This window comes from Carcharhinus amblyrhynchos, chromosome 13, assembly GCF_965287045.1.
Source record: "Carcharhinus amblyrhynchos chromosome 13, sCarAmb.v2.hapA, whole genome shotgun sequence".
Taxonomy (NCBI): domain Eukaryota; kingdom Metazoa; phylum Chordata; class Chondrichthyes; order Carcharhiniformes; family Carcharhinidae; genus Carcharhinus; species Carcharhinus amblyrhynchos.
In genome coordinates, this window is record NC_137336.1 from 40,998,747 (window position 1) to 41,142,925 (window position 144,179).

Consider the following 144,179-nt stretch of genomic DNA (forward strand, 5'->3'; position numbering starts at 1 on the left):
CCCAATCTTAGCTGCATTTCCCTCTTTACCATTGCATTCACCTGTCCAGATTCGGCATGAAACAGACCTGCTCGACAAAGGTCTGTTGCGCGTGCTCCAGCTTCTGAAGAAGTAAGTTCAGAGCTTCCAGTGGCTCTCTGACTCAGATTGGTGGTGGGCGCGGGGGGAGCGAAGTAGACTAGATCATTCTCTGGTGTGGGGGAGGGAGGAGAAGACAGGTCAGATGTATCTGTATTGCGGGGAGATAGGAGGGAGGCCCAATCATTCTGTGGTGGTTGAGGGGGGAAGGTGAGGCCAGATGGTTCTCTGGTGCGGGAGTGGAAGAGGGAGGGCCACATCATTCTCTGGTGGGGGGAGGGGAGAAGGAGGGCCAGATCATTCTCAGGTGGGGGGCGGGAGGGAAGAAGGAGGAAGGCCTGACCATTCTCTGGTAGAGGGGTAGGGAGGGAGGGAGGGAGTCCAGATGGTTCTCTGGTGGGAGGGGGGAGGAGGAGGGAGGGCCAGATCGCTCTCTAGTGGAGAGGTGGGTAGACAGGCGGAGGGGGAGGGGGTCCGCTGCCACTTTGTGGGAGATCGGTGGAGGAAAGGGGGGCAGGAGGTCACGCTCGGTCTGTGTAGCAGGGTGGGTGAGTAGATAAGGGGACGAGTTATGTTGTGGGAGTGGGACAATGTATGTGAGGGTCATTGCTCCCAGGCCCCAAGAAGCAGATAAAGCGGCCTGGGAGTGATGTGACAGAGGAGCATTTTTCAATTTTGTTTTACTGCGCATGCACAGTTGAAGGCTCCAATTGGAGCAGCAACATTTCAGGCACGATAAGTCCCGCCTACAGCATGATTCAGACGTGTGATTTTTTTCAGGCTAAGCGTGTATGGGTTGCCTGAGAACAGGTTTCCAAGTCAGATCTGAATTGCGCCCAGATTCAGCACTTAGAATCAAAATGGTAAAATCACCCCCTATGTCATTAATATGTATCATGGAGGTCAACGGTCCCAATACTGACCCCCGGGAACTCCACTACAGACCTTCTTCTAATCTGAAAAACAACAAATGTCACTACTTTCTGTTTCCCGTCACTGAGCCAATTTCTTATCCAAGTGCCTACTTTCCCTATAATTCCATGAGCTAAAGTTTTGCTCACAAGTCTGTTGTGTGGCACTGCATCAAATTTGAAAATCCATATATAGCACATCAGCAGTGATGCCATTATCAACCTTCTCTGCTACCATCTCAAAAAACTCCAGCAAGTTATTTAAGCATGATTTCTTTTGATGTATCTCAAGATACCAGAAGAGATAGCAGGGAAAATAACAAATGCACTAGTGGTAATTTACCAAAATTTAGTGGACTCTGGGGTCGTTCATACAGATTGGAAAACAGCAAATGTGATGACACTGTTTAGAAAAGGAGGTAGTCAAAAAGCGGGTAACTATAGGCCAGTTAGTTTAATTTCTGTAGTAGAGAAAGTGCTTGAATCTATCATCAAGGAAGAAATAGCAAGACAACTGGATACAAATTGTCCCATTGGTCAGACGCAGCATGGGTTCATGAAGGGCAGGTCAAGTTTGACTAATGTGGCGGAATTCTTTGAGGACGTTACATGCGCAGTGGTCAATGGGGAACCTGTGGATGTTGTGTATCTGGATTTCCAGAAGGTAATTGACAAGGTGCCACACTAAAGACTGTTGCATAAAATAAAGGTGCATGGTGATACGGGTATTATACTAGCATGGATAGAGGATTGGTAAGAGTGGGGGTAAATTGTGTTTTTCTGGCTGGTGATCAGTGACTGGTAGTTTACCTCAGGGATCAGTGTTGGGGCCACAATTGTTTACAATTTACAGAGATGATTTGGAGTTGGGGATTCAAGTGTAGTGTGTCAAAATGCACAGATGACACTAAGATGAATGGCGAAGTGTACAGAGAATGCTAAAAGTCTGCAAAGGGATATAGATAGTCTAAGTGAGTGGTTGAGGGTCTGCCACATGGAGTACAATGTTGGTAAATGTGAGGTCATCCATTTTGTTAGGCATAACAGCAAAATGGACTATTATTTAAATGGTAAATAAAATTGCAGCATGCTGCTGCGCAGAGGGACCTGGGCGTCCTCGTGAAAGAATCACAAGGAATTGGTTTGCAGGTGCAGTAGGTAACTAAGAAGGCAAATGGAATTTTGTCCTTCATTGCTAGAGGGATGGAGTTTAAAAACAACCAGGTTATATTGCAGGTGTATAAGGTGCTGATAAGGCCACACCTGGAGTACGGCGAGCAGTTTTGGTCTCCTTACTTGAGAAAGGATACACTGGCATTGGAGGGGGTGCAGAGGAGATTCACTAGGTTGATTCCGGAGTTGAGAGGGTTGGTTTATGAGGAAAGACTGAGTAGACTAGGACTATACTCACTGGAATTCAGAAGAATGAGGGGAGATCTTATAGAAACATATAAGATTATGAAGGGAATAGATAAGATAGAAACAGGGAAGTTGTTTCCACTGGCGGGTGAAACTAGAACTAGGGGGCATGGCCTCAAAATAACGGGAACAGATTTAGGACTGAGTTGAGGAAGAACTTCTTCATGCAAAGGGTTGTGAATCTGTGGAATTCCCTGCCCAGTGAAGCAATTGAGGCTACCCCACTGAATGTTTTTAAGGCAAGGGTAGATACAGTTTGGAACAGTAAAGGAGTTAAGGGTTATGGTGAGAGGGCGGGAAGTGAATGGAGTCCACAAAAAGATCAGCCATGATCTTATTGAATGGTGGAGCAGGCTCGAGGTGCCAGATGGCCTACTCCTGCTCCTGGTTCTTATGTTCTTATGCTCTCTGAATCCATGTGGGCTTTCCTTAATTATCCTGATTTTGTCCCAAATGATGGTTTGCAGAATTTTACTTACCACTGAAGCCTGTGGTTGACTTTAGTGTGAGGTCATTGTTCACTAACAATAATATGATCAGAAGATCAAGGTATTAGAAATCAATTAAAATTAACAATTACAGATAAGGAATGCAATAACAGTATTTTATAATGTATTTAAATGCATCAAAAGAACCCTTAAGAACAGAAGGAAGGAAATGATAGAAATACTAGTACAAATCTTCCAGAATTTTGATAACAAGTAAACAAACAACAAATTCTATTTGGTAAATATTATTGTGTCGATGCTGCTATAATAATTCCCTTGAATCTTTGAAAGCAGGAGTCAAACAATCATTTTTAAAAATATATAATCAATTGATTAAACAAATAACAGTGAATCAATAGTGATATTTGCAGATTTCTCTTTAAGCTAAATACCATGGATGAGGAGATGCCATTCATTTTATTGACAGGCTGACTGGAAAATCACCAAAGACAAAAATGCAGAAAAGGGCAAAGGGACAGATAAACTAGACACAAAACAGAAGAAGGGTATAAACCCCAGGGCTGAAGCCAGAAGATTGTTCAGACTTCTGTTTGCTGTTATCCAGACGTAAGGGACTTGCCAGAGACAAGTCAATCCACCAAAAGGACAGCATGTATGTTTAATGTTACATTATTAATGTAATATAGATCATAGAATCCTACAGTGCAGAAGGAGACCATTCGGCCCATTGAGTCTGCATCAACTAGAATTCCACCCAGGGCCTAGCCACATACCCTTGCATTTACCCTACCAGTCCGCCTGACACTAAAGGGCAATTTAACATGGCTAATCTAACTAACCCGCACATCTTTGGACTGCGGAGGAAACCAGAACACCTAGACAAAATACATGCAGACATGGGGAGAACATGCGAACTCCACGAAAACAGTGACCCAAACACGAATTGAACCCCGTTCCCTGGTGTTGTGAGGCAGCAGTGCTAACCAATGTGCCGCCCCAGATGCTTTTGACTACTTAATTTGCAGCTATACCTCTCTTTTGATTGCAAGGTCCAGATATTAATCAATGCCACTGGAAAAAGTCTAGGCTAAACACTTCAAAACTGGTATAATATGTTCATCTGCCAATTCTGCAGCAAGCTATTCTTTCTCCAAACATCAACCTAAAAATCAGCTTTGAGAAGATAGCTAATCCATAGATTAAATAACAGATTAATCAATTAAGGCGTAAGACAGCAGAAGTTCCTCTGAGGTTCTGCTGATAAATTTACATGATGTGGGTATGCCGGCGTTGGACTGACGTAAACACAGTAAAAAGTCTGACAACACCAGGTTTTAGTAATCTCTAAACTGTCTGTGCTTTATATGCTCTGTCTGAGGCCAGAACTCTCCATTCACCTGACGAAGGGGCTAACCCCAAAAGCTTGTGAGTCTATTATCAAATAAATCGGTTGGACTAAAACCTGGTGTTGTCAGACTGATAAATTTACAATCAGATCTCCAACAATACCTCTCAACCACAATTTCAAAAATTTCTCCCACTGTATCAAGATGAAGATTCCATTACTCAGACCAGTTATCCAAATGGCCTTCCTGAATAATACTACAAATAAATGCATACCTATCAGTGTTTTGATGGTGAAATCAGCACGAGTGTTTGTTAACAACCACCTATAGTGATTGAATTGGTTTCCTCCAAGCAGCACTGTTCCTGAGCCAAGTTGCTAACTTACCTGAATAGTCTGCTGTCTTTTATGAACGAGTTTACTATCAAATAAATCGGTTGGACTTAAACCTGGTGTTGTCAGACTTCTTCCCGTCTTTTATGAACACCACTTATCAGGCTAAAAGCAGGGAACTTTCACAAAATTAGAAATTCTTGTCTTGCTTACACAGAAGATGTAACCACTGTTAGTAGTTATGAGAGAAGATAGGGAGAAGTTTCAGTGTGTTCTTAGTGAAGTTGTACTTGCCTTTGTCACCTCTCTTCTACGTTACTCCATTCCTTTCCTGACCAGCACCATCTGTAATTATCAGCTTGTCAAAAACTCACTGTTCATATTGTATCCCATACCAAGTCCTGCTCACCATCACCTACATCCTTACAAGCCTACATTGGTTTCTCCAATTTAAAATTCTGACTGATTTCCCAAAACATTGACAATTGGCATGCATGAAACTGCAGTTTTACTCAGAAAGGCCACGAGGATCGCCGATGTGAATAATGTTTGACTACCTTCTGAAGTTAATTGTCATTGAAAAATACTTTTAGGCAAGTGAAGACATATTGAAAAATTCACCTTTCCCTAAAGCCTCTCAAATCATTAAGCAGGAGAAAAAAATGTGGAAATTTCTAACATTGGTTGGTGTGATTTGGAACAAAACACATTTTGAGTTGGGATGTAATGACTTGCGAAAGATAGAAGTGGAGAAGAGCAACAATGATACTCATTTTCAGTTTTAGAACCATTGTGGCTGACTTGCAAATAAGCCTGCAGCCAAAATATCCCAGGGGAGGTTAATGAAAGACACGCTGTCAGTGAATAAGTGACAATGAGCAGAAGTGGTGAGTAATTGGGTAGATAATAATATAAACTTGAACAGGTAATGAAAACTGACAAGTCATTGTCACAAAATGGAATTCTAATAGACATCATTTATCTGTGGAGAGATCACCTTGTTCCTGTGCGGTACTGGTGTATTAAACATACATAAAACAAACAACTTATTCACAACCAATATTTCTCTCTCCTAAAGTTTTATTGCATTTTAACATTGGCATTTGCTTGCCAGTGATTTCTAAAAGTTTATGATAGATAATAATTCGGGTGTAAACCTGCTATTGCCCAGCATGAAAATGTTTCCAGTGTCTGAATGATGCTGGGTTACACTTATGTCTTGATAAGGCTATGCTCAGAAACCTTATTGAACATTTTGGCACTGAGTCAATGTTAAGGCAAGTGAACAAAAGCTTGGTCAAAGAGTAAGGCTTTAAAGAATGTCTTAGAGAAGTGAGAAATGTAAAGAGGCACAGAGATTTGGGGAGAGAAATTCAGAATTCAAGGCCTGCGCAACTGAAAGCAGAACTACAAATAGTAAAGCAATTAAAAGAGAATCTACAAAATTGAATGGAGCGATCCCAGTGGATTGCCAATCTGGAGGAGGCAATAGGAAGAGGGAGGGATGAGGCCAAGGAAGGATTTGAAAATGAGGATGAAAATTTTAAGATCGACCAACTGATTTATCGGTAAATATATGCTGAATTGTAAAATCTTAGGTAATATAGGTCAATTTATGCTTAATTGTAAAATCTTAAAACATGAATATAAGCATAGCACTCATTACAGAAAAACAAACTTCCCTTCACATTAATGTAGCAACCAAATGACAGCCCATAAAATTGACTTGCAACAGACATGCTACTAACACAACTAGTCATAAACCACACAAAATATTTCCTTGCAAAATGCCACTACATATTATGTTCTGTGCTTTGGAAGTATGCGATCATTGTGGAATTGAAGTGGAATTTAACAGGCATTCTAACAGTCCTACTGACATAAGAACAAATGCCACTCTCAAAAAGCTATAGGGAAATCATCCAATTGACAGGAATAGTGTCAATCCTACTTGAACATCTATTATAGATGAGGGCATTACCATGCTTAAAACTTGACTTCAATCATAATCCCCAGTTCTGTGAAATGTGGGAAAAATCATAGTTGAAGATGTATCCGAATTCCACAGAAGTATCGTAAGAAGTTTGACAACGCCACATGCATGCCATCCTATCATACAGAGTAGCAGATGTAATTTTTGGACTGAGTAATATACTATGAAATTCTTTGCATTCTTCCCAATATACAAACAGCAATTACATTAATGCAAGTATAAACATGTTGACAGCTAACCCTGAAGTTTAATACTTGTGAAATACACTGTAAAATAACATTCATAGGAACATTTGAGCAGTAGTCGACTGTTTGGCCCCTTGAACCTGCTCCATTATTGAACTGGATCCTGTCTGATCTTTTACTTCAACACCATTTTGTCACATTATCCCTTCATGTCATTAGTCTCTAGAAATTTATTGACATTTGCATTGAACCTACTCAGTTACTGAGCCGCCACAGCTCCCTGGGTTAGAGAATGCCAAAGATTCACTACCGACTGCCCAAAGAAATTCCTCCTCAACTCTGTCCTAAATGACCTGCTTCTTATTCAGAGACTGTGTCCCCTGGTTCTAGATTCCGCCCAGCCAGGGGGAGCATCGTTCCTGCACCCACCCTGACCTCCCCATAAGAATTTTATCCATTTCAATGAGACCATCTCTCATTCTTCTAAACTCTAGAGAATGTAAGTCCAGCTTCCTCAATCTCTCCTCAAAGGACAGTCCTGCCATCTCAGGGATTAGTCTGGCAAACTTTCATCATGCTTTCTTGGCTACTGCTGCGATAGCAATTTTAGAAGTGCCACATCCTCAACATATAATGCAGCTGTGATTGTTTCTGGGATTGATTAATTATTGCCAAACAGACACAGCACTGGACATAAAAATGCAACATACAAAGGGGTAAAAGAAGCTTTAAAGAAGTCAGAGTTATTGGTCAGTTTCAGTGCCAAGCTAAAATGGCAACTTGCTTGTAATGCATCACCCCATGGGGTAGATACAGTAGTCTAACTCATAATACCCTCAGGAGAATAGCGACTGATGGCCTTCGCCTCACAAACTGTTACTAACTCAAAAATGAATGATGCTCAGCTGGAAAGAGAAGCTTTGAGAGAAAGAAGATTTCGTCACTACCTTTATGGATGTTATTTTACACTTTTGACAGATCACCGATCCTTGACAATAATCTTCAAGCTGTACAAAGGTATTTTTTTCTTTAGCAGCTAGTAGGTTACAGAGATGGACTTTGATATCATCGGCACACACCTAAGATATTAAATATTAGAATGCTGATATTTTGTCAACATTGCCACTGCAAACCAAGCAAGAACCTGAAGACAATTTTGTCAACATCCTATACTTCTCTCAATTGTACCTGTGACTTCATCTCAAGTGCTCATTGTACAACTCTGCAGCAAGATTTAAAGCAGCATTGATGTAAGGAAGGGAGGGAATGTGCACCTTTTTTTCAGTTAGAGTTATGTTTCCTCCTGTCCACTACTCCCAGTCTTCAGGTGTCTAAGTGCTAAATCAATACTTTCCCTCAGTTTTAACGGTGGAGGACACTAGTTCCCTTCCTACAGGAATGGGCAACTCAGAGGTAATAGAAAGGGCAGAACTGAGAACAATCAACATCGATAAGGAAAAGGTACTCAGCAAACTATTGGGATTGAGGGCAGCCAAGTCCCCCAGGCCTGATGGCCTACATCCTAGGATATTAAAGAAAGTGGTGGCGGAGATAGTAGATCCGTTAGTTATAATAGTCCAAAATTCCCTGGTTACGGGAAAGGTTCCAGTGGATAAATGCTAATGTAATAATATAAAATAAATAATATAAAAGTAGGAAGGTCTTGCTGCAGCTGTATAGGGCATTGGTGAGGCCGCAGCTGGAGTACTGTGTGCAGTTTTGGGCGCCGCACCTGCGCAAAGATATTTTGGCCTTGGAGGGAGTGCAGAGGAGGTTTACTAGGCTGATACCGGAGTTGAGGGGGTTGAGCTATGAGGAGAGGCTGAATAAACTAGGCTTGTACTCGTTAGAGTTTAGAAGAATGAGGGGAGATCTCATTGAGACGTATAAGATGATGAATGGGATGGATAGGATAGAGGTGGAGAGACTCTTCCCTCTCAAAAAAGACAGTAGGACTAGGGGGCACAGCCTCAAGCTAAAGGGGGGGCGGTTTAGAACGGAGTTGAGGAGGAACTTCTTCACTCAAAGGGTGGTGAATCTCTGGAATTCTCTGCCCGTTGAAGTGGTGGAGGCTGCCTCGCTAAATATTTTTAAGACGCGGGTTGATGGGTTTTGGATAAGAGAGGGGATTAAGGGTTATGGGGAGAGGGCGGGAAAGTGGAACTGAGCCACGACAGATCAGCCATGATCTTACTGAATGGCGGGGCAGGCTCGAAGGGCTAGATGGCCTACTCCTGCTCCTATTTCTTATGTTCTTATGTTCTTATGTTTAACAACCCTTCTGGTGATGGGGAAGGTTGAAAGGAATGATGATAAAAGTACATCATATAAACCTAAACCTCAAGCCTTACATCACAAGAAGACTTGAGTTGACAGTCCAGATTGGAGTTTTAATATGGGGAATCTGAGTGATTATTCCTCCATGCAAGTATGAAAGAATTCTTGAACAGCTACATGAGGAACATCCAGACATGGTAAGAATGAAGGAACTGGCATGTAGTTATTTTTGGTAGCCAGAATTAGATGTAAAAATCAAAGAGAATGTGGGGCAATGTACAAACCTAAGAAACACACCACCACTACAACACTTACATCTTTGGGAATGGCTAAAACAGCCATGGCAGAGGGTATACATAGATTATTGCTAGTCCAATAAAGGGACACCTATTCCTCGTAATTGTAGTTGCACACTCTAAATGGTTAGAATCAGTGATCATGTAGTCCATGAAAATAGAACAATCAATTGAGAAATTGGATGAAATATTTGCTAGATTTGGTAAATCTAAGCAAATAGTAAGTGACAATGGGACACAGTTCACTTCAAAGGAGTTCTAAGATCACTTGAAAGGAAATGGTTTACAACTCACCAAGTCAGCTCCATACAATCTATCCACAAATGGATTGGCTGAATGATTCATACAGTCACTCGAATGATCAATTAAAGCTTCAAAGGACCAAGGTGCATTGTCAAGACGAGAAAATAATTTCTTGGTATCATACAGGAACACCACACAAGGAATGACACCGCAATGCTGCTTTTAAAAAGAAAGCTAAGAAAAAGTTTGACCTTTTTATACCACCTGATACTTTAGAGATTGTCAAATGACAACAAAAAGCATAGATTGCTAGGACAGAGCAGAACTCTGAAGAAAGAGTACTTACTCAGGGAAAACAAGTATTAGCAAGAAGCAGCACTACCAATAAAAAATGGATACCCGTCACAGCCTTGACAAAAACAGGTTTGATATCTTGCATCGTACAGACTAATGATGATAGCGTTTAGCAATGTCACGCTGACCAGATGTTAGTCTCACAAAGTTAAATTGCAGAAGATTCATAAGAAATACTTACATCAAAAATGCTAAGTAGTGATACCTCTGAACAGTTACTAACCACAGAGGCAAACCAAGATGCTATTTCTGAAAAAGCTTCAGCACCAATCGAAACCAACACCTGAACAGTTTCACATGAAGAATTACCAATAGAAGAAAATGAAGACATTTCAAAGCAGTCAAATTCCGGAGCATTGAGTACAACACAAAAGAAATAGACATCTGCCCGAGAGACCGTCTTATTAATTGTATAGATGAGAAATACTAGTGCAAAATAATGCATTGATTGTTTGGCAGTTCACCTGGAAAAGAGTGGTTCGATGAAGCAGACGCAGCACAGATTCATGAAGGGAAAGTCATATTTGACGAACTTACTGGATTTTTATGAAATTGTAATGAGTGCAGTTGACAGAGGGGAACCGGTGGATGTGGTGTTTTTAGATTTCCAGAAGGCGTTCAATAAGTTGCCTCACAAAAGGCTGCTGCAGAAGATTAAGGTACACGAAGTTGGGGGTAAAGTGTTGGCATGGATTGAGGATTGGCTATCTAACAGGAAGCAGAGAGTTGGAATAAATGGGTGCTTTTCTGGTTGGCAGTTGGTGACTAGTAGCGTGCTGCAGGGAACGGTGCTGGGCCCTCAATTGTTTACTATATACATAGACGATCTGGAGGAGGGGACCGAGTGTATAACAAAGTTTGCTGATGACACAAAGGTAAGTGGGAAAGCAAATTGCATGGAGGATGCAGAAAGTCTTCAGAGAGACTTAGGTAGGCTGAGTGAGTGGGCGAGGACCTGGTAGATGGAGTATAACATCGGCAAATGTGAGGTTATCCACTTTGGAAGGAATAATACTAAAATGGATTATTTTTAAGTGGTAATAAATTACAACATGCTACTGTGCAGGGGGACCTGGAGGTCCTTGTGCATGAATCGCAAAAACTCAGTTTGCAGGTGCAGCAGGTGATCAAGAAGTCAAATGGAATGTTGGCTTTTATTGCGAGGGGGATGGAATATAAAAGCAGGGAGGTCTTGCTGCAACTGATGAGGCCGCAACTGGAGTATTGTGTGCAATTTTGGTCCCCTTATTTGCGAAAGGATATATTGGCCTTAGAGGTGGCGCAGAGAAGGTTCACCAGGTTGATACTGGAGATGAGTGGTTACCTTATGAAGAGAGATTGAGTAGATTGGGCCTGTACTCGTTGGAGTTTAGAAGGCTGAGGGGTGATCTTATAGAAACTTATAAGATAATGAAGGGGCTAGATAGGGTGGATGCAGAGAGATTCTTTCCACACAGAAAGGAAAGAAGAACTAGATGACATAGCCTCAAAATAAGGGGGAGTCAGTTTAGAACAGAGTTGAGGGGGAACTTCTCTCAGAAGGTGGTGAATCTCTGGAATTCTCTGCCCATTGAAGTGATGGAGGCTACCTCATTGAATATGTTTAAGTCACAGGTAGATAGATTCTTGATCAATAAGGGAATTAAGGGTTATGGGGAGCAGGCAGGTCTGTGGAACTGAACCACTACGAGATCAGCCATGACCTTATTGAATGGTGGGGCAGGCTTGAGAGGCTAGGCGGCCTACTCCTGCTCCTATTTCTTATGTTCTTAATTGCTGTTTAAACATTAAGAAAAGTTGTGGGTTTGGGGACTAAAGAAGTAATGGATGTTATGTATTCAAAGTGGTTGCATCTCTGCTGGTATAATGTCACTTAACCTGTAGTGATGTAAGCAGAAGAATCTGCGACCTTTTGAGGCTCTTCCATCTTGGACCTGAAACATGCAACATCTCCTAAATGAATCTGTGTCATGTTTAACTTAAACCCACACTACTTTGCTCTTTGTTGTAATTCCCAGTTGATCTTTAACAATGACTTCATTATTTATATCTATTCTAATTACATCCAGCACTTGGTGGCATGGTAGTACAGTGTTAGCAGTGCTGCTTCACCCAGGGACCTGGGTTTGATTCCCAACTTGGATCACTGTCTGTGTGGACTTTGTACATTCTCCCTGTGTCTGCATGGGTTTCCTTCGGGTGCTCTGGCTTCCTCCCACATTCTGAAAGATGTGCTAGTTAGGTGCATTGATCTGAACAGGTGCCAGACTGTGGTGACTAGGGGAATTTCACAGTAACTTCATTGCAGTGTTAATGTGAGCCTTGTAACTAATAAATCAACTTTACTTTGCTCAATGAGTAAACTTAGCATGGGATGCTGTAGTGCAGCATGTATACCAGCAAGATCCAAGTTTTGATTCTTGGTCTGTACAGAGTTAGTTGATATCACGGAGGAGTACAATTTATCTTGGTATTGTTAGATGTTGAAAAGAGGGAAGTAAACTAGAATTTCTAATCTTGTGACTCCTGTTAGAAAGTGTGCATGCCACAGCAGGATGGATTCAGCTGTGATGTTTTTCTTGATAAAATAATCTGTTCACATTTACTGTTTAGTCAGAAGCGTCAGGAATGAACTGGCTGACGAACCAGGTCATTGCATCCTAGCCTGATTCACTACATCAAGCAGAGGTGGGAGTAAGCTGAGTAAAATCTTTCTTTTGAATTTACAACCATACCTCAGTATTTTCTGTCCCATTTGAAAGCAATGCTGCTGAATGATATAGATACACTGATCTGGAGTTTGCACTCAGTTACCTTTCCTTTTGATGAAACTTGACTGAAGTAGACATAACAAATGAAAGTGATTTCAGACTTCTAAGTACAAACTGTGGGCGGAATTTTCCTAAAAGGTGGAAAAATGTCATTTCCAGTGTGAAAATCGATGTGAGTCATGCTGTGACTGCCAGTGCAATCCGGAACTCAAATTTTGGACACTTTGTAAAAAATGTATTTTGCCACATGAAAAAAACTGCCCCTCAGGTGAGGAGTATCTGATTCACAGGGGTCATCTGAGCATTTCAATTAAGTGCTTATGAGCGGCACAACAGCTCTCACCCTCACTCAATCCAGGAGGATGGCTGCTTGAAGATCTGTTCCAAGATTTTCGGAAGGGACCTTACCAAGAGTTTTGGATGCAGTGGAGGTGAGGCAAGCAGTGATCTGTCCATAGGTTGGTACAAGGCTCCAGCAATGTGAAGAATCACGCTTGGGAAGAAGTGACTGCAGTGGTCAGTGCAAGTAGCATGACTAAGAGGATGGGTGTCCAGTGTCTTAAAAAGATGAATCACCTTCAATGTAAGTGCCCTTTGTTTCCCCTTAGCATTCAACCCTTCTGTCACCCACGGAGTGTCACCTTGAACCTGCAGGCTGCAACTTCTCAGCTTTCCAGAATCCAACTTCCCAGCAACATCCTCAAACCTTACCAGCACTTCTCATCAGAACCCATCCTTGCCTAGGCATAGTGCCCTCGTATGCCAGTTATTCTTGACCTCTGACCTACCAGGCTCACCATATCCCCCTCTGAAGAGCTGCAAGAGATGATAGCGCATAACAGGCATAAAAGGGAGAAGCTGAGTGTTGGAATGCCTGAACAAAGAACAAACAAAGAACAAAAAACAGTATAGCAGAGGAACAGCCCTTTGGCCTCTAAGACTGCGCTGATCATGATGCCTGCCTAAATTAAAACCGTTTGCACTTAAGGAGTCCGTATCCTTCCATTCACATCCTGTTCATGTATTTGCTTAGTTTCCCCTTAAATGCCACAATCGTACCTGCTCCCATCATCTCCCCAGGAAGCATGTTCCAGATATTCACCACCGTCTGTGTAAAAAACTTGCCTGGCACATCTCCTCTAAACTTTTCCCCACACACCTTAAACCTATGTCCCCTAATACTTGACTTTTCTACCCTAGGAAAGAGCATCCGGCTAGCCATTTTGTCCATACCACTCATAATCTTGTAGACCTCTATCAGGTCGTCCCTCAACCTCCATCATTCCAGTGAGAACAAACTGAGTTTATCCAACCTCTCCTCATAGCTAACCAAGCAACATCCTGGAAAACCTCTTCTGTGCGCTCTCCAAATTTCCACATCCTTCAGGAAGTGTGGCGACCAGAATTGTACACAATATTTTAAATGAGGCCTAACTAACGTTCTTACAGCTGCAGCATGACCTTCCAATTTTTAAACTCAATGTCCCGACCGATGAAGGCAAGCATGCTGTATGCTTTCTTGACTACCTTATCCATTTGTGTTGCCACATTCAACTACTGGTGGACATGTATGCTCAGATCTCTCTGCGTTTCAATACTCCTAAGGGTTCTACCTTTTACTGTATAATTCCTACATGCATTGGACCTTCCAAAATGCATTATCTCACACTTGTCCGGATTAAACTCCATCTGCCATTTCTCTGCCCAAGTCTCCGACCAGTCGATATCTTGCCATATCCTCTGACCATCCTCTTCACTATCCGCAACTCTGCCAATTTTTATGTTGTCTGCGAACTTATTAACCAGAGCAGCTACATTTTCCTTCAAATCATTTATATATACTATGAACAACAAAGGTCCCAGAACTGATCCCTGTGGAACACTGCTAGTCACAGCCTTCCATTCAGAAAAGCACCACTGTACTGCTACTCTCTGTTTTCTATGGCCAAGCCAGTTCTGTATCCATCTTGCCAGCTCTCCACTGATCCTGTGTGACTTCACCTTTTGTACCAGTCTACCATGAGGTACCATGTCAAAATTTACTGAAGTCCATGTATACAACATCTACTGCCTTTCCCTTATCTCTCAGAGTTGAGGATTTTGACTCCATTTGAATAAATAGTGATGGAGCTCACAGGGTAGGACAAGGAATGGGCCTGCTACAAAGTGAGATTGGCCTGAGACAGAGAAATTAGTTGAGAGCACTAATACCATCCTGATGGAGGTTAGAGGTGCAGAGGGATTGACATTCTTGATAAACATATTGGTCCATTTTCCCACGTCACTTAGGGCCAGAAAATTAGAAATTGTTGAACTGATGTGGGACAATGATTCAACATGTGCCTCTTTCAAGACATGATGACTCAGGGTGACCCAATGTCAATTTCAAACCATAATTCTCAACCTGTTGAATTCTGACCCTCTGTGACAATTCATGATGCCACTATGTAGAAGACAAGACTGATAAATAAGTTTGGACTGATAAATAGCAAATAGTGTTCCCATCACAAAAGATCAAACTAAATGGATGGGATTTTACAGCCTCACTTGAGTGAGACTGGAAATTCCCGCCTGAAGTCAACGGACATTTCCGTTGTCAGTTTCTCGCCTGCTCCAATTCCATGGTGGGTGAGGTGGTAGAGTTCCAACAAATAAGATCTAATCACATTCTTTTAACATCCAATGGTATTAGTATTGTTGGGTTTCCCATCATTAACTTTCTCAGGGTCATCACTAACCAGAAATTCAACTGGTCAGGCCATATAAATATCATAGTTCATAGAGCAAGTCAGAGACTGCCAATGCTGCAACAAGCTGCTGATCTTCTGACTCCCCAAAAGCTTGTCCAAAGCGCAAGTAAAAATGATGCATTGGATGGGTGGAGCTTCATCATCAGCCAATCCACCAACTGAAATATTCCTCTACCTCTGGCGTCCCATTTTTCCATGGTAAGTACAGCAGCAATGCACAAAGCTTCTTCAACAGCACCTGCCAGGCATGCACTCCTTCCACCAGGTAGAAGAACATGGACAGCAAAAGCAGAGGAATATCATCACATGCAAATGACCCTCCAAGTCACACACCATCCCAAGTTTCACAGATACTGCTGTTCTTCCATCGTTGATGATTAAATATCCTGGTACTCCTAACATGAATTCCAATGGTTCACAAACAAAGTTCAACACCATCTCCTCGAGGGTAAATGGCAAGGGACATCACATGCTGGTGTTGCTAGCAACATTTCTACCCTCAGAGTTACTTAAAAAAACAAACAGCCAAAAATGCACATACATGTGGACCAGAAAGGCACGCAAGTTTGATCTTTGGGTTAGGGTTAGGGTTCAATCACAGATCATTCAGGATGCTACAATTGTCTTCACTTTGCTAAGGGAAAGGAAACCTAGATCGCTATCCAGTGGTACCTGATGGAAATTATTTTGCAAACAGTGCACGAAGGCAGGATCAGGTTTATCTGTGATAACCACCATATTCAAATACATTGATAACACCCACTGTGGAGGATGGTCACTGAGGTGAGATGTCAGAAAGTAACCACAACAATGCAACCATACTCCAACCAAAAGTCTTAGTATAGGCGGAGACAATCTTTTAAACTTGGAAATCATTGTCATGATTATGAAGTAAAATTGATTTGCGACTAAGAATGGCTCTCCAAGAACAGTTTGAATTAGCCTTTGTGAAGAAAGAAAATTGGGAGTGGTTAAAAATTACTGCAAGCTAATTAATAGAGACCAATTCAAATCCCTACGTATTTTAAGTTAGTTATTTTTATTTTAGTGGGATGGCATGAATTTCTTTTCAATATAGATACAGTTCAGGACATAAATGACAGGATTATGTGTTTTCAATGACACAGTGACCCAGGCTTGCAACTTGTTCCCCAGGCAAAGCAGTTTTCTCCTACTTAGCTGGAAATTGGAAATACTTGGGGAATGAATTAGATCAAGGTCTAGGCATCTGCTGGTACAGCCACCAATGGTGGAGCAATTGAAAATGGGAATGTGCAAGAGACTAGAATTGAAAGAATCCAGAGATCTTAGAGCTTGTCAGCTGGAGGAGTTTACAGAATGGTGAGAAGCAAAGTCAGGGAAGGATTTGAAAAAATGATGAGAATTTTAAAATTGAAGCATCATCAAACAGGTGAACCGGCTTTGATGCAAGATAAGATGTGGGCAGCGGAGTTTTGGATGAGTTCAAATGTATGGAGTTTTAAGAACTCTTTTCTAGGATCTGAGTATTACTGCCTAGGTCAGTGTCTTAACAAGATGATGGAGTGTGGTCTTCTTGAACTGCTGCAGGGCATCTGGTACACCACAGTACTGTTAGGAAGGGATTTCAAGATTTTTGATCCACTGACATTCAAGGAATGGCAATAGCTCCAAGTCAGAATGCTATGTGGCTTAGAAGGCAACTTGCAGGTGGTGGCAATCTCATGCATCCATTGTCCTTGTCCTTGCAAATGGAAGAATTCATGGGTTTAGAAAATGCTGTGGAAGGAGAGTGGGGAGTTGCTGCAATGTATTTCAAGGCAAACACATAATGCTGTCACTATACAGTAGTAGTAGAGATAGTGAACGAAGATGGTGAATGTGGTGCTATCCCAGTGTACTGCTTTGTCCTGTATAGTGTCAAATTTCAAGAGTTTTGCTGGAGCTGCACTCATCCAGGTATCCAGAGTGAGTACTCCATCACACTCCTGACTTTTGTATTTTAGATGATGGACAGAATCTGGAGAGTTAAGAGGTGAGTTATTCACCACAGAAATCAGCCTCTATCAACTCTTTTACCATAGTAATGTCTTGACTTGTGGCTAGTCCAATTGAGGTTCTGGTCAATGGAACACAACCAGAATGTTGATGGTGGAGGATGGTAATACCATTGAATATCAATGCAATGACCAGATTCACTCTTATTGGTGGTTATTGCCTTACACTTCTGTTGTCTGAATGTTAATCACTACTTGTTAGCCCAAGCCTAAATGTTGTCCAGTTCTTGCTGAATATGTAGAAAGATTGCTTCAATATCTAAGGAGTCTCAAGAATGATGCTGAATACTATGCAACCATCACTGAACATCCCTACTTCTAATTTTCTGAAAGATGGTAGGTCATTGCTGAAGCAGCTGAAGATGTTTGGGTCAAGGACACTAGCCTAAGGAACTCCTGCAGTGATGTCTTGAAGCTGATATAATTGATCTCCCACACCTATAGCCATCTTCCTTTGTGTTAAATATGACACCACCAATTGGAGAGTTATCCCCTGATTCCCACTGACTCTAGTTTTTCCAGAGTTCCTTAATGCCACACTTGGTCAAATGTTGTTTTGATGTCAAGGGCAGTCATTTCCACCTCACTTCTTGACATCCACTCTTTTGCCCATGTTTAGACTTAGCTTGTAATAAAGTTAGGAATTCAGTTGCCTTGACAGAATCCAAACTCAGTAACTGGCCAAATTGGCTTTGGCCTGTTTTTTGTGGACTGGACAAACATGGGCAATTTTCCACATTGTCAGATAGATGCTAGTATTTCAGCTGCAATGCAAGACCTTAGCTGAGGGCACAGCTCGTGCAAGTCTTCAGCCAGGATGCTGCACGGGCCCATAGCCTTTATTTTCTTCAGAGATTTCTCACTATCATGGAGAGTTCAGAGAGTTGGCTGAAGACTGTCATTTTCCAGTCCACAATTCTGACTGAAGATGGCAACAAATACTTGAGTGTTGCCTTTTGCACTGTTGTGCTGGGCTCCCCCATCACTCAGGATGAGGATGTTGGCGGAACAAGACATACTTAGGGATGGTGAAGGACATATTCAGCACATTGGCTGTAAGGTATGATTTGGTGAGTATGACTATGTGAGGCTGTTACTTGACTCATCTAGAGGTCAGCTCTCCTGATTTTGGCACAAGCCCCCAGAATTTAATAAGCAAGACTGGTTGGTGTTGATTGGGCACAGTGTGGAAGATGCAAGGCCAGCCAAGAAGGCGTTGGAATAGTCAAATTTAACAGTAGCCAAAGCCTGAATGAGAGTTATGACTGATCTACAGCTCAGCATTATCTGCCTGTCTTTATTCATATACAGAAATATCCTTGCCAACCAAAAATCCATCAATCTTAGTTTTGCAAGTTCTAATTATTCCAAAGTCTATAGCCTTTTGGGGTGGCAAATTTCAGACTTCTACCACCCTTTGTGCAAAAAAGTGCTCTGTAGCTTCCTTCCTAAATGCCCTGAATCTAGCTTTAAGATTGTATCACCTCATTCATTATTTCAAATTATTTTATAATTTTTAACACCTCAGTCAGATCACCCTTCAATTGTCTATACTTATTCCTTTGTAAATGTAGTAACACAAAGCAATTCTTCAAAGAACAAATGATCAATATGATTTTATCATGCAAGTGAGATAATTCGTCTACACTTAGTTGGATATAAATCATTCCCAATATCCCTCATCACACAGTAGGTGAATAATTAAACTTCCCATTTCATTTTTGATTTTAAATGGTAACTAAATTGATATGTGCATTGCGAGATGATTCAAGTGATTAATTATGGACCTTTTTTTAAACAGCTCCATCTCCTGACTGTGATACTTAATGAAGTTTGAAATAATCTCATTCAAATGCTATGAGCAGTTACCATTTGTACTCGATGTTGTCCAATCCAGTGAAGTCACTAGGTATTAGACAATGGATTATGCTGATGAAGTTTGATGTCACAATTCTCACCTGTTGGTGGACATAATGTACAATTCAGTTTTATGCTCACTTCACACTAATATTTCCTGCAGCGCATTATTAAACCAAAACAGTAGCTTTTTGCCTCCTTTTGATCTCACTTTAATTACAATGTGCATCTTGAAATTACTCTCTTTTTCATGTGTTCAAAAACTGCAGAATATAAGAACATAAGAACATAAGAAATAGGAGCAGGAGTAGGCCATCTAGCCCTTCGAGCCTGCCCCGCCATTCAATAAGATCATGGCTGATCTGTCGTGGCTCAGTTCCACTTTCCCGCCCTCTCCCCATAACCCTTAATCCCTTCTCTTATCAAAAACCCATCAACCCGCTTCTTAAAAATATTTAGCGAGGCAGCCTCCACCACTTCAACGGGCAGAGAATTCCAGAGATTCACCACCCTTTGAGTGAAGAAGTTCCTCCTCAACTCCGTTCTAAACCGCCTCCCCTTTATCTTGAGGCTGTGCCCCCTAGTCCTACTGTCTTTTTTGAGCGGGAAGAGTCTCTCCACCTCCATCCTATCCATCCCATTCATCATCTTATACGTCTCAATGAGATCTCCCCTCATTCTTCTAAACTCTAACGAGTACAAGCCTAGTTTATTCAGCCTCTCCTCATAGCTCAATCCCCTCAGCTGCGGTATCAGCCTAGTAAACCTCCTCTGCACTCCCTCCAGGGCCAAAATATCCTTGCGCAGGTGCGGCGCCCAAAACTGCACACAGTACTCCAGCTGCGGCCTCACCAATGCCCTATACAGCTGCAGCAAGACCTCCCTACTTTTATATTCAATCCCCCTCGCTATGAAGGCCAGCATCCCATTCGCCTTCCTGACCACCTGCTGCACCTGCAAGCTGGGTTTTTGCGATTCATGCACAAGGACCCCGAGGTCCCTCTTCTGGGGGCTTGTGCCAAAATCAGGAGAGCTGTCCCCTAGACGAGTCAAGTAACAGCCTGACATAGTCATACCCACCAAATCATACCTTACAGCTAATGTCCTGGTCTATCACCATCCCTAAGTACGTCTTATCCCGCCAGTATACTTAAAATCAAAAAGTATATAAAAACAATGTGTAGCCGTTTCATTAATTTGCTGTACTTTGAATTGTGCAGTAAACTGTTTTTATTTCTATTCTGAATTTCAATTTCTCTGCAGATTTTTTTACATGTATATTTATCAACCTGTGCACTAGAGATTGGTTTTATTTTCATAATTCATATGAGTTTTAACACAGGTACTAATGTTGTGGATAATTTTTATATCAGTGATTATTAATTTTACTTATAAAGTCTGTATGAGAATTCAAACGTAAATTAACATTCACCATACTATTAATTTAATTTTTCCAATGGAACAGCAAATACTAATTACGCAATCCAGTACAACTTTAAGAGTTCAGTATGTAAATTCAAGTATGAAAGGCAAAAAACAAAGAATACCTTCTGCCTTCATGAGGATGGAGATGTCCTCTTTTATCTTTCTTTAAAGTTTTGTGTTGAATGGCTGTACTGCTGATTGATCTGCTGCCTTGAAAGTCATAGAATCCTTACAATGCAGAAGGAGGCTGAGCCTGCACCAACAACAATCCCACCCATGCCTCATCCCAGCACCCCCATGCATTTATCCTGATAATCACCCTGACATTAAGGGTCAATTTAGCATGGCCTGTGTACCTTTTTGGACTATGGGAGGAAATCAAAGCACCAGGTCCCTGGCACTGTGAATCAGCAGTGCCACCCATTGAAGTGACATTATCAATAACAATGGAACAATATTGAGGCGTAACAGACACATGTTAAAAAGTGACGGTAATTCATGATCGGAAGGTGAATCCTGTGATGCCATTGATGGTGAGGGCAGAATTAATGAGCATATTTATTAATGGATTGTGTCTCTGCTCAGTGGCAATATGAATGTGCATCATGGTGGTCATGCTGTTCAACAGATGCAGAACCAGTAATAATGTTCTCTGTAGGTTTTTTTGTTTGAGGCATCAGTAGATCAATGCATGATTCAGAGAAAGAATTATCTCATGCAGGAGAGCTGAACTTACAGATGAAGCCATTTTTGATTTGGCAGTCTTTCTACAAGTAAGTGTTCAAACATATCACCAGCACTTTTTTCAAAATGTTAACCACCCTCATTGTTGTTCAGACATATGCTTTATCTTCACTTTACCCTGGACATTAATGTGGCGGGCCATCTAGACAAGACAGCTGGAGTTTCATCTGCCTAGCATGGAGCAGTTGTTCTGACTGGTTCCCTGCCTAAATGTCAGCCTGATTGACAGGTTTGGTTCCCTGTTGGGTGCATAGAAGCTTGGTCCAATCTCCAACGTCCTATGTATTGAGGTGGGGTCTGATGTGGGGGGAGTTTGTGTGGGGTGGATGTGGAGTGGATGGGAGGTGCAGAGGGAAACATACTTTCTTCCCCTGGCCTAGAAGCAACATTTTTCTCTCCAGTTATCCTCATCTACCTTCATCTGAGAAACTGGGCCTCTTAAAGTAAAATTCTGTCCCTGCTGATGCTGCCAATCTCACAAGAGTATTTCCAGCAAATGCTGTTTCTATTTTAATTCATGGGCCCTCATTTACAAATTTAAATAACCAAACTGCTTCCCAGGAATGGCTTGGCTGCGTATTCCTTGTCTTGCATCTGTTAAACCTGGAAGTGGGTAGATTGATTAAAAGCAAATTACTGCGGATGCTGGAATCTGAAACCAAAAGAGAAAATGCCCGAAAATCTCAACAAGTCTGGCTGCATCTGGAAGGAGAAAAAAGACCTGACATTCCGAGGCCAGATGAACCTTTGTCAAAGCAAAAAGGCATAGAAAGTGGGAGAGATTTATACTGCAAGGGGAAGGTAATAAAGATTAGTCATAGCCATGGAAACCAGGGAAAAGATTGCTAATAGCAGTCCCCAGAGAGAATAAAGGGTATGAATGGCCAAACGGTGGAGAAACTGTAAACTGTGCCAGAGGGAGATGGTGTGGTAGTGATGTGTGTGTGTGTGAAATGGGACAAAGGTAGAATGCAGAAAAGGGTAAGCTGTGGGGGGGGGGGGGGGGGGGGCGTCGGTTGGGGGTCTCCAAATCATCAAGGATGTGCAATCTCTCCACACCTCCATCTCACACCTGGACGGCCTGAGAGATCTTCGCTTCTTTCTTGAAAAGAGGCCTGAACAATTCCCATCCACCACCACTCTCCTCCGCCTGGCTGAACTTGTTCTACCTCATTCCTTGCTCCAGGCCTATCCAGGTCCTCTCCCACAACTCCTTTACCGGTACATTGATGACTATTTTGGTGCTGCTTCATGCTCTTGTCCAGACCTCGAAAAATTTATCAACTTCACTTCCAGTTTTCACTGCTCCATTGTCTTTACCTGATCCATCTCAGATATTTCCCTTCCTTGACCTTTCTGTCTCAATTTCCGGCAATAGACTATCTACCAATGTCCATACAAGCTCACTGACTCCCACAGCTATCTGGACTACAGCCCTTCACACCCCACATCCTATAAGGGTTCCATTCTTTTCTCTCAGCTCCTTCGCCTCAGTCACACTTGTTCCGATGATGCCACTTCCCAAAGTGGCGCTTCAAATGTGTGCTCCTTTTTCCTCAACCATGGATTCCCATCTATAAGTGTCAACAGGGCCCTCAACAGTGTGCAGTTCATCTCCTGCGTCACGACCCTCCCCCCCCCCGCCCACTCTCCCAGAATAAGGACAGAGTCACTCTTGTTCTCTCATTCCACTTCATCAATCTCCGCATTCAAAGTGTAATCCTCCGCCATTTTCGCCAACTCCAGTGTGATGCCACCACCAAACACATCTTCCCTTCACTCCCTCTGTCAGCATTCCACAGACACCGTTCCCACCAGGATAACCTAGTCCATTCCTCCACTATATCCAACGCCTCTCCTGTCACTCATGGCACCTTCCCATGCAATCGCAGGAGGTGTAACACTCGTCCCTTTACTTCTTCTATGCCCACCATCCAAGGTCTAAAGCATTCATTCCAAGTTAAGCAGTATTGCACTTGCATATCTTTCAATTTGGTGTATTGCATTCGCTGCTCCCAGTGTGGTCTCCTCTATATCGGAGAGACCAAGCATAGACTGCAATGTCGCTTTGCTGAGCACCTTCTGTCTGTATGCAATCTGGACCCTGTCCTTCCCATTGCTTGCCATTTTAACACACGATCCTGCTCCCATGCCCACATGTCTGTCCTTGGCCTACTGCATTGTTCCAAAGAAGCTCAATGCAAACTGGCAGACCAGCATCTCATCTTCCGGCCCGGCACTTTACAGCCTTCTGGTCTCAACATCAAGTTCAACAACTTCAGATGATTTGCTCTACCCCACCACAGCCCCTTTTGTTTTCATTCTATTTTATTTAATTTTTTACTGTTCTCTACCTTTAATTTCTTTAAGGTCTTTCTTCATTTTTCTTCCTTCTCCCACTCCTTCCTTCCCCCTACTTCATCCCCCTTCCCTTACCTTTTCTCCACACCACCCCCCACCGCAGCTTACCCTTTTCTACATTCTACCTCTGTCCCATTTCTCCCCCTCCCCCAACATCTCTATCTGTCACAGTTTACAGCTTCTCTGCCCCATTTGGCCATTCACATTCTTTATTCTCTCCATGGACAGCTATTAGCAGTCTTTTCTCCTGGTTTCTACGGCTATGACTCATCTTCCATTCCCTCCCCCTGCAGCATGAATCTCTCCCATTTTCTATGCCTTTTAGCTTTGACCAAAGGTCATCTGGGCTCGAAACGTCAGCCCTTTTCTCTCCTCACACTTGTTGCCAGATCTGCTGAGATTTTCCAGCATTTTCCCTTTTGGTTAGTGGGTAGATTGGTGTTGGGTCTGAGATTTTTAAAAGTTTACCATCTGATCCAACCACAACCTACCCATTCTGGGTTGTAAAATTCACCACTTTGTTTCCAGGGTATCTCAAAGTAATATATCTATAACAATAACAATAATAAAAATGGTATTATGCAGTTTATATCTGTTCAGACTGTTCTGATTGTTCATTTTAAGGAAGCTAGGTTTATTTGGTAACATGCTTGGTGCACTTGGAGGTACAAGAGGTACATTTCCTTTTTGGCAGCATTCTTGATAGATGCAGAAGGAAAATGAAATGCTTTTTCAGGAGTTGCATAACAGATTTGTATAAAATCTTCAACCAAAGTTACGCGTCAGGCCCTTCGGAAATCCTGACATGGGAATCTACATGGGAATTCTCTGGGAAATTTAAACTTCTGATGGGCAATTTCCCTACTCCCCAGGTCCCTCTGTGACTGTCTCCAACTCTGAGTTAGACTTGAAGACTTTGGGCAGTTCCATGGGTCTTACCTGAATAGCTACCCAGGAAATGTTAGACAGTTTAAAACCTGCCCTGACACCTGAGTAACTACACAACTGACCCTCAAACCGTCTCCACAGCCTGACCCCTCTACCCATCTTACAGAAGATGATCATTGTTTTCCATTTGCTTGAAATGTTTGTGACTGGCCACATATGCATCCAAGCCTGAATATTATCTAAGAGCTTGGGCTTGGACTAGATAATCAACTGAGGATAGGAGAAAATAAATATCTTTTGGATATAACGGCAGAGGTGAAGGAACAGGAGGATAGCTGAAAATTATCGCAGAGAATGAAGGACCAAACATTAGGCAATTACCAGCTGTAAGGGTATTTTCAGTGAGTTGACAGCTCATAAGGGTAATTGTTTAGACTGAGTCATAGGGTGGGATTTTACGGCCTTGCTCGGGCAAGAGCAAACATTCCCACTCGATGTCAACAGAGATTTCTGTTGTTGGACCTTCACCCGCTCTGATTCCGTGGCATGAGAGGTGGTAGATTTCCAACCATCGAGAAATAGGCCCTTCGGCCCAACTTGTCTATGCTGCCCAGATTTTACCATTAAACTATTCCCAATTGCCCGCGTTTGGCTCATTTCCCTCTATACCCATCTTACCCGTGTAACTGTCCAGTTGCTTTTTGATTGCAATTACTTTGAGATGTTAAAACAGAGTGAATAAACAATTTAGTATTTCATAGAGAAGGTAAAATTCTCAACCAACAAAAATAAGAGGCAGAATTTAATGCAGCCCGCTGAAGGAGGGAGGGGATGTGGGATCACACAGGAGGTTGCATGTCGGAAGCATGAGGCCAGGAACTGCAGCCAAATCATGTTGACAGTGGGGAGGTACCTAGGCAATAAAGTGGCAGGCATGTGGCAGCAAGAAATTGAGATTTAAGTGGTCATTAATTTGAATTAACATTCCTCGGGATGGAAGTAAACACTGCCCTCCAAATTTAACAAGTGCTGAATGCAGATCATTGACTGTTCAATCCTTGACTAACAAAATATGGCAGTTTTCAAGCAAGATCTCATCCATTTTGCAGCTGCCTTCCTTTGGGCTGTAAACTTTCACCAAAGGAGAGAGGAGAGCAGTGAACATGTGAGTGAGAGGGCAGCTCTCAGAAGCTGAGTGGTAGAGCTGTAACAGGGAAAGGTAGCCCTGAGAAACTGACAGTGCAACAGCTGGACACTGCTTCCATGGGCAGCAGCCTATGAATGGGGCACCATCTGGAGATGCAACTCATGCACAATTTATGTGAACCCATGAGCATTGGAGGAGAGGCACACAAGAAATGTGTACCAGGTCCCACAACCACCAGGACAGCAGGAGTAGCAAGAGGTGTGACCCATGGCTGGGCAGGCCACTCCAGGACATCTTACAAAATAGCAGCAGGAGAGAAGTTTAAGGTGGTTCATTCTGAGTCCAGAGCTTTCAGAAGTCACATGATTTAAATACAGTTGTCATATCGCCCGGGACAGAGAAAACTGCACTTCAACAGCATCCGTCATGGAGTACTTAGTGATTCTGAAGGATGACCTGCAACCAAGGAGACTAGATAGGCACCCAATACCAGAGGCTCATTGTAAGGATCCATTGGGGACATGTCCAGGATATCCCAGGAAACCACACACTGCTGCATTATAGATGTGATCAATGAAACCTGGTGAGATTGTACAGTATTACACTGAACCTGACAGCCACACTGAGAGGTCTGTTGGTTTTGGCGTGGAGCTATTGCAGGCTTTCTGCATGTGCAGGGTGTTTTCTTAAATTAATTCATGGGATCTGGTCATCACTGGCTAGTTCAGTATTTGTTTCCCATCTCTAAATGCCAATGGGTGGAACAGATTACACTCCTGTGACAATCAAATCTCCATCAGACCAGCCTGGTGCCTTCATCAACAGGAAGGACTTCACATGTGCTCTGGAACTCCTAGCTGTCTCTGAGCCCCTTGCGTACCAGCATTGGTGGATCCTCAGTAGCAGAGGCTCACTTCACAAGATATAGCAACTGCACTGGTGAAGAACTTTCATACTGAAGAATAGAACATTACACCACAGGGACAGGGTCTATGGCCCACCAAGCTAAGGAACAGTATCACAATTTAATTCAAACTGTGATGTAACAGATAATCGGTCTACTCACGATGAGACTCATTTGCTTAGACCATTCATGAGAAGTTCTGCAGTATGACCACATGAGTGCTTCTAGAATCATTGTCATCTGCTGTGCTCTTCACAACCTAGCACAGCAGGGTACTTATATCCAAAGGACATGCAGTAACCTCACATCTATTCTAATGAGGAGGATTGGTGGAGGGAACAGAGGAGACAGGTCAGCAACATCAGCCACCTGCACTAGCAGCCTCGGACACTCACGCCACGGAGGCTTGTGACAACCTTATTCACAGTCACTTCCAGTAGGCATCAGGTCCACAAACTGGCAACCGCTCAACACCAATAGGCCATGTCTCCCCCACAGCTCATCATATGGATTATTTATCACCACTCCAAGCTTAGCACCCAATTCACAGTGATGGGCACACACCACCTTCACCCCTACAAACAGATAGATAAGGGTCCAATGTTTTACAGAGTCATTCAACAGAGATAAGACACTGATTAAAGGATGCAGGAATTAATGTGCGAACAGAAATTAAAGTTTGAACACCTATGGCCAGCCGAGGTGGAGGCAGGCTGCTGGATGTAAAGCTCCGTTGCCTGAAATGGACTTCTGCATTCATCCTCTGGCTTCCTGAGGCCAGGACGGCCCTGGTGTTCTGGGGGACTTTTGTATGAATGCAGGAGCCTCCTTTGTAGCCAATTCTTTTGGAATTTGTTGGGTCAATGGCAGGGGGACCAAGGATCACTCGTTTACCTTCAGAACACCTTGAGCACCTTGAAAAGAGCCCCCAGATGCACCAACCTGAAGATCTTTCTTCATTGCACGTACAAACTCCTGGAACCCTATCCTCTCACCTTACCAATGTGGCCTAGCACTCATGGCCAAGTGATGCTGGATAGCCATTGAATGGTTTGCTGGATCGGGCTTTCCGTGATTGTCGATAACCTCTCTGTGGAGGAAGCTATACACTCAGACCAGCCACATAGCATGGACAGATCGTCCACCGTATTACACATGGCAAAGTATAGGCTCATGCAGCTTTGCGAGATGTTCCCCTATTCTATGCTGCATCTCCATCACATTCAGTGTGGCCTCTGCACACTGATCTTTCTATTACTGATGACACAGCCATCCTGCACTTTGCTCAGGTCAAGAATCACCACCTCAGCAGATATCAGGGTTCTCAGGTCTGGCACATCTCCAGCTGACGTCACCCTTTCCCTGATGTTGTGCATCCTTTCTCCTGGAGAGAGAAAGGAAAAATGATGGCTGGCCATCTCCTCATGTAGCCTCCCTCAGTCACTTCTAATAGGCATCAGGTCCGCGAACTGGCAACTGCTCAACACCAACAGGCCACGTCTCCCCCACACCTCATCATATGGATTATTTATCAAGTCTCCAAGCTTAATACCCCATTCACAGTGATGGGCACACACCAGCTTCACCCCTACAAACAGATAGATAAGGGTACAATGTTTTACAGAGTCATTTAACAGAATGGTACTCCCAAAAGTCTCTCCTAACTTTCATCGGACACCAAGAAGTAGATGCTATCCCTCATTTGCAGCCAATCCCCCCAGTGAATCTATTCTAACACCCACCCAGCCAATTCCTCTCCATGTTGAGAACCATTGCATGCTGCCCACCTGACAGCCCCCTTCTTAGTTCTTAAATCAAGAACCACAAGATGAGATTTCAACACCTGAATTTGGTTGCAAATCTCTTCTCAATATTTTGCACTGAGTAAAGCTACAATAGATAAAATTTAGTTACAGTGTCCAGGTACGCTCAATATCACTCACCTGTTTGGTTTTCTGTTGGTGAAGTACATTCCATGGAGCTGCTGTCCAGCCTGATCCCTCTCACTGAATCTGCCTCTGGATCTCTGTTTTTCTCCTCCTCTGACTTCAAGCTGACAGTTTTTTTATATCGTTCAATTGTAAGCAGGATTTCAAGTGATCACAGTGATCTAGTTAGTTGGTGCGTAACCTCATCCATTGTAGCCACAATTCACTGTGATATAATTATTTCAGTACTTTAGCGATTTATATCCTGACCATTGTATTTAGATAGAATTGATTATTTATTATTATAAAGGGCTCACTAATGGTTGAAACTGTACAAATATCACTGTTTGAAGGTTTAGCAATGTCCTTCGTTTTTCCAGGGTCTGATTGCTTCTGCAGTTTGCTGAGGGCAACTAAATTGTTCTGAAATCTAAATTGTTTGTAAGCATACGTATAAGTTTGTTGAAAATTCAATGTCCCCCTACACTGTGGAGGAGGTCATTGAGTCTTTTTCTGCATTGGACCCAGTTGTGGTGCTGGACTCAATGCCTGCTCATCTCCATTGCTATTTCCATACAGGCTTCCTTGGTCTGGCAGGACGATCTCTTCTTTCTAGTGATTGGGAACAAAGCCTCATGGGCTACTGACAGAAGAACTTTCAGGGAAGCATCACTGCACTGTGGGACCTTCCCAGCGACCAGCCTCTTGCCTCCCTTTCTTTGCTGAAGTCTGTTGCAGACACTGAAGGTGCTATTGTGCCACCGAGGGATCCAGATCTTCCCATCAATTTCTGTCTGGCTTGGAGCTGAAGACTGTTGTGCTGATCTGCACGACAACCTCTCTGAGCCACAAGCACAAGAACAGGCAGAAACCTCGGAACAATTGCAGGCAGCTCTGGCTGATGTTTAAAAATGTTACTAGCCACCATGCTGCTATTAGCCGACACACGAATTTTCCCATTACTGTCCATTCTGCCAGGCCCCATGCATCAACCTCATTAAATGACTGCCAAGTGATCACATTCAATCATTTGCTTCTGTCCCTTGGGACCACCACCTGAACCTGCATTACCTGCATTACATTCTGCCAGGTTCTCTTTGGCAACAAAGTAATTGAATAGCACTATCTAACCAAATTAAAAATATGCTTCAAGATTAATGACTGAAATTGCGGTCTCATCCATCAGCCTATTCTTCCTTTAACAAGATGGTGCAGGCTCACATTTATTATTTGATTGTCATGCTTTTGAACCCGATTAAACATGTAGCATTGTACTCTTTCCACCGACTGCTTATAAAAATGAATGATTTGAAACAATCCTTTGATGTGCTTTACTCACTGCTCTGTGACAAAAACTCAAAGAGAAAAAAAGATACTTCATTTTTATGGTATCAACATAAATCATATTTTGTAAGCTATTAATAACAGTCTTCACATGAACTGACACCATTGTGTGCACGGAGCATTCAAATTAGGAATAATTGGAGACTATTTGGGAGCAGAAACAAATGTTTTGTTGCATTTGGAAAAAGCAAGTTATGGATACATTTCCCAAATAATGAGCAGCTGAGAGGCTTCTGTTACCCATAGCTGGGTTGAGTTTTCAAATAATCTCCTCCAATTGTTGCTCAATGCGGAAAATAACAACAGTATTTCAAAGCACGAAACTTTTATCTTTGCCTACAACAGTGCATTGAACTGAAGTAGAGGTAAATAAAGAATGAGATAATAGGAATTGAAAATGAAGCAGAATTACATTGATGAGCGTGCCCAAGAATGTTAACGCTGGGAATTTGACTATGCGGTCAAAATAAATCATTCCACCTGTGCATAGATCATTTGCTGGGCCGTATTTCAAACATCAGGCCAAGTTTAGCAGTCAGCCGTGAACATGGCAGTTCTCTATTTTTGTTACTATAACAACCACACCATATAATCAAAGTGGAACACACCAACAAACCCTGAAGCCTTGTGAACCTAAAATGAAACATCAAAAACATAATGACTACAATTTTACTTTGTCCTCACAGAAAGAGGTGCTGATGTTTCTAATTAAGCTGGGAGAACATTCCATCAATTGACAGGCAAACAGAAACTTTTGTAAAAATATACGCCATAGAAATTCAACTAAACTCTGTCGCAGTTACAAGGATTAAAAAGATACTCATGGTTTGAGACTATGGGGGTGATCTTATCTTCTCACTCCACCAGCTAATGGGCGGCGTGAGCTGGTAAGATCGCTAGAGAACCAAAGAATTGGGTTCACACCCGTATCCTTGCCACCGGATTTCCGGCAAATTCAGCCTCATGTCCGAAAAGGGTGCAAGGCTGATTATAATATTTAAATTCAATGTTAAATAGAATTTAAATATAACAAGTCAGTTTGGAACACAATCATCCAGGCTCACTTGCCTTTTTGAACAACAAAGAACAAAGAATGAAGAACAAAGAACATCCCAGCACGGGAAACAGGCCCTTCGGCCCAACGAGCCCATGCCGCTGCATCTTCCTACAACTACCCTGCCCTGTGTGTATGTGAGTGAAACCCATAATGTAGCTAGATTCAGGGGAGAATAGTGTCAATTTGGTACACCAATCAGCCTAAGAGCACATCTTTGGGGTGTGGGAGGAAACCGGAGCGCCCGGAGGAAACCCACGCAACCACAGGGAGAATGCGCAAACTCCCACAGACACTGGCCCAAATCCATGTATCTGCACAGCCAGCAGTGATAGTCACTGAGCTGTTGTGGTGCCCGTCTGCTGGTCCAGGATTAAGCACACACATCGGCGCAAAGTACTAGGCCACTCCCGGAACCTCCAAGAGCAGCCCACGCACGACCCACCGTGCGCATGCCCCTCGTTTGACAACAAGGTGGACTGACACCTGTGGAATAAAAAGACAAAATATTAACATGTAATACTACAGTTCCGGTGTCGTCCCGAGGCTCTGACCCTATTTAATACCCCCTACTATAACCCTCCATCCTTGTTTCGCTCATGTGTCTATCTAAGTAAACCTTAAACAAGTCCAACGTGCCTGCCTCCACCACCCTACTCGGTAGCGCCTTCCATACCCTCATGACCCTCTGCGTGAAAAACCTTCGTCTTGTATCCAAATTATACTTCTACCCCTTCACCCTTAGATCGTGACCTCTCGTAATTGTCCCCAATCTAGGGAAAAGCCTACCACTGTTGACTCTATCTATTCCCTTCAGTATTTTATACACCTCTATCATATCCCCCCTTAATCTCCGTCTTTCTAAGGAGAAGAGCCCCAGTTTCTCCAACCTTTCCTCGTAACTCAGTACTTCCATGCCAGGCAACATCCTGGTAAACCTCCTCTGCACCCTCTCCAGGATCTCCACATCCTTCCAGTAGTAAGGTGACCAGAACTGGACGCAGTACTCCAAATGCGGTCTAACCAACGTTCTGTACAACTGGAGCATTAGACGGCAGCTCTTATACTCTATACCCCTTCCTATAAAGGCTAGCATTCCATAAGCTTTCTTCACAACCTTCTCTACTTGTGTTGACACCTTCAGAGACTTGTGCACCTGCCCTCCCAGGTCCCTCTGTATTTCTATACTCTTAATCGGTCTACCTTTTATCACGTAACTCCTCCCTGCATTATTCCTTCCAAAATGCATCACCTCGCATTTGTTAGGATTAAATTCCATCTGCCATCTATCTTCCCAATATACCAACCTATCTATATCCTGCTGTGTCACCTGACAGTCCTCCTCAGTATCTGCCAATCCTGCCATCTTGGTGTCATCCGCAAACTTGCTGATCACACTACATACGCCCTCTTCCAAGTCGTTTATATATACTACAAAGAGGAGAGGTCCCAGTACTGAGCCCTGCGGCACACCACTGGTGACTGACCTCCAGCAAGAAAAGGACCCTTCGACTACTACTCTCTGTCTCCTATTGCCCAGCCAGTTTTCGATCCACCTAGCCAGCTGTCCTTGTATCCCATGTGCCTTAACCTTTTCTACCAGCCTACCGTGAGGGACTTTGTCAAACGCCTTACTGAAATCCATATAGATGACATCAACGGCTCGCCCATCATCAACAGTTTTTGCCACCTCCTCGAAGAATTCTACCAGATTCGTAAGGCAAGACCTCCCCCGAACAAAGCCATGTTGCGTATCCCTAATCAGATCGCAACGCTCCAAATGCTCATACATCCTATCCCTAAGAATTTTTTCCAATAATTTTCCTACCACCGATGTCAAACTCACTGGTCTATAATTACCAGGGTTATCTCTACTACCCTTTTTAAACAGCAGTACCACATTAGCTACCCTCCAGTCCTCTGGGACCTCACCTGTGTCCAAAGAAGAGAAAAGATTTGCGTCAGAGGCCCAGCAATTTCATCTTTCACCTCCCTAAGCAGCCTGGGATAAATACCATCAGGCCCCGGAGCTTTATCCATTTTTATGCTACCTAGAAACCTTAGCACTTCCTCCCTCGTAATGGATATTTCCTTCCACTGATCTACAGCTCCCTCCGAGACATTACAAGACACCAAACCCCTCTCCTTCGTGAATACTGACGCAAAGTATTCATTCAGGATCTCCCCCATTCCCTCAGACTCGATACATAACTCCCCACCTTTGTCCCTAAGAGGACCAATTTTCCCTCTAACCACTCTCTTGCTCTTAATATAAGAGTAAAATACTTTTGGATTTTCCTTAATCCTATCAGCCAAAGCCATTTCATGCCCTCTTTTCACCCTTCTAACTCCCCTTTTTAGCTCCCTCCTACTCTCTCTATATTCCTCCACCGCACTGTCCGTTCCCAGTTGTTTCGACCTAACATATGCCTCCCTCTTCTTCCTGACCAAGTCTTCGATACCCCCTGTAATCCACGGCTCTTTAATCCTGCCTTTCCCATCTTTCCTCTTTGCCAGCACATGCCTTTCTTGCAACATTATCAGTTTGCCCTTAAAAGCCTCCCACTTACCAACCGTGGACTTGCCAGCTAACAACCCCTCCCAATCAGTGTCCTTCAGCTCCCTTCTAATCCGGCTATAGCTTGCCTTCCCCCAGTTCAGCACCCTCCCCTTCAGACGGCACTCATCCCTTTCCATTTTTATCCTAAAGTAGACAGACTTGTGGTCACTGTTAGCCACATGTTCGCCTACCTCAACCTCAACCACCTGCCCCGGCTCATTTCCCAACACTAAATCCAGACTAGCCCCCTCCCTAGTCGGGCTAGTTACGTACTGCTCCAGGGAACCTTCCAACACACACTTTACAAACTCCTCTCCCTCCGTACCCCCAGCTCTAGGCACCTTTCAATCCACTCCAGGAAGATTAAAGTCACCCACTACAAACACCTTATTCTTTCTGCACCTATCTAAAATGCCTCTGCAAATACCTTCCTCCACTGACCTCGGGCTGTTGGGTGGCCTCAGCGGTGAAGGTCCTCACTGACGAGGATCACATATCATTCTCATCAACGGGGACCTGTAGGTTGGGTAGGATTAGAGGCCAGTGAGGTACCCCAAGCGGCCGGGGGCAGGTGGTGGTGCCCTTTGGCAGTGCCAGCCTCGCACCTTGGCAGTGTGCACCAGGCAGTTTCAAGGGGTTGGAGTTTGAGAGGGGCACAGCTTACTAGGAAGGGGTAGGGCCTGAAGGGGCAGGGACTAAGGGGAGGCCAACAGGTGGATGCTGCACGCTCTCCAACCAGGATCAGGGAATGGGGTAGGAATGTTGCAAACTCTGCAACTGGCAATCAACCAGGATGTGGGTGGGGGAGGGGAGTGGGGGGGGGAGGGGGACCTGTACGGGGAAGTGGGGGTGAGGGGGAGGAAGTGATCAACCAGTCCGAGCAGATGGTGTCGATCGTCCATCCTGTGCGGGTGCGGGTAGTGGTGGTGGTGGTGGGGGCGGGGGGGTTGGGGTGGGGGGGGGGGGGGGGGGGGGGGCAGGGGGGTGGGGGAGGTTGGGGGGGGGGGGGGGGCGGCGACAGTGACAGTGAGATCCACATCAATTCTCTGGGGACATGGATTCGAATCCTATATAGCATCCAGTGGAATTTAAACTCAATTAATAAAATCTAAAAACAAAAGCTGGCCTTAGTAATGTTGACTATGAAACTGTCCATCATTGTTGTAAAAACCCAAATGGTTCACTAATGTACTTTGGGAAGGAAATCTATCATCTGTTCCTCATCTCTAGGCTATTTGACTCCAGAGCAACATGAATGTCATTTGTCTCTGCTGTATAAACGCTGGCCTTACCAGTGACACCCTCTCCCCAGGAACGAATTTTTGAAAAACTAATATCATGATTTTCAGGAACATTTTCAAAATCAACTTCAAAATCAGACAACGTGAATTGGGCCTGCATGGGATTGTGTCAGTGCAGACTCAATGGGCCGAATGGTCACCTTCTGCACTGTAGGGATTCTACTCTATTCTGTTCTATGAATCACTTTTGTTGTATTGCCCATCCCTAATTGTGAAGGTGGTGATGAGCTGCGTTCTTGTACCACTGCAGCCCATGTGGTGTAGGAACACCCACAGTGCTATTAACTTTGGAGCAGTTTGATACAACTGAGTGGTTTGTCCAGACATTTCAGAGGATATTTAAGAGTTAACAACATTGCTATTGATCTGGAGTCACCAAAGCACGTAAGGTTGCAGATTTCCTTGGTGAACCAGATGTGTTTTTATAGCAATCATTTCATGATCAACATTAGATTTTTAATTCCTGGTTTTTAGCTGTCATGGTGGGATTTGAATGCATTTCTCAAAGCGTTACACTGGACATCTGAATAATTAGTCCAATGAGAATATTGTGGCCAAAGAGGCCATCTAAAATGACGATTTGTAAAGCACTCTGGGACAATTGTGCCTGGCTGCAGCCTAAAAGACAGAGATAAGCAGTCTGCAACTCAGACGAATGGGTCATCTCCAGGACAAAAGAGACTTTCTGGTCAAACTGGGTTGTTTATCAGGTATAGGGGCGCCATAACCCCTTAATTGGGAGGGAGGTGTGTATACTACGTGTCCCCAGCACATACAGACATGGCCACTGGGGACACATCCAGACATTGGTGTGGCAGCACCCGATTGGACTTTATCAGTCAGGGTGATCAAGTCCTGATCGATTGATTGGCAATGGCCAAAAGGGTCATGAAACCCCAACAAGGTATATCGGGTGCTGTGCAACCAAGAATCGCTCTCTCTCTCTGGCCCCACCAATGAGCTACAACAATGGTGATCATCGCCAGCGACTATCAGCATGAGGAGAGCCACCACACCCAAGAAGTAAGGAAGGCCAGAGCCAGAATGCCAGACCAGACCAAAGGACCAGATCACGCAGAGGGCAACTGAGACCAACGCACAGATAAAGACCAATATTTCTTTGGGTTCTTGCTAGTTACGCAAAGTTAAGTCAAGGTCTTGTATTGGACTTGAATTCTTGTATTTTTTGTAAGATAACTTATTGTTGGTTGGGTGGGTGATTATTGGTTGTATGGCTTAAATAAAGAATGGTTGTACTAACATGACGTCTACTCGCAGTTATTTATCCACCATATATGCAACTTTATAAGACCCTTGTCAGGCCTCATTTGGAGTACTGTGCGCAGTTCTGGTCGCCTCACTATAGGAAAGACGTAGAAGCTATTGAAAGGGTACAGAGGAGATTTACAAGGATGTTGCCTGGACTGGGAGGCATGCCTTATGAAGTTAGGTTGAGGGAGCTGGGACTCTTTTCCCTGGAGAGACGAAGGTTGAGAGGCGACCTGATAGAAGTTTATAAAATGTTGAGAGGAATAGATAGGGTGGATTCTCAGAGGCTATTTCCCCGGGTTGAAATGGTCGCTACGAGAGGACACAGATTTAAGGTGCAGGGAGGAAAGTACAGAAGTGATGTTAGGGGTAAGTTTTTCACTCAGAGGGTGGTGAGTGAATGGAATCGGCTGCTGTCAGTGGTGGTGGAGGCGAACTCGCTGGGGTCTTTTAAAAGACTTCTGGATGAGTATATGGGGTTTAATGGGATTGGGGGTTATAGATAGGTCTATAGATTGGTAGGTGTTGATGTGATCGGCGCAACTCGTGGGCCGAAGGGCCTGTTTGTGCTGTAGTGTTCTATGTTCTATGTTCTATATAAGGGTTAACACAGACTTTGCAGCAGGCACAACAAATCACTACACCATTGTCTCTTCACTTAGGCCTTGTATTCGGTTACAAATGCTGATTAGCTATCCTTGAAAATCCCACAATTTTCTTTTATCTTGGAATTAAGTGACATTTTAAAGCATAACTATTTACAATTCAACATTCTAGTACCTTCCTGGGATTTTGAAGAGTACAGACTAGCACTGTAAATACAGATGCCACTATCATCATCTTGAAGTTTGAACATCTTCTTTCCAACAAAACTATCTGGGCTACTTTTTAATCTTTAATTGCCATGTAGCCCAGGATTGTTGTTGGGCAGACCAGGTCACATGACCCCCTTCACTCTATCCACAAATTAAAGACAATCCTGGAACATAATAATTTTATAAATCCTTGCAATAGTAACACCTTTCCCGAGAGATGAAAAGTTATCACCATAGTGGTGAGTTTTCAAAACTACTTTCCAAAGTACATTGTATTGTAAACACTCACTTACTGGATAAAGTAGAAGTAATGTTCCCCTCTTGTGCTTTCACATTTTGCTATTTAAATAGTCCTTCCAGGTATTATCACTAGGTTTAACTTGTATCAACTTAATGTAACAGCTAAGAATTCAAGTCCACTTTCTGGGGATGTTTAAAGTTCTTCCTCAGATGGGTGAGAATTTGTTTCACCATTAGAGACCTCACCTTCCACTTTGTGTCATTGTAAATTTCCTTTCTCATGTTGAGTAAATTTCACAATGTTTCCACGTCCTTGGTTAAGAGATTTCTCAATCGATTCAGGCTGCAGAGTTTTGTCAAGGCTGTTACTTGCAGACAATCCCTGTGATTTTCAAATTCTATTTGGCATCAGCTGTAAATCAAGACAAAATCCTCTGTCATAATTCCTTTTATTATCCAATTTCAATCTGTCCTTTGTTTTTCCTATTGAACCAGAAACGACATTGTCAATGGGATGTTGACTCTTAAACACAATCTTCGAACTATCAGGTCCAAGTTGTGACTCTGGATTTTGTTCTCTTTCATGACTGTAAGTATTTTCTTTCCTACGTTGGTAAAGCATGTCTCAGCCAGACAAACAACTGAATGCCCCTCGTCCTGTATAAATGAAGGCATACTTTTAACTTTAAGTTTGTTCCCAAGGTTTAAACCTTCGGTCTTTTCTAGGAGAAGCAAGTTTTACATTTTCTCCTTCTATGCAAGCAGTTTGTTCTTCTGTTGCGTAAAACCCTCTTTAGCTGCTTCAAGAACATCTTTGAGGCTATGTTGATGCTCTGATTTCAATAAAATGTAACACCTTTGTTTCAATCAGCTCTCAAATTCTTTTACACTCTTTTCTGTGTTTGGCCTCCCAGTGAGAATGATTTTTGTCCGATTCCTTCTGAGAAAGTGCTACAAGTTCTTTATTTGGAATTTATAACTTGCAGTCTAGGACGCGAATCCATCATTATGGTTCCACAGTAACTGTGTCAGGCCAATTTATTTAAAAGCACTGTCTCTCATTGTTTCTTTATCAGCCTGAAATGATGCTGCATTTTGCTCTGACCACTGTGGGTGAGGATCTGCAGACAAACGTAATTCAAAGAATCAATTCATTTCCAGAGTTTATTACCTCTTTGCTGTCAGTCTAAGATGCCTTTACCATCTCAGAAGTCTTAGGCAAACTCTTGAGTTGAAAGAGTGTTTTTTTTCCCCAACAGATTTAGTGACAGGCATATCTTTTTCCAAGCCGATTGAATTTGTTGATACCTTCTTAACTCTAACAGGTTCAAGAGATCTTGTGAAAATATCCAGAGGCAGAACACACAGGATCATTTCCTAAGATAAAGTCGAAAATATGGAAAGGCAGTCTGGACACCACTCCCACAAAAACAGAACTCTGACTAAAGTGCAGTTTAAATTCACCCTATACAGTTGAACAGGTAAGCAATTTCCACATAGGTCCTGTATGTTTTTTTAAAATTTATTTGCAGGATGTTGGTGTTGCTGGCTAGGCCAGCATTTGTTGCTCATCCTTAATGGCCTTTGAGGCAGTGGTGAGCTGCTTTCTTAAATTGCTTCAGACCACATGGTGTAGGTGCACCCATAATGCTGTTTAAGAAGACAGTTCCAGGATTTTGACCTAGTGACAGTGAAGAAACAGCAGTTTCAATCCAAGACAGGATGCTGTATGTCTCAAAGGGGAACTTGCAAGTGACGTCGTTCCCTTGCACCTGCCACCCTTTGTCTTTCTAGCTCATGGGTTTAGAAGATGCTGTTGAAGGAGCCTTGGCGAGGTGCTGAAGTGTATCTTGTAGACAGTACACATTGCTGCCATCGGAGGACTGAATGCTTAAGTTGGTGGATGATGTGTCAATCAAGCAGGTTGCTTTGTCCTGGATGGTGTTGAATCTCTTGAGTTCTGTTAGAGCTGCACTCATGTAGGCATGTGGAGAGTATTCCATCAACCTCCTGAATTGTGACCTTTTTAATGGTAGGCAGGCTCTAAGGAATTAATGCTGCAACTATTGGGCGGCACGGTAGCACAGTGGTTGGCACTGCTGCTTCACAGCTCCAGGGACCTGGGTTCGATTCCTGGCTCGGGTCACTGTCTGTGTGGTGTTTGCACATTCTCCTTGTGTCTGCGTGGGTTTCCTCTGGGTGCTCCAGTTTCCTCCCACAGTCCAAAGATGTGCAGGTTAGGTTGATTGGCCATGCTAAAATTGCCCCTTAGTGTCCTAAGATGCTTAGGTTAGAGGGATTAGTGGGTAAAACATGTGGGGTTGTGGGGCTAGGGCCTGGGTGGGATTGTGGTTGGTGCAGACTTGATGGGCTGAAGAGCCTCTTTCTGCACTGTAGGGTTCTACGATTCTATTACAGCCTTCTTGATGCTATTACATTCTGCTATTATGTTCAAATGACCTTTTTTGAAGTGGTGCACTGCACTCAAGGACAGATCCTCCCCTTCAGGGAAAGTATTAACAATAAATACAATCATAGTGAAATTCCAGTCAAATCCAATATGCTCATCTCAGCCTGTCTATTCAAAATTCCACAAGAATCCCAGAACATGATTCCCATAAAGACTGATAGCTTTAAGAAAATAAATTTAATCTTCCAGGGAGAAATGCAAATTAGCTATTTGTGATGAAAAATTATCTTGATTCTGTAGATCAAGGTGTAGAATCATTTTAGATGGAGATAAGAGGTTTAAAGGGAAATAAGTCATGGGTGGAAGTAAGGGCAAATTACTTTCCATAAAGGACATTAATGAACCAGTTAGGTTTTTAACAACAATTCGGTAGTTTCATGGGCACCGTTAATCATAGAAGTCATAGAATCTGTACAGTGCAGAAGGAGGCCATTCGGAGTCTGCACCAGCCACAATCCCACCCAAGCCTAATTCCCGTAACTCCATGCATTTAACCTGTTAATCCCCCTGACACCAGGGTCAATTTAGCATGGCCAATCCACCTAGCCTGTTCATCTTTGGACTGTAGGAGGAAACTGGAGTACCTGGAGGAAACCCACGCAGACACGGGTAGAATGTGCAAACTCCACATGGTGACCCGAGGCCGGAATTGAACCCGGGTCCCTAGTGCTATGAGGCTGCAGTGCTGATCACTGTGCCGCCCCATAACTATTTCAGCCTTCAGCCATTATTGGTGTTTATTCCAGATTTAGTAAATTGAATGTAAATCGTCAAGCTGCTATAATGGAATTTGAACTCAGGATTTCCAGCCCCTCCTGCTGTCAGGATTTTCTAGTCCCATTGAATGTGACCCCCTGCTGTGGGGTCCCCAGTGGTGGGATGGGTGAGCCACACATAATGCTGTAGAATTCTGTGGAACCAAAGGTCCCACTAGTGGCCAATGGCAAGCTGACCCCAGCACAGGGAACAGGCTGCAGGGCAATGGAAAATGCTGGATTTAGGTTGGGATTATACAGAGGACAGGCTCCCTACACCTCAGCATAAATGTCAGGGGCGAGCTTGCCTCTGCTTTGCCAACTTATCAATTATTTGGGTGACCACCTTTTAGTTAGTATGAGGTGGGACTTCTGTTCCTTTCCAGGATAAAGTCCTACTTAAAGAGCTGCTAGTCAATCAGATGCAAGCAATTCTGCACTAGCAGTAGGCACTAACAGACCTACAATGGGCTCAGGATGAAGAATGACCATGGATGCCCAGAACCCAGGTAAGTCTGGAGTCTCGCCAGAGCTGGATTGGCTGGCTCTGGTGAGGGGCTGGGAAGGAGTGATACTGTGCATGTCACTTTAAGGGATTATGCAAATAATCACAGAACCAGGCTATAAAGCAGCATGTGACCAGCAGCCAGTTAGTTGTGTGTGTGAATGAGTGGTTATAACTGAATCACTGGAGTCTCCTAGTTTGTTGAATTATCCTGTAAGGTGCATATGAGCCTTCACATGAATTAAGGCTCCTTGCAGTTTACAATTCAGTGTGGGGTGTGTGTGTCTGGTGAGTTTGTGTAATGGAGCCAAAAACGCCACAGTGAGGGAGAGGCATATACTTGAATAGACCCGGGATGGGGGAGTGAGGGCCTCTAATTGTCATGGGGGCTTGGGAAGAAGGAAACTCTCTTCTCTCTCTTACTGTCCAACAACCTGCAAGGTCAAATGCATTGGCCTGCAATTTGGGCAGAGGCCTTTCCTCTCACCCGTTAAATCAAAGCGGTAGCAGGATGTGGCCCCTAGATAGGCAATTAATGCTAACCGTGCCACAGTGAGTAACTCATCCCCCGTCACTCATAATATTATGATGGAGTTTGGTGGTGGGGGGGAGCGGGGTGTTGCGAACGGGCAGGGGACAGGAAGCAGTTGACAGCACAGCATCCTAATTTATGGATTTATCCACTTGCTTTTCTGATTGTAAAATTCAGTCCATATCTGCGGATCTGTACAGGATTACTCATCCAACAACGACAGCACTATGCTACCGTGCCCACTATTTCAACCACTACACTAATGCTTTAAAGAAACTCAAAAACCCATTATGAGCTTCTGAATACCAGCAATGTGACAGAAAAATAGATCAGCAGCAACAGCAGCACATCTGAATTGTCCTGTATTGTATCTCAAGGTCTGTTTTACGTGGGTTCCAAGAAATGAACTGCCTGCAAATAATCATTCTCAGATTAATTTTATTCTTTTGTTAGCTGCCTTAGAATTTGTGCACGTCCTAATATGTCTTTGAAAAGAAAAAAAATCAGTTTAACAGGGGCAAAAAGCAACTCACAATCATCATGGAAAATCAGCTGAAACATCTCAGGCAGAAGAAAGGCAAACACTCTGAAGAAATAGTTTCTGCATTTAAATAAAAATATTTAATGAATTCAGATGGGGAAGAAGAAAAACATGAGGCGTTGTTTCTCCATTTTGAGACTAAGTCCTGTGGCAGGGTAGGAAATGTGAAAGGTTTCCCACAGTGGAGGCTGGCGGGAAAATACACCAAACCTTCTGGCCCAATTAGGGTGGCATGGTGACACAGTGGCTGCCTTACAGTGCCAGGGGTCAGGTTCAATTCCCTGCTTGGGTCACTGTCTGTACAGAGTCTGCACCTTCTCCCTGTGTTTACATGGGTTTCCTCCCACAGTCCGAAAGACATGCTGGTTAGGTGCATTGGCCGTGCTAAATTCTCCCTCAGTATACCCCAATAACAATGTGTTTGTGTAAAGGAGACAGAAACACCACAGTGTGGGATGGGCATATTTCAATAACTCAGAATGGGGGTGGGGGAGGTGTGAGGGCGTGAGGGATGTATGTAGGAAGGCAAAACAGAACAGGGCCCCCAGTTGGCATGGAGGCTTGGGAAGAAGGAAACTCTCTTCTTGCCTTCACAGTCTGCAAGATCAAATGTATTAGCCTGCAATTTGGGCAGAGGCCTTTCCTGTCACGCGTTAAGTCAAAATAGTAGCAGGATGTGACCCCTGGATAGGCAATTAATGCTCACCATGCTACAGTGAGTAATCCACCCCCATCACTCGTAATATTATGATAGGGTTTGGTGGAGAGGGGGGTTGTATTGCGAGTGGGCAGGAGTGTGGTGACTAAGGGATTTTCACAGTAACTTCATTGCAGTGTTAGTGTAAGCCCTACTTGTGACTCTAATAAATAAACTTAAACTCATTAATTATGTACCTGGGTGTTTTACAATGTTTCCAATGGTGTGGTAGGCCTGAATAATGTGTAATCGGTCATCATATCCAGGTGCCATTTTGAAAAGATACCCAACATCACTATTATTGAAGAAAGTTCCTGAGATTAAAAATGAGCCTCTAGCAACAATCAGGGACTGGAAGATGGATCCCCCTTCAGGACAGCACATCTGGAAGGTCTACATGCAGATACACCCCCGACCCACTGCTGTAGAGTTCCAAGGTTGCAACCTGCCTCTATCCTGAGCTCCAGAGGCAGCCCCAGATGTTGTTCAGGTGAGCCCCAACATCTGGATCCCACAATGCTTTACACCAGCCTTGTGGAGAATCAGGTGCGGGCTTTCATCTGCATCCCATTAACTAAATGCAAAGGAGGTTCGCACCGCCTCTACTGGGCATCAGCAGAAGATCTTGCTGTAAATTCACATCGCCATGACACCAATCTCTGGCCCATCATCCATATTCTTTCTCCCAACACCCAACTGCTCACCAAAACACCAAAAAACTCAGCTAATGTTCCGGAGACCCGGGTTCGTAATCTGCCATGGCAGATGGTGGACTTTGAATTCAATAAAAATATCTGAAATTAAGAATCTACTGATGACCGTGAATAAAATAACCGTCTATGAAATAATGAGGGGCACAGAGCAGCTAGATAGTCAATATCTTTTCCCAAAAGTAGGGCAGTCTAAAACTAGAGGGCATAGGTTTAAGGTGAGAGGGGAGAGATACAAAAGTATGCAGAGGGGCAATTTTTTCACACAGAGGGTGGTGAGTATCTGCAACAAGCTGCCAGAGGTAGGAGTTGAGTCTTCTAAAAAGAATTTAGATAGTTACATGGATATGATAGAGGGATATGGGCCAAATGTGGGTAATTGGGATTAGCTTAGGGTTTTTTTTTAAATAAGGGTGGCATGGACAAGTTGGGCTGAAGGACCTGTTTCCATGCTGTAAACCTCTGTGACTCTATGACCCTAAATCATTGTCAGTTGTTGGAAATGCCCATCTGGCTCACTAATACCCTTTAAGGAAGGGGATCCAGGACTGGTTTGTAAAGACCACTCCCATCAAGGGGTCGTACATCCTCTCACTACTGTGGTACCTGCAGGAGGTTTTTGTGATAGTGGTTACATTTATGCGCAAAGAGCTAAAGCGATTGGCTGGACACTGTAGGAGAATGATGATGACTTACAGTGAATACAGAGTGACTCCTGCCTGAGAGAGAGAGCTGAGTGCAATCTGCCACTGAATAGGGTGATCTAGGGTCCCAGAGAGGCTGAATGATACATCTCATCCATTACTGCCTTCTCTGAGGTCAGGGGTCCTGGTGTTTTTCTCCACTCACTGATGAGGTAAACAGACTGTCACATGTTTTCAGCCCTTGCCACACTCATAAGTTGAGAAAGCTGGTTGACAGGAGAGGCCTGAGTGTTGCTCTGGTAGGTGGTGGTGGGAGGAGGATGGGGGAGTTGAATATGAGAGTTGGGTGGGTGATTGGGGGGGGGCCCATGCAGGTTGCCGTGCACTCTGTTGTCAGTGTGGGAGGTGGGAGATACATAGCGTTGCCATCTCACACTGCTCCGGGATGAAGCAGAAAATTTGTGCAGCATGGCATCATGATATGACATCATGGAGGATCTGTATGGGTGAACAAAGTGACTTTTAATACAAGTGCATTATTACAATGGTGACTTATCCCTACTTGTGTTTATATTCACCCGCGCCTGTGAGCGTTTCTTACTCTTCCTCATCTTCCACAGCCGAGGATGAAGTGGCCTGCTGACTTCTGCCCACTGTTGTCTCAGATGACGTTGGTGGGCATCTCCTGAGAGGCCTGGATCTTGATGGTCTGAGCCTACTTTAGGACTGCACGGGTGTGTGGGGGCTGGAGGTGTGCCACTCTCATATACCCCCCAAACTACCACCCACTCTGTAAAAGCCAGCTCCAATATTTAGCCAGGCCCTCTGAATTAGTGGTCCAGTAAGACAACTACTGTCTTACTCTACCCCACTATCTATAAATATATTGCCAAAAACATGGCAACATTATTTTGAAATTGGAAATTGGCAAGGTAATAAAAATAATAAAACTTCCCTTGAAGTGCTGTTATATTTTAAATGAATACCCAAGTAGCATGGTAAGTGTTTGATCAGATTTTTCAGAACACAGAACAGGTTTCTGAGTAATGAGAAAAGTCTGTAAACTTGATTGCAAGCCAAAGTTATGATAACAAATTCAGCATTGACTTTCAGGCAACAGTAGTGAAAACTGAAGTTTGACATGAATTATCAGCCAACATCAGTCAACCAGGTATCCCATATCTAACAATTTGAATTAAAATATTAAAAAATGCAGCAATTGAATATGTCAAAATCTCATAGTATTTTTTAATATCCAGTTTTCATTTTATGCTTCAATCAGCACTGAACGAGAGCAACTTCAGATTATGGACAGTTGGCAGCTGAACATGTATTCAAAGAAGTGGTGTGTTTTCAACATTCTGATCTACATATTTTTCACCTGCAGTGCAAGTATTTTGTGAAAATTTGCAGTTAGTGGCAAGACAAACCTTAATAACTAGTTGTCTAAATTGTGCCAGTGATAATTACTTATATACTTATGCTTAAAGCCACTTAAATATGGTACAAATTTTTAAAAATGTCATTAGTGTCATAAGTAGCCTTACATTACCACCACAACGGAGTCAGTGTGAAAATCCCCTAGTTGCTACACCCTGGTGCCCGTTCGGGTACACTGGCCAATACATTTAACCAGCATATCTTTTGGACTGTATGAGGAAACCAGAACACCTGGAGAAAACCCACATGGACACGGGGATAATGTGCAGACTCTGCACAGACAGTGACCCAAGGCAAGAATTGAACCTGGGTCCCTAGCAGTATGAGGCAGCAGTGCGAATCACTGTGCCGCCATCCACCCATTTCTGATAATTAAATGGTAAAATATTTTAGTGTAATGTCCTGCTTCACAGCACCAGGTTCAACTCCTGGCTTGGGTCACTGTCTGTGCAGAATCTGCACATTCTCCCCATGTCTGTTTGGGTTTCCTCCGGGTGCTCTGATTTCCTCCCACAATCCGAAAGATGTGCTGGTTAGGTGCAGTTATTGTTCTAAATTCTCCCTCAGTGTACCCAAACAGGTGCCGCTGCGTGACAACAAGGGAATTTTCACAGTAACTTCATTGCAGTGTTAATGTAAGCTTATTATGACTAATGAATGAACCTTTACTTTTTTAACTTTAATTATTTGTGACTCTTGTCTAATTAACATAATGTTCTGTAAAATTCCTCTCATAAACACCAAACATAGAAGTCTGTACTGGGGCACTGAAAAGTTATTATCTAAAGTTATATAAAACCTACTCGAGAGTCTAAAGAGCAGATTGCCATAGTATTGAAAGCTGAGTCTGCCTTGGGCCTTCAGTTCTTGTGGATTTGGGAATTAAATCTGAAAAGCATTTGTTTTCAAAATGATTCAAAGTGAGACAGCTTGCTATTTGCAGACTTGCTGAATAGAAAGCACAATGTTCTAATTAAGAAAACAGCTCTGTAAAACAATAGCGTCCCTCATGGAACAAAATGCACTGTTCCAAGAATTGTAAACTAATCACTGCAGAGAGAAAAAAAAACACTGTCCTATTTTATTGGTTAAAAACAAAGATTCAATATCACTGAAGATCTCTGCAAATTGTCTTTTTGTATTAAATTACAATGAGACAGATTTCACTGATAGCATCGCAGGTCAGATTTGCAAAACATGAAAGATTGTGGGAAATGTTTTACAACTGCAACCATTGCAATGGATTTGCATTATGGCATATTTTCACTACCATTAATGCATAATTTACAAGCTGTGTAACAAAACCTTTCCAAACAGTGCAACATCCTGCAGTCTCTGAGAGCAAATCCATGTAAATATGGTACAACTTCAATTTCAATGCTATTTTGAAAATAACCATTTCCTGCAAATCAGACACAGTGCAGGATGGCCCTATTCACAGTAAAGCACTGCATTAATTCACTCAGTGCTGCCAAAATCCACTTTGAATATTATCAGTTGCTTTAGAGAATGTTTTGAGGGGATGTAAAAAGCTGGTTTTGTTGCTAATTTATCAGCAAAATCAGGATATTTCTTAACATTTGACGATAACTATCCCAAACTAGTGCATAAACTGCTGATAATGTGGGTGTGTCAACTTACATGATGGTGATGTGTTTAACATAGATGGTGATGTGTTTAACATAAACATTACTGATTCCAATAAAACCCACATACCCAATGTTGCAAAAAGCAATTACTGAAATGACAACTCTGAATTTATTTTGAGAAAAATCGGAACAATACGCATAACACTGCATGTAAATGGTTCAGATTGGCACCTAACTTATGTTGAAGTGACCACTTCTATCAAAATGCCAGAGCATTCATTTAAGTACCGTCATTGAGTTACACCTATTTTTCTCTCCCCAGTGCTAGCACAGGTGTTAACCTGTGAACAGAACTTTACAAATTGTAGGTTGTAATGTTCCCCATCTGTACTGAAAATTACTCCGTGATGTTACCACAATAATATTTACACTGATCTTGTCATTTCACACAACTCCAGTGATTTATTTCACTACCTCCTAGAACTGATACCTCTTAGTACTTTAATGCCACAAGTTCAACAGTGTGTTCCATTATAATTCTTGTCCAAACTGATGACCATATTGCTCAGAGCAAGAATCTCATAAGCAGCTTCAGACCAATCTGATCGTAACACATTCTTCATCAGAAAAAAAGAGGGGGTTGGGCAGATGGTAGCTAGCATGAGTGTAACTCTGCACATCTGTTAGAAGCTGTGCATTTAAAATTGCCAAAGTTACTTATCGCTACTGGAGCCATCAATAGTTGAGATGTTCCAGTTTCACCTGCTCTCCTGAGTCTTGCACTCATAGGACTCATTAGCAAGAATACCAAGTGAAAAAGGGACAACAAATTATACTTCATGAGAAGAGAGTGCAGCTGATTGATATGTATGCCCAAAACCAGCTGGGTCTTTTCTCAAATATGCATAACTGGTCTTGGTGATATCGGAGAGCAAATTACTTTTTATAGAAAAGGAGGCCTGAGGGGATAAAAAACAGTTAGTTTCCTACCAGGCTACTAGCCCAATGGCAAAGAGGATTGACATCAGAAGGGATTTTTTTTCTCTTCATGTAGGACCATGATGAGCACGGATCAAATTGCCATATAGTTTTCCCCCAATTTCTAAAGATTTCTCAGCGAGAACAGGTGTCAGCTAATGTGATTTAAATGGGGTCTGGGAGTTAAGAAAATGGCCTCATGTTTTAAAACAGCAGATGATTGTTTAACTCACAAGGCTGTTCACTCACTAAAAACTGCCCACGGTTAAAATCAAGGCCATATGAAATTTAATTGCTGCATGCGTGAGGATCTAACATGTGCAGCATATGATCCTACAGCTGATTTATATTCATTTTAATGCAAATTTCCCTAAAATAATAATATGTGAAAGCTCCTACCTGTCGGGACAAAGATACAAGAGGACCCGTACCAATTGATTCAAGAACAGCTTCTTCCCTGCTGCATTAAACTTTTGAATGGACTACCTCATGTTAAGTTGATCTTTCTCTACAACCTAGCTATGGCTATAACACTATATTCTGCATTCTCTCCTTTCCTTCTCAATGTACTTTGTCTGTATAGTATGCAAGAAACAATGCTTTACACATGTATACTAATACATGTTAATACATGTGGCCTCACAGCGCTAGGGACCTAGGTTTGATTCCACCCTTGGGTCACTGTCTGTGTGGCGTTTACATGTTCTCTCTGGGTCTGCGTGGGTTTCCCTCTGAGTGCTCCAGTTTCCTCCCACAGACCAAAGATGTGCAAGTTAAGTGGATTGGCCATGCTAAATTGACCCTAGTGTCAGTAGGAATAGCAGCATAAACATGTGGGGTTACAGGAAAAGGGCCTGGGTGGGGTTGTGTTCGGTGCAGGCTCAATGGGCCTAATGGCCTCCTTCTGTATTGTAGAGATTCTATGATGTGCCAGTAATAAATCCAATCAAAATCCTAGCTCCAGTGTTTTCCAGAATGTGAATGGAAATAGAGACAAAATTACACACAAATTACTAGGAGGCTTGGTTTTAAGCACAAATTGTTCAGTAACTAATAGTAACCAAAGTTGTAATTTGTTTGATAAGCGTATTCAAGTGTATGGGTACATTTAATTATTTTTATGATTTATGTACAGAAGCAATCAGTTTTGGTGATATAAAAATGTATTGCTCCTTCTGTTTTTTTCCAGTGGGTTTTCTAACATGTGTAGTTATGCTGACTACTATTCTGGCAGAAATGAGAAATTATGGGCACGATCTAAGCTGCCGTTTGTGCCACACTCTTGTTGCAGCGAGCTCGGAGAATTTAGCAGCCAGCCAAATCTCTGTTCACTGCGGCGGGATGGTAAGGTCCCATCAGTGTGGATGGTGATAAAATTCCGGCTTACAGCTGGAACTTTCTGGCCATTAACACTGGCTGCATCTTACAATCCCGCTGACGGCACACCCTACTGCAGGTTTCCCAGCAGTAATGGGTTCACTCAACAGGAAAGCCCATTGACAACGGCAGGGCCAGAGGATCCTGCCACCCACCAATGGCAGGTCGCCTCCACCATACTGAAATGCTTGTGCAGAAAATCCCATCTTTGGAAAAAAGTAGCGCGATGAATAATGTTTTTTCTAATGTTTAAGTTATTACAAATTGAAGACAAATATTGGGGGCCTAATTTTCCATCAAAATCCACAAAAGGTGCACTGCATTAGAAGATTTTTGTACATTATCCTTATATTTCAGATCAGAGTCCTGTGCGAACCATGCGTGTGTACCTATAACTGGGCAACCTCCCATTAAGAAGAGGAGATTGATGTCTTGCTGAACACAAATTCAGTCCCTTGAACCCCATTCTGCCTTTCAGTGAACTCATGGCTCTGCTATATCTGAACTCTATTTCCCTGCCATGATAACGTATCCATTAATAGCCTTGGCTAACAAATATCTATTGATCTCAGATTTAAAATCAATTATGGGAGTGTCTATTGCTTTTTGGGTGAGTATTTTCCACACTTCTATCATGTTTTACGAAAAGAAGTGTTTCCTAATTTCTTTCTTGAATGGCCTAACTCTGATTGTATGGAGACTGCCCTATTCAGAGAAATCTTTGTTTCTTTCCTCCCTATCAATTTCTTACAAAATCCTGAATTGAATCACCTTTGTGTTACTATTAACCTTCTATATTTTATGGAATATAAATCTAGTTGACATAAAGGCTTCTCATAATTTAACCTTTGGAGTCCTGGTAACATTCTGGTGAACTGGCACTGAACTCCTTCAAAGCCAACTACATGCTTTATAATGTGTTGCAGCTAGAGCTATACACAGTATTACAACTTGACCAGGGTTTTGCATAGTTCAGCAAAACTTCCCCTTTTCAATCAAGTCCACCAAATCCAAAGGGTAAATATTCCATTAGACTTTTTCATTATATTTTTGTGCCTGACCACAGCATTCCAGCGACTTTTGTACCTGGGCCCCTAAATCTTTTTGAACATCCACCATTCCTGACTTTTCATGAGTTAAAGAATGCTCAGATCTATCCTCTTTTGGGCCAGAATGGATGATCTCGCACCTACTTCCATTGAAAACCTATTGCCCCAGTTTTGTACATCCGCTTAATCTATCAATGTCTTTATAATTTCATACACTACTTCCTATGCCACCAATCTTTGTGTCATCGGCAAGCCTAGATACATGGCTCTCTATTGTTTTATAAAAGTCATTATTAAATATTATGAATTGTTGAGACCCCAGCACAGGCCCGTGTGGGACATCAGCTGTCACTTCCTTGCAATTCGAGTACATACCCATTATCCCTATCCTTTGTCTCCAAGTGATTCCTGAACCAGGTCAACCATTTGCCTTCAATTTCATGAGTTTCAAAGTTTAGCTGCCATCTTTTATGTGGAGCCTTAATAAAGGTCTTCTAGAAATCCATGTTAACCATGTCCTTGAAGGTGCAATATAAATGCAAGTTGCTTCGTTGCTGCTGCTGTGACTCAGTCTTTAATTATAGATTCAAATAATTTCTCTACAACAAATATTAGACTAACAGGTCTATCATTTTTTGATTTTTCCCTTTCACTTTCTTAAATGATATAGAGTTACTCATGTCACGCTGTTTTTCTGGCTGCGCTGACCAGTTGCTGTTCAACTGTAACCTGCATTTCTACATATTTTAATTGGGTTTTTGTCTGCTTGGCTTGGCACATTTATATTTTTCCCCTGGAGAAATATATTTTGTATGCACACCGAAGGAAGAAACTTTGCAAAATAGATGCAGTTGAGCTTTTTTTTTAAGGAAAATTTTATTCCTCCTGCGTAGCTGCAGAATCTCTCAAAGCACACGGAGCTTAGCAGGAGATAACCACCATTCAATACCACCTCCATTGTTCAGAGATGTGACTGCAATATTGAAAGGAAATTTGAAATTCTCACCAGGTCAGCCATGGCCAGTGAGTAGAATATCCCCTCTTCTTCGTATTTTCTTCAACTAGGATTAACGTGATGTCTCATCTCCGGTTCATGAATGCTTTCACTTTCTCCCTACCTTCTCTAGGGTACCAATGATGTTTCTTTGCATATGTGCCAAGAAGCCCTCTCACCCAGCCTCATATCTACCTGCATAAGGGTGCCTAATGACAACACTGATAATTCCTTCCAGAATCACCTCACTGTTTCCAATCACAGAGACAGCACTGGGGAGAAACACCAAATGCAGAATTGAAGATAACACAAACCAACTCTTAGGAAGGTTAGGAATCAAGTACCATCAAGTTCAGAAATGCTTCACACTCTGGGAACAAATTATCTTGTGCAGAATAGTTGTGACAGATAATCATATTTGAGAGGCTGGGTCACAGAAATGAAAACGACAGCTAATTCTGGAAGATAGGTAGTGGCGACTTTGATTGACATTAATTGCAGAAAGGGGAGATGTTGTGCGAGGGGTCATGCAAGGGTTTTTGGTTTGTTCATTATAAGGAATCAACATCTGCCATATTTGTCTGCCAACTGCTATGTTGCCGAACGGTGATACTTCTCAAGCATTTTATTTTAGAGGAGCTATACTGTGGCTTTCAAATTCAGCTTCAGCCTCATTTGTGGCATGCAGACAATCGGAGAGACTGGCAGACTGGTACTACAGAATACCCTCTGACCTGTCCATGCACTGTGTGTACTGCTTGGGAATGCAAATATCGTTTCTCATTATTTCAGTGGTATGGGCCTGGACGTTGTTATCTCCGCTCAGCTGCTGTTTTTGGATGTCATGGAGGATTTTTTTTCACTTTATCGTGAGCACAGAAATGCTTAGCCTATGTACAAGTTGGGTTTTGCATACGGCATTCAAACACGCTCCTTGTGGTTTATTAAAAGTTTATGTATCTTTTCCTCTTGATAATTAACTGCACTAGTTAATTGAATTCAAAGAAATATGTACATAATTCTCTGGAAAATTAACAATTCCCTCTCAATTTCATGCATAGCTCTCAAACGCCTTGAAATCACCTACCTAGATTTTTCATTTCAAGCTTGTTAATATTAGCATTCATCGGCAGCTTCTAAAAATGCTCCCAATTTCTTGTCAAATCATAGGTGGCTCAGGAACAGAATATGTCACCAAATTCAAACAGTTACAGTAAGCAGTCCATTCATAAGTGTTAATTGATATATACAGGGATTCTGAAATTTAAATTAGAAGGAAATTCATCAACAGAAAAGCCTCTTACTTACAACAGAAAACATATTACGGCTGATTTTCCGCCTACATTTTCAATATTACATAGTCTGTTCACACCTGCATTAGAGCAGCTGCCTCAATAAGAATTAGTGTTCAGAGACAAAATGTTCCAGTACAGGTATTCACTTAGTTGTTTATGAATGCAGAGACTGGAAATCTATGGTTACTTTGGCTTTGAAAAAGCTACAGGAGGTGCTACAGTAGTAGGTGTTCTTTCTTAGGGTCGGTGCTCCCAATCCCACCCACTGCAGGAGTAGCAATTCCTCTCAGTAGTCAAAAGGCCTCTGGCTGGTCCATCAAATGCTCCATCCCATCTGTGATGATTCCCACCATGGGTGGGACCAGAAAATCCTGGCCAAACCTGAACTCAAAATATCTTTTTTAACTTAAAACCGTAGTTCTAGATCAAACCAGGGAATGATGACAGATAGAAAAGTTAAAATACCATATTTTGAAACTAACTGAGATAAATTACACTTGGGCTTTGTATTGTAACAAGGTTTTAAGACACTTGCTCTCATTCAATGTAATATACTTTATAAATGAAGGAGATCTACTACCAATTCTTTTTGACACTTGCAGCCAATTATGTAAAAATTATTCAGAAACAATATTAGATCTGGAAGAGAGATAAATCAGGATACAATAATAAACAATAATTTCATATAATTTCACTGTCAAGATCGTAGAATTGACAATCATTGATCAGCATGTTATCTTTTGGGTATTTATAACCATTTTTCCACAGAAAACAACTCCAAAAAACTTGAATATTGCTGAAAAGAGACATGGTGCAGAAGATTTGGCAATATAACGCTCAAATATAAATATACTTAAAACGAAGTATATTCGTGCAAGTTATAAGAAGTTTCTGAGGTAAAAGATAGTTAATGTGTTAGCTAAGTCTAAAAAAATGTTGAGAGGTGGTCTTGTGGTGCAGTGGTTAGCATTCCTACCTCTGAGCCAGAAGTTCTGGAATCAAATCCCACTTCAGAACTTGATGGCCAAGGAAGGTGCTTTCATAACCTGACCAGACTGGTCTCAACCTGTAAATTCTTTCATCACTCACCCATGCCGGGTGGTAAGAGTGGGAGAGATCCCTGATCACCTATGCTATGGAAAGAAATTAGAGCCTCTACCATCACTTCCCTGTCTCCAGAGTTCAAGATGCATGTGAAGTACGTACTGTCACAGCAGCTCAGACTCCTCAAGGGAACGGGCAGCCAGTGTAGATCGGATTGGTGCAAACACCATGGGGTTTGACTCCAGTTCCAATTGGGCAAATTCAGGACCTGCCTCCTTGCCCTACCTGTGGCGAATGTCATGGCATTGTGGGCTAACTTTCGGTAGAGAACTCAGAAGGAGCGTATATTTGGACTGCCACCTTAAATTTACAATAAACTGTAGGTATGAAGAGGGTCATGTGACCTGTTCTGAATTTTGCCTAACAACTAGCTTGGGAGCCTTGATTTTTAAAGGTTAAAATGGTGCGGGGGGAGCAGATTGTTTTACTGGAAAGCTGTGCTGATGGTGAATAATTGTATGGCCCAAATTTTTGTGGCACCTGAAGGGCTTTGTGCCTTCACCAAAATGGTTGCAGAGCTGCAAATCTGGAAATCTGTCCCTATCATCAGCACCCACCAAATATCCTAGGAGTTGGGGTCTCGGATTGGGCATATTTCACATGTGCACAATTCACTAAGTACAGCTGCCTCCACTCAGGAGCATTTCAGGAGATTTCTAAAACATTACATGGGGTTTACAAATTTAAGGAAAAAGTCTAAATCTATCAGAGTTCTTTGGAGAGGTCAGGTGCCTTTAGGGATTTTTAAGATTAGATGTTAATACATAAAATTACAGAAACGTGGTTGCAGGGTGATTGGGACTGGGAACTGAATATCCAGGGGTATCAGACACTTCAGAAGGATGGACAGGAAGAAAAAGGAGGCGGGGTAGCTCTGTTAATTAAAGATAACATCAGGGCGATAGAGAGAGACGATATAGGCTCTAAGGAGCAAAATGTGGAATCAATGTGGTTGGAGATAAGGAATAGTGAGGGAAAAAAGTCACTGGCAGATGTGGTCTATAGGCCCCCAAATAATAACTTCGAGATGGGGTGGGCTATAAATGCATTTAAAAACGGAACAGCAATAATCATGGGGGATTTTAACCTCCATTTTGATTGGTCAACTCAAGTTGGACGTGATGGACTTGAGGAAGAGTTCTTAGAATGCTGTAGAGATAGTTTCCTCAAACAGTATGTTACAGAACCTTTGAGGGATTGAGCTATCTTGGATCTGATCCTGTGTAATGAGACAGGTAAAATTAATGATCTCCTTGTGAGGGATCCTCTTGGAATGAGTGATCACAATATGGTTGAATTTCTAATACAGATAGAGGGTGAGAAAGTAGGGTACAAAACCAGCGTTGTCTTCTAGAACAAGGGGGAGTACGATAGGATGAGGGTGGAGTTGGCTAATGTAGACCGGGACCGCGACTAGTTGGTGGGACAGCTGAGGAACAGTGGAGGATTTTTAAGGAGATTTTTCTTCGTACTCAGCAAAAATATATTCCAGTGAAAAAGAAGGAATGTAAGAAAAGGGATAACTAGCCGTGGATAACTAAGGAAATAAAGGAGAGTATTAAATTAAAAACCAATGCATACAGAGTGGCCAAAATTAGTGGGGGAGTAGAAGATTGGGAAAGCTTTAAAAAAACAACAAAGAACTACTAAGAAAGCAATAAAGAAGGGAAAGATAGATTATGAAAGCAAACTAGCACAAAATATGAAAACTGATAGTAAAAGCTTTTACAAATATATAAAATGGAAAAGAGTGGCTAAAGTAAATGTTGGATGCTTAGAAGATGAGAAGGGGGATTTAATAATGGGAAATGATGAAATAGCCGAGGCCTTCAACAAGTTTTTTGTGTCGGTCTTCACAGTGGAGGACATAAATAGCATACCGATAATTGACAGTCATGGGATTGTAGGGGGTGAGGACCTTAAAACAATCACTATTATTAAAGAGGTAGTGTTGGGTAGGCTAATTGGACTAAAGTTGGACAAGTCCCCGGGTCCGGATGGAATGCATCCCAGGGTACTAAAAGAAACGGCAGAAGTAATAGCAGACGCATTAGTTGTAATTTATCAAAATACGCTGGACTCTGGGGAGGTGCCAGCTGATTGGAAAACAGCTAATGTAACGCCACTGTTTAAAAAGGAAGATAGACAAAAGGCAGGTAACTACAAGCCAGTTAGCTTAACGTCCGTAGTTGGGAAAATGTTGGAATCTATCATTAAGGAAAAAATAGCAGGACTCCTGGAAAAGAATGGTTCAATCAAGCAGACACAGTATGGATTCATGAAGGGAAAGTCATGTTTGATGAATTTACTGGATTTTTATGAAAATGTAACGAGTGTGGTTGACAGAGGGCATTTGATAAGGTGCCTCACAAAAGGTTGCTGCATAAGATTAAGGTACATGGAGTTGGGGGTAAAATGTTAGCGTGGATTGAAGATTGGCTATCTAACAGGAAGCAGAGAGTTGGAATAAATGGGTGCTTTTCCAGTTGGCGGTTCGTGACTAGTGGTGTGCTGCAGGGATCAGTGCTAGGACTCAACTGTTTACCATACACACAGGCGATTTGGAGGAGGGGACCGAGTGTACAGTAACAAAGTTTGCGGATGACACAAAGATGAGTGGGAAAGCAAATTGAGTGGAGGACACAGAAAGTCTGCAGAGAGGTTTGGATAGGCTAAGTGAGTGGGCAAGGATCTGGCAGTTGGAATATAACGTTGGCAAGTGTGAGGTCATTCACTTTGGAAGGAATAATAGTAAAATGGGCTATTACTTAAATGGTGAAAAACCACAACATGCTACTGTGCAGAGGGACCTGGGGGTCCTTGTGCATGAATAGCAAAAATTCAGCCTGCAGGTACAGCAGGTGATCAAGAAGGCAAATGGAATGTTGGCCTTTATCGCGAGAGGGATGGAATATAAAAGCAGGGAGGTCTTGCTGCAATTGTACAAGGTACTGGTGAGGTCGCACCTAGAGTACTGTGTGCAATTTTGGTCCTGTTATTTAAGAAAGGATATATTAGCTTTGGAGGGGGTGCAGAGAAGGTTCACCAGGTTGATTCCAGAGATGAGGGGGTTAGCTTCTGAGGAGAGATTGAGTAGACTGGCCCTGTACTCATTGGAGTTTAGAAGGCTGAGGGGACATCTTATGGAGACATATAAGATAATGAAGGGGCTAGACAGGGTAGAAGCAGAGAGATTATTTCCACTTAGAATGGAAACAAGAACTAGAGGGCACAGCCACAAAATAAGGGAAAGTCAATTTAGAATAGAGTTGAGAGGGAACTTCTCCCAGAGGGTAGTGAACCTTTGGAATTCTCTGCCCATTGAAGCAGTGAAGGTTACCTCGTTAAATATGTTTAAGTCACAGGTAGATAGATTTCTGATCAATAAGGGAATTAAGGGCTATGGGGATCAGGCGGGTAAGTGGAACTGAACCACTATCAGATCAGCCATGATCTTATTGAATGGCGGGGCAGGCTCGAGGGGCTAGATGACCTACTCCTGCTCCTATTTCTTATGTTCTTATGTTCTTATATAAAAGGTTGATAAAATCTGTGGAATTGTTAACTGTCAAGTTATTTAAATTCCCTGATCTTTACATTTAAAAAAATGTTTCTCAGGTGAAGAATAAATGGTGCTTAAAATTTAAAAAGGTGTTTGTTGAATAGTCCTGAGAGCTATCATTGTAGTATTAATATAGCTTGACTGTTTCTACAACCTATCGTTATCACATTGTGGGTCCTGGAAACTCACAGTTTGATTCACAGCTCAGAGGAGTTATTAAGGAATAAGCTGTTTTTATTGTGGCGCTATGAATGTATTTTTTAAATAATGAATTAAATGCTTGAAGTGAAATAAATGGATTGAATGTGCTTTTATCAATCAGATTTTTTTTTCTCAAGTGAAATTTGTAAGAGATACTTTGAATATTATTTAATTTGTCCACGGTGAATGCTGGGTAAGTTGTCATGGAGGTTATAAGGGCACAGGGGCATGAGTTGGCACAGAAACTGTAAAGGGCCATGGGAGGTCTCTGGAGGACCATGGATTGGCATGAAGCATATGAGGGGTATGGGGTTGGTTGACGGGCAAAGTTGGTATGGCAGATATGAGAAATATGGGGGTGAGTATGGGGCATGAGGAAACATGCGCTACCACCAATGGTGCAGCAGGAGGGATGAAGGCATATGAGGGATGAGGGCTAGAGAGCTCCTTGGATGGATGTAAAAGTTCACGTGGCATTATTTCAAAAAAGACCAATGTTTGTCCCTCAATCAACATCCTACAAAACAGCATCACAATGATGTTTGTGGGAGTTTGTTGATTGGCTTCCATGCTTCCTACATTATAACAGTGACTACACTTCGGTAAGTGCTTAATTGGCTGAAAGGCACTTTGTGATGTCTGGTGAAAAGTGTGATATCAATGAAGGTATGGTAAATGATTAAGGTAACTGGAATGTTAGCCTTTATTGCAAAGGGGATGGAATATAAAAGTAAGAAAGTTTCCCTCCAGCTATTCAGAGCATTAGTAATGACACCAGACCTTACTGCTAAATACAGTTTTAGTCATGCTTAAAGAAGTGCATATGTGCTTTAGAAGTAGTTCAGAGAAAAATTAATTAGCTGATTTCTGGGATTGTGAAGAGAGCAAATTGGGCTTATATTCATTTGAATTTAGATGATGAGAGATGGTTTCATTGAAACCTATAAGATTTTGAGGGTGCTTGACAGAATATGTTTTCCCTTGTGGATGAGTCCAGAACTGGGGGAACAGTGTTAAAATAAGGACCTTTCCAGTTAAAACAGAGACAAGAAGGAATTTATTTTCTTAGCGGGTCATTAGTGTTTTGAACTTCCTCCCTGAGTGGGAAATGAGGTTTCCCCATGATTACATGTGCGTTGGGTATTACTATGGTCATTGCTTAGGCAGTAAGCTATCTGACAGATCTGTAGTTAATTGAGCAGATGCCTGGATACTATGTTTATGGTATTACCATGTGAAGCATATCCATCTCTTCTAGCTCCCGTCATTCCCCTGCTGTTGGGCATATTGGAGCAAACCCAGATTGCGAGGAAACAGTTAGATTCTTGTATTATTGTTGTCTTAAATACAAGAATTTCATTGTTTCCTCGCAATTGTTTCCTTGCTGTCTTAAATGGTCTCATTTGTTTCCCCAAAGTGGTACCTCCAGATAAGACTCACTGCTGTACATTGGAGACCCAAGGTCTCTGGATTATTAAACAACGTATTAGCTGTGTAAGTTGGGCTTGAATTTACGAACCTAGTCAGAATAAAACAATTATAGAGGAACTTGGGTATTGTATAGTCCCTGCAGCTTGGTGAGGCACCCATGTAGCACTTGTCAAAGAACAAAGAAAATTACAGCATAGGAACTGGCCCTTCGGCCCTCCAAGCCTGCACTATCTTGCTGCCAGACTTAACTAAAACCCTCTACCCTTCTGGGGACAATATCCCTGTATTTCCATCCTATTCATGTCTTTGTCAAAATGCCCCTTGAAAGTCACTACTGTATCTGCTTCCACTACTTCTCCCGGCAGTAAACTACAGTAAACTAAACTGGTCAGATATAGAGTGTGGACTCTTTCAAAAATACTCTGAAGCCATGCAGGTTGATTGGCACTTTCTACGATGACTGCATGAATTGGTAATATTGAGCTACCAAAGTATTTGTGGGTGAGACCTGTGAGGTCTAAATCCCTGGGTTGAGGAGTGTAGGAAGCCTGAAATCTGATATGCACATACTTTCTCCTCCAATTGCACCTAAATGTGCTCTTCTTCAATTATCTTTACCACTTACACCTTTATGCAGCTTACTAACTCACCTAGTGGAAAGCATGAATAGGTACTGTTAGTTGTGGCTGTGGGAAAAGATAATGCAAAAAGCCCGAGTGCGTGAGGTTCTTTAAGAATTGCCACATCATGCTGTTGAGTATTTGCAGGAGTAAAAAATATTTTGGAATGTTGGTAGTATGTGACGTTTTGCAATGCAATTTATATAACAGAATATTCCCATCCAATATTCAGAGATTTGTTTTCAACTAAATCCAAACTACCCATATCATAACTTACACCAAGTCCTTCCTCATCCAACACCCCAATGTTCACTGACTCCATTGGTTCTTGGTCTGGTGATACTTTGATTTTAAAGTTGTCATCCTGGTTTCCAAACTTCTCCATGATTTTGTTCCTCTCTCACTTTCTTTTACCTTCTTCAGCCCTCCAACCTGCCAAGATCTCAGTTCTCCACCATTTCTGGTCTCTTGCACATCCTCAGTTTTCTTTTACTCTACTATTAGTCAGCATGTCTTCAGCTGACTAAGCTCTAAGTTCTGGAACATAAGAACATAAGAAATAGGAGCAGGAGTAGGCCATCTAGCCCTTCGAGCCTGCCCCGCCATTCAATAAGATCATGGCTGATCTGTCGTGGCTCAGTTCCACATTCCCACCCTCTCCCCATAACCCTTAATCCCCTCTCTTATCAAAAACCCATCAACCCGCATCTTAAAAATATTTGGCGAGGTAGCCTCCACCACTTCAACGGGCAGAGAATTCCAGAGATTCACCACTCTTTGAGTGAAGAAGTTCCTCCTCAACTCTGTTCTAAACCGCCCCCCCCCCTTTATCTTGAGGCTGTGCCCCCTAGTCCTACTGTCCTTTCTGAGCGGGAAGAGTCTCTCCACCTCTATCCTATCCATCCCATTCATCATCTTATATGTCTCAATGAGATCTCCCCTCATTCTTCTAAACTCCAACGAGTACAAGCCTAGTTTATTCAGCCTCTCCTCATAGCTCAACCCCCTCAACTCCGGCATCAGCCTAGTAAACCTTCTCTGCACTCCCTCCAAGGCCAAAATATCCTTGCGTAAGTACGGCGCCCAAAACTGCACACAGTACTCCAGCTGCGGCCTCACCAATGCCCTATACAGCCGCAGCAAGACCTCCCTACTTTTATATTCAATCCCCCTCGCTATGAAGGCCAGCATCCCATTTGCCTTCCTGACTCACTCATAGTGGAGAATTTCCTGATCTCAGTTCTATACCTCTTGTCCTACTCCTATAATTTTCTTTCTCTTTGTTTTAATTTTCCATTCCATTTACAGTTTTACGTATTTCTAGAAGATAATCTCTGCAAGATCTCCTTTTCTGGCTGCATCTACTGTCTTTTGTTGGTATAGCTTTCTGTAACAGGCAGGTAGAAAATGTTGGAAAGGGATAGGAAGAATAAGTCCTATTCGGATATCTTAGCCAGGAGTCACCCGAAGCAAATAAGCAACATGCATGTGCTTGAGTTGACAAGTAAAGGGCTACATGGCACACAAACTGACTTGGAATACATAGCAACTTGAAAAAACATCTGCATGTTTAAATGTTCGCGAAGTACATGAGAAGTGATCAGTGTTAAAAACTTTGCTTTTGAAATGCTGACCAAACTTAATCTGTAAAATGGAGGGTACAGTAAGAAGTCTCACAACACCAAGTTAAAGTCCAACACGTTTATTTGGAATCTCAAGCTTTTGGAGCACTGCTCCTTCATCAGGTGAGTGCAGAGGTAGGTTTCACAAACATGGCATATATGGACAAGCACACAATTGCAATGGTTGGAATGCGAATCTTTTCAGGGAATCAAGTCTTCACAGGTACAGACCTTGAGACAATTCACACTTCTTTAACCCTTTCTCCAGCCCTATTGTCTGTACCTGTAAAGACTTGATTATCTGAAAAGATCCACATTCCAATCATTATCTTGCAATTGTGTCTTTGTCTCTGTATGCTGTGTTTGTGAAACCTACCTCTCCACACATCTAAGACCATAACACCATAAGGCATAGGAGCAGAATTAGGCCACTCGTCCCATTGAGCCTGCCATGCCAATATCAATCATGATACTTTTCTCATCCCCATTCTTCTGCTTTTTCTCCATAACCCCTGATCCCCTTATTAACCAAGAACCTATCCATCTCCGTCTTACGAGACACAATGACCTGGCCTCCACAGCCTTCTGCACAAAGAGTTCCACAGATTCATCTCTGTTTTGAAGGATCGTCTCTTTAGTCTGACGTTGTGCCCTCTGGTTCTAGATTTTCCCACAAGTGGAAACAACCTCTCCATGTCCATTCTATCCAGGTCTTGCAATATCCTGTAAGTTTCAATAAGATCCCCCCTCATCCTAAATTCCAGTGAGTACAGACACGGAGTCCTCAACTGTTTCTCATACGACAAGCTCTTCATTCCAGGGATCATTCTTGTGAACCTCCTCTGGATCCTTTCCAAGGCCACCACATTCTTTCTTGGATATAGTACCCAAAACTGCTCACAATACTCCAAATGGAGTCTGACCAGGGCCTTCTACAGCCTCAGAAATACATCCTTGCTCTTGAATTGTAGCCCTCTCGACATGAATACTAACATTGTATTTGCCTTCCTAACTGCTGACTGAACCTGCATGTTAACCTTAAGAGAATCTTGAACAAGGACTCCCGAGTCCCTTTGTGCTTCTGATTTCCTAAGCATTTCCCCATTTAGAAAATAGTCTCTACCTCCATTTCTCCTTCCAAAGTGCATAACTTTATACTTTTACACATTGTATTCCATCTGCCATTTTTTTGCCCATTCTCCTAGCCTTTCCAAGTTCTTCAGCAAACGCCCGCTTCCTTAATACTACCTGTCCCTCTACATATCTGAAAACTTAGCAACTGTGCCTTCAGTTCTTTCTTCCAAATCGTTAATGTATATTGTGAAATGTTGTGGTCCCAGCACTGACCCCTGAGGCACACCACTCGTCACCAGCTGCCATCCTGAGAAAGACTCCTTTATCCCACCCTCTGCTTTCTGCCAGTCAGCCAATCCTCTATCCATGCTAGGATTTTAACCTTAACATCATGGGCTCTTAACTTAAGTTTCCTATGCAGCATCTTGTCAAAGGCCTGGAAATCTAAATAAATCACATCCACTGGTTTTCCTTTATCTAAATTCCTTGTTATCTCCTCAAAGAACTCCAACAGATTTGTTAGACATGACTTCCCCTTGACGAAGCTGTACTGACTCAGTCCTATTTTATCATGCACTTCCAAGTACTTAGCAATCTTATCTTTAATAATGGACTCTAAAATAGTCTGACCAAAGTCAGGCTAACTGGCCTATAATTTCCCATCTGCTGCCTCCCTCCCTTCTTAAACAGCATTATTACATTAGCTACTTTCTAGTCCCCTGGGACCCTCCCTGCCTCCAGTGATTCCTGAAAGATCACCACTAATGCCTTCACAATTTCCTCAGCTTTCTTGTTAGAATCTTGGGGTGTAGTCCATCCGGTCCACGTGATTTATCCACCTTCAGACCTTTCAGTTTCCCCAGAACCTGATGAAGGTGCAGCGCTCCAAAAACTTGTGATTCCAAATAAACCTGTTGGACTTTAACATGGGTGTTGTGAGACTTTTCAGTATGTCCACCCCAGTCCAACACTGGCATCTCCACATTATGTAAAATGGAACAACATGAGCTGAACTTATTGACTGTAGAAAACTCATATGGACTCAAAATGCTAATTCTGTTTCTCCCCACAGAGGCTGACAAACTGGCTGAGTTTATCCAGCACTTTCTGTTTTTATATAAGCAGAACTTTACCTTCAACAGTTTTGCGGAGATTAACAAACAATTTTGCATAACTGCTCCCTGGTTCAGAACACTGCAACGGTACTAGCTTATTTTCCTATCTCATGTTTCCATGCATTAAAAGTAGGATGACTTCAAGATATAAATAAACATTTGATATTATTTAAGCCTCACATACTATTATGTTATCATATTTCTCAAAAACATCTCCAAACATTTCACATATATTGAAATACGATGAGTAGGGGTAGGTGAATATGGCAGACATCTTACATACAGAAATTCCCCACAGATATCAAATCCAATGAATGGCTAATTAATCAGTGTGTTATTTTTGATGTTGCTTGAGCAAAACTATTGAACGGATTTTGATCTTCACCGTTCATCCAAACGACTAAAATGGGCAAACAAACTAATTTGAAGGACAGTATCCCCAACAGTGCAGCATTTCTTCTCAACTATACTGTGACTAAGGACCGACCTAAAACTGACTGTTGTTGAGAAATATGAATAATTGAAACTTTATTTTCACAGCAGAATTTGTGGCTGACAGCAGTGCAAAAATACTGACAAGCTGGGTATTTGGAAAACAGCATTCTTTGTAAACACAGGATACATGACTAGACTTCGACATTTCACTGAAAAATACATTTCTGGATATCACCAAACTTTGATTACCAGCCCTAACTATGAGATTTGTGGTTTGTCACATGCTGGCACTAGGTATTGATTATTGGTACTTGTCGCTATTCTGCTAAAGATGAGAAAGGGGCTTAAAAGCTTGTTGTTATTCTAACACATGTATTCATCGGAGATTCAAATATCTGAATATGGACTCAAAAAAACTCCCTAACTTTAAACAATGATTCACAAAGGATGACCTGGATTCGACTAGAATTAGGCTGCTCTCATTGAGTTCCATCGTTATGTCTCTGTTCACTAAATATGAAATATGGAAGCAAGTTTTCTATGCTAAAGCTTTATACATGTTATTTATTTATTAATTTATCCCAAATTAACTTCTGATCACTTGCTAGTACAGAACTTGAATATTGCTGAAAAGAGAGACATGTTGCTTCAGCTTTTCAGCTTGCACTCATCAGGACAAACACAAGAATACCAAATTTCAAAGAATCACAACAATTTATGCCACAAAAGAAAAGATTGATTGACAAGTTGCATGATTGGCTGTGACATTATCATGGAGAAAGCGATGGGGAACGATAGACTCCCCAAGCTTTGATGTATTCAAAAAGGCGCAAGGTTTAAACATATTTTGTTTGTTTGCGGAGGCTTGTGGTAAACTGTAGTGGAGAACCCAGTCACAGATTTTCAACTAGGACATTGCACAGAAGGATTGAGTTAGACTGCCCCATCTCAAAAGTGAATCTGAGCATGGTATGGAGTGTATTTAGGTAATCGGGGAGACAATGACATTGTCGCTTGACTAGTGCTTCAGAGAATCAGGAAAATGCCCTCAGGACCTGGGTTTAAATCCCAGCAAGGCATATGGTGGAATTAAAAGTCCAATGATGGTTGTGAAACCATTGGCGATTGTCATAAAAACCTAAAATGCTGGAAAATCTCAGCAGGTCTGACAGCATCTGTGGGGAAGAGAACAGACCCAATGTTAAGTCTTACGATCCTTCATTGGAGCTTTGACGAAGGGTCATCTAGACTCAAAATGTTGGCTCTATTCTCTCCCCATAGGTGCAATCAGATCTGCTGAGATGTTCCAGCATTTTCTGTTTTTGTTTCAGATTCCAGCATCTGCTGTATTTTGCTTTTGTTATAAAAACGCAACTGTTTTACTAATGTTCTTTAGGGAAGGAAACTACTGCCCCAAACTGGTCTGGCCTACACGCGACTCCAGACCCACAGCAATGTAATTGACTCTTAAATGCCCTCTAAAATGGCCTAACTAGCCACTCAGCCATATTCAAACACTACAAAGGAAACAAAAAGCAATGAAACTGGACCATTGACCGAGGCACCAGATATAACAACAGCAAACCCAGCCCTATTAACCTTGCAAAGTCCTCCTTACTAATATCTGTGCCAAAATGGGGGAGCTGTATTACAAGCTAGTCAAGCAACAGCCTGAGGTAATCATACTCAAGGAATCATACATTACAGATAATGTCACCATTCCTGGGTATGTTCTGTCTCACTGACAGGGCAGACCCAGCAGAAGTGGCAGAATAGTGGTATACAGGCAGGAGGCAGTTGGCCTGGAAGTCCTCAATATCAACTCTGGACCCCATGAAATCTCATGAAACAAGGTCAAACACGGACAAGAAAACCTCCTGCTGCTTACCATATACCATCCCCCTCAGCTGATGAATCAGTACTCCTCCATGTTGAACACTTGGAAGAAGCACTGAGAGTGACAAGGGTACAGATTGTACTCTGGGTGAGGAAGTTCAATGTCCATCACCAAGCGTGGCTTGGTAATACCACTACAGAATGATCTGGTCAAGTCCTAAAGGGCATAACTGTTAGACTTGGACTACGGTAGGTGGTGAGGGACCAACAAGAGAAAAAAGCATATTTGACCACATCTTTACCAAGCTGCCTGTTGCAGCTGCATCTGTCCGTGACAGTATCAGTAGGAGTGACCACTTCACAGCGATTGTAGAGATGAAGTCCTGTCTTCACAGTGAGAATACCCTCCATTGTGTTGTTTGTGCTAAATGGGATAGAGTAAGAAGTCTCACGACACCAGGTTAAAGCCCAACAGGTTATTTGGAATCACAATCTTCCGGAGTACTGCTCCTTCATCAGGTGAGAAAGCTCGTGATTCCAAATAACCTGTTGGACTTTAACCTGGTGTTGTCAGACTACTTACTGTTCTCATCCCAGTCCAATGCCGGCATCTCCACATCATGGCTAAATGGGATAGACTTCAAACAGATCTAGCAACTCAAGACTGAACATCCATGAGATGCTACGGGTCATCAACAGCACCAGAATTGTACTCAACCGCGATCTGAAACCTCGGCATATCCTCCCTCTACCATTACTCGCAAGCCAGGGGAGCAACGAGGAGCATAACCAGGCACACCTAAAAATGGCATGTCAACATGGCAAAGCTACTATACAGGGCCAAACAGCATTAGCAGCAAGTCATAGACAGAGCTAAGTGATCCCACAACCAATGGATCAGATCCAAGTTCTTCAGCCCTGCCACATCCAGCTGTGAATGGTGGTGGACAGTTCAGTAATTAACTAGAGGAGGACGCTCCACAAATATCTCCATCTGCAATGATGGAGGAGTGCAGCACATCAGTGCAAAAGATAAGACTGAAGCATTCGCAACAATCTTCAGCCAAAAGTGCCAAATGGATGATCCATCTCAGCCTCCTCCAGAGTCCCTAGCATCAAAGTTGTCTGTCTACAACCAATTAGAATCACTCCCCATGATTGACTGATTGATTTATTATTGTCACATGTATTGGATACAATGAAAAGTATTGTTTCTTGCACACCATACAGACAAAACATTCCATTCGTAGAGTATGTAAGGAAGAAGGAAAGGATAGACTGCAGAATATAGTGTTGCAGTTACCAATAGGCTGGAGAGAAAGATCAGCTTAATATGTGATAAGGCCATTTAAAAGTCTGAAGGCAGCAGGGACTAAGTTGTTGTTCAATCGGTTTGCATGTATTTTCAGACTTTGATTTTGTGACGTCAAGAAATAGCTGAAGGTGCGGGATACTGCAAAGATTATGGGTCCTGACAATAATCCGGCAATTGCACCAGAACTTGCCATGCTCCTAGCCAAATTGTTCCAGTACAGCTACAGCACTGGCATCTACCCAGCAAGGTGACAAACTGTCCAGGTTTGTCCTGTACACAAGAAACTGGACAAATCCAACCCAGCCAATTACCGCTCTTTCAATGTCCTTTCAACAACCAGTTTACGGTGAAAGAAGTCATCAACAGCACTACAATGCAGCATTTACTCAGCAATAATCTGCTCAGTTTGGGTTCCACCAGGGTCACTTAGCTCCTGACCTCATTTCAGCATTTGTTCAAACATGGGAAAAAAAGCTGAATGCCAGAGATGAGATGAGAATGACTGTCCTTCACAACAAGGCAGAATTTTACTGAATGTGGCATCAAGGAGCCCTCGCACATGTAGTTGGAGGCCAATCATCTCAGCTCCAGGACGTCACTGCAACAGGACTTCCTCAGGTAGTGTCCCAACTCTACCACCTTGAGCTGCTTCAGTGACTTTCCTTCCACATTAAGGTCAGAAGTGGGGATTTTCACAGATGACTGCACAACGACTGAACCATACTGCACAGTATGGTTCATGACTCCTCAGATACTGAAGCAGTCCACGCCCAAATACAGCAAGACCTGGATAACATCCAGGCTTGGGCTGACAAGTGCAAGCAATATTTGTACAATACAAGTGCCAGGCAATGATGATCTCCAACAAGAAAGGATTTAACCACTGCTCCTTGACATTCAATGGCATTATCATCGCTGAATTCCTCCACTAAAGTTAAAGCTTATTAGTAACAAGTAAGTCTTATGTTATTGCTGCAATGAAGCTACTGTGAAATTCCCCTAATCGCCATACTCCGGCACCTGTTCAGGTCAATGCACATAACCAGCATGTCTTTCAGACCATGGGAGGAAACTGGAGCACCCAGAGGAAACCCACGCAGACACAGGGAGAATGTACGAACTCCACACAGGCAGTGACCCAAGCCAGGAATTGAACCCAGGTCCCATGGTGCTGTGAGGTAGCAATGCTAACCACTGTGCCACCATGCCGCTATCAACATCACATGCCTTATTGTTAACCAGAAATGAAACAGGAGTAGCCATATGAATCAATAGCTACCAGAGTAGGCTAGGAATCCTGGAGTGAGTAACTCACCTCAAGACTCCCAAAAACCCATCCAACCTCCACAAGGCACAAGTCAGGAGTGTAACGGAATTCTCTCCACTTGCCTGGATGACTGCAGCTCCAACAACAAGTCAGCAAGCTTGGCACCATTCAAGGCAAAGCTGCCCACTTGATTGTTACCCCTTCCACAAATATTCAATCCCTTTACAACCTGACAAAGAGTGGCAAAGAGTATGTACCATCCACAAAGCACGCTGTAGGAACTCACCAAGGTTCATTAGGCAGTATCTTCCAAACCCACAACTGCTACCATCTAGAAGGACAAAAGTAACAGCTACCTGAGAACACCGCCAACTGGAAGTTTCCTTCCAAGTCATTCATCATCCTGACTTGGAGATATATCACCATTCTTCACTGTTGCTGAGTTAAAATCCTGGAAAACCTTCCCTAACAGTGTATCTACACCTCAGAGACTGCAGCAGTTCAAAGAGGCAGCTCACCACCACCTTCTGAAGGCAATTTGTGGTGGGCAATAAATGCTGGTCTATCCAGCAACATGCACCTCCTGTAAAATGAATAAAGAAAAGAAAAATAGGCATGTAAGGGAATCCTTATAGACGGTTCAGATTCAAAGATCACAAATATGTCATCTCTGGATTGGCAATATGAATGAGTAGGATGGTTCTAAAGGGGGCCTGAGCCATTTGTGTGGCACCTTATCATTGACCTTTGGAAATCCATGAAAATTACTTGCTTGCCTTTATTTATCATACACGCTGAAAAGAAATCAAATAATTTCTGAAATATGAAAGCCGGGGTTCTTCTAAAAATACTCTAAGTGCCGAATTCACTGTTCTTTTTGGCAGGATTTTTAAATTAATCTCTCACACTCTGTGCACTGCAAAGTGCCTCAGAGAGATTCACGCTGAAAATTCGGGTGGGGGGGGTACTTTTCCCGGTGGAGAGACCGGCAGCAGAGCACTTAGCAAGCCACCGTGCATGTGCCGATCTGTCAGTGCCAAGGTCGGTGCATCCATAGTGGCCCTGCACTGCCAGCCTCCCAATCACTGGCCAGCCCCGCAGCCCCCCCCACCAACTCCCCACCCTTGTAGAGCCCCCATCCCCTGATTGCTGGCATCCCAGATCTGTCTGGGCCAGCCCTGATGTTGCCCCCCCCACCTCCCTGCGCCCCGCCCCCCACCCCCCACCCTGCCCCAATCTCACCAACCACCGTCCCAGCAGTTCTGAATCCCCAAGCCCAGCAATCCTCACCCCAACCGTCCCAACTCCCCTCTCTCATCCCAATGGCCAGTCCCGATCAGCCGCTTCCCTCCCTCTGCCACCGATCGCAAGTACAGAATGGCAGCAGGACACCCCCACCCTCCTTGATCTCTCCCCCGCCCCCCCACCCTCCACCCCCCCCCCCCCCCATAGACTCTGCCCCAATGGGCTCTGCCTCCCTCTGGGTCCAATACCTTGCCACTGTCTGATTGCCGGTGGGCAGTGTGAAGGTGCTGGCTGGGCAGTGCCAGGGGGCCAGGCTGGCACTGCCAGGCTGACAATGCCCAAGGATCACCTACCTCCTCCTTATCCCTGACCTCTCGGAGGTGGTCCATGGCCTCCCTTTCCTCTGTAGGGGTGGGGGGTGGGGTGGGGGGACGGCGGCGGTACGTGAGCTGCCAGGTCTCCGTTGTGGAGAGCTGTTATAAACCACCGCCTTAGCACTTGGAGAAGCTAGCAGGCCCAGAGAATTGTGGGCCCCAAGCCCACTAATGGAATTTAAATTTGAATTTTAAGAAATCAGCTCCATGCCGATTTCTTGAAATCCAGACCCTGGAGACACGTGGAGACTGTAGTGCCCAGAGGAAAGAGCATTAAATGGCCTCCACTGATTTTTCTTGGCCCGTTGCACTGCTAAAGCAGCGCAGCAGGCTGCAAGAATTGCCCCCAATGTTTCTTCTGTATAGGCATGTTGATTCTGTCTGAGCATACTATAATTTGCTATGGACATTGGTAAAATTCCTTTAATAATTGATGTCAAAGCTGTTTACCAATGATTGATGTTAGAAGGAATGACCTGTAGTTCCCCATTTTCTCTCTCCTTCTTTCCTTGAACAGCAATTTACAAAATTCCAATCCTCTGGGACTTTTCTAGAATCTAGAGAATTTTGGGAAATCATAACCAGTGCATTCAATATCTTGCAGTTACTGCTTTTAGAACCCTGGGATGTAGGCCTGGGTTTGTTACTTTTCAGTAGCTTAAGTTCCTTCATTAGTTTTTCCTCAATTGATATTAATTACTTTCATTTTCTTATTTTTAATAGACCTCTGGTTACCCTCTATTCATGGTATGTATTTTTTATCATTGACTCTGAAAGATTATTTTTCCCTTTTTTTAATCAACTTTTAGTTGCTCTTTGATAGTTTCTAAAACATTTCTTAATCCTCAAATGTGCAACATTCTTCGCTACATTATAAACCTTTTCTTTCAATACAATACTTTCCTTAACTCTCTTAAATAGGCCAAATAGGATCTTTCCTGCCCAGTTTCTGTTCTTTAATGGAACATATTTTTGTGTAAAATTTTGAACCATTTATTTAAATGTTTCCCACTGTTTATTTGTTATCATAACTTTTAGTCTGTCTAAGCAATGAACTTTAGGCAACTTCCCCTTCATACGAATGTATTTGGCTTTGCTTAATCTAAAAGTTTTTTTGGATTTGCCTACGTTGTTGTGAAATTAATATGAAATTTAATTCTAGTATGACCACTTGTATGATTTAGTACGTTATTATAAGATTACTAATTAACCCTGTCTTATTAATAATATTTGATCTAAAATTGTTGTATCACTTGTTGGTTCCACAATATGTTATTCTAAGAAAACGTTACAAAAGCACTCCACAAACATTTCTTCCAGATTAACTTTGTCAATTTGCTTTGTTGAGTCTATGTGAAAATTAAAGATTCCCACCGCCCCTCCCAAAACCAAGATTATTACCAATGATAAAAAAAAATTGTTAGGAGGTCTAATTAATTCCTGTTTAATGTCCTCTCCAATGGTGGCCGGATTTTTCTGGCCATTCCCCTGGACAGGATCGAATGGCAAACCCGCAGCAAGGGTTGCATACAACAGGAAGCTCCGTTGTCAGCAGCGGGACCAAAAGATCCTGTTGCCAGCCAATGGTGGGCATCTCCCACCCATCCTTAATTGACCTCGAACTAGCTTGGCCATTCAGAGGGCAGTTTAAGAGGCACCCATATTGCTGTGGGTCTGGAGTCACACATAGGCCAGACCGGATAAGGACAGCAGATTTCCTTCCCTGCAGGGCATTAATGAACCAGATGGGGCTTTGCAATAATTAACAATGGTTTCATTAGATTTTTAATTCCAGATTTCTATTGAATTTAAATTTCATCATCTGCTATGTTGGGATTCAAGCCCCAGACCTCCAAATTACTCATCCTGTGAAAATACCACTCTGCCATCTTCAGGGAAATTATCGTTGCCACTCTATTATGTGTCTATTCTGCTCAGTCTCACCTTATTGGATAACTCTCCATTCCAGGAATTAATCAAGTAAGTTTTTGTTTCACTACCTCTGAGGCAAGTATTTCCTTCCTTAAATTAAGAAATCAGTTAACAAGGCAATTGTACAATTTATTTGCTTAATTGTTTGCTGTACCTGCGTCAAATTCTGTGCTCTGTGATAGGAAAAATATTGAAAAAATATTCTGTGGTTACAGATTGTGTGGGACTATGATTTTTAAAAGTTAAGTATTGATGAATATTTGAGAGCTTTGAAATCCCTTTTGAACAGAAGGAAGCTACGATTTGCATTGTTATTTAAATACTCAATAATTGGTGGGTCTATTGTGTCAAGGCTGGAATGGCAGTAGAATCCCAGTTAAGATCTGCCCAACAGGCAGCCTTGGAGGGAGTTAATGAAAGCATGCTTCATGACACTGGGCTAGCTAGGTGGACAAAACAGGATAGACAAGTTTAACTTGAAGATACAGGGCTATTCTCTGATAGAATAGTAGCAAAGGATTAGTGAATATCTCTTTTCTGCATTGTGCCGATTTTCAGATATTGCTGTGTTGGAGCAAGGAAAAGACAAATCGTCCTCAAAATCGGAATACAATTTGGCGTTCAACACATTTACAGTCTCACTTTCCACATGACAGTTAAGTCAAGCCTGCAAACTTTCATAAACGAAATATCAGAGAATAAACTGAACTCTTGTTAATTTTTGGTGCCCATGAACTGACAACATTAACAGTGAAATGCCCAAAGGATTATTTTGTAAGTTATTTTTGCATAAGTTAGTGGCAGGACCTGAGGGCCTGATGAGATATGAAAGTATGGCCACTGGGAAACCAGACAGAAGGTTCTCAGAAAGAATCAGATGGGAATGGTGCTGCTATGCAAAATGGCAAGGGGAGAAATAAGGACTTTTGTCAGGATAATGTAGATAAAAAGCCAGCTACAGCTAGAACTTTCGTGTCAGATGACTGAGCTGCCACTGCACGACCCCTGGGAGTTCATGAGCGAGGAAAGCTGCTGATTGCAGCGAGGAAGTGACAGTTTAACTTCACTGTGAATTGAGGAACTGTCTTGCAGACACACTGAAGGTGTGATTGCTCTAGGCACCATTAGACTGATCACGAATGACTGCATGGAGCCTGTAACAAGAAGGTAATTGAAAGCACAAGTTTCATTTTATATCAATTCTTTGATTAAGAAATTATATCCAAATGAGTAAAACACAACGGACGGTATGAACACTTAAAGCCTAAACAAAATAATGGAAATTATGTGATTCAGTGTATATAGTTTGTAAATAAAAGAATGGCACCCACTGCACTGAAAAGTATCCCAAAATTACAATAGTAGAGCAGGACAAAGAGTCCTCAATTGCAGAACACGAGTATTGTTGCTAATGAGGAAACATTTGTCCACATTTTGCGTTTCTCAAATTCTAGCACAAATTACCATCAAATTGCAAGTTTCATTCAGATAGGCCACACAGGGAAGAAAGAAATGTTAAGCTGATGCACTAGAGAAGATTCTTCGAAGGTTAATGTGAAAGGGTATTCTTGGGACAGAGCGTTTACCAGTGCAGCCACGATACCTTATCTAAGAATGCATAGGTCTGACACAGATACAAAAAATAGAAAATATTCTAGCCCCCATCACTGACATCATTCATTGAGATGTACACACTCACTCATCCTGACTTGGAAGTATATTGTTATTACTTCTTTGTCGCTGAGTGAAAGTCCTAGAGCTCCCACCCTAACAGCACTGTAGCAGTTCCTACACTGCATGGACGTCAGTGACACAAGATGACAGCCCACCATCACCTTCTGAAGGGCAATTCGGGTGGGCGGTAAATGCTGGAGGGTGCCCTGGTCTGGTTCTGTCACACATTCGTCTTCAGACCATTGTCTTCTTGTTAGGATCATCGACTTCTTTCATTGCTCCAGACTATATGCACTTAGAAGGGTGACATCTCCTGTCTATACCAGACAGTTGATAATACCCTCAAATAGTTCAGCTTGTCAGCTGAGACAAAGTAACAGGGCATGCCCACTAGTATGCATTATCAGTTGTTGGGATGCATAAATGAGAGTTGAGGACACTGAGACATCAGTGAACCTGCTCCATAATGAAAACTGGAGTGTGCAGCTGGCAATGATTTAGAGGTACTAGTCTTATCAGAGAAATCTTCCTATATTAGTCAATCATACAAAAATCAAGATCCTTGGCATGTTTGACTACAGAATTTGCAAATGAAAGTTTTAAACATTGAAATGTTCTAAGAATTAATGATTATACAAGATTAAAAGGTTTTATTCTATCTTCTGTGACAATTAGTAACATTTAATCAGACAAATTCATTTACAAGCGAATCTCAATTGCATTTTGGGTTGGTTATTGAGTGAATTGCTTTCAACCTGAATAGATCAACAACTTAGGGTGTACCACGAGTGTGAAACCAGGCTTTGTGAAAAATTACTTTCTGAATTTACTGGCTTGAAGCTCCTAAGTTAATTTTTAAAGAGACTAAAGCCATATACCAGTAACATACCATATTGGATGATGGATCATTGAAATAGAGATAACCTGTCTGTAAAGCCTCAGCAGGAACAATTGCCTTGAAGGAATCTGACAGGAGAGCCGTTTCCTATCCAATTAGCAACATACAGATAATCATCAGGTTGGAGACAAACCATTAGACAAAAACATTTAAACTGAGAGAGGCAATTCCAGCCATGATCTAGTCAAGTTACGACTGAAATGCATGGCGTGTCCATATTGGGGTTACCAGGCAGTCAGAGAGATATGGTCATGTGACAAGCCAACCCTTTGTATTTTAAGAACTTGTTTTCTCTCTGGACCAGGATAGGCAACTGAGATTCTGAAGGAGGTGCAAGATCATGAGTTGGTTGCTACTCCCTGTCCCCTACTCCACCACCCTCTCTTTCTCTCTCACTTGCCATTCAGCTTATTTTGACAGGTTCCACAGACAGATTTTAAAATGAACTCAGCCCGTTAATTCCTCGACTCTGAAGAACAGATAAATCGTCCATCTATTTCCATACAGTGGTGCAGTGGTTAGCAATGCTGCCTCACAGCACCAGAAACCTGGTTCAGTTCTGGCCTTGAGTCACTGTCTGTGTGGACTTTGCACGTTCTCCCTGTGCCTGCATGGGATTCCTCCGGGTGCTCCAGTTTCCTCCCACAGTCTAATGAAAGAAAGTCATAGAAAGTCATAGAATCCCTACAGTGCAGAAGGAGGCCATTCGACCCATCGAGTTTCACTGACAACAATCCCACTTAGGCCCTATACCCGTAACGCCACATATTTATCCCGCTAATCCCGCTAACCTACGCATCCTGGGACACGAATGGCCATTTTAGCATGGCCAACACACCTAACCTGCACACCTTTGGACTGTGGGAAAAAAACGGAGCACTCAGAGGAAACCCACGCAGACTCAGGGAGAATGTGCAAGCTCCACACAGACAGTGGCCCAACCCAGGAATCAAACCCAGGTCTCTGGAGCTTTGAGGCAGCAGTGCTAACCACTGTGCCACCATGCCACCCTGTGGATGATGTGTCAGTTAGGTTGATTGGCCATGCTAAATTGACCCCAGTGTCAAGGGATTAGCAGGATAAATATGTGGGGTTATAGGAATAGGGACTGGGTGGGATTGTGGTCGGTGTGGACTCAATGGGCCAAATGGCATCCTTCTGCACTGTAGAGATTCTACAATTCTACCTCTTTAAAGCATCTCAACTCCGACCCAGAAGAACCACTGAGTTCAGAGTGAAACAAGCCTACTCATGAATCTTCAAAAGCTGTCTATTCCTTTATATTTAGTGGACTTTAAATTGCTTAATCTATGCCCACAATATGTAATCTATTTTTGTGTGTGTGCGAACTTTCAGTTTGTCTGTGTGTACAAGGTAAATTGTACTCTCTGCCCCTATTACTATAGTCTAGGATAATCTCTATCAAGAGCAAGGAGGCTAAGTTGAATTTATTTTAGATATTAGTTAGGACTTAGCTGGAGTATTGTGAATAGTTCTGGGCTTCATACATTAGGAAAGATGTGAATGCATTGGAAACAAGGTAAGTGAGGTTTACCAGAATGGTTCCAGGGATGAGAAATTTCAGTTATGAAGACAGATTGGAGAGACCGAAACTGTTCTTTTCGGGAAGTAGAAGGCTGAGAGAAGATTTGACAGAAGTATTCAAAATCTTGAGGGACCTGGACAGAGTAGATAGGCAAAAACCATTCCCACTCATAAAAAGACAATGAATGAAGTAAATGCAATGTGAGAAAAAAGTTATTCACAGTGAGTCACTTGGGTCTGAAGGAGATTAGGTTGCAGGTTTAAATGAGACATTCAAGAGGACATTAGGTGATTATGTGAATGGGAACAATGCACAGGATTACAGGGAAAAGGCAGGAAAATGGCAGGAAAATGGCACCAATGCTCATTTGGTGGGTTGTTAGAGATACGGTGGGCCATATGGCCTCCTTCTGCACAGTAACAATTGTGTATTTTTTTTATTCATTCGTGTGACATGGGCATTGTCGCTGGCCAGCATTTATTGCCCATCCCTAATTGCCCTTGAGAAGGTGGTGATGAGCTGCCTTCTTGAATCACTGCAGTCTATGTGTTCTGTGGGTTGACCCGCAATGCCATTAGGGAGAGAATTCCAGGATTTTGACCCAACGACTGCGAAGGAACAGCGATAGAGTTCCAAGTCAGGATGGTGAGTGGCTTGGAGGGGAACTTGCAAGTGATGGTATTCCCATTTATCTGCTGCCCTTGTCCTTCCAGATGGAAGTGGTCTTGGGTTTGAAAGGTGCTGTCTCAGGACCTTTGGTGAATTGCTGCAGTGCATCTTGTAGATAGTTCACACTGCTGCTACTGAGCGCTGGTGGTGGAGGGATTGAATGTTTGGAGATGTGGTGCCAATCAAGTGGGCTGCTTTGTCCTGGATGGTGTCAAGCTTCTTGAGTGTTGTTGGAGCTGCACCCATCCAGACATATGGGGATGGAAGTAATGTTGAGTGAACTTAACGAGGTTCACAGATCCGTGAAATTATACATGCATGGCAAAACTGAGTTGATGTCCTATGACTTTGCTTATTCAAAGTTTGTCAGCATTCAAGGATCACACATAAAGTCTAGGCAACTAGACCAAACACAGTTACTCAGTGAGCTGTGCTCAAACATGGAGCTGAGTTTTCAGAGGGGGCAAGTGATGATGTAGACAAGCATTGGAATTTGCTGAATCCTGACTCATCCAGAATTCAGTAAAAAGTCTGACAACACCAGGTTTTAGTCCAACCTATTTATTTGATAATATACTCGCAAGCTTTCGAGGGGTTACCCTCTTCGTCAGGTGAATGGAGAGTTCTCTCCATTCACCTGACGAAGAGGGTAACCCCTCGAAAGCTTGCGAGTATATTATCAAATAAATAGGTTGGACTAAAACCTGGTGTTGTCAGACTTTTTACTGTGTTTACGCCAGTCCAACGCCGGCATACCCACATCATCCAGAATTTCCAGAGTAATTTTCAAAGCGGAGGCAAGATGGAAAACTGAAAACCCACTCACCTCCAATTAATGCCCATTAATCACCTTGCAGAGAGTTTAGGCAATTTTTAAATTGGAAATCACCAGCACAAAGCAATTGTGCATAAGGTTAGAGAGTTGCAAAGTTTTTTTTAAAATTGGAAATTTTTTTTATCACCAGAGGTTTTGCTGTGAGATTGGGTGCAGTACCATTTAACTATGGGTGGCGCAGTGTTTAGCACTGCTGCCTCAGAGCACCAGGGACATGTGTTCAATTCCAGCTTTCAGTGACCGTCTGTGTGGAATTTGCACGTTGTCCCTGTGTCTGCTTGGGTTTCCTCCAGGTGCTCCGGTTTCCTCCCACATTCCAAAGATGTGTGGGTTAGGTTGTTAGGTTGTTTGGCCATACTAAATTGCCCCTTAGTGTCAGTGAGATTAACAGGGCAAATATGTGGGGTTACAGGGTTACGGCCTGGGTGGAGTTGTTGTTGGTGCAGGTTCGTTGAGCCAAATGGCCTCCTTCTGCACTGTAGGGATTCCATGAAATCTCTGTTCTCTCTGAAAACTGAAGTGCGGGTAAGATGGTGAACCATCATTCTGCTTGGAATCAATGGGCAAAAAACCTGCTTCTAAATAGTATCTAAGCAACTTAGCTACAATTGCACATTGGTCATTTGGCCACTTCCCTGATCACTGATGTTTCTGTGCTTCCGACTCCTTGTATTCTCTCTTGTGCAAGTCAACAGCTGGCCCTAGTGTGGTTGCAATCTGCCTTTGACTGTTCTGCTCCAACAGGCATCTCCTGCCCACTCCACCTTCTCACAGAGCCACTAATTGGGCATTGAACCCCGCCTCCAGCCCAATTTGAAGATTGCATTGTGTGAGCGATGCAGACAAGGTGTTTGGTCAGGTCCTGGAAATCAACCAGCTATCAAGTTCCCAACACTGAATAAAAAGAAACCAAATCCAAGGAGTAAAAACTTTTTGGAGTAAAAAATATTGACAGAGAAAATAATGAGAGAGATTAAAAAAAAAGGAGTTATATGGAACTGAGGACTGGGTTATTGAATTGGAAGAAACAGACTTGACAATATAACATTGCTTGTTAAAAGAGAAAATATACCTTTGCTAACATACTGAAATCAGCTCTAAATTATTGCAAGAATATTATAATGATCAAACAGAATTGCTACAAAAATCAGGTGCCTTCGGCTAGTAAACAACAGAAAGCAAACCAGGAAAATTATGCTTCATTATAATGTGCAGCACATCCACACAATGTTGCAAGATGAAGATAAAAAGAATGTTGACAATTTTGCATTCCTCAGGGCATAATAACTGCTCATGGTCATGTATAGGAGGAGGTGAACAGGGAAAGCAGGAGTCACTGTAGTTTTTGCAGGACTGTAAAAGAAATACTGCCAACAATCATTTGATTTCGTGCAAAAATCTTCTCCTTAGAGTAACACAATAAATGTGTTCCTTCTGGATCAGAACGTAATAATTTGAACTCAAATGTTGGAGAAATATCTTTGAAGCTATCAGGAGATCTTAAATACAAAGATGATTAATTTAACTCATGGCTGGTGAAAATGTTTGCAAAGGTAGACGTCCAGTGAACTGTTAATTTTTTTTAAAGCAGTCATAGAATTTAGAAATAATAAATGTATGCACTGTATAATTAACAGAATGGTGAAGGAGGGAGAACATATCCAAATGTATATTTTAATATTGCAATGCAGATTTGTTTTGTATATTGAATTTATGGAGCCAATGTTCTGTTTCCATTGCTGCAATGGAAGATAATCTGACAGCAGAAGAGATAACAGTCTTTTATAATGGCTCATCTAATAGGATTTTGTTACAGCTTTAGGCAAACAAAATGTGATTGTTTCTGTGATTTATAGAATATTAGTGGAAGTCTCCATTACAGGGGAGTGTTTATAAGTATTTTCTCATGTAATTGCTCAAAACTTAGCAGAACACAGTTTCTTTTTTGCCATATAGATTCAAAGCTATGTGTTTGTGTTCTCAATTATGCAGCAAAATATATTCAAAGTTCACTAGCAATAAACGTTTTCAGTCCTCCGAAGCAGTTATTCTTAAGCGCAAAACTTGTATAAGAAGATAAAAGATAGAAGCAGAGGTCCTTCAAACCTGTCCCACTGTTCAGTAAGATAGTGGCTGATTTTCTACAGAAGTGCCATTTTATCAACAAATCCCCACATTATTTAATCCTGATGGTGTCCAAAAACTGATTGAACTTAGTCTTGACTGCAGCTAACAAATAGATACCCACAGCCTCTGGGATAGAAGATTCCAGAGACAAACACTATTACTGAAGAGATTTCTCCTCATCTCAGTCCTTATCCAGAGTCTGTAACCCCCTGAGTTCTGGAATCTCCAGTCAGGAGATACGACCTCTTAGTGTCTACTCTGTCGATTAAACCCACTAAGAATGCTATATCTTACAATGAGATCACCCTTCATTCTTCTAAACTCCATTTTCTTAATCTCCTCATCCCAGGAATCAATCTAGTGAACTTCAAAGGTAAGTATATGTTTTTTTTAGATAAGGAGGTCAAAACTGTACACAGTACTCCAGATGTGATTTCTCCAAAGTCCTATACAATTGCAGCAAGCCTTCCTTGTTCTTATGCTACAGTCCTCATTTAATAAAGGCTTAAATATCATTTGTTTCCCAATTGCTTGCTCCACCTGCATGTTAACTTCCTGTGGCATTTGGACAAGGGGATCTAAATTTCTCCGAATACAAAAATGTACAATATTTTTCACTATAGGCCAGTTAACATGACATAAATAGCACAAAAATGCTATGATTTATCATTAGGGATGTAGTAACAGCATCACGATATTAGAATCACAGGGAGTGGTCTTAGGAAAAAATTCTAAGCGCTGAATAAGCAAGAAAACAGGAGAGAATCGTGCCCATTTTTTGCGCGAGCTCCCAGACGCAATCATACAGCACATAGAAAAAAAAGAGCCTAAATGTGATTCTCAGCAGCAGATGTGGGCAGAGCTTATTCTCACTGGGAAACCAGCTGCTGAGATTTAGGGGCACCATTGCACAGGTGCCCTGATCTTCCAGTGCACTGGATTGCCCTAACCATTTCCCACCTCCCAGCACCAAATGTAGACTGCTCCCTTCCCTCTCTATACAGCAACCCCCCAAAACTTCTCCCCCATGCTTCACTTGACATGGCCCCCTTCAAGACCCATCCTCTTCAAGTCCAGCCCTCCCTTTGCACTGCTCAATGCCCGATGGGCATTGCCAGGGTACTAGGCTACACTGCTACATGGGCACTGCCCAACCTTGTTCTGACCACCCAAGGATCTTCAATGCTCTCCAGTCCCATTGGCAAAGTTATCACGTCAGGTCGCCATTGGTGAGAACCATATACGATCCTCAACAGTGAGGACCTCAACCAAAGTGCAGGTAACGGCAAATGAGCCTGGATGATAACATCTGGGGACTTGCTAATTGAAGGTGATTCTCCCAGTCCATTGCACTGCTCGAGTAGTGCAGTGAGCTGAGATACTTCAGCGGGGGATGTTTTGTAGGTCTCCCATAGACATCATGGCTTTCGTGCATCTCTGTGACCGCGATTTTCAGCGTCATCAGTTCCAAGCCGAAAATCCTGATGACACATTGCCACAAGGGGCGGGGAAGATCTGAAATTGCACTCTCACCAGCAAGAACTGTGACTACCAGATCTTGAGCCCCAACAGCATCTGCATAGACGGCGAATGAGAGCTCAAAATCACCCCCATATTTTTTAACCTAATTTTCCAATCTACCTTAGCCAACTCGCTCCTCAGATCTAGGTAATTGGCTTTATTTAAATTTAAGCCATCAGTTGTAACTTAACTACATAATTTTCAAACTTAATATGAAATTCCATTACTTTATGATCCTTTTTGCCAGATGGTACTTTATTATGAGATTACTAATAAACCTGGCCTCGACGTACAAAAGGAGATCTAAAATAGCCTGTTCCCATGATGGTTCTCGAACTTATGATCAAATCCAGTCCATGAATTTGTCCTCCAAATTATTTTTGTCACTTTTGCTCACTCAGTCCATAAGAATATTTAAGTTGATTAATCTTGGGTATTGCTAAAAAAAAGACATTATTTGATTTCTGATTTGATTTGATTTATTATTGTCACATGTGTTAGGATACAGTGAAAACTATTGTTTCTTGTGCACATAACAGTCAAAGCATACTGTACATTGAGAAAGTAAAGGAGAGAGTGCAGAATATAGTGTTACAGTCATAGCTAGGATGTAGCGTAAGATCAATTTAATATGAGGTAGGCCCATTCAAAAGTCTGATAGTAGCAGGGAAGAAACTGTTCTTAAGTCGTTTAGTACATGGCCTTAGATCTTTGTATCTTTTTTCCTAACGGAAAAAGTTGGAAGAGAGTATGTCTGGGGTGCATAGGGTCTTTGATTATGCTGGCTGCTTTTCTGAGGCAGCGGGAGATACAGACATTGTTAATGGGTGGGAAGATGGTTTGAGTGATGGACTGGACTTCATTCAGGACCCTGTGTAGTTTATTGCAGTCTTGGGCAGAGCAGGAGCCATACCAAGCTGTGATAGAATCAGAAGCAAAGCTTTCTTGGTGAATCTATAAAAGTTGGTGAGAGTCATGGTGGAAATGCCAATTTTCCTTAGATTCTGGAGAAAGTAGAGACATTGGTGGGTTTTCTTAACTATACTGTCAGCATGAGGGGGAGGGGGGGGAAACCAAGACAGTCCTTTTATCAAAGCTTTTCATCTTACATGAGGACAATTGTAAAATATTAATTTCAGAGTAAACCATAACTTTATAATGTATGAGAGGAAAGTGTGGATTGATTGTCAAGTGGATTCTGATTGATAGAGGTATTACCATGGAGAATACCAGTTCATAGTGACTGACAGTTAACTACCAAGCATTGTTTGAAAATTTAAACCAATCATTGGCCTGAGGAATGAACCAATCAAAGGTTGTACTTAATTTGTTCGGCTGAACAGGCACAATATATGTTCTTTCGCTCTGTAAAATAAAGGGACTTGTGTATATATATCTTCCAGTACATGAAAATATACAGGCCCCTCTTCTTTGCAGCCAGAAAGATCATGTACACAATTTATTTTGTTTAGCTGAAACAGGAACAGTGATAGCTATTCTCTGGTTCATGTCCGCAAGGCAATGCCTTGACCAGAGTCAAGCTGCCTGGCTTAAACAATGCTTCAGACAAATTAAACAATTAAAATTTTTAAACAATTAAACAATGTTCAAACAATACTTGACAGTTAATGGACAGTCAGCATTTGATGGTGCATTCTCCAAGGCAATATCTCTACCAACTACAGTTCACTTGGCAGCCAATCAGCATTCTCTTCTCATACAATATAAAGTTAATCTTCATAGAACAGTGGTGGGCAACCTGTGGTCCATCTGGGTTCTGCGTGTGGCCCACAAGACATTTTGTTGACCGTTGTAAACACGCAGGGTTGCCACTTTCCACTAATGTCCTCAGTGTAGATTTTTTTTCTTACTGCTATAACTGAAGTGATATGCATACAAAGCAAGAGGAAGTGAAGTGAAGGGCATGTCGATTGCATGCAACATTGACTGCGAGAACCGTGCGTCTAAATATTTATTTTGTTTCTACCATTTGAAGGTGATGATAGTTCAATTGATATATAAATGATTATGCATTTTCTGTAACTCGTTATGAAATATTTGGTGTTTATTAAATACTTATTCACAGGGTCATGGTTAGTGTCAACCTTGTGGCCCACTGAGGTGAAGGAGGGCCACTCACTAGCCTGGATTGCCCATCACTATCATATAGCAACGGTGTCACAACCTGCCACTTTGATCCCAAAAGCAAGGTGTTGGTCTGGGTGTGTGGGTGTTGATTGGGGGGTGGGGGGAATAATTCCAGGAGTCCCATTCTGTTAAAATTGTGGTAAGAACTATTAGCATCTTTGGGGCTTGTAAATGCAGATGAGTGGTGCCTCATCTTATCACCACATTGAAAACAGAACAGTGACAGTCTCTGCCATCTGGCTCCTCACCTACAAACACATTTAATAAATATTTATTTACTTCCTGAGCGTAACATTAAATCTTTTAAGCAAAAGCAATTGATTCTCTCCAGGACCGGTCCTGGTAAGCTCTGGGATTTTAATGCCATCTTCAGAACGGAACATGAATAGGTTGCATTATGTCTATTTCAAGACATACAAGTGAAGACATGACACTAAAGACATGCAAAGGTACTATGAAATAATTAAAAGAACACTCATGCTGATTGGTATAGAGTGTGAAATCAGCTGCTAAATCTGATTAATCCTTCTGGTGAATTACTTCAAAAATATCTTCAACAGCAGGAAAATGTAATTTATGCTCTTCAGAAGAAGTGCCTTTCCATTTTTTCTTAAAACAGATACTCCAATGCTTACCAGTATTATTATGAACTTATCCACCTCAGTAGCCAGGCTATCCAGTACAAATGACCTCCAATGTGCATTGAAGTTTTTCTCTCACCTGCACTAAGTAAAGAACATTACTGAGAACCCTTTGCATCATTAGATCCCAATTCCCAGGCCAAGGCTATCTGGAAATTCTTTAACTAGATGCCATCTATTAAAACCATTAGATATAGGAGCAGAATTAGGCCATTCAGTCCATCATGTCTGCTCCATCATTCAATCTTGGCTGATATGTTTCTCAACCTCATTATCCTGCCGTTTTTCCCCATAACCTTTGATCCCCTTATCAATCAACTATCTCTGTCGTCAATAGATTCAAAGACCTAGCCTCCACACCTTTTGTGGCAATGAATTCCACTCTCTGGCTGAAAAAAATCCTCTACGTTTCAGTTCTAAAGGGACGTCCCTTTACTCTGAGGCTTTGCCCTTAGATCCTAGTCTTTCCAACTAATGGAAACATCTTCCCCACGTTCACTCTATCCAAGCCTTTCGGTATTCTGAAAGTTTCAATGAAATCCCCCCTAACCCTTCTAACTCCATTTAGTACACACCCTGAGTCCTCAAATGTTCCTCATACATCAAGCCTTTCTTTCCGGCGATCATTCTCATGAACTTCCTCTGGACCCTCTCCAAGGCCAGTACGTCCTTTCTTAGAAAGGAGGCCCAAATTTGCTCACAACATTCTGAATGTGGTCTAAAGCTGTCTAAAGCCTTAGCAGTACATCCTTGCTTTTGTATTCTAGTCCTCTTGAAATGAATGCTAAAATTGCATTTACCTTCCCAACTATTAGTGCTAAATCCCTTCTCACTTTCTGATGAACTCCAGTGTTTCAGCCCGCAAACTTCTCAAGTCAACTTTGGATCCCATTTTGAAATATCCCTTGGAGGATAATACTCTAATGTAAGGCTCCACACAATGTGATAAATGCATTCTTTGAGTGAAAAATTAACATACTCATTCTACCCCCATAGACACTCAAATCGAATTTACCTTTGAAAAATTATGGTATTTTATAATGAGTAAGGAAAAGCTGTGGGCCTTTGATTAGCCAGAATATTTCAGAGGCAGAGCCTTTGCCCCCATTCTAATCAACTGGCGAGACTCTCATGTCCTCCCTTACATTCCGCTTAATATGTGGAAAATTCCTCAGCTGCTGAACGAAGATGGTTCTATTATGATGGATAATCCTTTGTTAAATCCATATACAACTCATTTTCAATTACAAAACATTTAACGGCATCTCTAAAGTATAGCACCATCAATACTTATACACACGTTGATATCCTAATTGCTGTCATAAAACCAACAATTTCAATAATGATGCACATCAGTAAGCAAGCATTAAAAGCATGCCAAATGTATTCAGCCAAATTTATGACACGGCTAAGACTTACATCCTAAGTCATAAACTTTGTTTTACTCAGAAGCACCCATTTATTATTACCTTAGCACCTCATAGGATAGTGCATCTATAAGTCATTTATTATCAACAAAACAGGCTAAAAATAAAGGATTAGCACATTTTATCTTTTTAAGAAAAGACAACTGTTACTTAAATTAAGCAGAAAAGCCAATATATGAATACCTTGTCCATAGTATTTGCATAATTCAAAACATAGATCAGCAATCTGATTAAGATCTCTATCAATATCGTCCGGTATTTTTTGAAAGGCATTAATAACTTGCCTACACATACACTCTATTTGCTAGCTCAATAGTTAGCGTCAAACTTAAATGTTGGATCAAGTATCAATGAGCTAACTGTGATGTATAAATAATTCATGTTTCTTTCCCCTCCCCAATCAAAAATGTCTTCTCAAATAAATTTTCAGGTTGTCAGATTTCCTTTGAAAACAATTGGATTTTATTTATTACAATATTAATCTACCTAGAACTCCAAAGATCTAATTTTTGCACTTTCACACTTCAGAACAACATATTATATATTTCTTCCTTTCTGCTATGTATTGGAAAGCAATGCATCTCTCTGTGATTAGTCACATGACATGCTGTGACATCACCAGAGCCATTCACGGTTTTTATCTCTCTTCCATGTTAGACTTTAATCTGGCAGTGGCTCTTAAATAAATCTGTATTGAGTGTTTCAAAACCCAGAGTGTGGCACCTTATTATCTTTTGAGCAATTGTTTTTCATTTGCTTCATTTCAAAGAACAAAGAAGTCTGTCTTGCAGAGTGTCTTTGAGGATTCAGTCAAGCTCTAAGTTCCTCTCTAACCTTCTCAGCATTGCTACAAATTGCGATATATCTTTGCCCTCCTCTTGGCTCCATCAATGAAATCGGAATCTCTCAGCAATTATTAGTAGCTGAGGAGAGAAATCGCTTTTGAAAATCTAGGTCAGTTCCTCGTAGGTTTTTTACAAGGCTTCTCAGGGTGGACAGCACTCTGTTGCCATGCAAAAGTTTTACATTCTACTGCACTTAGGAAAGTAACTAATTTAAGTTTGTCCGGTATCTTGTTTGCAGCCAGGTAACATTGAAGTCTTTCAGTCAAAACATCTAACGTAATACAAAATGAAGACTGGTGACTAGGAGGTTTTTCAGACAAATCTTCAACAGAAACTCAGCTTTAAAGATTAAGCAAGGAAGGTAAAACTGGCGAATGGATAGGTTTCCACCCGGATTCTGGAGTATTTACTTTAAAATTCAATGGAGCCTCAACATCAAGAGGAAAAATAAAATTCAGCACTTTGAATCGTAAAATAGGAAAATGATCAATGCAGAAGGGAAACATTGTGAACAAAATACAAAACTGTGAGTAAACTGAATGGAAATGTTTACTTACCATTTTGTGTCTGGGTTAACTTCCAGGCTGCAGGGACCTTGGATATGGTGGACTGCAGTAACGGAGATCCTCATATAAAGAGAGAGAGGCCCTGATTTTACTGGCACACCCACCCCTGGCCTCGGATGCAATCTTATGAGCCTCGCACGAGCAGGCCAATAGAATTCTGTAAGAAGTCTGACAACACCAAGTTTAAGTCCAACCAATTTATTTGATAGTAAACTCACAAGCTTTCGGGATTTGCCCCTTCGTCAGGCGAATGGAGAGTTCTGGCCTCAGACAGAGCATATAACAACACAGACAGTTTACAGATTACTGATTGGAATGCGAATCTTTATACCTAACCTGCTATTCAAGTCTTAAAGTGGCCAACAATGTGAGTGGAAGGAGCATTAAGCCCAGGTTAAAGAGATGTGTATTGTCTCCAGACAGTACAGTAAGTGAGGTCTAGCAAACCCAGGCAAGTCACGGGGGTTACAGATAGTGCGACATGAACCCAAGATCCCTGTTGAGAGTGTCCTCATGTGTGCGGAACTTGGCTATCAGTCTCTGCTCAGTGACTCTGCGCTGTCGTGTGTCATGAAGGCCACCTTGGAGAACGTTCACCCGAAGGTCAGAGGCCAAATGCCCGTGACCACTGAAGTGTTCGCCAACAGGAAGGGAACAGTCTTGCCTGGTGATTGTCGAGCGATGTTCATTCATCTGTTGTCGTAGCGTCTGCATTGTCTCCCCAATGTACCATGCTTCGGGACATCCTTTCTTGCAGCATATTAGGTAGACAATGTTGGCCAAGTTGCAAGAGTATGTACTGTGTACCTGGTGGATGATATTCTCATGTGTGATGATGTCATCCATGTCGATGATCTGACATGTCTTGCAGAGGTTTCTGTGGCAGGGTTGTGTGGTGTTGTGGTCACTGTTCTCCTGAAGGCTGGGTAACTTGCTGCGAACAATGGTCTGTTTGAGGTTGTGCGGTTGTCTGAACGCAAGAAGTGGGGGTGTGGGGATGGCCCTGGCAAGATGTTTGTCTTCATCAATGATATGTTGAAGACTCCAGAGAAGATGTCGTAGCTTCTCCGCTCTGGGGAAGTACTGGACGATGAAGGGTACTCTGTCCACCATGCTCCATGTTTGTCTTCTGAGGAGGTTGGTGCGGTTTTTCACTGTGGAGCATCGGAACTGTTGATTGATGAGTGGAGCGCCATATCCTGTTCTTATGAGGGCATCTTTCAGCGTCTGGAGGTGTCTGTCATGATCCCCCTCATCTGAGCAGATCTGAGCACCTCAGGGTCACCTGAGGTGTGGTGATCCATGGTTAAGTCAGCACCCAGTCAGCGAGAGAGTAGCCTATGGTCCTCTGGGACTATGGTGACTTTTCCTTTTCGCTACTGGTCAAAACATCTAAATAATAAAACTTTCTTTCTTACAACTTTCGACTTGGTTGGGAAATCAAACAATGTAATATTCACATTTCTCTTTTCTTGAAGATTACATTTCAATTGATCATGCTCATTTGGAATGCCCTTCACATTCATATAGTTATTCATGGCTGAGGAAATTAGATTGTTAATTCAATCTAAAGCAACTTTGAAAACTGCTGCCTCTCAAGCTACAGATTTTCCTTAAATGTCACAATAGTATTCAAATTCCTCTTTAAATTTCTATTTTCCAAAACTAACTTGGTGTATTTTTTGATTATATCACATGTTTGGTCAATTAATATTATTAACAAAACACAATCCAATTTGTATTGAAGATTTAGCATGATACAGGCTACTTTAATGCTGTTATGATAACATTATGGGTACTAAACAGCTTTACTCATACAAACCACATTTTTACATAGTTGTACTTTTCCTCAGAGTTAACAAAAAAATCTTCTATTTATTTTCACATCTTCTAAATATTGTACAAGTTTTCTCAGCAAAAGAGTTGCTTCTAAATTATACAGTATTTTTTATGTGCATCAAACAATTTGTGTGAGCATGGTGCCCGAATCAGGTCATCTTTTGTTGACTGAAGAATAAATATAGTTTTCTTATTTATTTATTCAAAAGTTTGCATATATTGTCCATCTCAGTTTTCTCAAGAGAGTGATATTGGTCTTCTTCTTTGTCACTATCTCAAGGGTAGTTAAGAGTTAGCCATGATAGCATGGAACTGAAGTCATATATAGGCCAGAATGGATAAGGATAGCAGGTTTCCTCCCCTGTAGAATACTAGTGGAATGGTTGGGTATTTATTGCAATCTGACAATTACTAATAAATAAACTTAAACGTAACTTACTTTACCAGATATTATCTGTTACCAGATATTTATTTCAAATGAATTCCATTCTCAAAGTGCCATGGTAGGATTTTATGGGGAGGTGATGGCCGGGTGGCATTATCACTAGCCTATTAATCCAGAAACTCAGCAAATGTTCTTGGAGCTCCAAGTTCAAATCCTGCCATAGCATAATTCAATAAAAAAAATCTGGAATTAAGAATCTACTGATGACCATGAAACCATTGTCAATTGTTAGAAAAACCCATCTGGTTCACTAATGCCCTTAAGGAAGGAAAACTGGCCTACTTGTGACTCTAGAATCACAGCAATGTGGTTGACTCTCGACTGTCATCTAAATAAGGGCACTAGAGATGGGTAATAATTGCTGGCCAGCCAGCAATGCCCATGTCCCACAAATGAATACCAAAAAAAAGTCCAGGAATATTAGCCCTGTAATATAAACATTATGTTACAGCTTCTTCTTCCAAACAAAGTGCCAGTTAGGCTGTACTCGGAATATAGAATTCAGTTCTGATTGTCACACAACCAGAAGGATATGGAAGCTTTGGAGAGAGTATAGAAAAAAATTACCATGATCCAAAAGAGAAAATGTTGGAAAATCTCAGTAGGTTTGGCCAGACCAGGATGATGCCTGGTATGGAGAGCATTAGTTATGAGGAGAGGTTGGAGAAACTTGGTTTGTTCTCACTGGAACAACGGAGGTTGAGGGGCGACCTGATAGAAGTCTACAAGATTGTGAGAGGAGAGGCATGGACAGAGTGGATAGTCAGAAGTTTTTTTCCCCAGGGTGGAAAATTCAGTTGCTAGGGGGCATAAGTTTAGGGTGCTAGGGACAAGGTTTAAAGGAGATGTACGAGGCTGGATTTTTACACAGAGAATGGTGGGTGCCTGGAACTCGCTATTGGGGAAGGTAGTGGAAGCAGATACGATAGTGACTTTTAAGGGGCGTCTTGACAAATGAATATGATGGAAATAAAGAGATATGATTCCTGGAAGGATAGGGGGTTTTAGTTCAGTCAGGCAGCATAGTCAGTGCAGGCTTGGAGGGCCGAAAAGACTTCCTGTGCTGTAATTTTCTTTGTTCTTTGAATCTTTTATATTCATCTAAATGAGCTGCCCTTTGGTGTAATGTCTCAACCTACAGGAAACCTGAAACAATGCAGCACTTCCTAAATGCTATACTGAAGCACAGTCTAGATTTACAGTTTGGTGGTGGAGCTTGAGCCCATCACTTTCACATTCAATACATGCACTACCACTGAGCCAACTTGAGACAGGAATGTTTTCCTCCACATTTGTACCCAGATATGCACAAACCAATTATGTAGCCTCAAAGGTTGTGGACTTTCTGAATGTAAATGAGTCACCTAGATGAATACAGTACATCCAAATCTCTTCTATCTTTAACACTGTCCATTCTATGGTGGTACAGTGGTTAGCATTGCTATCTCATAGCGCCAGGGACCCAGGTTTGATTCCCGCCTTGGGTCACTGCCTGTGCAGAGTCTTTACATTCCCCTATTGTCTGCATGGGTTTCCTTCGGGTGATCCGGTTTCTTCCCACAGTCCAAAAAGGCATGCTGATTAGTTGCACTGGCCATGCTAAATTCCCCCTCAGTGTACCCAAACAGGTGCCAGAGTGTGGTGATTATGGGATTTTCACAGTAACTTCATTGCAGTATGTATGTAAGCCTCCTTGTGACACTAATAAATAAACTGCAAAAAAATCTATTCACCCAAGCAAATCACCAACCCACAAGACTGGGCATGCCCTCAACTCTTGGATGTAACCTTCTTGAAATTTAGCTTGTGACATTTAGAGGATCTCTTTACTTGGTGCTCAAAAAATATCATTTTGCATGTTTTTTGAGTATTTTAAAAAAAACTTTTGTCACTGGCATCTGCTCTGCATTTCTTGTTTCTTTTAATACATTTTTCTGACACATGTATAACTCACATTAAAATTGGAACACTTCTTTGATTGCAAGTGCTTAAACATACCCCACTACAGTCTCTGCTAGAGACATTGCTTTTTCAGTATAATTAGCCAAAAATTGGCTAATCCCATGCACAATATTATAACATGTTAAACCCAAATCAGAAATTGAATATCCACAATCTTCCACTGGTTTAAAAACCTTACGTTGGAAGCCAGCCCTGGTCGTGACATTTTTCACACCCCAGATCAAATGAGCCAATATTGATGAGTTTCTGTTAATTGTGCCCTTCTGTGGATTCTTATAATGTAACCTTTTCTCAGTGCAGTCCAATCATAGGTACATTTTCAAAGCTTTTGTCTGTTTATTTTTAAATTACTAATATACTGACTATTATACACCCATGAAACTAGAAAATGATTCTTTATAGATATTTGAAAAAATGTCATTTTTCAATTATTCAAAATCTGGTTATTCACAGATAGTGTACAAACACACTGAGGAAAGCGTTTGTTTTCACAAGAAACCCATTTTCAGCTTTATTAATACAATATCAAGGAATATTGGTAAAGCAAAAATATTTATGTTTGAAGTTACATTATAACACCGTGCCCAATTGTGTTAGCTTGTGGCAAATTTTACATTTCGGGTTAAGTAAATTAATTTGTTTGGAAACTTGATTTTTGAAAGCTTGGGTGCAACTTCCACCAGAATTGCTGATTGTGACAAAAGTGCAAACACTATCCCCATTATGCCAGAGAAACATGATTGATGATTAAGTAAGTTGAAATAGACTCTATACTTAAAGAAGAAAGAAACATATTGGGGAGAATTCTATTTTAAAATCTGCTCGCATTACATTACTTAAGCAGCACTATGTTGATTCCCAGGGCAAGTAGTGCCACAGATCACTACCAATGTACTTGGCATGGGTTTCTTTATTAGTATCATTGAGGAATGCTACCTGGACTGTGCAGGCAGTGACTTGTAGCATGATGTGACCTGGTTAATCAATATATTCTGCGTAATGCCACTAGAAGTGGGACTACACAAACACATTTCTCCCCATGATGTGAGTTTTCATTGCAATGATTGTTTCTGCTGACTTCCTCTGATTTACAGCCATTTAAAAGATTCAAATGAGATTGCCAGAATACTTGACAGTAGCCTGACATCAGCAAAATAGACTCTGCACCGAAAATAGGTTCATTTTCAGCACTAACTTCTATGTTGCAGTTATGGTGGAAACTCCTGCAGTATATCTTCATTCTCAATTCTTTCTTGTTATAAAAATTGATCTTCAGTCTCTGAGTATCATCTTCTGTTTGCTTTATTTGCTCCATCTCATTAAACAGAATAAAATTTTGTGTGTTTGTCATGAGTGCAAGTGGCGACATTGGCACAAAATCTCACGAGAGTCAGAAAACGAGAACCTCGTCAGCGAGATCCCTGTTCCTCTTTGGTAATTTAACAAGGTTCTGGCCCAGAAAGGTCAGGAACCTCATTTCAATAAATTATAACATAATTAAAGGGCTTCCCCACCATATATTCCCCCAACAATAGAAATTATCATTCCGTCAATATGACGTCATGTCGGTGAAATTTACAATTGTTTTCGAAAAATGTGAACCAGGTGAAGGAAACCTGTCAGGGGCTCACAGGTATGTATAGCCCAGGATGTGAGAGGGATATGGCAGACCAAGACCCTGGAATTGCCCTCTGGGATTGCACCCCTGACACTGCCCCGGCACCTCCCTCTGATATTAGCATTCCTGGGGGCAGTGCCAGATGTTAGTTCCAAAACACTGCCGGGGAGCCCCTTTGGGGAGCTCAATTGTGGTGTCCCGCTTATACTGAGGGGGATGGGGTTTCCCCTTATCCGTGGGAGGGGCTGCCCTTGTGTTTGAGTGTGTGTGTGTGGGTGGAGGAGGATTTGCCCATATCATGTGGTGTGGGGGGAGGGGTGCCCCATGTCTATTGGGAGAGATATATTTTCTTTTGCGCAGATTCTGATTTTGTGCCATTCAAAAACGGCGCCCCAATTTCTGTGGTTCCACTCTGGCCCCATGGTGCCATGGACCACGCCTCCACATTTTTCATGCATAGAGTGTGGGATTATCTGGGGGAAAAAAAACTAGCTGCACTGCCAGTTCTCTTGCCTCAGCCAGCATACAGAGTGGAATAATCCACCCAGTATTCAAGCAAATACAGCCACATAGCTCCAGCCATTTTCATGCTGAATCTTTTCACAGTAATATTCTCCCCCGTCCTCTGCAAGCGCAGACTCCTTGCTCGAATTTCATAAGCGGTGGTCGCTCTTCACTACCTTGGCCGAGTGAGCATTACTCATGCACGCAGCCCCTGACAGTGAGGTGGGAGGCTATTTAGCTGGAAAGGGTATCGCAGCTGAATCTGATCCTGTCCTCATCGACTCATCTATAAATATTTACTTTCATCAAATGCCACTTTACCATGAGCTGCAACCATAGCTGATTTGTTCTCCTATCCAATCGAGGAGGTGCTGACATCAATTGTAGAGACATTACTACAGGGTCAGCTGAGATAAGTGCATTGAGCATTGACTATGCTCAATGTGGGGCTCTCCTGACGTGTATGGTTTGTTTTTGATTGAATAAGCATCCTGGTCTATTAGGAAAGCTCATGCATTTTAAAATATCTTTCATGAAAGACATAAATTCAGAGGTTCGAAATGACTGACGATCAGACCAAACGGCGACATGCACTTTAACTTCCAAAGTAAACACTCTAGAATGTAATTTTTTAATTTTTTTTGTTCTACAATTGTTGCAACATGTAACAGATTATCAATACAAATGAATGGCTGCATTTTATGCCCATTGCTGTTGACTTGACTATCACTGGAATGCCAGCAACAGTCCAGTCGTGGGAACTTCTTTCTGGGAATGTCAATGAAATGGAATGTTCATCAGGTAGTTAACCTTTTGACATTGAGGACCTTTAAAGACAAAGAGTGGCCACTGCTGGGACTTTTTTTTTCATTCATTCATTGGACATGGGTATTGCTGGCCAGCATTTATTGCCCATCTCTACTCTCCCTCAAACTGAATGGCTTGCTATTTCATTTCAGAGGGCAGTTGAGAGTCAACCACATTGCGGTGAGCCTGGAGTCACATGTAGACCAGACCTGGTCAGGATGGCAGATCTCCTTCCTTAAAAGGACATTAAATGAAACAGATGGGTTTTTCCCACAATCGACAATGATTTCATTGTCATCAATAGATTCTTAATGCCAAATATTTTTCTTGAATTCAAATACCACTATCTGCTGATGGGATTTGAACCTGGGTCCCCAGGACGTCAGTTTCTGGATTAATAGTTTAGCAATAATACCACTCGGCCATCGTCTACCCTGTAGGAAACTTGGAGCAACTGCAACAATGGAGGCCTCGGAAGAGAGGTGATTGGGGCGTGAGCAGTGGGAGGGGGAAGGGTTGGTTTGGCAGGCAAAGAAGAATGAGACCTCTCAGCAAAGGACCTGTCATTGGCAAGTCTTCTTTGGGGCACAGGGCTCCCAACCCACGAGCCTACAGGGAAGACGCTGATTGAATAGTCTTATTTGACCAGTTAAGGGCTCCAATTGGCCTAAGACTGATAAGGTCCTTGACCTTCCCCATCCCTGAGGTAAGTGTTGAGGAGTCAGGAAGGTGACAGGCCTTCCATCTCATGCCCTCCCATCAGATTATTCAGACTGCCCCTCCACCACCCCCCACCCCCCCCACCACACACACACACACACACACGCACACACACACACCTCATTTCCCCATATTCCCATAATGGAAATATGCATTAAATTCTAACCAATGAATTGAAAGTAATTAACTCTCAAACAGTTATAAATGACCAGTTGGCCCATTGGTACCTCAGCACCCCAATGTATGGCCAGCTGAGAGAGTATGTAGCTAAAGTAGAAAATGTGAGGAAACAATTCACCAGATTCTCGTGAAAAACCAAGTTCTGTGATCTCAAAGAAGTAACAGAAAATAGAGTTTGCAAACAACATCAGATTTTAGTTTAGCTTTTAAAATTTATTGCAAGACAATCAAAGACTGGAATGTTAAAAATTGTTCAATCAAAGGAAAATAATTGTAAAGTAGTCATGGATATAATAGCGCAAGAGTAAGAGCTAGAAATTCATAGAGCTGGTTTTGATTGGGAGGCAGAGGGGGCCGTGATTCGTAAGTTGCTTGTACTGCTTTCGATCAAGGTGAGCAACACCTAAACTCGGTGTAACTGCCTTATCTCATGATGGTTTGGTGTGGTTGAGTGGGCCCCATGCAATTTCCTTCTTCTTTGAGCTGCTGTCAGCCTCAGCACTCGCAGGGCGAATGAGTGATTACAGGTAGCCAGGGAGATTAATTCCCAAAATGCACTCACAGGTCTGGCAGCAATAAACCTTACCCCTCATCTGGGTGCTCATGCATCTTCAATAACGTTTCCTAACAACCACACTGCCTAATTCCCTGCCTCCCTTGTCAAGGTGCAACATTGACAAATCCGGGAACTCACTATAGCATCGCTAAAAAGCACCCCAGAGCATTTCCAATCACTTTCCAATAGCAGAAGTTCTTAATGATTAGCTTACCTGCAATTTAGGTGCCAGGTCCCATAAGGCATACAAGTGCAGGTCCCAACTTGCAGTTTCATGCTTGTTTGCAGACAGCATGATAAATTGTTGCCTGCATCTGTGTGGCACAAATTTTATTACCTGAGAACAACTCAAACAGTTGTGTTGTGAGACGTCAGGTTGAAATGCATTCTGATCCTTCTGACGCACATGGAGGAGCACTCCCCCCATCTGAACTCTTTCCTGAGAGAAAACACCATACAAGCCACATACCAAACAACCAGAAGCACAACACATCCCAGAAAAGTGGTGCCATCTCCATTGTGCCATGGCAATGAATGGGTGGCACAGTGGTTAACACTGCTGCCTCATGCGCCAGGGATCTGAGTTCAATTCCAGCATTCAGTGACTGTCTGTATGGAGTTTGCACATTCTCCCTGTGTCTGCATGGTTTTCTTTTGGATGCTCTGGTTTCTTCCCACAGTCCAAAGATGTGTAGGTTAGGTGGATTAACCATGGTAGATATGTGGGGTTACAGAGATAGGATGAAATTCAGATGGGCGGGATGAGTCAGTGTAGACTTGATGGGCCGAACAGCCTCCTTTTATATTGTAAGGATTCTATGGGAATTTCTTGTTTGAAGTCTTTGGATAATTCAAGAAAGCAGTTAGGTATGAGCAACGATTTCCAATAGATCTAGCACAAAAAGCAATGATTGACTCATTAGCTCTGCGACTGTGATCACTTTATAGCTGAAAATGTCTGTATTAATCTAATTTCCATCCTCTGCCCTACATCTACGAATATTCTCTCTTTCTGAGTACTTTTTCAATTCCTTTTAAAATCATGTTGCAACTCTTGTCTCAAAAGACCAAATATGGTAAAGTATTCTGTGCTGTAATTCGCATATGTGCAAATTCAAATCCCTGGTAATAATTTGAGCCCATGCCCTCTTGATACAAAATTTCCAAAGCCTCTTGCAATGAAATCCATTACAGATTGTTCCATTTTCCCTTTTCTCAGACAGAAACTGGAAAATGTAGCTTCAGCTTAGCTTCTCATCCAAAGGAAGCCGTCTCTGCTGAAACAGTGACTGTTTTTTGCAGCATTAGTCCATCATTTGGCAAAAGCAAAATCTTAGAAGAAAATGCCAGGGCATGATAATTTTTTGTTAACTAATTCGTGCAAATTGGGCTTCACTGGCGAGCCAGCATTTATTGCCCGTCCCTAGTTGCCCTTGGGGAGATGGTGGTGAGCTGTCTTCTTGAAACATTTCAGTCCACCTGCTGTGGGTTGATCCACAATGCCATTAGACTTTGTACCCATTGATACAACTGAGTGGCTTGTTAGGCCTTTTCAGAGGGCAGTTGAGAGTCAACCACAATGCCTTGGGTCTGGAGTCACATGTAAGCCAGATCAGGTAAGGACAGCAGACTTCCTCCCCTAAAGGAATTAGTGAGCCAGATAGGATTTTCTGACAATGGTTTCATGGACATCAGTGGATTCTTAACTCTAAATATTTTTTATTGAATTAAAATTCCACCATCTGCCTTGTGGGATTCGAACCCAGGTCCCCAGAACATGAGCTGAGTTTCTGGATTAATAATCCTGCAATAATACCACTAGGCCATCACTTCCCCATAATTGAATTTAGCGAACCTGGTAGTAAATGTGAAAGACATCTTCAGGCATCTGGCAGAAGAGCACACATGCTGAATGATTCTCTTCCACCCTCAGGCATATAGAGTGAAGGGAGAAGTTTCCCTCCTACGACATTTGCAGTAAGTCATCTGAATACGTATGACTGGAAGTTTATTTTTCTCAAACTGGCCTGAATGTTGTCACCATGGTGGCCCTGGCAGTGTTTCCATTCAGCCAGCCAATCGAGTAACATGAGGCATCATGGCTGTCCCATCCTGGGCCTGAGCTGGGAGTGCAGGTGGTGACAAAAACAGAAAATGCTGGAAAATCTCAGCACGTCTGACAGCATCCGTAGAAAGAGAATAGGTTTCGAGTCTGGATGTCCCTTGATCGGAGCCTGAGTAAGGTTGGTGTGAGCTGGTGTTGTGGTAGGCACTGGCATCATATTTAAAGGGCAGTCAGCCATTTGTTGCTGCCTGAACAAAGGACTTATTCTTGATTGCAGATTTGAATCATTCTCTTACTGCTGCTGCTTCCTGACTTCAGCCTCAGCCATCCGAGGAGATGCCCAGTGTGGCCCCTATAGTTCAGTGATGTCACTCTGAAGGCTGTCATCCAGGCTGTAAGGTATGTGAGTGACTGTCTGTGTGGAATTTGCTCGTTCTCCTCATGTCTGTGTGGGTTTCCTCCGGGTGTGCGGGTCCAAAGATGCGTGGGTTAGGTTGATTGGCCATGCTAAAATTGCCCCTTAGTGTCCTGAGATGCGTACGTTAGGGGGGATTAGCGGGTAAATATATAGGAATAAGGGGGTAGGGCTTGGGTGGGATTGTGGTCAGTGCAGACTCGATGGGCCAAATGGTCTCTTTCTGCACTGTAGTGAATGACTGTGCGGAGTTTGCATTGTTCTCTCCGATGTCTGCATGGGTTTCCTCAGGTGCTCCCGTTTTCTCCCATAGTTCAGAGACGTGCGGGTTAGGTGGATTAGCCAATAATCCGCCTTCTCATTCTTTTTTCAAAAATGAACAATCTCACATTTTCCCACATTGAATTCCACTTGCCAATTTTCTACCCACCCACTTAACCTGCCAATATCTTTCAGTAAACTATTTATAGTCTCCTTGCAACCTACCTTCCCTCCCACCTTTGTATCATCTCCAAATCTGTTCTTTCCTTCAAATCATGGATATATATTGCGAAAAGCTGCGATGCAGCGCTGATTCCTGTGGCACTCCACAGGCCAGTGTCCCCCAGCGTGAGAAAGACCCCTTTATCACTACTCACTGCTTCCTGTTTGTTAGCCAATCCTCTATCCGTGCCAGAATATTACCTCCAACACTAAGCTCCTCCCTTGCAGAGTAGCCTTTTATGTGGCAAATTATCAAATACCTTTTGAAAATCATGATTAGATTCAGGATAGCAAACTCATGAGCTGTCACCTGAGAAGCTGACAGACAGAGATCTGTTGGAGGCCAGGCTGATGCTGAACCCAAAGATTGATGTTATTTCTTTGGACATGGTTGACCAACAGGCCAATTGCAGCTGCAGCTACAACGAGAAGTGAGGGAACATCTGACAGATGATGCAGGCATCTATCCAGCCAATGATTGTTGCCATATTTCCTGTGTATGCCGCATTGCTTCCTCCATGGAGAGAATGCCAATCCTTTTGGAGGACAAGATTGAGTAGATTATGTGAGACCAATATTGGTCTCACATAAAAAACCCTACAGTGCAAAAGGAGGTCATTCAGCCCATCGAGGCTGCACCGACCACAATCCCCCTGGCACTAGGGTCAACTTAGCATGGCCAATTAACCTAACCTGCACATCTTTGGACTGTGGGAGTAAACTGGAGCACCCGGAGGAAACCCATGCAGACAAGAGGAGAATGTGCAAACTCCACACAGACAGTGACTCGAGGCTGGAATTGAACTTGAGTCCCTGGCGTCATGAGGCAGCAGTGCTAACCACTGTGCCATCCTAGCTATACCTAATGGTTGTAGATGTTGTTGTCCAGCCAAAATGGCTTTGTACTTACTGCCATCCTTTCATAGTGTGTCAATATTGTGATCTTTCTGTTTCCTCTCCAATGGTCTTTTTGGAAGGCATTGATTGGTGCTGAGGCTCTAACTAGCTCCATTTCCTCTTATTATTCTTTCATAGGATCTGGGTGTCCCTGCAAGGTGCTAATTGCCCCTTGAATTAAGTATAATATTGCTGTGGAGTCATTTGTAGGCCAGACTGGGTAAGGGTTGCAGATTTTCTTCCCAAAAGGACTTTAGTGAACCAGATGGGTTTTTACAACGATCAATGATAGTTTCATGGCCACCATTACTGAGACCAGCTTTTAATTTCAGATTTTATTAATTGAATTTAAATTCCACCAGCTGCCATGTAGGATTTGAACCCATGTCACAGAGCATTAGCCTGGACCTCTGGATTACTGGTCTACTGATATTACCACCACAGCACCATCCTCCCTGATCTGTATCAATGTCTTACTTCTGAAAAATTACAATCCTTGTCCTGAATGGCACTTGCTGACAAACTCATAGAGTCATAGAGTTTTGGGCCCAACATGTCCATGCGGCTTTTTTTTTAAACTCCTACACTAATCCCAATTGCTCGCATTTGGTCCATATCCCTCTATACCTATCGTACCCATATAACTATCTAAATGCTTTTTAAAAGATAAAATTGTACCCACCTCTACTACTACCTCTTCCAGCTTGTTCCAGACACTCACCACCCACTGTGTGAAAAAATTGCCCCTCTGAATACTTTTGTATCTCTCCCCTCTCACCTTAAACCTGTGGGCTCTAGTTTTAGACTCCCCTCACTTTTACAGAAATCTGATCCTCTATCATGTTCCATAGCTTCACAGGATCCTTTTGATCCCCCTCAGACAGGTTTGAGTGTTGACTCAATGCAACCCCTAATCTCCAATGGCTAGATTTATGTTCACCACTTGATTATATGGATCTGCGGTGGATAAGTCTAAGAAGTATGGTTACATCCTTTGTTTGAAAAGCCTAAATTAATATAGAACACCAGTGGCCTAACAACTTATGCTGGAGAATTTGCTCATCATCTTCTTGATATACTGGGTATTTGCAATCTTTCAATATCACCAATGCAGCTTGATGGTGTTTTCTTTTATTCACTTCCCTCTTTTTTTGTGACTGCCATTCAGGTTTCTTCCTGTTTCACACACTTTTATCTTTTGCACACAATGGCAAACATTCCTAGAGAAACATGGAGAAAGAATATTGCAATATTGCTGCAGCTTTTACTGCCAAGTTCAAAACTGACTGCACAGCAGAACTCTGAGCTGAGTTGCCACTCCTATTGACCACCAATCCAGCTGATGGACATACAAGGATGAATTTTCCCATCCCTCCAGCCACAGGAATTGTAGTGCATGAGGGATGAAACATGGAAAGATCTGTTGACCTTAGGTGGGGTTTTTCAGGTTTCAGGGCAAGCACAGCTGGATAATCCCACCCACAGCCTCTGTATTGTACCAAATCTTGCCTTTGGCTCATCCTGTGCTCTTCAGATTCACAGCACTGCAATTATGTTGTGTTTCCATGTCTGCTTTATACAAACTCATCAATCTCACACGAAGACTGGCAAACTTTATATAAATTCGATTTATATGAAGATACACAGTACAAACATTATAGTTCCAGCAACTATTACTCACACAGACAGCACAGCTGCAATTCCTACACACACACCATATTACCAGCTGCTAGTCACATGCTACTCTACATCCTGACCATTTGCTCATTTGTATATTCCACATTACTGCCCAACAAATATTCTCCTTTCTTTGGTCTCTTTCTGAAAATGTGTGACTTATTCTTCTGCTTGAATTATAAATGTCAAACAACTTTATCATGCTCAAAGTATCTTATCTTTTCCCTCTTGATATTATCATCTTGAGGATGTTGTGGAGATGCTGACATTGGACTGGGGTGGGCACAGCAAGAAATCTAACAATATCAGGTTAAAGTCCAATAAATTTATTTGGAATCAGAAGCTTTCAGAGCACCGCTCCTTCATCAGGTGAGTGGCTACATAAATAAACCTGTTGAACTTTAACCTGGTGTTGTGAGACTTCTTACCGTACCTTGAGAGTGCACTGCAACTGGATATCATTTATCCCTTCCTACAGGTTCTTTCCAAAATCAGAGCTGAGGATAGAATTTCCACACACTCTTTTGCGCAGCATTACAGATGATATCAAGCACACCACTTTCACTGAATGTCAACCCAGCTACCAGTCTACAATTAATGTGGTCACTCAGTATGTCTTCAGATGCAAGTCATTTCAAGAACACAAAATGTTAGGTATAATCTGATTGTCTGCAGTGACGAGTAGGCAACACTGGTCCAACATGAAGCAGAACTGCTTGAAAATCATTGAAGTGCTGTGGAAGACATTTTGTTTAGTTCCAATAATGATAACTAGATCATCATTATCATCTGCAATGAAGTTTGAAAGGCCACTTAGTGTCCAGGAACTTAGCAAGATTCTTTCTCAGTTAAAGAGAAAACAGAAAATGATGGAAATACTCAGCCCATATGGCAGTATTTGTAGAGAGAGAAAAACAGAATTAATGGCTGCGATTCTCCCATTGTGACCCACAACTTTTCTGGTGGGTCAGGGTGGGATGTGCGTGTCTCCAGTCTTGTCCCAGGATTTGCACATGAACCAGGAATGCATGGGCATCTCTCAGATCCGGTGAACAGTCACCAGTCAGATCACATTGCAAACTGACGGTAAGGCAGAAAAGTAATTTAAATCTGTTTTTAATATGTGTTAAATAAGAACATAAGAATGTAAGAACATAAGAAATAGGAACAGGAGTAGGCCATCTAGCCCTCGAGCCTGCCCTGCCATTCAATAAGATCATGGCTGATCTGATAGTGGTTCAGTTCCACTTACCTGCCTGATCCTCATAACCCTTAGTTCCCTTATTGATCAGAAATCTATCTGCCTGTGACTTAAACATATTTAACGAGGTAGCCTCCACTGCTTCAATGGGCAGGGAATTCCAAAGATTCACTACCCTCTGAGAGAAGAAGTTCCTCCTCAACTCTGTTCTAAATTTGTGTAGATTTATGTAGATTTGTTAATAACTGGGACTTTTCAGGTCCCGATTGAATCTCCCACCCTACTGGGAGCATTTCATTCTAGTGGGGTTCAGAATAACTTCTCACGTTCGGGAACTAGCGAGAGGCCCCGCTGGAGTGAAGGGGGGACAAGTGGGGCCCCCAGCGGTCGGGCAGTGGGAGATGGTGCCCCATGGCATGGGCACTCTAGCACTGCCAGCCTGTGCCCACTGGCACTGCCCAAGGAGCAAAGTGTCCATGCCCATGGAGCACCTTAGCATTGGCCATTGGGCATCAGGCAGTGCCAAGTGGGTGTGGCCTATTGTGGACATGGCCCAAGGGCAGTCAGTGGATGTGGGGGATCCTCTTGCCACCCTGCACATCGGATTGGTCTGGGATGAAGCAAACACAGAGATTGAGATGGGCTGGGTGGTGGTGGTCTGCCAGGAGGGGGCGGGGGGGCTGCCTACTGGGCTGGGGGTGGGGGAGGGGTGGATCTGACCCTGGTGGCGGGAGGGAGGGTCTGCTGGGGCAAGGGGCGTGGGGGTATCACCACTGTTGGAGTGGGCTGTGCATTGGGGTGCTCCGAGACAGTGGGGCTCAAGCCTGGTGCGGGAATTGGTCCGGGAGGGGGCTGAGATTGGGTCATGGGGGGGGTGGTGGAGCTGAAGGGGCAGCACTGCCGTGGTCCCAGGCTGACCAGGCTAATCTGTCAGACTCCCAGATCGGGACCATTGTGCATGCACAGAGTTCCAGAACTGTCAGACTCCAGCGCGAATAAGCCCCGCCCCGCTTGGTTTTTAATGAGATTCACAACTGGGACCTCTGCAGTGCACAGAGGGTGGAGATTCAGGCGAGAAGCAGAACTGACAAAACAGTCAGGACTTAGAATGGTTCTCCCACCAATTCAACACTTTTGGGCGTTTTGTGGCCAATGCTTCAGGTTGAGAACCTTTCATTATAATTGTGACCTTGTACACTGACTGACATGAGTCTGTCTTTGCTAATTGAGAAAACTTGGAAATGTTTGCAAAGAAAAAGGGCTGTAGGTTTCAAACATATTAGACACACATTTTGGACTCTACTTCTGCATCTTCAGAGCCACATAGAGGCAGGCACTGAAATTTTAGTCAGCAAGTTTCAAGAACCAACTGAGCCAATCTCACAACATCCAACGTGACTTGAGGGAAGCCAGAGCTGGAGTAGTGGCAGAGCTTCCTCCAGCACCAACAACGATAATATAAACTGCCAGTTCGGTGGAGATCAATGCAAATCCTGAATTGGATTTTTCAGTCATGAGAAAACCCACAAAAAAAATAATGAAGCCATTTACTGCTTGGACATAGTCAAACAATGAGGAGTCTACCCCACAATGCATCTTGATGGCCATTCATCTACATTTCCAGCACCAGTAACATACCTGCAGTAAAAGTCAGTGTGGTGGCTTTCTCTCAAGGTGGCTGCATGTTGTTCCTCAGAAGCCACGTTCACCAAGAAGCATGTAGTAGATAGCAAAGCTCTGTGATAAAGCAAAGAAGTTGAAGATATATTTTAGTTGACATGTCAAAACAACAGTGCTGCGATCAGAAGATCCAGATTCTGGTTTATACACGCCATCTGAAGACTCTTTGCTTCTATTGATGTTCTCACGAAATGGTGTTCTTCAGCCAGAACTGGTAGCAAAAAGAAGTTGACAGAAACAGATCTTATTTCCAACTGCCCTAAGTGGCACTTGAGAAACATCTGATAAATCAATTTGTAGTCCAACAGAGTGCAAATGCCCACAGCTAAAGAGCACAAAATATGCCTATGTGTGGGGAGGTGGTAGTGTAGTGATACTGTCATTGGACTAGAGACTCAGGGCAATGCTCTGAGGACTGGGTTCAAATCCCACCATGGCAGATGATGAAATTTGAATTCAATAGAAAGCTGGATTTTAAAAGTCTACTGATGATCATGAAACCATTGTTAATTGTCATAAAATCCCATCTGGCTTGTTAATATCCTTTGCTGTCCTTACCTGGACTGGTCCACAGACTCCAGGTCCACAGCAAAATACCCTCTGAAATGCCACTCAGTTCAAGGGCAATTAAGAATGGACAATAAATGTTAGTCCAGCCAGAGACACCCACATCACATGAAAGAAAAAAATGTACAACTTTGTAAATGATGTTATTAAAAAACAATTTCAATACACAGTTAAACCTAAAGCTTCATGATCTTCAGCTTTCAACACCATTATCCCCAGAAAAGTCATCTCCAAACTCCATGGCCTGGGCCTCGACATCTTCCTCTGTGACGGATCCTGAACTTCCTAACTCACAGACCACAATCAGTAAGGATATGCAACAACACCTCCTCCATGATCATCCTCAATGCTGATGCCCCACAGGCTGTGTTTTCAACCCCTGACTAGACTCCTTATACACCTATTCTGTGGCTAAATTCCCCTCCAATTCGATTTTCAAGTTTGCTGATGACATCACTGTAATGAGTTGGATTTCAAACAATGACAAGACAGAGCACAGGAATGTGATAAAGAATCTGCTGAACTGGTGTGGCAACAATAATCTCTCCCACAATGTCAACAAAATAAAGGAGATTGTCATCGACTTCAGGAAACATAAAGGAGAACATGCCCCTGTCTACATCAATGGGGATGAAGTAGAAAGGGTCGAGAGCTTCAGTGTTTTAGGTGTCCAGATCACCAACAGCCTGTCCTGGTCCCCCCATGCTGACATTATAGTTAAGAAAGCCCACCAACGCCTTTACTTTCTCAGAAGATTAAGGAAATTTGGCATGTCAGTTACGACTCTCACCAATTTTTACAGATGCACCATAGAAAGCATTCTTTCTAGTTACCAAATCTTGGTATGGCTCCTGCTACAAAAGGTCATGAGTGTAGCCCAATCTATCATGCAAACCAGCCTCCCATCCATTGACAAGCAGCCAGCATAATTAAGGACCCCACGCACTCTGAACATTCTCTTTTCCACCTTCTTCCGTCAGGAAAAAGACACAAATGTCTGAGGTCACGTACCAACTGACTCAAGAACAGCTTCTTTCCTGCTGCTGTCAGACTTTTGATTGGACTTACTTGCATTAAGTTGATCTTTCTCTACATACTAGCTATGATTGTAACACTACATTCTGCACTTTCTCATTGCCTTCTCTATGAACAGTATGCTTTGTCTGTATAGCATGCAAGAAACAATACTTTTTTCTGTATGTTAATCCATTTGACAATAATAAATCCAAGCAAAATCAAATTGACTAAGCTGTCATCTGTATCTAAAAACTCCACTTGCCCAGTTATTAAGTGTAATTTAGTATTGTGGTTACGGCCTCATTGACGCTTGCATTTGAACTAAAGTAGCTATTTAGCTTAAAGGAGACCCATGTATGATTGTAGCTTCATGCTATTGACATGTTCCAAATTAGACCTTGTAAATATGCATATTCAAAGCATTGGACGCCTTGCAAAATTTACCCTTTTGTGTAACCCTGTGTGATCAAATTACACATCCTGAAAAGCATATGAGATCCCCATAAAAATTTACAGCTTCCTTTCAAAGAATGGTCACCATAATGAATTCCTAAGATAATTGAAGGAGTAAACAAAATACAGCTTTACATTGCATTTCTTTAACTTGAATATGGAAATCTATCCAAGACACTTTACAAAGCATTAATGCAATCATCTCATCATATTAAAGTGATCTAAGGGTTCTGTTATTCCCAATGCTAAACCAAACTACTCTATCGACTATACTGGATTCTTAAGGCAGATTGTATTTAACATTTACACAAAATTATCCTGTAAATTTATATCAACGGAATTCACATTAATTAAAATAATAACTATCTTGTTTTGAATTTACCTGACAGCTGAAGAACTCTGTAAGAATTCCTTATGCATTATGATATTTTATAGGTGGAATATTCCAGTCTCATCAGTAGTGGAACCCTTTGCCAGCAACAACAGAAAATTTAGCAGTCCAGCCAAAACTCCGTTCACTCTCAATAGCACCAGAAATCCCTAGCCACAAATGGGGATGGAAGATTGCAGTTAAGATCTGTCAAGTAATTAAAACATAAGAGTACCCATAACATGACACTCCATGTCTATCATCATTCCTAATAGGCTTTACGAATGGTAAAGGAACACAAAAATCTTTTGGGGTCCCAAAAAATGTTTGAATATTAGACTGAAGCCCAGAGTTTTGCACTCCCAGAGTGAGAGATTCCCCATCATGGTAAATATGGTGTCAGCAGCCGCAAATTGTAAATCCCTACTCCGAACAATACAGTTCTCATTTTAACAGGCCGGGAATAGGCCTATTTAAATCATCAGCTGCCTCCACTGAGGTGGGATTTAGGTAAGCCAGGAATGTGAAACCCAAAATGTGCAGATGAGACCAGGTAAGAGCTAGTATTAAATGCGTGAATTTGTTTGGAAGCCAGGGTACCCCCTTTGGACAGGTAATGTTCCCCTTTGTCTGGCCCTGGCTCATGTTTGGGGGAGGTAAGGTGCTCTTTGGATTAGCTCTAGTACCCTTTGGAATTGTTAATAGTAAGCATGAATGTGCAGAGGAAGCACATAAACTCATTACCATCAAAATCATTGGAACTGTCAACAGGCCTGTCAAAATCAAATGTCAAAACTGTCTGAAGCCACCTGTCGCAGAGACTTGTTAAAACTATGAGAACTGTCTGCCCCAGGGGGCAGACAATCTATTAAGGTATTTAAAAGTTATGCTCTTTAAATCTTTGAAAGATCATGTCTAGACTGTTAAAAGAATAATATTTTTGCAACTTCACTCTGTCTGTTGACATAAGGCTAAGGGGCTCTATTACTGGATAAGGGCTGCATGACTGATTTCACAACCATCCACTATTACAGTAGGTACTTGCTGATCTCAGTTTGATTGACAGCTATACATGGTTATATGCTCATCGATGTAGTACTATGAATTCTGATGCTTGTTGTTGAAGGGATTGTCCATTTGAATGAAATATTTGTTGATATAAGTTGATATTTAGTTGAAGGAATGTAAATGTAGTAAATGGGTTTGATAAATGTGAGTTTATGTTCAATAAAATGAAGCGTGCAATCGACACTTAGAATTTAATTTTATCTCATTTCTGCATGGGTCCTGAGTTCTGTCTATGATGGATACTAGTTGAGTTGGCATTGAAGGTGTAAAGGAAAAAGGTGGTGGATGGTGAGTTGTCACTAAGTAGGAATAAGGACTATACAGAGCCATGGGGGTGTAGGTGGAGGGCATTATATTGACATAGAAGCCAGAATTCTCAGGCCTTTCAATCCCGCCAGAATATCTGAGGGGCTATGGGATTGGGTGGAAGGGCACAGGTTTAGCATGGGGCATTTGAGAAGCTCTGGGTATGGGCAGAAGGCATGAGGCCTGGATGGCATGGATGGGGCATGATCTCATTACCATGAAATGATAAGGTTTGTATGAGACTTTACTGGGTAATAGTATTAAGTAAATAGGGTTAATCCCACCCTTTGTGCATCTCTCAAAATTTTCATTTGTATTGAAGTGAATAAAAATATCTGACACCTGTCTGAATCAAAATCACCATTTTACACTCTCATCCCAAGTCAAAGTTTTTCCCTTTATATTCAAACTGCCTCATTCAACATATGCAGACATTGGAAATAGTTTCAAGGAATATTTCATAAAATCCTGATGTAAACTTATAACAGTAAGAAGTCTCACAACACCAGGTTAAAGTCCAACAGGTTTATTTGGTAGCACATTTTATTTGGTTACTGTACTTACCCCAGTCCAACTCCGGCATCTCCACTCGTAAAATTATAACTCAGATACTCCTGAAGTCTGAGCAGTTTATGTAAAAAGAAAAGTCCTTGAATTTTCTTCTTTTCAATAATGATCTCACTATAGGCATATTGCTGATAAAAATGTGATTAATATTATGGAACTATGTTTGAGTATTCTAGCCCTTTGTGATAGGCAACAATGTTACAATGCCACTTCACTGTTGATGAGATTGCTGCTGCTTTTTCAGCACAAATAGATTGAGTCCTATTTTGTCATGTTCATTGTTAGGGAGCTGGGATGGAGTTCAGATAATAACTCAGCTATTCAATTCAAGGCAATTGTTAATATATGCACCTATCTGATAAGTAAAAGTATACATGCACAGAAATGACTGTTGGAAGAGGTCGAATGAATAGATTTCTCCACATATATTTCCAATTTGATTGTGCAAGTCAATTAGATTGATTTGACAGGGCTTGTGGCCATACATTTTGAAAAGATACTTGTCAGATAATTGATATCCAAGAAATGAAAAGTGATTGTTGTACCCATTTCCAGACTGATGCAAAGGCTTGCTTGACGAATAAATTAATAACAATATACACAAGATCGACAAGATGGAAAACTGCATTATGGGATAGGCAGGTGAGAGTTATAGTCACAGCCTTTATAACACAGACCCTTTTGCAATGCATCTGCTGCTACTGTGGTTGGTAGTACTGGGGTCAAAATGTGCCAATATTTCAGAGCAGTCTAAAACTTGTGTAATTTTTTTCTGAAGCATTGTGTTGGTCCATGTACCAATGCTATTGGGGACCCTGACTCAAGAGCTGTCTCAAAGACTTCTGCTAAATTTGGTGGGAAATTGCCCACTTAGTTGATTCTGAGGAATCTCTGAAGCTCAGTGATATTCCTGTGTTGTGGAAATTCTCTGATTATTTATTATTTCCTGTCACTCAACAGTGATTCCAGTGGCTTGTACAATGTGACCTAGAAACCTGATTATAGATGAAACTTGATTATAACTGAAAGTTTTAAATTCAGTGTTAAGCTTGTATCTTATAAGACACTGAGAACTGCTCTGAGCCTATAGTCATGCTCTTCTCTCGTGGGTCCACTGCAAATATGTTGCCCTTACTCCTTTCATGCATTTTAGGGTTTGAGATATCGGGCGGGAATGTCCCTCCCAAACCACACCATCCACATCTTCTGAGTTTTGGTGCAAACCATCGTCAACATGCCACACTAACGACAACTCCCACCCCATTCTGGGACTGTATGTACACCCCCTTCTAGCAAATAATGTGGAATCCCTTTGACCCACTTGTTTGTCATCATTTCATATACCCTTGTCGGGGTCCATTATCCTACCCCTCGGTCTTCTGTCTGCCTTTCATTGTTCACTATCCTCCTCTACCTCCTTGACCTTCCTTCCCTTGCAGTTGCACAATCCTCCTTCCCATTGCGCCCCTTGTGCTCATCAGCCCTCACCTTGCACCCCACAATCAGTCGAAATACAGTCAGTCAAAGTAGTGTCAGTCCCACAGCACAGTGTGGTCCATAAAGATGAGTTCAGCTTGGAGCTTGAGGATATGAAACAGTCACCCCCAGCAAAAAATGTTCAGCGGAGAGCACTCTAAACAAGTGTTCTACTCTGATCTCCACAATGGCAATGGTCAGTACGAGAGCAGAGGAAGTGCTGTAAGGAAAGCCTCTCTGAATAAATGCAACATAACCATTAACACATGGGAATCATTTGTCCTAGAATGCATAAACTAGAGAAGAGACATTCGCAAAGATGCCAACCACCTCGAGCTTCACTGGGTGGAGCATTTGATGGCTGAGCATAAACAGTGGAAATAGCGTGCAGAATCTATAGCGTTACACCCACCCACCCATCCCATCAGTCACCATCTACCCCAGCTGTGGCAGAATCTGTGGCTCCAGGATTCACCCCCACCAAGTGAAAGCAAGTCATCCTCAACCCTGAGAGCCTGTCAAAGTGCTTAAGAAACAAGTCGATTTGCAGTATAAACCTGACAGAAATGGATTTATTTGCCTAACAAGCAGGGTAGTACTTCAAATCTAATTCAAACATTTATTCCTCCTTCTATCAATTAGAAATCTGAGGAAGAAAGTGAACAATTTGAACATTTCTCTGTCACTTATTCTACCCTCGTTAATGCTTGGCAAATGATTCAAACTGTTCTTCACTCAGACACATTTAGTCATTCGGATGTTTAATTGAATGGAAAAGTGCTTATTTTAGCAAAGCAATGATTTTCATCCTATGGATATTTGATACTGTGGAGTGTGACATTTCTGAGTGCGACATCTGGGAGGTCATAGCTTCAGTGGTGACATTTCTGCAAGATGTGACATGTAGAGAGTGCAATAAACGTTAGACTTTTAATTACACAGATAGAGGAGTGTTAATTATATTATTAATTGCATGATGACTGAAGCATTACATTTATGATGTGATCGCTGCAAGATTTTGAATTTAATTTGCAAAAGATTATTAGAAAGTACCACTGTTCTACACTTTATTCAGAAATAATTTCCTTTCCCTATTAACATCTTTAAACATTCACAATGAATTGGAGGCTATGCGGGGCAAAACTGGATATCTGGCTACTCCCTAATCTCAATGCCCAATCATCTCAATTTTGGTCAAAGTGATGCATGCAGCATGAAAACTTCATGGTACCTGATAGTTATAATAATTGTGATATGTAGCCCAGTGCAGGATATAGTGGTTGCATGCATTAGCAGCAGACCCACCTCCATACAATGGCAGCATTTCTTAAAACTAACTTTTATTATTTATTAGTCACGGGTAGGCTTACATTAACACTGTAATGAAGTTCCTACGAAAATCTCCTAGTCGCCATACTAAGGCACCTTTTCTGGTACACAGAGGAAGAATTTAGCATGGTCAATTCACCTAACTAGCATGTCTTGCAGACTGTGGGAGGAAACTGGAGCACCCAGAGGAGACCCACGGAGACACAGGGAGAACATGTAAACTCTGCACAGACAGTGGCCCAAGCCGGGAATTGAACTCAGGTCTCTCATGCTGCAAGGCAGCAATGCTAACTATTGTGCAACCTGCACCACTTCAAGCTAGATTACCCCACCTAAAAGCAAGATGAATTCTGACTACAGCACAGGTTGACATTGCAAAAGAATGAAAAGTGGTTTGAGAAAAAATGTTTTCACACACCAGTCTAGAAGGCACTGCCTGGAAGTGTGGTGGAGGCAGATTTAATCGAGCCATTCAGAGAGGAAATAAGATGATTATTTGAATAGAATCAATGTGCAGGAGTATGGGAAGAAAATAGGAGAACTGCCCTAAGTCAAAACGCTCATTTTGAGAGCCAGTGCAAACATGATGACTTGAATGGCCTCCTTTTGTACTATAACAATTCTATAATTCTGTGATATTGGTAGAAATTGTTGCTGTACAGTGGCTTTTATTTCAGGATTTTGACCAAGAGGATATTGTGATGATTCCTCGAAGGGGGAATGATAAGGAATTGAACTGTTGCCATTCATGGCTGGCAGAAAGTGGTGTACTGAGGAATAACAACGAATGTTTTCCCAACACTCAGCCCCACAGCCTCCGGTCTTTACTTTTATAAACTCTGCCAAACACCAAGTACTTTCACAGAATCAGCAAGTACCTGTAGAAAGTAATGAACAATGAACCTGCAATTTGGATGATGGTGTCTTTACTTTTATTCATTCCCAGCATGTGAACATTGCTGGCAAGATCTGCATTTGTTGCCCATCCCTAATTGCCCTTGAGAAGGTTGTAACGCATTGCCTTCTTGAATGGCTACAGTTCAGCTGACTTAGAAACATACTTCGCTTTAGGAAGGTGAGTCCTGGGCTTTTGATTCAGGGCAGTGAAGGAACATTGAAATAGTTTCAAGTCAGGATGGTCTGTGAATTGGAGGGAACTTGCAGGTGATGGTATTCTCACGCATCTACTAATCTTGTCCTCCTATGTGGCAGAGGTCACAGGTTTGGAAGCTGCTGTCAAAGGAACCTTGGCACGTTGTACTGGTTGGTGACTTCTTGTGCTGCTGAATATATGTTAACTGAGCATCTTGAAAAGAAGGCATCAAAAACAGCAGATTGAGCATCAAGCCAGCGTTACATATTGGCTGACATCATGATCTGCCCATTCTACATGCGTCAAGTTCACAAAGCAATACCTGCACCAATGCCCTCAACAATATATCATTTGGCCCATGCCTGAGTGGGCAGGGGCAGCACATACTCCATTTCTCTCCTAAACCGGTACCCATGACGCTGACACTACAGTGCTCTGGAATCGAATTTTATGGTCACAGCATTTTATAAGCAGAGATATCACTGATGCAGAGATGTGAAGTGTGATAGACACTGAAGTGTGAAGAAAGGAAATGTAGCCAATTTAAGAAAAACCTTTTCCTTAAAGCATAAGTTAGATACAGAAGTTTGAAGAAACTGAAAAATGTAATTATGTAGTTGCAATTTATTGAAAAATGGATTTGCAACTGTCAAGGGAAATAGGATCTGGGCCTGAAGCTTGTGCTTTTGCAATACTGCACTACTGAAGAGTATTGTTCCTGAACGAAGATCACAACTATCAAGTTAATCATAAAAAAACCAACAATGAAAATAGTTATGGGAAGAGTAGTTACAAGAAGATTGGCATACAAAATGGGGACGAAAATATGCAAAAGAATCTGAAATTTTTGGGCTGGAGTAATTCCTTTAGAGGTTTTGAGAGGTGTTGGGGAAATTGACTGTGGTGTGTAGTATAGGGAATAGGTGAAGGAAACTATGGGCCCGATTTTATCATTGAGTCACGCCCGTTTTTGGGCGCAAAAATGTGGTAAATTCGGGCATGAGGCCATTAACGCGATCCGCGCCCGTGTCCTTGCAGATGACCATTTTAACGAGGTCCAGAATGGCTGCGACCTGATTCACGACCGAAATGGGTGCAACAGCGATTTAAATGTATTTCAATGCATTTAAATTTAATTAATGAACTGTCCACCCAACTTTATCAGCATTTCCCCCTTTACCATCACGTTCGCATGTCCAGATTCGGTGCAAAACAGACCTGTTTGGCAAAGGTCTGTTTCACGTGCTCCAGCTGCTGAAGAGGTAAGTTCAGAGCTTCCAATGGCTTTCTGACTCAGATCGGTGGTGGTGGTGGTGGTGGGGGAGGGATGGGGTATGAGGACGGGAGGTATGGGGGGGAGGGGAGGCAGTTCAGATCATTCCCTGGTGGAGAGGGGGAGAGCGGGCAAAGTGAGACCAGATCATTTTCTAGTGAGGGGGAAGGGATGGTGGGCCCAATCATGGTGGGGGGAGGGAGGGGGGTCTGCTGTATCTCTGGTTGGTGGGGAGGGAAGAAAGGCCAGATGGCTCTTGGGTAGGAGGGGGGCAGGGGCTGGGGCTGGGGGCGGGGGGTGAACGCTGCCACTCTGCGTGCGATAGGTGGTGGGAAAAGGGGCAGAGGTCATGAGGGGGGGGATGTGAGCGGATAGAACAAAAACAAAAAAAAGAACAAAGAACAGTACAGCACAGGAAACAGGCCCTTCGGCCCTCCAAGCCTGTGCCGCTCATTGGTGCAACTAGACTATTTGTTTGTATCTCTCCATTCCCAGTCTGCTCATGTGACTATCCAGGTAAGTCTTAAACAATGCCAGCGTGTCTGCCTCCACCACCCTACTTGGCAGTGCATTCCAGGCCCCACCACCCTCTGTGTAAAAAACATCCCTCTGATAAGGGGGAAAGCTATGTTGTAGGGATGGGGGTGATGCCTGTGGGCCATCGTTTTCACTTCTTGCTCCTGCTTTATCCACTTTTTGTGGCCCGGGAGTGAAGTGATAGTGGCACAATTTTTACATTTTTTTTCTCACAGCGAATACGCAATTCAGTGCTCCGATTGTTTTGGGCACGATAAGCCCCGCCCACAGCGCAATTCAGCTCCGCGATTTTTTTCAAGCTAAGTGCCTATGGGGCCGTCTGGGACCAGGCTCCAAGTTGTGCCCAGATTCAGCGCTTAGAATGAAAATGGTAAAATCAGGCCCTATGTAGGAGAATATGATTCAATGGAAGCAACATGGGGGCTAAAGTGATTAAACTGCATGATGCTAAAGTAAAATAGAATGGAAAGTAAAATATAGGATGCACTAGTTCTCCAAAGTCTGTTTCAGCTAATGGCAAGAAGACAATTAACATGGAAGAAAAAGTATTGCCCATTTGAGAATAGATTTTGCAATAGTGACTGTTATCAGATTTATTGGAATGATCCCAATGATGAGATCCATTATGTGGACAAAGTGGAGAAATAAGAGCAGAGTAGGCTATGACGGCATTTGATGAAAGAATTTAAATTCATGAAGGTGTTTAGATGGATAGCCAGTGATCACAGATTTAAACTAATTGGTAAAAGAATCTGAGGTGACCTGATTTATTTTTAGTACCTTGTGTGTTTTGGATTTGGAATGTTGCCTGTGAAGGTGTTGGATATAGATTCAGCAGTAGCCTTGAAGGAGAAAATAATACTGGGATACGGGGAAAGAGCAGGGACCTGACAATTTTGCTCTTTGATTAAAAGAAAATCCTGCTGCAGATTCAATGGTCAAATAGCTTCCTTCAGTGCTGCGTTATTTTATGATTCAAAGAGGCAGCAAAGGTGGAATGTCAACAGGTCGTGTCACAGTGTGAAGATAAGAACAGTGGAAAAAAGGAGACAGTGACAGCAAAGTGAAAATTGTTTTGGTGTCATGCATGAAATGAAAAATTGTTTCTTTTTTGCTACTTGATAAGGACAAGATTATGCCATGGGTTTGCAACAATGGTGACAAATCTGGTAGCTGTGAGGAAGGCAACAAAAGTGAAATGAAGGATCAAAAAATAATGAAATATAATCAGTAGCTCAACAGGGTACAATACAGTTAGAAGTTGGAAAATTAATTACATAATAACTTGGAGATTTTTGCTTGCTAAAGACAATGTATCTATAGATTTGTGGCATAGGGTTCTTCAGTACCAGAATTACATTAATTCTTATTAAAAAACTGTTAATTGATATTAAAGATTAGATAAATTTCTATTAAAGGAATAAAAAAGAGAGGCAACTTGGAAAAGACACAGTCCAGCTGGGAATTCATTCATTAAAACACGTCTTTCGTGGTTTAGAGAAAATTGAAATGCAGATTAACCATAAGGAAGAAAAATTAAAGCTGAAAATGTAAGATTATGATGAATAAAATCTCAAATGCAATCTAAAAGTTGTTGAGTTAGTGGAGGCAAGATGTTGATGGAGTAGATTTTCAACTTGCCATTCAGGCATAAAATAAAGCCATCAATGATGGAAACTTACAAATTTCATCTACAATAATTTGTATCATAGAGTCTTTACAATGCAGAAGAGGTCATTCAGCTCATCGGGTCTGCATCGATTCTTCGACTGAGTATCCCACCTGGGCCCTCTCCCTGCCCTATCCACGTAACCACATACATTTACCATGGCTAATCTGCCTTACCGACATATCTTTAGGTACAAAGGTATAATTTTGCTGTGTTGATTATACTTACAGAACAGGCATTCAATGACTGACACCAATGTTAATGAATTCATCCCAGAGTTTAAAAGAGGTCAGAGGACTGGACCACATGCCTGTGATAGACCAATCATACAGACCAATGACAAAGCTTTCGATGACTTCTATTGGAAGTATTTTAACCTGTTAGGAACATGATGAAGCTATGACAAAAGCACAGCCCAATGTACTGGATTTTACGGCCTCACTCATCCTGAAGTCATAAAATCCCCTCCGCGGTCAATGGACCTTTCCATAGCCTGCTTCTCACCTGCTCCAATTTGCATGGTGGATGGGTGGTAAAATTCCAGCCAATATTTCAATATGACTAACAGGGAGCACGTGTTAAACATAAAGGGGGTGATTCTCCGACCTCCTCAGATGGCTGGTGGGAATCCCGATTGCCCTGGTGAATGTGGCATCAGCAAAAATCAGGATTCCTGATGGGCATGAGGGCCCGATCAGCCCCACTGGGATTGGATTCCTGCCCAGAACAGGAGGCAAAATGATAATTATGCAAGCCCGCTAATTTGAATGTGATTGGCAAATTTGACAGCCAGTTCACCAGCCTCCCGCCGTTCTAGAACAGGACAACCATGAGCAAGGGGAACGGCAGATCTATAGTCAAGTTCCTTAAAGCTCTATCTGGTAGAGAACTTTTCAAAATTTAAGTGCTGAGACTATTAAAGTATGTTGTAAAGAATTTGAGAAATTCATTTTTCATGTCAATCTTGGGAAAAGGGTAATTTGATGTTGAAAAAACTATTTGTATGAAAATATCAAGGGGGTTGTAACTAACCAGCTTTGTTTGCCACTGGTGGGAATCCCAATGTTCCACTGAGTTGGGTGTTGGGGTTAAAAAGGGATTAAAACAGGGGGCAAACCCATTGCAATTCACTTAGTCCAGCCCGCCGACCCTGATCAGGTTCCCACCCACACAGGGTCAAATCTCTGAGCCTTCCTAGAAAGATTAAATCCATTGCCAGCCTTTGAAGTCCTTTGAAATCCATTGCCAGCCTTTGAAGTCCTTTGTTCTCATTCAATTTCACGGTCCAGTACTTTGAACTAACCTTTGATTGACAGCTTAATGGTTTTTGCACCACATGCTTGAAGTTTGTTTATTTATCTTTCCCTTCATTGTTGAATATATGTTCAGTGTTCAGGTATTTTATAAGACTCATTTATAAAAGAAATTAGGTAGCACTGAGTAGTCTCCGTGAGCAAAACCAGAGATAAAAATATCAGCGAGAAAAGCTATTAAGATTCTGTTGTGTGATTAATAGGATCAGTTATATCTATGCTGTGGGGGCCTGAAGTACAAAAGATTGTTGAAAATGTGTTGCACAATGAGAAAATGGCAGGGGATATTGAGGCCACCAGCCTCAAGGACTTGCACAAACCCAAAAAGGTAGCAAATCAGCAAGGTCTCAAGCATCATCAGGAAGCATATTTGTGCTGTGAAATGAGAAAGCAGCAAACATACAGAACTTATCTGAGCAAGATAAAAGAAAAAGAACTTGAAGCGTAATAGACATGGACAACGTGCATCACAGCATCATCAGTTAAGGTAGTATGTGGTGTGGTGTTGTTGGAGTGAGCGTGGGGGAGGCTTGCAAATGCGTCATTATAGACCAATGATAATATAGAAGAAGTTAAATGTTTATAATTCCAGTATTCCAGTAATAAGTGTTAACATGGTAATTTTACATTGGAGCCTTTGACATTAAGGTATTTGTCAAATATTCTGACAAGGAATAAGGTTTGTTGACAGGAAGTATGACACACACAAGACTAATGATACACCAGTCAATCTCTCAGTGCACTGCACAGGGGGAGTCAAGACCTGTACAATCTTTGAAAATATTATCTCTACAATCCACTGGAATGCAGATACAAAAGTAGTGGAAGATAGAAACTGGCACCAAAATGCATTAACAATTTAAAATTACTGAAATAAAATGGAGCTTAAATGATGACAAAATGTATGTTGTGTCTGACTTTATACAGCCTCAGCATGAAAACAGAACTGACAGAAATGGCATGCATAAGCAATCATTTGCAATGATCATTGGCTGCTGATGAACACTGCAGCATAGCCAAGTATGGTAACACTGTTATGATACTGGAGAAGTAATCTAAAGGCCATGACTACTCATCCAGATGAACTGAGTGGCAGTTTGAGAACTTGAATTCTGTTCAGAGATAGAAGCAACTTCAGTAAAAATAACCACAAACCCGCAGATTGTTAGAAAATAAACACTCATTTATTCATGCAAAAAGGAGTATATTGAGAAGTGGGAAATACTCAGCAGGTCAGGCAACATTTGAGGAATTTCAGATCTGTAGCTGGCTGCCACAGATCTGTTATTGCCCTGAGACACTAAATCTTAGACAGTTCTTTTGGACAGATTTTCTGAAGGCAGGTTGAGAAAACTGTCCAATGCTATCACATCCTTCCTAAATCCAGAAAACTATTAGCTTCTGGAATACACTACCAACAGGTTTGATGCTGCTGACTCTGGACACAATGAAAAGGAAAATGGACCAGTTCCTGACTGGGGAGAAGATCATGACATAGAACCATAGGCTGGTTACAGCAGTGAAAAAGGCCATCAGCCAGATATGCCAGCTCTCTGCAAGAGCAACCCAACTAATCGCACACCCCAGTCTTTTTATACATAACCTTGCAATTGTTTTCCCTTCAGATGCTTATCCAATTCCCATTTGAAAGACATGATTGAATCTCTCTCCAGCACACTCTCAGCCTATTCCAGATCCTAACTACACATTGCATAAACTAACTTTTCCTTATGTAATCTTTGGATCTTCTGCTTTTCACCTTTAATTGGTGTCCCCTGGATTCTCGACTCTTCTACCAATGGGAACGGTTTCTCTCGACCTACTCTGTCCAGACTCTTCATCATTTTGACAGCCTTTGTTAAATCTCCTCTTAACCTTATCTTTTCCAGTTTCTCCAATCTATCCTCCTGACTGAACTCCCTCTTTCCTTGAAGCATTCTTGTAAATATTTTCTCCACTCTTTCCAGTGACAACACATCCTTCCTAAAGTGTGGTGGCTAACATTGGACACAGTACTCCATGTGAAATCGAACCTGTTTTTTTAAAATAATCTTTTATGAGCTTTTATAAACTTTATAAGTTTTTACTCTATTTAAAAAACCCAGCTTCCTGTAAACCTTATTAACTGTTCTCTCAAGCTGCCCTGCTGCCTTCAATGATTTGTGTACATATGCCCAGTGGCACCATGCCAAAGTTTGAAGTGTCGGAGTTCTAAGAAAATGTGTGGTCCATATCATTTTGAAAATCTACTTTATTTTGTATTAATCATTTGAGTCCCCAAATGTCAGTAATACTATGATATTTAATTGGAAAATATTAGTGCCAATAGACATTTTATTTCAAGCCACATGGCATTTTGAATCATTAGTCCTTAGCCTAGCTAGAATTTCATTATGCACCAATTTAGTTATTTAATTGAAGCCTATTAAAACATGAAATATAGAAAACTTTTCTTACTTCTGACTGGTGGGCGGTATGTAGAGGGGGCAATGTTTCTCTCGATTTGTATTAATAATCCAGATCTGAGTGTACAGGAAACAACTTCAAAATTTGAAGACTTGGAATTATTGTGAACTATGAGAAGGATGGTGATAAACTTCATGAGGATATAGACAGGATGATGGAATGGGCAGACAGATGACAGATAAATTTAATGTAAAGAAGTCTGAAGTGATACATTTTGACTGAAAGAATGAGAGTGGTGTCATTAAAAGAAAGGCTATGATTCTATAAGAAATGCAGGACATTGGTATATATACGCATAAATCATTGAAGCTGGCAGGGCAGATTGAGAAAGAAATTAATAAATTATACTGAATCCTGGGTTTTACAAATAGGAGTGCAGAGTACAAAATAAGTAGGTTATGAACCTTCATAAAATGCTGGCCCAGCCTCAATAGGAAGGACATGAAGATTTTAGAAGGAAAGTATTGTTTAGAGAAGGGGAACGAGAGAGTGCAGAATGTGGTCTTACAATCATAGCTATAGTGTAGAGAAAGAACAACTTAATGCAAGATAGGTCCATTCAAAAGTCTGATGGCAGCAGGGAAGAAGCTGTTCTTGAGTCAGTTGGCACATGACCTCAGATATTTGCATATTTTTCCCGATGGAAGAGAGAATGTCTGGGGTGCATGGGGTTCTTGATTACGCTGGCTGCTTTGCCGAGGCAACGGGAAATGTAAACAGAATCATTGGATGGTAGGCTGGATGCAAAAAAGATATATGAGAATAAAAGTTTTAAAGTTTATTTATGAGTCACAAGTAGGTTTACATAAACACTGCAATATAGTTACTGTGAAAATCTCCTAACTGCCACAATCCAGGGCCTGTCTGGTTACACTGAGGGAGAATTTAGCTGGCCAGTGCACCTACGTAATACTTCTTTCACACTGTGGAAGGAAACTGGAGCACCCAGAAGAAACCCACACAGACATGGGGAGAATGTGCAAAATCCACACAGACATGCCAACACTATAGTTAAGAAAGCCCACCAACCTCTCTACTTTCTCAGAAGACGTAGGAAATTTGGCATGTCAGCTACAACTCTTGCCAACTTTTACAGATGCACCAAAGAAAAATTCTTTCTGGTTGTAGCACAGCTTGGTATGACTCCTGCTCTGCCCAAGATCGCAAGAAGCTACAAAAGATTGTGAATGCAGTACAATCCATCATGCTAACCAGCCTCCCACCCATTGACTCTGTCTACCCTTCCCACTGCCTCAGGTCACTGGCTTACTGAGACAGCAGTACTAACCACTGCCTCCCAATAGCTGCTAATAGTTCCAAGGATGAGAGACATTAGTAATGTGGATAGATTGGCAAAGCTGGGCTGTTCTCCTTAGAGAAGTTAAGTTCTCAGAAGCTGTCTGACCCTCTGAGTATTTCCAGTATTTTATGATTCTTTATTAAATATCTGTAAGGGCAGTTCCCATCACCTTTGTCTGCACATTTCTGAGGGATGAATGTTTCCCCTGCCAATTCAAGCTGGCGCTCATTGCTCATGGTGCTTTTACTTACAGTAAATGGAATGCAGAAATAGCACATAAATTAAATAATTAGTGATCGCATGCAGTTTGAATATTAGGAGTCTTTTCACCTGGTTGCATGATAAATTTTTTTTAAAAATAAAGCATATACCTTGAATTAACCACTGTCAAACACCAATTTTTTGTAGCACATGCTGTAATCAGCAAGTCAGGCAGTAGCATCTGCAGTGGCTAAATGGAGTCTCTGAACCCGCCGCTGAATTTTGGCAGGGAACAGTCTTCAACAATGTGAGTCATTGACTGGGCTGCACCACAGCTGCAGTGCGGATTCCTTATAAGGCCTTACACAAAGGCCTTAGCCATTGGGAAATGGTTTAGGAGTGCCCAATGTTGGTGTGACAGATTGAAGCCAGGTGGGAGGGCTGTGGGATCCATGATGAGCAAATTGTTTTTAATGGTGGTCTGTTGGTTCCAGTCCTGTACACACCATGCCTCTGCTGTTATTCCTTGGCACGGTGGTGTGATGGGAGGTGAGCAGTAGGTGGATTGTGTGGCTGCAAGCTTGGGTTGATGTAAACCTTCTCCGGGAGCTTTCTTGTTGCAACCTCCCTCCTTCTGTGAGGGAGCGAGATGTTGCTCAGGACTGGGAGCCAGGAGAGTTGAGTTGATTGGAGGGTATCTGAGACGATGCATATTGTTGTGTTGAGCTGGGGGCCTACATGATTGGTGTGGGATGAGTTGTACGATATTAGTGCACAGTTCTCTGCAGTCGAACAGACGCTAGCAAGAGCTGAGGTTCTTAAGGTTCGAGCATCTGCGCCCCATGAAGAGCCAGCAAGTTTGCTGAACAGGCTGTTATGCCAAAAATGATAACTGCTTCACAACTTGTCACTTTTTAAGTGATTAGTGCATGATTGAGAAACATGTTGACTTTGGGGCTCCCACCTGCTATATCTTGATTGCTTTTGTCAGATTGGCACAGCTGTCCCTTGCAGTTGCTTGTTTCAGTTTGCACTGACTGTAATAGCCACATTTCACTCCCCTCTTGAAAGTGACTATTGTCGTTCGTAAGTCAATTGGAGTTAAGTGAATTGGTACTGTTATGTTCACTGTTGACTGGCGTGATGTACAATCAGTGTCTTGCAAATTGGAAGCTGTAATATCGTTCAGATGTTTGACGTGCCATTTCATTTTGTAACTCTGCTTTTTTTCAGTTATAAGGTCATACAATCATAGAATTATAGAATCCCTAGGTCAGAAGGAGGCCATTCAACCCATCAAATCTGCACTGACAACAATCCCACCCAGGCCCTAACCCCATAAGCACACTTATTTACCCACCTATCCCTCCTGATTCTAAGGGGCAATTTGCCATCGCCAATCAACCTAACCTGCACACCTTTGGAGCGTGGAAGGAAACCACAGAACCCAGAGGAAACTCACGCAGGCATGGGAGAACATGCAAACTCCACACAGGCAGTCACCTGAGGCCGGAATTGAACCCAAGTTCATGGCGCTGTGAGGCAGCAGTACTAACCACTGTACTCCTGTGCCACTTTTGAAATCTTTAACATCAGTTGTCCATATTCAAGGATAAAGTGGTCCCTCCTGGATTAAATATGATTCATGAATAGATTTCTCTCATATATTAGCATTTATTCAATAACATGTCAGGCCAGCCATCCATTTTCAAAAGCCCCAGTTACAAAGTAAATATATTACAATTTTTCTTATTTCTCCTTTAGTTATGTCCCAGAGTACATGTGTCATGAAACTGAGTCAAATCGTTGAAAATACTCGTAATGTGAAAAATGGATTGCAAGGAGCAAATCTTTCATGTGGCTTTCCCATTTAATCTCGAGTGATGATTGAAATACAGCTGCATTAACTCCTGCAATGTGGGACATTACCTTACAATTCAATGACCTGATTTTGGAAGGAAATAACAAAAGGAAACAACTCTTGGAGGCAGTAAAAGGGATTCTCCAACTCGCACTCCTGTAGACCAAAACTTCCCACCCAAGCTTAACAGACATTTGAACAATCCACCAAATTTTCTGTCTCACCCGCTATGATTCCCATGACAGACGAGACGAGAGACTTTGGCCAGTATTTTACTTTGTCATGCACACACGTGCAATTGAACATCCATTTTTATCAAATCCGCTGCTTTGGACATTGTTGCTCTGAGACCAAATGGTTAAAGCAAATGGCACAATCTGTCATGGGCAACACTATAGTTACATTGTGTCAGACTGTACAACTTAAGGAAAAGACCCATTTTGCTCCATCTGTTTTGTACTCTGAGCCCTGGAATTTACTTCAAAACTTACCTTCCCACTTTGCTGTTGCTAGGAGGAACCAGGCAGTTTTGCAGCATTTTTCAAATATAAGCCAGTTGAATGTCCAACAAGTTTAGTGGACTGCATTGAGTTGGACAAGCCAGCTTTAAATACAAGGGGTGCCAGAACAGAGATACAATACCCTCTGGCAGCACAATATCACTGCATATCCCCCCAAGTTCTGCCTCTCCTGCACTTTAGAATGTTTTCTTTTATACTGCCTCTCCTTACTCTTTCTCCTAAAATGTATCACTTTACACTTCCCTGTATTCAATTTCATTATGTGGAAATGCCGGTGCTGGACTGGGATAAACACAGTAAGAAGTCTCACAACACAAGTTAAAGTCCAACAGGTTTATTTGGTAGCACAAGCCACTAGCTTTCAGAGGGTTGCTCCTTCATCGGGTAAGTGGGAGTTCTGTTCACAAACAGGGCATATAAAGACACAAACTCAATTTACAAAAAAATGGTTGGAATGAGAGCATTAAGCACAGGTTAAAGAGATGTGTATTGATTCCAAACAGGACAGTTAGTGAGATTTTGCAAACCCAGGCAAGTCGTGGGGGTTACAGATAGTGTGACATGAACCCAAGATCCCAGTTGAGGCCGTCCTTATGTACACGGAACTTGGCTATCAGTGTCTGCTCAGCAACTCTGCATTGTCAAAGAACAAAGAACAACCCAGCACGGGAAACAGGCCCTTCAGCCCAACGAGCCCGCGCCGCCGCATCCTCCTACACCTACCCTGCCCTGTGTGTAGGAGGGCACATTGTCATGTGCCGTGAAGGCCATCTTGGAGAACGCTTACCTGAATCTTGCACGGACCAACTGCGTCTCAGCCTCTCTCAGATGTAGACCACCAATGCAACTTCAATTATACATTCTGTCATCTCCATCTATGAGATTCTGGCCCAATCCTTCGCTTCATGATGCCCTCCCCCCTTGAATTTAGACCAAGCGTTCACTGCAAGACAATTGCAGCAGAGTCTTGAAAGCATAATCATAAAATAAATCTTGTGATTTCCTATAGCACAACAGTTTAAAGGGCAAGAGATATGCTAGCACAGGAAATCTTGCTCTCAGCCTCTAGATGTTCTAACAGATCATCCATTAAGTGCCAGAAGTGCTAAAAATATATTAGCACAAGTTGGTCTTGTATTGTGGTGTTGTTATATTGCATTGGACTAGTATTTCAGAGACCCAGGAGACCTGGGTTGAAATCCCACCATGGCAGATAGTGAAATTTGAATTCAATTAACAAATCCTGAAATAAAAGTCAAATGATGACCATGAAACCATTGTTGATTGTTGTAAAAACCCATCTGGTTCACTAATGCCCTTTAAGGAAGGCAGTTTGCCATCCTTAAACATACAGTTTAGGCTGTATGTGACTCCAGAGCTACAGCAATGTGGTTGATTCATGAATGCCCTCTGAAATGGCTCTGGCACTCAATTAAAGATCAATAAATCCTGGCCCAGCCAGCGATGCCCATCTTCATGAATGAATGAAAAAAAATGATCAGCCTTTTTCTTGCTCTATTCGTTATATAATCCTGGGATAGCACACCCAAAGAAAGGCTACTTGGATGAGTTATGATGGTGTCTGATGCTCATGCAATTATTCTAGCAAAATGGGAATAGAAGAAAAAAACAGTCAAGAAAGTTGTTGAGAAATAAAGTTGCAAAGAATAGATATTAAACTTCAAAATGGCAAGTTTCTAGAAATGTGGCCAAGCGTCAGCAATTCAGATGTATAATTTCTAAAATAAAACATTGGCCTATTTCTGTATTCACCAAAGTTCAATAGATTAACATTACTAAGCGAATTTTCCACTACTATCTGCATTTTTTGTTGGCAGTTAAAAAACAATATTAAGTTCGGTAAACCACACATGCATGCTTTAAAAGGTATGTTATTTTCAATAGCCTGCAGTTTAGTTTAGAAAGTCACATCTTTGATTTATCTATCCACTGACTTGGGAATTGAACTTCTTCCATTAAAGCATTCAATTTTTCCAGTTCCTGAATATTTCATGAACTGTTCTTAAGGAGAGAATCAACAATGTGACCAGGTCTAGAATGTAAGCACATTTCAGATAAATCATTTGTAGATTGTTTGCAGCATCGCTGATGGTCTTGGGATGGTCAAGGTGAAAGTAACTGGTCCTATTTGATCCATTTTATAACCATTTTAAAACATGCAGTGCTATTGTTGGTGAACCAATTGTGAAATTTACATCTGAACTTTATTGCAAACATGTAGCCTTAAAGCCAATGTTAAAGAGATTGATTGTGTTGAGGTTCATATCCCTCTACTGAATGCAAGAAGGTTGTAGTAAGCTTTTAATCACATACCTTATACCAAATAATTTACATTATGCTCCAATGTTTATTGCAGGACAATGCATCCACATAGTCATACTTGGGAAAACAATAATAAATCATTTCTGGGGCTTACATCAAGAGGAATTTGTCTTTTAACAAATTTTAGAAAAAATATCAAACAATAAATAAATTAAGTGAATGATAAAAAATGAGGAACAGTCCTTCATACTTGTGCTAGCTGAGTTATTCTGGCTAATCTCTGAGTTAGACAGGATATTAATGAACACAACATTTTCAGAATAATCCTGCCTTACACCCAAGTTTCTGCACAAAGATTGGTGCCAGAAGCATTCATAGAGGGGCCAGACAACCAAAATCAGTCCATTTGAAATTTAAATTTCCCAGGCAATTACCTCGCATGAGTGTGTGTCAGGACTTCCATGGACTTCCTAACATACATCTTTTAATTTACATCCAATCTCCTGATACAGCAGGATTTGAGCCATGATGACAAGAACTGTACGCAATATTCTGGCTGTAATCTAACTAATGCATCATTTGGTTCAACATAATTTCTCTACTTTTATATTCTGTGCCTCAGCTAATGAAGCATCCTGCACATCTTAACTGCCTCATCTACCTGACCTGCTACTTTCAGGGATTATTAGACATGGGGCAGGATTTCCTGCCGTGCTCACCCAAAACTGGAAAATCCCACCCAAGTTCAACAGACCTTTGTATGGTCTGCCCTGCCCCTGCCCACTACAATTCCCATGATGGGTGGACAGGGAACATTTCCCCTCAGGAGTCCATCCAAGTTCCCCATGCACCTGTACACTTCAGCAACCAACCAATAATTGTGTATTTACTCATCCTTCTAAACTGAGGTGCCTCATATTTCTCCAGACTAAATTCCATTTGCCATTTTTCTGCCCTCCTGAAGATATCATTGATATCTTCCTGCAGTCTACAGCTTTTTCATAGCTATCAACCACATGACCATTTTTTGTTTTATCTGCAAACTTCTTAACCGTACCCCACACTTAAGTTTCAAGGGTTAATACATACCACAAAAAGCAAAGGATCTAATACTGAACCCTGCAGAAACCCATTCAGAACAAACTTCACTCTGCTAGGATATACCAATGGTTGGTAGTGGAGGAGCCTGGACCATTGCCTAAAAGGCATAATTCTATGAGTATGACTCTGCTAGACTGTAACTTAATGTAACTAGTCTTGCGGGAGAAACCTCCTAATATTAGCACAAGTTCCAGATGTTAGTGAGGAGGAGAATGCAAGATTGACAGGACTGGCTGAACCTTGAGCATGTGCAGTGTTTGGATTGATCCCAGTTTGTCTGGCCAGTTTAATTCCTATTAGACATTTTCTTTTTCAGCTGTTTGACACAACTGGGTGCTTGCTTTAGAGGATAAATAACAATCAACCACATTGCTGTTTTGTACAACTTTGGCAGTTTAGAATTACAACGTGGTGATAAAAGGTAATCTGGAAATAAAAAGCTGCTGCGTGTAAGAATGATCATGAAGCTACTGGATGTCAGGAAAACCCACTGGTCCACTAAAACCTTCTCGGGAAGAAAATCTGCATAACTCACCTTTTTCATTCTATTAGGCCAGAAATTTACCAGCATGACCACCCCGATTCTGGGGCTGGGTGAGGCTAGGAGAATGGCATTCTCCATGGCCTTGGGTAGGATCATAGAATCCTCGGGCGGACAAGTCGGTAAAATTCCTCCCAATGTAACTCCAGTCCCCGACCAATGTGATTAACACTTAAATGCCTCTGAAGTAGCCTGGAAAGCTATTCAGTTGTGTCAATTTGTTACAAAGACTAAACTGCAGTGGGGCTACTGTGGGATGGATGGATGAATGATAAATGTCAGCTTTGCCACTGACTCCCACGTCCAGAGAACGGATTTAAAAAGTACAGCAGATTAATATGTGTTTCCACATTATTTAAGTTGTTGGTGCCTGCCATTCTTTTTTTTTCACTTTTAGGTGACAGATGTTCAATTAATAATTAAATCACCGGTGCCTATTGCTAAATTAATTACTTTTCTGTCATGGCCACCAGAATTATTAATAATTTATTGCAGCTAGTTTCTTCATTTTATTTATTTGTTGGTGACCACTGGTCTATTTATTTATTAATTTGTTGGTGATGAGTACATTATTAATTAATTTGTTGATTTGTTGGTGGCTGTGTTGTATTTTCTTTCATGAATACATTGATTCCCATTGGCCATTGACATGTCTGTGTGCCCACCATTGTGCAAATTTATTCATTGCTGCTTTATTGAATTTATTAATTCACTCATATACATGCAGCCACATTCATTTATCAAACTTTTGGTATCAAGGTATTCTTCATTATTTATTTCTATTCATTCATGAAATATGTGCATTGCTGGCAAGGTCAGCATTTATTGTCCATCCCCTAGTTGCTCTTGAAAGGTATTGATGAGTCACCATCTCTGCAATCCATAACATGAATGTATTGTCACAATATTGTTAGATGTCAGCGATTGGGGCCATATATCTGCTCTCTCACCATTCTTCTATTCACCTTCTGGTTTTCAAACTTGTAGATGATGATCGAGTTGTACAACAAGTACACCATGGCAAACAGCCATGTGCTTTGTATTGTTATGATTCCCGTCAAGATTGACAACCTTTAAAAAGACATTTGAATTTCCAGTGACTGACCAAAAAGATGACAAGAGTTCAGGTTTTAAGACTTTTACTGAACAAACAAACTAAAAGCAATAATGACTCAATAATGTTTTTCAGCAACTCTAAAATATAGAAAAGAACTCCCATGTAATTTTTAACATGATACATCATCCCAAGCCACACATACAGTTTACATTGTCCCTTAAATTGATTTTATTGCAAAGCTATTCGCAGCTCTTGATGGCTTGCTTCCTTTGTCTTTGCCCAGCTCCCTAACATCTAATCCTAAAATTTGCATTCACTGTAATGGTTACACTGGAGATTATTTTCCTTTAACTCAAGCTAATTAAATCTTCAAGCCTTTTTGAACTCAATCATGAACTCAATTGCTTCAATCTGAGCACAAGTTCTCACCCACGTTTTGAACAATAGATGCAGCATTTTCTCTGCTTCAGGTGCAGGACTGACTGCCTGTATTTCCTGCTCTCAGATAGCTACAGACTGACTTGTGTATGAGAGTGATAGAACCAGAAAAGCTGTAACACAATATCATAATGGCTTTCTATTGACATTTTTTCATGGCAATGTGAATTACATAGCATAACTAGCAGGAAACCTGACCTACGTGTTCTGTCAGGCATTGCAGATCCTCTGAATATTGAGCAGTGTCTTTTTGTTCACTTCTCTTTGCGTATTTTAATTTGATTTGATATGCTTTATTATTGTCACATGTATTGATATACAGTGAAAAGTATTGTTTCTTGTTTTTATACAGAGTATACTTCATAGAGAAGGAAAGGAAAGAGTGTCAAATGTAATGTTACAGTCATAGCCAGGGTGCAGAGAAAGATCAACTTAATGCAAGGTAGGTCCATTCAAAAGTCTGATGGCAGCAGAAAAGAAACTGTTCTTGAGTCGAGTTTTAGATATCTTCAGACTTTTGGATCTTATTCCCGTTGGAAGAAGGTGAAAGAGAATATGTCCCGGTGCATCAGGTCCTTGATTATGCGAGCTGCTTTTCCGAGGCAGCGGGAAGTGTTTCAGTGTCAATGGGTGGGAAGCTGGTTTGAATGATGGACTGGGCTTCGTTCACAACCCTTTGTAGCTTCTTGCATCCTTGGATGGAGCAGGAGCCATACTGAGCTGTAATACAACCAGAAAGAATGCTTTCTATGATGCATCTGTAAAAGTTGGTGAGAATCATAGTGGACGGACCAAATTCCTGTAGCCTTCTTTAATGCATCATGTGTTCCAATGACCACACCTGCACACTGAGCAAATCAAGACAAGTCCTGTAAAAATGTAGGGTTAACTGTGCATTTGCTCCACTGTGAACATGCTAAATGTGGTGAAGTTTCTAACCTTATAGAAAAGAGCAGTGATTTTTTAATGTATCTTCACACATAGTTTCTTTTTCCCTTTGGGGAATACTGGGTAGTGGTAGAAGGATTCCTGAACTGACTATCAGCCATTGAACTGGGTTATGAACACTCCTTCCATGGCCAACAAGTCCAGCTATTGGACTTGAACCCAGGGTTTCTGATCCTGAGGTAGGGACACTATCATTGTATCATAAGACCTCCTAATAAAGGGCAGTTACCATCTGTATATAAACCCTCACTGCCTCTTTACTAATCCTGCGATTGCACATGGCTGTCTGTTAGAATTCAAATCCATAAATGCTGAGTGTCTTGGTGGAGTTCATTTCTACAATTAAACTCTGTGCAGCATGTCGACCAGCTATTTTGAGTTATTGCAGAACAACACAGTGTCAGTAGGTAGCTTCATTTATAAAATGCTTTGTCACATAGTCAACTCCCCAGACACCACCTACAATATCAGTTAAGGATTGTATGTCCTCTGAACTAAGTTCTTGCATATTGTATATGGGATGCTGTATTCACAGTGGTGTTTCAATTTCTGGGCTTCCTCTCTCTGGTCATCTATTTTCTCCTCCAAGAATTTGCCAAGCAGTGGTCGAAGCAGCAAAAGAAACATTTTATTTTTCAAAAAAAGACTTGAAAATGGACCGATAGGATAGGGATGACTTAAATGTTTCCTGGTGTAGCTAATTTGTGTCTACTTCAGATGATAATAGATGGCTGTATGCCTGAAAAATGTGTTGGTAATTTGAGGAGAGTCATTAAACAAGTACCACCAAAGAAAATTCACATTATAAATTCACTCCATGCCTTGAGCAGGAGCTATTATTATGAGCTAAGATACATTGAAAAAGTGGGATGATAGACAGTGGGATGGGTATATCATAATTACGCATACAAATCACTTAAGCCCAATTTTCCATGATATGTTACACTACCATACACATCAATATTGAGCAGAGAAAGTTATCTTCCATGTGGCTAAACCACATAGATCACTTGCAGAACTGACAGTCTGAGAGCCTCGTAAGATAGCCACAGCAAAGCTGAAATCTTAATGTTTGTATAAGTTACCATCTGCTTTCTTTGCCAAGTTCGGAAGTACAACTGTAAGCTAATATACAGCATACGTGTCCCTGAAATAACTATTTGATGACTTTTTGAAAGTAAAAACAAGTCATCTGTTTTTGAAATATTCACTCTTCAAATCAATGAAAATTGGAAAATTGAAAAAGGTCTTCAAAACAGCACAAGCTGCAAAATCCAATGAACTGGGCTGTTCAGCAAACCTTGCTGAAATCTAATCTTTCAGAGCAATGTAGCAGAGGGCAACTTCAAATATCACCATTACAGATGATATTTCATTAGAAAAGACCATCAAATCAATCTCAAGTCATAAACCAAACGTTGGAATTCCAAAACTAAGCGAAACAAGTAACAGCTAATATTGAAAATGTATTTTTCCAATCTGATTTGCAATGTATGAATGCAAATTACTTGAGTAGCTTTTATGTTTAGGGAAAGGCTTTTATAAAAATTGACTGCTTTAATGGTTTAAATGCTTTGCATATTTATCCAATGGTGTATAAGAAATCAGCAATTACGCAATTTAATTTTTTTATGCTGGAGCTATTATTTACACAAGATTAAAGTACGCAATTATGTTGCCACTAGCAACAGAGATGAAAAATTTCCAAGTAGGTTTTTGTTTTAAAATTATACAAATTTTTTAAGACATATTTATGGCACATTTATACAAATTAACATGATGTCATTTGTAACATATTTAAGAGTTTATTTGACAAATGATCCGTAATATTAAAATCAACAGTAGATGCAGTAAATGATTATGATGATAATGATTGTACTGATGTTCCATTAAAGCCAAGCTACATAACTTATCAATTTATGCTGCTTTCGGAAGCATTTTAAATTGACATCTTATTCCAGCTTTTTCAGATTAACTAATTCATACAGTTTAAGGGTAAATCTTTCAACAAAAGACAAAGGCAAGGCTAGACCAGAGAACTGAGGCCGCATTTGGCAATATTGCTGGGTTAGTCATGTAGGACACTCCAAATCTGTTTCCAAGATAAGGTGATATAACATTGAACTGCCTGTGTAACTGTGGAAATAGAGGAGTGTGACCTTGGTTTGAGGAGATGTAAGCAGGTGCCTATACTAAATGTTAGCAATTTAACATGTTGAGCAAAAGACAGCTGTCAGGGGCAACACGCTAGCCAATATGGCATGACATGAAAACAGATGCAGAGAAAGATGGCACATCTAAGGAAACTGCCACCACAACACTTTCCAACAGTACCACTTATCTTGCACATTAACATCAATGTGCAAGTTACAAAAGTGTTGCCTGTCAACCTGTTCCAAGTTTAGCACAGGCACATGCCAAGCCCTCACAGAACATTGCATTGCTTAAATTGCATGTTCATACTCCTGCATAACAAGCAATCCATTTGCTTCTTAGAACTAACCATTGACATATACACGTCTTCAAAGTGCTTCAGGTCTAAACTCATTCACCTGCACCATCAGTAACAGTGCATCAGTAGCTGCCCACTTAGTCACTTGCTGGCATAAAGAACTGTATGCAAGTTGACCACGTGACTGGCCCTAATGATCTCTTCACTTAGGGAAAAACATGTGATCTACAATCTTGTCAATCTGCTGTTGCTGCTCATTGGGTAAGGTGATGAAACATATTGGTCTTGATAAGCAATGGACCAGTCACTTTCATTTTAATTGATCAATATTATAGAGGATATCTTGTGCTAACCTCGAAGGAATAGAATAAGGCTGAAAGTCACCTTGATTCCCACTGGAAATTTTAGCCAGACAGTGCAGGTGTTCTTATAGTTATTGGCAATGATCTTCTATTGATTGTGTTTGGATGGAAGACTTGCAGTGTCAGTTTTATGATTGGAATAAAGTAGATGTAGCGTAGCATGCAGATAGGATTGATGGCATAATTGCAGCTGCTGGCACTCCAGTTCTTGCGTCTGTTGATGTCTGCAATATGTCTTCTTTCATCTTGTACCACTTCAACCTTAAATATTGTATTTCTAGTGGTTCAAGTCAAATCCTCGTATTTAATTTAATGACTTGCTGGTCCGTAAAGGATCTCTGGAATTGCACACCTTGTTGATCCCTGAGGTCTCATGAAAATTTACTTTTTAAAACATTGTTTCCTCTTGTCCTTTTTCTCAGCTCTTCCTGTTCTGCTGATACTTTGTAAATTCAGGTTGACTTTTTCTTTTTAAAATTGGAAATTCCAGATAAATCTCACATAACATAAGGGGACTTTCTTTGTAACAAAACTGAACATAACAGCAATAAAAAATACTACTAAAACATTATGTAAAACAAGAAAATAAAAAAAATGCCTAAGGACACTTGAAAGATTCCACTACTTACATAATTTTCTTCAAACCTACTCCACGTAAAGGGCCCATGCTGTGCATCCTAGATTTAATTTAGTAGCATTATAATATTTAAATACTGTTGTGCCTGATTTCTTTTCTCTATTTCTTCCTCAGGAGTAAATTAACTTAGATCTGGTTACATGTATCGGGGCGGAGTCTAGTGTCCTGGAAGCATCTGTTTCACTCCTCTGCCATCTGTAATAGTGACTGGTAAACAAAACCTTCAATAAGATCATAATGTATTCCTATTATGTAACAAATAGGCACAAGTGATATTAAAATAAGTATTGTTTATAAACAGTTACATATTGAAACACTAGAAAATAAGAATAATTACACAATATCCACTCAAGTGCATTATTACCTACTTCTTTAAACGAATATACAAAACCAGAACAAAGAACTAATCTGACACGCAAAGCTCCACAAGTGCAACAATGGAGTCAATTAGTTGAGTGCTGCGAAATAATAAAAAGGCTCCCAATTCTTCTTCATTCAAGAGAACTGCAAATTTAATTTAATCGTAGGAGTTGCACACCCCTTCAACATTATCTGGTCTTTCAGAGCCTGATTGTTACATGTGATCCATTGTTTAAACAAGTGAGTGATCATCAGAGTGTTCCCCAGGACCTACTCAAAGACTAGAATTTTAACTTCAGTTTATGTCTCTAGTTTTTACAACTATGAGACATGCCCAACTAGGCGATTTGGCGCCGGTGTAGCTCTCAGAACCAAAGCTGACAAGGTAGCATAGGATCCAACTGAAATCATAATAATCACATTATTATAATTATTACATTATAAGATGCATACATAATATTATATTGATGAGATGCAATTAAACCAGTTATATTCCTACTTGTGTAGTATACTTTATACATTTGATTTTCCTCCAAGCATTGTAGCAAAGACACGAGTTTCTACGTGTGCAACAGAATTGATTTACACAAGTTTCTCTAAAGTCTGAAGCTCAAAAACATCTATTCCATGTTTCAGCTACTGCTGCTAGTGTCTTGTCTCTTGTCTGTTTATTATCTCTGAGTTAATACCCAGGCTTAGCAATCAATCAGTGAGCATATATCAGTTACTAGACTCACTGGGCAAGATTTTTCAGACCCTCCCGCTGGTGGGTCATCTGGTCCTGCCAAAGTTAACAGGGATTTGAATGGATCACCGCATCTGCTGCTGGGAAGCCCACCATGCAGAGCAGGAACATTGTGGTGACAGGATCAAACACAGGACAATTGAACCACCAAACACCAACCAGGACAAAGCAGCCCACTTGTTTGGTACAACATCTACAAACATCTACTCCCTCCACCACTGATGCTCAGTAGTGTGTATTACCTACAAGATGCACCACAGAAATTCATCAAAAATCCTTAGATAGCACCTTCTGAATCCATGGCCACTTTTGTCTAGAAGGACAAGGGCAGCAGATACATTGGAACACCACCACCTGCAAGATCCCCTTCAAGTCACTCACCAGCGTGACTTGGTAATATGTTGCCGTTCCTTCACAGTCACTGGGTAAAAATCCTGGAATTCCCTCCCTTATGGCATTGTATGTCAACCCACAGCACGTGGACTGCACCTTTTCAAGAATGCAGCTCACCCTCACCTTCTCAAGGGCAACTAGGGATGGGTAAAATATGTTGGCCAGCTAATGACGCCCATGTCCCACGAATGGATTAAATACAATTAGCATGGGTCAATTCTTCTTCAGCCAGAAACAATCATGTTTGTAAATCACCTTAACATTTATCTGTGTAGTCATTTGAATGTATGATTTTGTGCAGTCAGTAGCAATGCAATGGCTTTAGCCACTGACTGCATGGAGGGAAATGAATTTATCTGGTTTTGGTTGCAGTGAGAACTTTCTTTTCTTGCTACCACTGGAACTACTATTGGGCAAATAGTGTGGCCTTGCAGAATGGCACATTGCCAGCAAAGCCAGATGCCTGCTGGTGAAATCATGATCTGAAGAAGCACTCCTTGATGTCAGTCTTCAGTTCAATGACAGACAAGGTTTTAATATAATTTTAAATACTTTATGGTGGAGAGGAAGAGGAACTCAGAAAACCGGACTTTATTCTTATTTGTGCCCCTCTTTCATTTGAGGCAAGGGAGCATGAAGAACTGTGAACCAAAGAGTATGCACAATATTTGCAACAGTTGTTAAATTGTCCAAACATTCATTCCTGTTCAGAAAACACAGCAACAATGGTGTTTTTCTTTGAAATAAAAACAAAATTGATGCAATCACATAACCCTAATCCACCATACAAATTTGTGCTCGTCCATGATCATGATTATCAGTCTATCTCCCTGCATCTCTCTGCATATAAAACAATTCAAGCTGTGGGCAAATAGAAATATTTCTCCTACTATTGGCCCTTGTTGCTTTGTATCATTATCAGAACAGGAAGACAATCAACATTGGCACCTCAGGTGCATCACAATTTCTGGATTTTGGCGCAAATCAGATCACTGGAAGTTGTTGAGACCCTTATTGCTATTGGGAAAGGAATTCCAGTGTCCTTACATTACCATATGAGAGGGATTTATACTGTTCAGAACAATCTTAATAAATATTGATAAGGGAATTGTTGCTCGTACTTTATCTCAAAACAATGAATATACAATCTTGCATTCATAAAACATTTTCTGCAACTTTAGGACCTCTCAAAGTAGTTTACAGTTAAAGAAGTATATTTGATCAGCAGTCACTGTTGTGATGTAGGGAAGCAGAGTAGCCAGTTCATCCATAGCAAAGTTCCACAAATGACAAGATAAATGACTAGATAATCTGTTTCATTGACATTGGTTGAGGGATGAGAGATAAATGCTGCCCAGGACATCAGGAGAAACTTCACACTATTCTTCGCATGGTGTCTGTTAATGACTATTTGAAAGGCAGCATCCCTGACACTGCAGCACTCCCTCAAGTTCAGTGCTGAAATATTAGTTTAAATTACGTGCTCAAGCCTTGAAGTGGTGTTTGAACCCACAATCTTCAGAAATTATGCCTATGCTGACAAGATGAGATTTATACTTCTTTAGTTTCTATGTTATCAAAAATATTATTATCAAAACATTCTATCACTATCACATTTGGGCAGCCCAATGCCATTGTCAGAGAAATATTAACTATCTTCTCCAGAGAAAAGGATAATATAGGATTATGATCCTGAAATCTAAGACAACAATGGACCTATTTAACGTTAATTGGCTGTCATTCTTTGCTGACTTCAACTGCAGCAAACACTAAAGCACTAAAGAAATAATTGGCATCTTTCACTGATTCCCTGAGGTGAATATTATATTTTTTGTATCCTAATTTGCAACCTGTAGATTGTCAACAAGCACATTAAATCAATATAAAATGGTGAGCATTCTTTATTGTATAACACTGACATTTCAGTTGATATAACGGCATCAGTGTTTGCACTCTCATGTCTGCATCAGAAGATTATGGATTCAAACACACCCCAGAACATATAAGGCTGGCATTTCAGTATAGCACTGAGGGAGCATTGCATACTGGTGAGGTTCTGCATTTCCATTGGACATCAATCTGAGGGCCCCAACAGCCTTCTCAGAAAAACACAAAGGACCCAAGCACTGTTTGAAGAAAAGTCAAGGATTCTTCAGTAGTTCTGCTAATAACTGATCTTCACCCAACACAATTAAAACAGAAGGATTATTTGGTTATTTATCTCAATGCTGTTTGTGGGATTGGACTGACCGTAAAGTGACTGTTGTGTTCTCCTGCATTATAATAGTTCCATTGGCTGTGAAGCACTTTGGGACACCCTGAGTTTGTGTAAAGTGCCACAGAATTACAAAGTTTTATTTCAAAGTTTTGTCATGTTCCAATCCCTCCATGCCTTGCCCCGACTTAACTCTGTAACCTTCTTCAGCCTCTTACCCTTCTCCAGATCTGCCTTTTTACAACTCTCGCCTCACATTCATCTCCCATTTCCTGTGTCTCAACATCAGTGGCTGTGGCATCAAGTTCTAGAAATTCCTTCCTCAACCTCTGAAATGGTCCACATCCCCTTCCTTGTTTAAGACACGCTTAAAACCCACATCTTCAATTCAGCTTCTGGTCACCTGACTTCACACAATAATATAAACGTGCGAATTATGGTACAGGCTGAAATGCATGCATTAGCATTTCAAATCCATGATCAGCAGCCAGCGAAAGGTCTGAAATCAAAATCCAGGGGGTAATGAACTTGTTTGTCGCACGATCAGCAGAGGAGCAGCACCAAGTGAGATGCCTGCAGGCACCAGCAGCACCATATCAGTGAGGCAACTGCAGCAGAAGAACCCATCACTGCCATGTAGTTGGACAAGTCCTGTATGTCACTTCCCTTAATTGGTGGACCTTCATATGATTGAGGTTGGCTGGTCCTTTCGTGCCTGCTTGAGAATCCTGCCAACTTCCAGGTCCATTGTTGGGACCCCTTTTTCCCGGATTAAATTTTGCTAAGACTAGCAGTGGCTTTTTGGGGAAAAAGCTCCTATTCCTTGGAATACAAAGATTGCTGTATTTAGTCAGAATTAATGATATAATATTAAAACCATCAAACACACAAAATGTGCGTGTATAATTTGAACAAAAGCTATTTCATCAGCAGTAGCAAGAAATATTAGCCAATTATGATACATTGCCTACACTCTTTAATGCACCTTAAACAGCTAACAAGCCACTTAACCAAGATAAATGTAATGCATAAGTTTTCTGTATGACTCCGCAAAGTTGAGAGGCAGGAGCAGAAGAAGGTGAGTTAGGTTACAATGTTTAAAGACTCTGCCATTGTTGGTGGGGTGAAGGACATGGAGTGCACAAATAACCAGAGTAAAAGGATCAAAGGATGCAACAGGAAATGTATGACTGTAGAAAGTTGAAATAAACTGTGGTAAGGCTACTGAGGAACTTAAACCCAAACCTTGGGATTCTGATGTTGGCCAGCATATCCTCTATGGCATTGTTTGTGGTGAATCAATGCAAGATATAACCTGATGTGATTTTCCTTTGTTTAGCTTTTGAGGAGACAACACTGGCAAGGTAATATTTATTGCCTTCCGTCTGTCGACCTGAGGGCATTAAAAGTCAATCAGATTCTGTGGGACTGAACTCAGATGTGTTTCAAATTGAATCAGGAACCAACTGGGTTATTATTACAGTTCAGACTTATTGAATTCAATTTGTGAACTTTAACTCACTGGTCCAGTACCCGAACAACTAGGCTATGGCAACCCGAACAACAATGTATCAGGCAAAAGGGGTTATGAAATTTCGTTGTAAGTTGAAGTGAGTTTCTGTCTGAACTCGTAAAAAATTGTATATACCTGCTGTAAGGTTTTGATAATTCTACTATGTTTTAGCGTTTGTTGTTTATCTGCAACATCTATGGATTTTATTCTTTAACCAATTTTTGAATGGTTTAGGTTGAATTTCTGTTACTGAGACATTGAACAGTTAAAGCCGTTGGGATACTTTGCAGTTGTTGTTTGTGAGAAACAGACATTTAATTATTTTTCAACTTAAGTTGTTTAATAGTTGCAATTAGGAGCTCTGTTTCAAGAAATGGCTAAACATAGTTTGTTCCTAGACACATTGCTCTGGCCGTTCATGCCAGCAAGATTTTCCAGCCCCCCAGCAGCACATCCCTGTTTGTGGTGGCCTGGGATGACATCAATGGGAAATCCCATTGACAGCAGTCAGACCAGAGAGTCTCACCACCTTCCACTACCAGGAAACATGCAGCTGGGAGGCTGGAGAATGTCACCCCTTAGGTTTAAATAAATCATGCATTGCTTTAATTGAAATGTACCAGAAGGAAACTTTTATTTTTTGATATTATGATAGGAAGTATTCTTAATATTTATTCTTAATGGTATTAGTGTCTGTGGGGCTGGGCAAAAATATGTTGACAGGAGGATATAACTTTGTTTGTGACTATTATATCAAGAGAAAATGTTTTACACACACACACACACACACACACACACACACACACACACACACACACACACACACACACACACACACAAAATGCTGGAAAATTTCAGCAGGTGTGATAGCATCTGTGAAGAGAGAATAGAACTAACATTTCGTGTCTAGATGACCCTTCACTCTGATGAAGTGTCATCTAGGCTCAAAATATTGGTTCTATTCTCTCCATAGATGCTGTCAGACATGTTGAGATTTTCAAGCATTTTTTGTTTGTGTTTCAGATTCAAGCATCTGCAGAATTTTGCTTTTAGGGAATATTTTATCTTTAGTCTATATGGCCCTAGGAACAGAACTGGAATGACACAAGATGACTTGCATACTGAGCCAATGGTAGAAATGAAATTGGACTATTTCCAAATAAGGAAGGAGAAATAATGAGACAGAGGGATAACAGTGGTAAAATTGTAATATTTGTTATCGTGTTTTGTTTTGGTTATGACTCTTCTGGACACAGTTCAATGTCGCTTCAAAGAAAAGAGAAAGACATCATCTGTGCTGGCAACACTCAGTGAATGCTAGGAGCTTGAGGGACATGGAGCTTCCATGTTATTTTCACTTTTTTGCATTAAGTATTATGTAAAATCTACTTGTTTCATGCATATTAGTTGTTCATACATTGTTAGGTCAAGAACAACTGAGGAACCTAGTGTTAGAATGAGGAATTTGGACTTGAAGAGTTTTTAATTAGAAGGGTTTGGTAACTCAAGACCCTAAAATCTTACAGTACCTTTGCAGTAATATGATCCATTGGCAAAAATTGGATTTATGTGAAATCATTTATTCACCATGCAATGGCGTTCTCTTTAATTTGTAGATAATGGAGTATTGATTGGAGATAGTCATCTAAAGGCCAAAGGGAAGTAAGTTGAACATGGAAAGTCACAGGATAGCTGGGCTGAAATTAGAGATTTGAGCTGAAATGAATTATAGTGCCAACAATGGTGCAAGGTGTGATTGACTGTACATATGCTGTTTTGCAGGAATTGCATGTAAATTCAGAGGCAACCACAAAGAGTTCCATTTCCTCAATATCCATCTGGTGTGTGATGATTGATACTCAACACATAATGCTTGTCAATGATCCTGATAACAGTAAGCTATTCTGCACCAATCCTTTATATTATCATCATTTAAGTCGCCATTAGAGATGAAAGAGTTATCACTGAACAATATGGGCTATCCACTGACTACCTGGCTTATAACTTTGGTGCACAACCCACCAACACATGGCCAGCCACGAATATTATTCATGCCAGTGGGATTCTCTAGCAGCGTAACCCTGTCTGCAGGTTTTGTGGCAGCCATTAAGAAGCAAACCATTAAGCTCTTGCTGCTTGGACAGCTCTGGAGTAATCTCCAGAATATGTGTGATGATTTGTTACATTATTCAGTGTTTTACACAACTGCATCATCTCATGAGGCCACAGCCTTTGCCATTTGATACACAATGAGTGGCTGAGGCTGGGGAAGAGGAGCAAGAAGAGAAAAAGAAAGTGGGGAAGAACAACACAGAGGAAGACATGCAACACACCTTTTCTGACCAAATCGTCTGTGATTGGCTTTTCTGAATGTGGTTCCCATCAACAAAATCCTAATTCCCCATTCAACAACAGTCTTGACAGACTAATCCCTCTGTCACTGAGCATCATAACATCCACTTGGTCAAAATGCTGAAATGAAGGTCACTGAAATTTTAGTATTCCAAGCCAATGTTATCAAAGGACCCATTCAATGTTCCATTCAAAAACTAACCTGTTACCTGTGTACATTCCCTTATTGTCTCTCTTCTGTCTGTTTTTCCTTAGCCAAATGAACATAGAACATAGAACACTACAGCACAAACAGGCCCTTCGGCCCACAAGTTGTGCCGATCATATCCATACCTACCCGGCCATAAACTACCTGTAACTCCCAATTCCATTAAATCCCATGTACTCATCCAGAAGTCTTTTAAAAGACCCCAGCGAGTTCGCCTCTACCACCACCAACGGCAGCCGATTCTACTCACTCACCACCCCCTGAGTGAAAAACTTATCCCTAACATCTCCTCTGTACTTGTTTCCCAGCACCTTAAACCTGTGTCCTCTCATAGTGACCATTTCAGCCCTGGGAAATAGCCTCTGAGAATTCACCCTGTCTATTCCTCTCAACATTTTATAAACCTCTATCAGGTCACCTCTCAATCTTCGTCTCTCCAGGGAGAAGAGACCTAGCTCCCTCAACCTATCTTCATAAGGCATGCCTCCCAATCCAGGCAACATCCTTGTAAATCTCCTCTGCACCCTCTCAATAGCTTCCACATCCTTCCTGTAGTGAGGCGACCAGAACTGCGCACAGTACTCCAAGTGGGGTCTGACAAGGGTCTTATAAAGTTGCAGCATTACCTCCCGACTCCTAAACTCAATCCCTCAATTAATGAAGGCCAGTACACCATATGACTTCTTGACCACATCTTCCACCTGCGAGGCCGATTTAAGAGTCCTATGGACCGGACCCTAACACTGCTAAGACTCCTACCCTTGATACTGTACTCCTTCATCCCATTGGTCCTGCCAAAATGGACAATGCTTATACATTGTTCTGCCGAGTGCTCCTACTTTGTCCTTTTAAGGCAATGACAGATAATTTTTTTTTAAGGCAAGGATAGATAAATTTTTGAACAGTAAAGGAATTAAGGGTTATGGTGAGCAGGTGAGTAAGTGGAGCTGAGTCCACAAAACGCTCTCATAATCTTATTGAATGATGGAGCAGGCTCGAGGGACCAGATGGTCTACTCCTGCACCTAGTTCTTATGTTCCTATGTTCTGCTGCTGCAGTGGCCTCAGCAGAGTTGTTGCATGGCTGTAGGCATTCAAGTTAAAAGTTTATTTACTAGTGTCATAAGTAGGCTTACATTAATGAAGTTACAGTGAAAACCCCGTCTTCGACACACTCCCGCGCCTGATCGGGTACACTGAGGGAGAATTTAGCATGGCCAGTCCATCTAATCAGTATGTCTTTTGGATTGTGAGAAGAAACTGGAGCACCTGGAGGAAACCCATGCAGACACAGGGAGAATGTGCAAACTCCACACTGACAGTGATCCAACCTGGAATCGAACCCAGGCCCTGGGGCTGTGAGGCAACAGTACTAACCACTGTGCCACCATGCCAATCACTCAATGGAGGAGCCTGCAGTTTTTCTTTCCGGACAACTTGACTCTGTTCTGGCCCTGGAAGACCAGCTTTGGACAGCACCACCTCCGCATGAGCAGCAACTGTCTGGGCTGGCTGGCTGACAGGCAACAGCAAGGTCAGCAGCAGAGTGGCATTGATGGGATGATGAAGCTGTCTTTTCAGCGAGACTATAATATTCATCTTTAGCATTTTCCACTTCGCCGCTGGTCATATCCTCAATTAAAGTCTTTTCGATCCTGGTGAGCATTATCTCTTTCATGATAACATAGAAGGCAGATTCTCCAACTGTTCATGCCAATGGGATTCTCTGGCCCAGTGGAAGTGAATGGAGATTTAGCCAAGCACCAAATTCCCCATCCTCATTGGCAGCAGCAGCGGGACATGAACGGCAAAGAATTCTGGCCATACTCATCCATGTACCTGCTGATTAATTGCTGCTCATTGTTGTCATAGAGAGTCTTAGAGTTATATAGCTTTACAGCATGGAAACAGGTCCTTCAGCCTAACTTGTCAGTACCATCGTTTTGTTTTAATGACTGAGCTAGCCCCAATTGCCTGCCTTTTTTCCATATCCCTTGATAGCCATCTTACTCCTGTAACATATCTAAATGCTTTTTAAAAGACAAAGTTGTAGCCACCTCTACTACTACCTCTGGTAGCTTGTTCCAGACACTCACCACTCTCTATATGAAAAAATTGCCCCTCTGAACACTTTTGTATCTCTCTCCTCTCACCTTAAACCTATGCCCTCTAGTTTTAGACTACCCTACCTTTGGGAAAAGATATTGACTATCTATGCCTCGCATTATTTTATAAGCTCACCCCTAAGCCTCCTACGCTCCAGAGAAAAAAAAAATCCCAGTTTATCCAACCTCTCCTTATAACTCAAACTATCAAGTCCTGGTAGCATCCCAGTAAATCTTTTCTGCATTTTTTATAGTTTAATAATATCCTTTCCATCATAGGGTGACCAGAACTGTACACAGTATTCCAAGTGGCCTTACCACTGTCTTGTACAACTTCAACAAAACGTCCCAATTCCAGTAGTCAATGTTCTGACCAATGAAATCAAGCATGCAGAATGGCTTCTCCATTACACTGTCCATCTGTGACTCCACTTTCAAAGAGCTATGAATATGTACCCCTAGATCTCTTTGTTCTATAACTCTCCCCAGTGCCCTACCATTAACTGAGTAACTCCTGCCCTGATTCAATCTACCAAAATGCATCACCTCGTATTTGTCTAAATTAAACTCCATTTGCCATTCGTCAGCCCACAGGCCCAATTAATCAAGATTCTGTTGCAATCTCAATAACCTTCTTCACTGTCCACTATGCTATCAATTTTGGTGTCATCTGCAATCTTACTAATCATGCCTCCTAAATTCTCATCCAAATCATTCATATAAATAACAAACAACAGTGGACCCAACATCAATCCCTGAGGCACATTGCTGGTCACAGGCCTCCACTTCGAAAAACAACCCTCTACAACCACCCTCTGTCTTCTGTCTTCAAGCCAATTTTGTGTCCATTTGGCTACCTCACCGTGGATCCCATGTGGAATCTGGCCAAAGGCCTTGCTAAAATCCATGTAGACAATGTCAATTGCACTCCCATCATCTGCCTTCTTGGTTACCCCTTCAAAAAATTCAATCAAATTTGTGAGACATGATTCTCCATTCACAAAGCCATGCTCTCTGTCTCTAATCAGTCCCTGCCTCTCTAAATGCCTGTAAATCCTGTCTCTTAGAATACCTTCTAACAATTTAACCACTACAGATGTGAGGTTCACTGGCCTGTTGTTTCCAGGCTTTTCCCTGCAGTCCTATTTAAA